We start from the raw sequence: 139633 nt of genomic DNA, 5'->3' as shown, positions 1-139633 counted from the left end.
TGGGCGGGACACTGTGAGGCCAAGGGCTCAAGCTAAATCCATAACAGCCCCCAGTTAAGACTGCTACCTACATCGCCTCCTCCCTTCCAGGGCTCTGTGGTTTGTATTTTACATTCCTGCTCAGGCCATCCTCCCCACCCCCAGGAGTCCCGTGCCCCTTTTCCTGGCCAGCATGGGTTTGAGCGGGACTCCGGGGAGGAGGCTGCTGGCTGCCTTATCTTGCTTCCCTTCCTTCCTGGTGTACCAGCTGCTGGCCCAGGAGGCAGTTACAGGGTGGACAGATCTTATCCAGTATTGATGGTGGCTGATTTCTCAGCGGCACTGCTCAGAGAACCTCCAGCGGCTTTGTGGAGGCTGAGTGTTACTTGAAGAGATAAGAGGGTCTGAAGGGCCTTTTATTGTGTGATGCCCGAGATTGGCAGAGGGAAGGCGGGAGAGCTCTAGCAAGGCTGCTAGAGCCAGGCTGTGTACTGAGGGAGGGAAGGGTGGCTGCTGCAGCCAGGCATGTCTGGTGGAGGTTCTGTCCTCCATGTGTTTGGGGATGGCTGACAGTGTCCGGACCTGCAGCCTGTGCTCATCCCTGCCTAATCGGCTGCAGCTCTCCTGCTTTCAGTGTCACTTCTCGGCAGACATGGCAGTGGATGCCCTTCTAGAGGCCACCTGTGCAGCAGGGGCGCGTGGGAGGCTGGGCTGGCAGGAAGGGCTACAGGAAGTTCTTGGCTGAGAACCAAGCCACTTGGGGAGAGGGCAGGGCTGCCCAGGAAGTGACGGGGCTTCCTGCTAGCTCAGGGGTCGCTGGCGTCAGCACAGGTGCTGCCAGGTGCTGTGGTTTCATGCCCCTGCAAAGCAGGGCTCGGGGACCTGGGGACAGCCCCATTCTTCCTACAGCTGGGGACTGTGTTCTGTCCTCTGACCATTGAACTTGGGAAGAAACTCAAGGAAGAGATTTGCAGGTTTAGCCAGGGGAGTGTTCATTAGTGGTTTCTCCAACAGGTTAAACCCGACCCAATAAACCACAGCTTTTTCTTCCTTCCCCTTCGCCCTTGTCCTGGGAGTGACCCAGGGGGGTGATCCAGGTGGTGGAGTGGGTACCTGACAAAGGGGACCCAGCAGCCCCAGCCTTTGGAGTGGGCATAGCCAGGGTCTCAAGGGGCACTTTAGGAGTTGGGCCTAGGCAGCTGGAAATTGAGTTGATGTTTTTTTTTTTTCCTTCCACATTAGTGAGCAAGAACAGTTTGCAGAGATGTTCCAAAACAGACAGACCGACATCTGCTTGGCTCTGGAGCAGATGGAGATTTAAAAATCATATTTACCTTATTAATTATATCAGCCTCAGGCTCATGGTAACATGCATTTCCTGACTGGTCAAGGGAGTGGGGCAGGGCCACACTGCAGGCCTGAGAGTGGATTCAGGCGATTGGGAGGCAATCTTGGAGACTTCTGATGGTCCTCATCCTTACAGGAGCTGCTGGCCAAGATGTGTCTCCACTGAGGCACCACCCATGACAGTATGCATTGAGCATGGGCTGAGACCCCAGACCTGCACCCCTCCCCGCCCCCAGGACTGGCAGAAATGGATGCCCAGCTGAATCTACGCCCAGTGAAGGCAGAGAGGAGGAGAGGCCTCGGGTTGTGCGGCAGGGCTGAACGACGGTTCTGGAGTGTGTGAACGGCCCGTAGTCCCACCATGGTGCAGAGACAGTGGCTGAGCCGCTTGCTGAGGCATCGCAAAGCCCAGCTCTTGCTGGTCAACCTGCTGACCTTTGGCCTGGAGGTGTGCCTGGCTGCAGGCATCACCTCTGTGCCACCGCTGCTGCTGGAAGTGGGGGTAGAGGAGCGGTTCATGACCATGACTTTAGGTGAGTCACTACATCCTCCTGGGAAGTAGGGTAGAGGGCTGCAGGGAAGAGGCGGCCTGTGACTCTGGTACCTGCTCAGGAGACTTTGCTGGATATAAGGGTGACCCTGGGAGGAAGGTCCCCCACCCCTGGAAAAGTGCCCCTAGCCTTCTCTATCCACATGGCTCCCCTGTTGAACAATCTGCTTTTTTTTTTTAATTGCCAAAAATTTTTTGGAGGGAAATAAGGGAACTGGCTTCCATCTGCTGGTTTACTCCCCAAATGTTCACAGCAGCAGCCAGGGCTGGGTGAGGCTCAGTTCAGAGCTGGGAGCTGCATTCTGTCTCCTTCCTGGGAGTAGGGATGCAGCTCCCTAGGCCACCATTGCTGCCTCCCAGAGCCTGCATTAGCAGAAAGCTCGAGTCAGGAGTTGAGCCTGCCTTGCTCCATGCTACACTTGGAGACTGATACATCCTTAGGAGCAGCGAGGCATGCCTTTGTGGAGGGGGTATAGCCTCTGACTTGCAGGGCTAGGACTGACCCCATGTGGCTTCCCAGCCAGGGCTCACTCCTACCTCCAGCATGGAGGTCTGCTCCTCGCCCCACAGGAGTTCTGTAAAAGCAATGGGGGATGAATGATCACCATTATGTGACCCTGCCCCATCCTCCCCCCAACAAGGAGGGGGCCCTGGAGTCCCACCCTGCCTCCCACCATCCCTGCTCTGTGAATCAGTTGTTGAGCATGTGTGTTGCAAATGTCATAGTGAGCAGGCAAGAGCACAGCATCCATCCCGCCTGGGTAACAGCTTCTCCAACCCTTTGTCCTTCTGCTGGCCTGCCACAGTCTCATGGACTTGTCCTTCCCTGCAGGCATTGGCCCCGTGCTGGGTGTGATCTCTGTCCCCCTGCTGGGCTCAGCCAGTGACCACTGGCGCGGGCGCTACGGCCGCCGGAGGCCCTTCATCTGGGCCCTGTCCCTGGGCGTCCTGTTGAGCCTCTTCCTCATCCCAAGGGCTGGCTGGCTGGCGGGGCTGCTATGTCCCAACACCAGGGCCCTGGAGCTGGCGCTGCTGATCCTCGGCGTGGGGCTGCTGGACTTCTGCGGCCAGGTGTGCTTCACCCCGCTAGAGGCCCTGCTCTCCGACCTCTTCCGGGACCCAGACCACTGCCGCCAGGCCTTCTCTGTCTACGCCTTCATGATCAGCCTTGGTGGCTGCCTGGGCTACCTCCTGCCTGTTGTTGACTGGGACACCAGTGCCCTGGCCCCCTACCTGGGCACCCAGGAGGAGTGCCTCTTTGGCCTGCTCACGCTCATCTTCCTTGCCTGCATGGCGGCCACACTGCTGGTGGTGGAGGAGGCAGCGATGGGCCCAGCGGAGCCCGTGGAAGGGCTACCGGTGCCCTCTGGGCCGCCCCACTGCTGCCCATGCCGTGCCCGCCTGGCCTTCCGCAACCTGGGCTCGCTCTTCCCCTGGTTGCACCGGCTCTGCTGCCACATGCCTCGTACCCTGCGCCGCCTGTTCGTGGCTGAGCTGTGCAGCTGGATGGCGCTCATGACCTTCACGCTCTTCTACACGGACTTTGTGGGTGAGGGACTGTACCAGGGTGTGCCCAGGGCTGAGCCAGGCACCGAGGCCCGGAGACACTATGATGAAGGTAAGGCCCCAGGCAGGAGCTGAGGCTGGGGGAGGCTGTGCTGGGCTGGTGGGGGGGTGCCTGGCTGGGGCTGTGTCCCTGGCTCCCCATGGGGGTGCACTGCTCTGAATTTTGTCTGAAACCTTGCCCCACATTGTTGGCTGGAAAGGCTGGGTGGCTGCAAGCCCCACTGCTGCCTGGGGAGGCGGTGGGGGCAGGGTGGTGGTGCGGCTCACTTTAGGCCTCCTGGAACTCTTTCACGCTCCCTGACACTCTTCTCTCCCCAAGGTTGAGGCTCCTGGTAATCCCTTAGAGCATCTGCTGTCCCAGTCAGTGCCTCTCCCGCACTGCTCTGGGTGTGGCAGGAGGGGCAGGGCTGCTGTGCAGCAGCTGTGAGCAGCCCCTAACACCCAGTGTCCCCGCCTCTCCCCGCCTCCCCACACAGGTGTGAGGATGGGCAGCCTTGGGCTGTTCCTGCAGTGCGCCATATCCCTGCTCTTCTCCCTTGTCATGGACCGGCTGGTGCAGCGATTTGGCACAAGGACCGTCTACCTGGCCAGCGTGGTGGCCTTCCCTGTGGCTGCCAGTACCATGTGCCTGTCACACAACGTGGCTGTGGTGACAGCCTCTGCCGCCCTCACTGGCTTCACCTTCTCGGCCCTACAGATTCTGCCCTACACTCTGGCCTCTCTCTACCACCGGGAGAAGCAGGTACTCTCGCTGGCTGGCAGGGGGAGCCTGGGGTCCGCCGATGACTCTGGCTGGACTGCCCTACCAGGAAGCAGTGGGTGGAGCTGGGTGAATCCTGCTGGGGGAGGGAGGGGGTGGCTCCGCAGGTTGGGGGAGGCAGTGCCCAGTCTTAACCACACATGTGTCCTTTAGGGCCAGGCAGTGGCCCTCATCTGCCCAGCTTTGTTCCCCAAGAGCCCTGCTTCTTCCTGCCCCCTCCCCTGGCTTGTCTCCCTTTTCTGTCTCATTCTCTCTTCTTTGCCAGCCTCCCTCCTGTCTCCTCCACCCCCATCCCCGCGACTGAGACCTGAGCCTGGTGTCCCTGACTCTGCTTGGTGGGGTGCAGTGTTTAACTTGGGGACCATCTTCCCGCTTGGCCCCACATGAATTGGTCCATGAAGGCACCCCTGCTGCAGGAGACCTGATGGAGCAATGTAGTCACGCCTGTTCCCTGCTCCAGCTTTGGGCTCCTGTGTGCCCCCACCCCCAACTCTGAGCAGGTACAGCCCTCATGGGGTCTGGTACCGCTTGTGGGACTCAAGTGGGGCCACAGATAAATTCATGACTGGGAGGCTGCTTTGTGGCTATAGAGGTAACAGTGGAGAGGGAACAGTTGAAGATTTGGATTTGGGGAAACCTGGTCCCTGAGGCCCTTGGCAGCCTTGCTTGGGGTTGGGAGTTGGTGCCCTTTGCCAGGGCATACGCCTATGCCTGAGAATGGGCTGGGACTCAGGACTGAGGGACACACCTGTCCCCCAGGGGTCTCTGCAGGCTCAGACATCCTGCTCTTCCTGCACTGCCCACCCAGTGATGCAGCCAGCTCCAGGACTCGCTGTGCTGCACGCTGCCAGACACGGGGACAGTGTGAGGCAAGCCGAAGCCTGGTCCTTAAGCAGGATACTGCAGGCCATAGGGATAGAGCTAGGGCAGGGCGAACACACAGTGGTGGACTCCAGGGCGAGTAGTGGAGAGAAGCTGGGGCCCTTCCCTCCTCTTCTCTGCCCGTGCCCCAGCCCACAGCCCTGGCCAGGTGCCTTAGAGCAGTGGCTTGGCTTGGCAGCTGCGGCTGAGGCTGCAGACCTGTGTGGGTGCAGGCCCCTCCTGGCTGCAGTCCTCTGTCACCTTCCCTCGTGTCCTCTCCTTAGTCCTTGGGGTTCCTTCTCTAAGGCTGCAGGGTCTGCCCTAGTGAGGACTCTTGGGTCCTGGTCTCACATGTGTCCCCGTGTCTCCTTTCTCCTTTCCCTCAGGTGTTCCTGCCCAGATACCGAAGCGACCCTGCTGAGGACAGCCTGACCACCAGCTTCCTGCCAGGCCCTAAGTCTGCTGCCACCTTTCCCAATGGACATGCAGGGGCTGCAGGTGGCAGCAGCCCGCTGCCCTCCACACCCTCGCTCTGTGGGGCCTCCACCTGTGATATGTCTGTGCGGGTGGCAGCGGAGCCGGCTGAGGCCAAAGGTGTGCCTGGCCGGGGCATCTGCCTGGACCTTGCCATCCTGGACAGTGCCTTCCTGCTGTCGCAGGTGGCCCCGTCCCTGCTCATGGGTTCCATCGTGCAACTCAGCCACTCTGTCACTGCCTACATGGTGTCAGCCGCAGGCCTGGGCTTGGTCGCCATTTACTTTGCCACACAGGTGGTGTTTGACAAGAGCGACTTGGCCAAGTACTCTGTGTAGGAGCCCTCCTGGGCATGGTGTTGGAGGGCCAGGGTCCCAGTTCAGGGGGGCTGCCTATTCAGGCTGGCCAGTCACTCGCTTTGCGCTGCTGCTCTCTGCTGCCACCCAGTGGCGATGAGGTGCATGGCCACACAGGTCGGTCTCCCGGCCTCCAGGTCAGTGCTTTCTCCGCAGTCTCTCCATCGAGGGCTGGCTGGGCAGGTAGCTTCCAGAGTGAGTTTCACAGTTTGGATTTTTGCAGGGAAGGGCGAAGCCTGGAGCATTGGATTAGCTCATGCACTGGAAGGCAGGATCTGAAGAAGGATTTCCCAGGCTCAGGGTGAACAGCATGTGTCCTGAGACATACCTAGAAAAGGGATGCAAGGCCCAGACCTGGCCTGGCCACCTGGGCTCCCATCCCTAGCTCCCTCGCCCTATCCTGTAGTTCCCTTCCACCTCCGCCACCCAATTGTCTGGGAGTGGCAGGACTGCAGGACTTGGCAATGTGAAAGTGCTGGGGTGGGAGTAGGGGGAGCGATTGGAGACTGCCCTAGAGGGTGTGGTGTCCCTTTGTTCCCCATCCCCCCCCATTTTATCAGGTCATGGCTTGATGATCCCTGGGCTACCATCAATGGGATGTAGGCCTTTAAATATTTAACTTATTTATTTAACAAAGCGAAAAGGAATCCATGCCCAGCTTTGCCAGGAAGGCATCTAGGAGTTGGGGGGAAGGATAGATTCCCCAACTGCTGGATGCCCTGATCTGGCTGACCATGGGGCAAAGCACTACCAGGATCCCATTCTCTTGGGGTCACTGGTTTGGATCCTAAAACTACCAGACCCCCAAACCTCAGAAGTCCTACTGACCCCAACTGATATCCCAAATGCTAACAGCCAAGCACAAGGGGGCTCAGGGAAGGTGGGGGTTGGGCTCCAGGTACCAGCAGCATCCCTAACCCTCCTTGTGCTGGCGTGGCAACCTCCACTCCCCTCTGTTCCCTCCAAGCCTGGGCTCCTGAGGACACTGCCTGCCATCCCTGTTCCTCTCTCCAGCCCTCCTCACTGGCCCCAAGGCCTCCCTCCAGAGCTGGGGCAGGACCAGAAGCACAAAGTGCATTTCCTCAAGCCTCCGCCATCCACCAGTCGCCAGGGAGTGGCTGTGCTTGGGGAACCCCACCCACACTCAGGAGCATCCCTGCCTTGGCTGAGGAGGTCTTCTCTCTCGGGGGTTTAAGTGCCGTTTGCAATAATGTTTGTCTTATTTATTTAGAGGAGTAAATATTTTATACTGTTTGTGAGCAATCAGAGTATAATGTTTATGGTGATGAAATTAAAGGTTTATATGTTTCAATGGTGTCGTGTCCATCTCTCCCATCTTTGGCTTATGGATACCCTGTGCTTTTGCTCATACATTCCTGGCTTCCACCAGCAGGTGGCGCCATTGACTGGCATTTTTCGTGTTGCTTGGTAGTTGGGTGGGTCTGTGCTACTCTAAATTGGAGCTTTTAGGGAAGATACGCAGTGAAGGCATTTTCCTTCTCCAAAGGTTGACAGTGCCCCAAGGAGATGGAGCAAGTACCCATGATCAACCACAATAAGAGAACAGCGAATGCACCTGCCAGGTACTTAGGATTTGGACACTTTAGGCCCTGCTATTCCTCGGCCTTTCACACGAGGCCCAAGTCAGGTCAGTCTTCCCCTAGCTGGGAGCTGGGAACTCATTGCAGGTCTGGGAGGCAAGAAAACATTGTCACTGCTGCCTCCCAGGGCCTGCCTTAGCAGGTAGCTAGAGTCACAACTGCAGCCAGGACTCCAACCCAGGCAGTCAGATGTGGGACTCGGGGCATCCTATGAGGCCAAACACCTGCCCCAGAGAGAGTCGGGGTGTTTTAAGAAGTTGATCAGAGCCTGGTGCAATGGCTTAGTGACTGAGGTCCTCACCTTGCATGCTCCGGGATCCCATGTTGGTGCCGGTTCATGTCCTGGCTGCTCCACTTCCCATCCAGCTCCCTGCTTGTGGTCTGGGAAAGCAGAGAATGGCCCAAAGCCTTGGGACCCTGCACCCAGAAGAAGCTCCTAGCTCCTGTCTTTGGATCGGCCCAGCTCCAGCAGTTATGGCCACTTGGGTAGTGAATAACCAACAGATAAAAGATCTGTCTCTCCTCTCTGTGTGTCTGACTTTCCAAGAAAAATTATAAAATCTTTAAAAATTTATTGATTGGTTCACTCCCCAGATGACTGCAAGCCCTTGGCCAGGAGGCTGGGCCAGATTGAAGCCAGGAACTTCTTCCTGGTCTTGTACATCGTACAGGGGCCCAAGGACTTGGCCATCTTGCAGTGCTTTTCCTAGGCATTTTGGTAGGGAGCTGGATCTGAAGCAGAGCAGCTGGGACTCAGGTTGGTGCCCATAGGAAATGCTGGTGCCACAGGCAGTAGCTATACATGCTGTGGCACAGCGCCAGCTCCTCATGTTCATCTTGTACATGCCTGGCCCAGATGGGGCCCCAGCCTTTCTGCACAGATCCCGAGTGCAAGTCAGAGGCCCCAGACTGGGTCCGGGGCTGCCACTGCGCCTGCCTTTGTTCTTAAGTCTCACCTGTGGGCAGAGCCAGGGAGAGCTCTGCGGAAACAAACAGGAAGTACATAGGGATGCTTGCACATCAAGTTAAATGTCGTGGGATCTGTATTTATCTTGTTTGATATTTGCTTCAATAATTCTTGGTTTCTAGTCACAGTAACACAATCAATGATTTGCTTTGTCCTGTAATAATGGCTTCAAAAAGTGACAATGGTAAAATCACTGCTACCAACACACTACAAGTATAATTTAAGTTTCCTTGGCTATTTTCATCCTTAGGATGTATACAGATAAGGATGTGTAATCTAGACGCTGTTTGAAAGGTTTTCACCTAGAGAACGTTAAATACAAAAGCAGAGGGAAGGAAAGCTATTTCAATCCAAGGTCGCCATTACCCAGCTTCCACCACGGCCAGCTCAAGGTCCCCTGGCTTGTGTGTAGCTCACTGCCCCACACGCCTCTCTTAGAAGCTGCGTCACCATGATTGTTCCTCCAAAGACCTCCGCCACATAGATAAATGTCTAGTTGCTGACTAGACTTCTCAGGACAACTTGAGTTTTTTTCAAATTTGGATCTAAATGATTTCTGCATTTTGCCATGAGCTGCCAGCTCTTTTAGGTCTGTTGTCATCCATAAATAGCTTCTTAATTTAAAAAAGCCTTATTGGAAAGGCAGAGTGTCAGAGAAAAAGAGACGCCTCCCATTCACTGATTCGCTTTCCAAATGCCCACACCAGTCAGGGCTAGGTTCAGCGGAAGCCAGGAGTTTGAAATGCCTTCGGAGTTTCCCGCGTGGGGGTGGGCGGTCAGTGCAGTTACTGCCTCCCAGGCACATGAGCAGGAAGGTGGAGTGGAAGCGGAGGCGGAGGCAGGCCTGCATCCCAGCACTCTGATACAGCATGCTGGCATCCTAAGCAACAGCTTAAGCCCCTGCACCACACGTCCATCCAAGCTCCTCCACTTTTATCTTTTCCTTTGCTGTGTATTTGTCAAAGACACTTGTTGTGGGGGGCCCAAACTGTGGCACAGTAAGTAAAACTGTCATTTATTGTGCTGGTTTGAGTCCTGGCTATTCCACTTTTGGTCCAGCTCCTTGCTCTTGGCCTGGGAAAGCAGTGACCCACATCCTTGGGCCCCTCGCATGCATGTGAGATACTCAGAAGAAACTCAGCCTGGCCCTGTTCTGGCCACTAAGCCATTTTGGGACTGAATCTGTGGGTCTCTGTCTGTTTCTCCTCTCTGTAACTGCCTTTCAGTCTGTCAATCAATCTTTTTCTTTAGAAACAAGAAGGCTGGAACAGACACGTTGATACAGCAAACTGATCCTTCACTTGTAATGCTGGCATCCCATATGTCGCACTTTCAATCAAGCTCTGTGCTTGTGACCTGAGAAAGCAGCAGAAAACGTCTCAAGTGCTTGGGCCCCTGCACCCTCATGGGAGGTCCGGAAGAAGCTCTCAGCCCCTGACTTTGGCCTGGTCTAGCTGCAGCCATTGTGGCCATCTGGGGACTGAATGGATGGATGGAAGATCTTGTTCTGTCTCTCTTCCTTTCTCTAACTCTGCCTTTAAACAAATGAATACATAAAAGAAGAACAAGACCCTGGTTGGTGTGTTTGTACAGACCATCTGCATTCCCATGGTGGTTCTTGACATGACTTTATTGCCCGAGTCTTCTGTAAACTGGTGATTAGAGTCAGGAACCAGGTCAGATTTTGTTTGGCTTGCTTTTTCAGGAACTGCTTGAGAGAATTTGTGATTCCACGTAAGGGGCACGTGTGTGTTGTCTTTCACCTTCATGTGATTCATCACAGACATCCTGGTTGTCAGTGTGTGTACAGCCAAAGGGGTTGCACAATGATACCTTTCCTTGTTCTGCAAGTGTTGGTCCCTTCCTCATGTCTGGTTGCCTCACAGTCCCCGGGTTATACCTGAGAGGGTTTTTTCCATGGATATTTAACCAGTTTGCTGTGCTTGTGTCCCTGGCGGAGGCTGTCCGGCCTCAGCCTGCGGAAGCCTCTGCAGGTGGATTCCAAGTCGTATCTGGCCTTTGAAGACATCGCTACTTTCTGGGATGACCAGATGTCTGGATTTGTCTTGCAGGATTACTTCACAAGGAAATAGTTTTTAAAGAGCACAGGTGCCCTGGGCCTCAGGAGTGTGTGTCAAGACTGGGTTGGTGTTGGACAGAGGCAGGAAATAGGTTTTTAAAATACATGTGAGTGAGTTCAGGATTGTAGACCTTGGAGATATGAGCAAATTCTCTAGTTTCTCCTGTGTTGAAATGGAGCTGCAGGCCTGGGCCCAGAGGCTTTTAGGGGTAGAGGGAGAAGTGTAAAGGGGACCACCAGCCAACCCTGCTGTCAGCCCACCTATGCTACCACAGGGGGTGCTGGTGCATGGGGCATGTTTGTTCCTCCTCTGTGACACAGCAGCTCCCGCCTCAGCTGTCAGACCCAGACCCTGCAGGAGGCACAGGAGGAGTCTGGGGTCCCCAGCGGTGTTTCTGCTGACAGCATCTGCCTGGGTGCTGGTGTCACAGGTGGCACCCCAATGCAGGTTCCAGCTCCTTGGGTTTTAAGCCCCATGCTTCTCCAAGGCATCGGCTTGCTAATAAGCACGGGGGGAGGGGGGGAGGAGGGATGTGGGAGGAAGGAGACTGCAGGCCATGGTGCCACAGCCAGCACCACTGAGGCCTCTGCTTGTGGGGCCTCTGGTAAGTGTACCATGGCCCAGGCCCCTCATGATGGAAAATTTAGGGGATTCTAGGATTAATTTCAGGAGAGACAGGAGAGAGCTAGGGAGCTTTCTGGTATGTGGCTCAGCCCTCTGGCTTGTGCCAAGTTTGTGTGTGTGTGTGTGTGGCACATGTGTGTGTGTGTGATCTGAAGCGATCTTCTGCCTTCTGGGTTACTCCTCAAATGCTCACAATAGTCAGGGCTGGGACAGGCTGGGTCCAGGAGCCTAGAACTCTGTAAGAACTCCATTCGGGTCTCCACCCAGATAGGTGGCAGGGACCTGCTACTCCCTGAACAGTCACCAACTGCTTCTGAGAATGCACGTTAGCGGGAAAAGCTAAGGGGAAGCAGCAGGGACACCGGAGCCCTGTACTCTAATATGGGAGCAGGTGTCTCGAGCAACTCTTACCTGCTTGCCAAATGCCTGCCCACAGCTCACCTTTTGAGGAGGGGCTAGGATGGAGCTAGAGGAGCAGTGACCCCTCCTTTAGGCCTTCAGAGTGGCTATAGGTGAGATGGGCTATCTCAGTTAATTCCTGGATTGTCGGGAGGAAAAACCCTTGGTTTCCAGGGTCAGATCTGGTTACAGCAGCCTGGCAGTTGTCACCACTGGCTGAAGCACTGTTTAGAGCCGAGACTTGGTGACATCCAACACAGTCACTAGATCCTCAAGGAGGCAGCGTGGTGTGCCCAGTTACAGGATTGCCTAACCCCAAACTGTCCCTTGCTGTCATGTAACCTTCACCGCTTCATCCCTTGCCTGTGCGAGAGTGGAGGTGACCCCAGACTGCTGATACACATCTGGTTCTAGGTTGCCTGACTCCATGGATCCGAGTCTTTCCCAGTAGATTAGCAGTTTGCAGACCCTGCTGAGTTTCATTTTTGTTGTTGTTTTGTTTTGTTTGTTTGTTTAATTGATTTATTTCAAGGTAGAGTGACAAAGAAAGAGAAGGACAGAAAGATCTTCCAACTGCTGATTTGCTTCCCAAATGGCCACAATGGCTAGAGCTGGGCAAGGCAGAACTCGGGGTCCTGGAACTCCATCCAGGTCTCCCACATGGATGGTAGGAGTCCAAGTAAGAGGGTCATCTTCTACTGCTCTCCCAGGCACATTAGCAAGAGCCTGGATTGGAAGAGGAACAGCTGGGACTTAAACTGGTACCTTGATATGGTATGCTGGAGTCGTGACCCACCATGCCACATCAGCCCTTGCTCCTTTTCGCCAAGTACCATCCATTTCTCTTCCCGTGTAGAGGACCCTATTGGTCTGTGAGTCCTTGGGCTGTGGCACTGGGGGGCACAATTGCCAGTAGCATTGGGGGTATTGGGGAGCAGCTGCCTGCCAGCTGAGGGACCTGGGTTCTGGTGGTGGGGGGAAGACCTAGAGAAGGTGGCACTGGTGTGTTGCTCCCAATTGCTGCAGCCATGCGTGATGAGCATGACGAGAGTGGTCAGAAGCTGAACGTCTTCTGCGGATGCCTGACCCTGGAGTTGGGGGGCCAGAAATGATTAGGTCCCAGGAGTGAGTCCCTGTGAGTGGGCTTAGTGTGCTTACGAGGGACCCCAGGACAGGAGGTTGGCCTGGCTACTGGAATACTGCATTCCTCATCAGAGTGCTTGGGTTCGAGTCGCAGCTCTGCTTCCTGTTCCAGGCCCCTGCTAATGCACACTGGGGGTGGGGGGGACAGTGGTGATACTCAGCTGGATCCCTGCAGCTGGATCCCTGCCAGCTGTGAGAGACACCAGGCCTGAGTCCCCGGCTCCTGGCCTTGGCCTGGTCCAGCCTCTGTTGTTACAGGCAGTGGAGGTGTGGACCAGCAAGTGGGAACACATGCTGTCACTGTCTGCCTCTGGAGTAAATGGAGAGGGGGGAGAAAGAGACCTCAGAGAGTGTCTTGCTCACTTTGCCAGGTGGAAGGACCAAAATAAAAAGGTTAATTAAAAAAAAAACTGGAACACTTTTTTTTCCTATTTTTTAAACTTTAATTATTATTACTATCATCATTTCATGATACATTTCCATAAGCCCTGGGATTTTCCTTATCCCCTCCCCAAGTTCTGTCCCCATCACTGAGTTCCCCTATATTATTACTATAGTATAGTTATAGTTCTTCATACACAGTCATATGCCCATCATTGTGGGCATGGAAAATGACAAAAAAATCCAGCATCCTATTGTCAAGATATTATTAACAGTTTCATTGGGAGTCCATCTTTGATCTGGAATCAGAGATGCATACTGTATTGTATCCTCACATCAGAATATCCTCACATAGTTACTATACATCTTAAATGAAAAGCTGCAATATAAAACCAACAACAGGAGGAAAAATAGAAGTTTATAATGCCATGAAGTTAAATTCCATGCTACTGGATAGGACAATCTCCATTACACAGTTATGGTACTTCCCCTTAAATAAAAAGCCATGGAACAAAATCAACAACAGCAAGAAAAGAAGAAATTAAAAATGCCATGAGTTAAATAACATACTATTGAATATTGAATAACATACTATTGATTATTGAAGAAGAAAATCAATAATCTTGAAGAAAATGATGCTGCTGTATGATCTTTGAGTCAGAGAAGATTTTAATGAGAAAGTATTTTGAAGAGATGAGACAAACAAATCCATGAGCTATAGTTTCTGCTGATCTTTGTTGGTGAGATGTATGTCCAGTAGGCAACAAATAGATGGGTTTTGTTTTTTTTTAAATCCAGTCTACCTGTCTGACATTTGATTGATGAATTTATGCCATTTACATTTAGGGTTAATATGAATGGGTGGTAATCTGGTCTTGTCATTTTAGCAATGGGTTGTTCATTGATTTAGTCTTCTGTTACTTTACTGGGATATTCTTCACCTTTGCCTTTGGTTTTTTTTTTTTTTTAAGATTTATTTATTTTCACTGTAAAGTCAGATATAGAGAGAGGAGGATTGACAGAGAAGATCTTCTGTCTGCTGATTCATTTCCCAAGTGACCACAATGGCTGGTGCTGTGCCAATCCGAAGCCAGGAGCCAAGAACTTCCTTCAGGTCTCCCACGTGAGTGCAGGGTCCCAAGGCTTTGGGCTGTCCTTAATTGCCTTCCCAGGCCACAGGCAGGGAGCTGGATGGGAAATTGGGCTGCCAGGATTAGAACCAGCGCCCATGTGGGATCCTGGAGCATTCAAGGTGAGGACTTTAATTGCTACGCTATCATGCCGGCCCCTGCCTTTGGTTTTGGCAGGTGCTATTCCTCTTCTCTGTCAAGAGAAAATCTGTAAGTATCCTTTGTAGGGCAGGTTTGGAAGAGGCATATTCTTTTAACTTTCTTTACTATGGAAGAATTTTATTTCATTTTCAAAGACAAAGGAAAGCTTTGCTGGGTACATTATCCTGGGCCAACAATATTTTGCTTTTAGAAACTGGAATATGTCACTCCATTCTCTTCTGGCCTGTAAAGTTTCCTGTGAGAAGTCTCCTGTGAGTTTAACTGGCATTGCTTTATATGTCAATTGATTTTTTTTTCATGTGCATATTTAAGGATCTTTTCCTTATGCTTGATTGAAGAGAGCTTGATTATCACGTGTTTTAGTGAAGATTGCTTTTGGTCAAGCTTGTTCTGAGTTCTGTGACCCTGCTGGATGTTGTTTCCCAATTTTTTCTCTAAATTAGGGAAATTTTCCCTTATTATTTCATTGACTACATCTTTAATCCCAGCTTCTTTTTCTGCACCTTCTGGGACTCCCTTAACTCTTATATTTGGCCTTTTAATAATATATTTATTAAACTCTTGAATATAAGAACTCTTAAATACTTTTTTTGGCTCGACCCAACTCTACTTCCAGCTTTTTGTTTGTTTCCTTCTGGTGACAGGAACTATCTTCCAATTCTGAGATTCTTTCTTCTGCTTCCTTCATTCTATTTTGCAGTCTCTCCACTGTACTTTTAATTTGCTCCACTGTATTCTTAATTTCTGATATATCAGCTTTCATTTGATTCATTTTGTGTGTGACATATTCCTTAAATTTCTTCAACTCCTGTAATATGTGCTTTTTATTGTTGATAAGAAACTACAAGTGTTTTGAATTCTGTGTCCTCCATTTTCTCGATGTCTTCCTCAGTTAACTCTGAGGTTGGCAAAGGCTTTTGCTCCTTCGCAGGGGAGTCTTCAGTAATATTCAGTGTGCCTCTGTCTCCTCTTTTGCTCTTGGTCATTGTACTTCTGGTTATCAGATTCTTCTCCTTGGGGCAGGTTTCTAAGCTGTGTCACCCACAGGTCTGCAATTCGATTTCACTTATTGTGATTGGCACATAGCTCTTTGTTTGCAGTCACTTGTGCCACTCCCTCCAGTGAGTTCCAGGTTTGAGTTCTTTGTTTTTTTTTTTTGTTTTTTTTTTTTTTAAGATTTATTTATTTTTATTGGAAAGGTGGATATACAGAGGAGGAGAGACAGAGAGGAAGATCTTTCATCCGATGATTCACTCCCCAAGTGGGCGCAATGGCTGGAGCTGAGCCAATCCAGAACCAGGAGCTCTTCTGGGTCTCCCATGCAGGTGCAGTGTCCTAAGGCTTTGAGCCATCCCCAACTGCTTTCCCAGGCCACAAGCAGGGAGCTGGAGGGGAACCAGGGCCACCGGGATTAGAACCAGCGACTATATGGGATCCTGGCGCGTACAAGACGAGGACTTTAACCACTACACTATCGCACTGGGCCCCAGGTCTGGGTTCTTATGTTAGCCTTCACCGTGGTCTTTGTAGCCCCATCTCCTGGCTCACCAGTCTCCACCTCCTGTGATGCCATGCTGAGGCTGCACCATTGTCTATATAACCTTTCTTCCACTTCCTATTAGAGCAGTTCCCAGGATTAGGGAGACACCAAGTGCCCTATATAATTAGAACCTGTTGGCTGTTAAGTCCGTGGGCCACATGGACCTATTTTGACCAGTACAGTTCTTGATCTGCTGGCTGTCAGGTCTGAGGGCTACTTGGACCTATCTTGGGTGGAACCTCTAAGATGCCACATTGTTGCAGTTCACTGAGCCAGAAATGAGTTTACTCCTAGCTAAGTGCATGCACACTACTGTCTCATAGCCTTTGCCTCTCTATACAAAATGGCACCCAATTCGGCTCTAGGGGGTGGACTGGGCTGTGAAATCTACCCTGTTCCTGCACAGCCCATTTGGGACCTGCTGCTCTGTCTCTGCTCCTGGTCGAATCCAACAGACCAGCAGGACAGGCAGTTCTTGCCTGGGTTCACCTCCTGACTCCTGGTGAACGTCCTTTCCCACCTTGTTGCTGGTGGAGTTCCAGATGCCGAGGTAGTTCAGATTGCTATTCACTGAATGCTGCTGGAATATAGGTCACTGCAACACCACACCGTGTGTCAGCTGCTTTCCTGTATCTGTCAGTCTCCAGGCGTCCCTCTGCTGCTGTTCTGTCCTCTCTTATACCCTGGAATGTGCCCTCTCTGCTTAACCCTGGCTAAGGTTTCTCCGTCTGTTTAAATGTATCCTTATCCTATTCTACCAGCTTGATTCTCCAGAACTGGAACACTTTTGTCATTGTCATGTCATTACCTTTAGACACACACCAACAAACCAGTCAGGCTCCCTGTGTCCTAAACATGTGGCTGGCAGGTGGCACTTGGGCGTGTTGCTGAGGGGAGGAGGGAGAAAATGTGTCAAAGGCACTTCTTGCTTTCTGTGGGTTTTGTGATTTCCCCTGTGGGCAAATTTTACGCATGTGTATGCAAAACTGTCACAATAGGAGGAGGCTGCTGGACAAGTGCCACAGGGCACAGGGGGTGAAAATGGGAGACTGGGAGAGAAACCAGCTGGGAAGATGGTTATAAAACAGGTTCGTGATTCCAATGTCCACAACCAACCAGTAGCCAGGGACTCAGGTCAGGTTTCCCACGCTGATGGCAGGAATCCATGGAGCCACTATCTGCTGCTACCCAAGGTGCACAATAGCAGGAAGCTTGAGTCAGAAGCAGACCTGACTAAAGACCCTCCAATAGGGATGCCAGTGCCATTTCTTTGTCCAGAGTATCTGCCCTGTATACACTACCCACCTTCAGCAGTGTATCATGATTCTATACAGGAATCCAACAGCAACCTTACAGATGGTTTATTTCTGGAATTTTTCCATTAATATTTTCAAACTACAGTAGACTGTGGGTGATGAAAGGGATGTCTGTGCTGGCAGGGGGTGATGAATGGTTTCACACTTTTTCAATGAGATTGTGGTTCTTGTTTCAGTGTGTGATGCAGAGACTTGCTTCATTTAACTTATGAATATTTATAACTTCCATGGGCAATACTTTATTTTTCTTATTTTTAAAAAAGATTTATTTATTTTTATTGGAAGGGTGGACACACAGAGAGGAGGAGAGACAGAGAGGAAGATACTCTCTCCAATGGTTCACTCCCCAAGCGGCTACAATGACTGGAGCTGAGCCAATCCAAAGCCAGGAGCCAGGAGCTTCTCCGGGTGTCCTACGTGGAGTGCAGGATCCCAAGGCTTTGGGCCATCCTTGACTGCCTTCCCAGGCAACAAGCAGGGAGCTGGATAGTAAGTAGGGCTGCTGGGATTAGAACCAGCACCCATCTGGGATCCTGGCGCGTGCAAGACAAGGACTCCAGCCACTAGGCCACAGTGCCAGGCCTTATTTTTCTTTTCAAAGATTCATTTTCTTGGAAAGACAGGTCATATTTACAGAGAGGAGAGACAGAGAGAAAGCTCTTTCTACCGGTTCACTCCCCAAGCGGCTACAACGACCAGAGCTGAACTGATCCAAAATCAGGAGCTTCTTCCAGGTTTCCTATACAGGCGCAGGGTCCCAAGGTTTGGACCAATCTGTTTTGCTTTCCCAGGCTACAAGTAGGGATCTGGATGGGTCAAAGTGGCGCAGCCGGGACATGAACTGGTACCCAAATGGGATGCCTGCAAGTGGAGGTGGAAAATTAGCCAGTTGAATTACCATGCCTGGCCCCATGGGTAATACTTTTTTTTCTAAAAAATATTTTACAATGCTTTGTAATGCTGAGAAAGAAAAGAATTAAAGCTGTGAGGGACAGGAGAAAAAGTTGTAGGCAGGGTGGGGTGGGGTGGGGAGGGGTCCTTGCCACTTGCATGGGAGACCCAGATCGAGTTCCAAGCTTCTAGCTTCTGCCTGGTTCATTCTAGGCTATTGTATGCATGTGGGAGTGAACCAGGAGCTGGAAGATTTCTCTGTCTCTCTCTGCCTCTGTCTTTGTGCCTTTCAAATAAAAAATTTAAAACATGTTTAAAAAGAAGGAAGGAAATTTTAGAGGTGGTATGTAGGGGGATGGAGAGGTAAGGTGGGTCAGGTATCAAAGGTAATCTTGCCTTTCTGTCTGGGAGTTCCAAGAAAACTCTCTCTCTCCTGGATTTATTTGAAAGGTAGAATGACAGAGAAAAAAAGGGAAATGCAGATCTTCCACACATGCATTCACCCCCCAGATTGGCTGGGGCTAGACTGGGCAAATCCAGGGGTCTGGAATTCCATCTGTGTCTCCCACATGGGCGGCAGGGAACCAAGTGCCTGGGCTGTCTTCCATAGCTTTCCTGGGTACATAAGCAGGGATCAGGATTGGATGTTGATCAGCCGGGACTCGGATGTGGGGGGTTGCTGTCACAAAAAGCTGGTTGGTCCACTGCACCACAGCAGTCCCCCTGCCCTTTGTCCTCCCGAGGTCTCTGTCGATCACTTCCAGGGCCAGGCCCTTTGAGTGACTGTTACTGCCTCCTCGAGTGTGATGGTTACCTGGTGTGTGTTAGGTCGACTGGGATCCCACACACTTAAGAGTTGATCCTGGAGTGAGATGAACATTTAGCTGGCAGACTGAGTGCAGCCAGTTTTGGCTTCCTCTGATCAGGGAAAGGCTCAAACAGAACAGAAGGCTAGGGGCCAGCACTGTGGTGCAGTGGGTTAGGCCACTGCACCCTCGACACTGGCATCCTAGGTGTGTACCAGTTCAAGTCCCAGCTGCTCTACTTCCAGTTCAGCTAATGGCCTGGGGAAGCAGAAGAGGAAGCCCAGGTGCTTCAACCCCTGCGGGAGATCCAGATGGAGTTGCAGGCCTCCAGCTTCAGCTAATGCAGTCCAGCCACAGCTAATGCAGTCAGGTTGGGGAGTGAATCAATAGAGGGAAGATTCTCTAACTCTGCCTTTCAAACAAACAAATAAATCTAAATAACAACAAAGAAGCTGACTAAGAGAGGATTCCTCCTGCTGTTTGCTTTCAAACTGTTGTGCCAGTTTTTGAAACCCCCAGATAATCATCAAGTCTGAAGTCAGTGCTAAGGCATAAAGGTGGTTTATTCAGGTTAGCCTAGGTCTCCCAGCCACCTCCCCCAGCCCAGCATGGCTGGGCGGGGGAGGGGCAGCCGCAGCCGAGGCTGCAAGGATCCACAAGGAGGACAAAAAAAGCGCGAGCCAGAAGAGCCAAGGGGAGGGCCGAGAGCCCAAGCCCCCCAGTTCTTATACATTTCAGGCTATTAATTATACAGTCATGATTTAGTAGGCTTCTATTGGTGGGTTTGAAACAAGCAATTTTCAAAAAGTACAAATCAATGAGCTATTGGGCTGTGAATCTTACCAAACACCAGGTACCTCCTTCCTGAGGAGTGGTCTGCCTACGTGACCTGCCAGGTGTCCTGTCGGGTGTCACGTAGACTATCAGGCCTGAGGTTCACACAGCCCCTAGCCAAGCCATTAAGGCAGAATCACAAAAGGCAGAAAACGCCTAGGTTCTTCATTCCCCCCTCTTTCTAGTAACTAATCAAATCTTTGATTTAGTAACATACTTAGTAATATAACTAACAATGTACAAGCATCGTTGAAAATATTAACATTCAAGAATCTCTCAGTGCTAAGGGGTAACATGTATACAAGACAGTTTCACCAGGAACCAGAGACCCTAACTGCCTGTCATCCCATCTGGCTCCTATATGTCCAAACAGAGGACTGAACCCAGCTGCTTTTAAGGAAAGGGGCCGTGGTTGTCTGATCTTAGCTGCTTCCTGCTGAGAGGGGACGCAGTTGAGTAACAGCAGCAGTGGGGGGGGGGGGGGGTCCATCTAACGGTTCCCGATAGAAGGTAGACATTATCAGGTGTTGGATGTACAGCCTGGCACTTGAAAGGCTTCTCTTTGTTGAAGTCTAGATGACAAAACATAACATGGTTATAATCCTTCCCAACCTAGTAGGTTGTGTGCTCAGTTAGAAACTTTAGTTTGAATACTTGAGCTCAACATACTCATGAACTCAATACCTGGGTTTTATCCTTCCTTTTGATTAGATCTCCCGCATCAGCTCTCCCAGGTCTCTGCTTGCAGAAGTGCTTTGCAGCTTGGGACTTGTCAGCGTACAAATTCCCCGAGCCATTTGTTACAGGAAATCTGTGTGTGCATCTGTGCATGTGTGTGCATTCATGCAAACACACGCTCTCACAGGCACACACATGCACACACACACTTACACTACATGCACACCCGTCTTGTGGGCTCTGTCTCTCTGGAAAGCCCTGATACCAACGGGACCCTGCTGTGCTGGGGACCACAGGGCCACAGAAGGACATGAGGACCTCCAGACTTGTCTACGGACATCCCATAAATCATCAATCCAGAGATGCCAGAGCTGGGGACTAAACCATCCCTCAGCTTGTAGATGGAGAAGCTGAACTCAAGAGGGCACAGCCCGCCTACCTCACCTACTGGCTGGTGCTGGGGATTCACCTTGCCTGGGGACCACAATGAACACAAGGCTTAATATGCATCTCTCCCTTGGCAAAAATGTGCTTGGTGCGAGGTCACCTGCAAACACGGGTAGGTCGTTGAGGACCGACTTGCAGGGGAGGAGGGCAAAGGACATGGGGTGAGAGACCAGAGTCCCTCCAGAGAGTCCTCGCGCTGGCGGAGGCCACACACAGTTAGCACAGTTGGGTCCCTGGAGAGAAAGGAAGGGCCAGGAAAGGCTGAGGGAAAGAAGGAAGGAAAAAAAAAGAGTCATGCGCACAGCCGACAGCATTCCCGCTTTGCAGGGTGGACTTGGACAGAATTCCAAATTCCACATGCCTTCCCTGCAGGGACAGAAGCGGGAGCTGGTGGTGGCGTCAGACCCCTGAGCCGGCGCACATCCCAGAAGCTAAGTGCTCTAGCACAGCAGAACTCATTGTGTTTTAAGGTGGCATTCCACACTTCCAGGCCAGTATCCCTGAGTCTTTAACTTCCGCCTCTCTTAGGAAACGGTCCTTAACATAGTGGGAGGAGCTCACTTTATTCTCTCACCGCCACACCAGGTCCCCACAGACCCTGCTGTCATGTCACCTCTGGGTGCCTTGTTGAGCTCCCTGTCCCTGTCACCAAGACTGAAAAAGAGACGTGAACATGCTGAAGAGGAGGGCGGCCATGGACAGTGCTAGTGGCCATGTGTCAGTGCTGCTGGCCAAGGTGGAAGGTTCCTAGAGTAAACAACAAATCCCTTTGGGGTTCCTTTTGCTAACAGCACAGTTGCAGCTTTTGGTGGCTCATGAGTTAATGCTAATTGGAGAAGAAGACATTTCCAGCCAGCTATTATAAACAGGAAAGGAAAAAAGAAAACTCTCCTGGCTTACTATTCAGAGCAATGTGTGCATTTATGGAGTTGGTCCAACCACTTGGGCTCTTTTAAAAAGTCAGTTGGGGCCCAGTGCAGCAGCCTAGTGGCTAAAGTCCTCACCTTGCATATGCCAGGCTCCCATATGGGCACTGGTTCTAATACCGGTGACCCCACTTCCCATTCAGATCCCTGTTTGTAGCCTGGGAAAGCAGTTGGGGATGGTCCAAACCTTGGGACCCTGCACTCATGGGGCAGACCTGGAAGAAGTTCAGGTTCCTGGCTTCAGATCGGCGTAGCTCCTGCTGTTGAGGCAGCTTGGGGAGTGAGTCAGCATATGGAAAATCTTCCTCTCTGTCTCTCCTTCTCTCTGTAAATCTTTCCAATAAAATAAGTAAATCAATCTTTAAAAAAAAAATAAAGGCAGTTGGAAAGAGAGAGAATGAGCCTTCATCCGCTGGTTCATTCCCCACATGGCTGTGAGAGCCAGGGCTGGGCCAGGTCAAAGTCAGGATCAGGAATTTCATCAGGGTGTTCTATCTGAATTGTTGGGAGCCAAGCATTTGGGACATCTTCTGCTGCCGCAGGACTCAAACTGGTGCCCATACGGGATGTGTCACAAAGATCACCCCACACCAGAATCTTTTTTTTTTCTAATGATAATTTTTTTTTTCTTAACAATAAATTTGCTTGATTATATTTACATAGTTAAGAAGGATGTACATCCATGCGGACCACTGATTAGGGTGGGGGGGCGAGGCTCAAGGGATGGGGGAAAGTGGATGAGACAACTGTTTTGAATCTCCCTTCTCTCGGGAAAGTCGGGAGAGAAGCAGAGAGGGCCACTCCCAACTGCATCAGGACCTGGGGATGGGGGATAGCCACCCGATCTCATCCCAGGATCCCTCATGTAGAGTATGTTCTCAGGGTACTGCTTAAGTGGATTCAATAGTTCTGAAATGTTGCTGATTTTGTTGCTCCAAAGTTGAAGAAATGCTTCCAAGGGCAATTGGCTGACATAGTCTACCTTAGAGTCTCAATTCACCCACATACTTACTGTCAAAGCTTGTCCAGGAGAGCTGTCCAATTTGTTCTGTCCTCCATGGTACTAGATGTCCTCTGCAGGTCTCAATGAACTGGTTGCCATGTCCCCCACGTACACTTGGGCATGCCATCCACTGGTCAGACTTCAACAACCAAAGAGGCCCAATTCTGACACATGCAACCCAAGGTCAGATCCTGTGATTTCCCCATGGTTGGAGTTCTGAGTCCAGTGACCTAATTGGGGGCATCCCCTAAGAGACATCACCAGAGGTAAAGCCAGACCTGACTCCTGTGTGTACCAGTCAGTGATGGGGGTCTGGCTAAATCTGTCACCCTCATCAGAACACACACAATTGGTGGTTGTAGTCGCCCCGTCAGGTCTGTCCCTAGCCCCAATTCATATGCAAACCAATGAATGCTGCAGTTCAGCCCATTCTTCCCTATCACACACACCAGCAGGATCTGAAGCTTAATTGGAGCAACCCTCAATAACCCCCACCAGGCCTGCTCCCGAACCCGGTTCCTGTGTACATTGCTGAAGACTGGTCTGGTCTCACACCGAGGATCTTAAACATTTACACAAATGGCAGATTTCATGAGCTCCAGTCAGTTTTAGGGACATCTTTTCCTGAGGTTATTACAAATAACATGATAAAGGGTGGGCACTGTAGCACACTGGGTCTAGTTGCCATTTGGAATGCATCTCCTATAAGTATACAGGTTCAAATCCCACCTTCTCTGCTTCTAATCCTCCTTCCTGATAATGCACCTGCAAAGGCAGCAGATGCCCTGAGTACTTGGGTCTCTGCCATTCACACAGGAGACCAGAATGCCACCTCAGCACGGCCCAGGCCTGCCTATTACAGCCGTTTGGGGACGCAGCCAACAGATGGAAGCTTTTTTTCTGTGGCTTTGTCTTTCAAATCAACTCATTCATTAAAAAAAAAGCGATGGTGTTCTCTCTTCCAAGTAAATGTTAAATGTCAATTTTATAAGCCCAGAAAAAAGAACATTTGCCAAAGACCAATAAAACTATTTCAGGTTGAAAATATTACTAGAGGAAGAAAGTAGACTGGGTGTAGAAGCAAAGATGAAGTTTATTTGAAGCTATCTTCTGAGCCCTGTTTGTGACAGGTCATTAAGCCTATGAAGTAGCTGCCATGCCCCAGGCTTGAACCTACAGAGCTTCTGGCCTGTCCGGTCTTGTCCTCTCTGGGAAAACGATGCTGTGTACAAACCAGGAGGGTTGCGGCCATGAACTTGTCTCAGGCTAGAGACCACAAGCACCCTCTGCAAGGGCCTCTGAGTGGGGGCTTTCTCTGAACCTTGAATACTTGCTGGTCTTAAGACTTCTTACCCTTAAAAAGGTTTAATCTATTTGAAAGGCATAGTGAGTGAGAAGCTTTTCATTTGCTGATTTGCTCCCAAACTGGCTGCAATTGCCAAGGCTGGGCCTGGCTTAAGCCAAGAGCAGGAACTCCAACTGGGTCTCCTACATGGGTACAGGGGTCCAAGGACTTGGACCATCTTCTGCTGCTTTCCCAAGCACATCAACAGAGAGCTGGGTCAGAAGTGCAGCAGTCAGGGCTTGAACTGGCACTCATGCCCACTGTACCACAATGCCAGCTCCCTGAATCATTTTTAAAAATTCTTTAATTTTGCATTTTAAAATTATTATTTACATAATTGAGAAGAATGCATGCCCATGTGTGTCTCTGATTAAGCTGGGGAAGGTCGAAGTATGGAGGAAGGTGGGTTGGAGGCAAGTTTTGTCCAGAGTGTTATCTTGGTGTATAGACAAATCCAGCCATTTTGCCAATTAAATTTGATAAATTTGAGGGTTTTGACAGGCAGTGGAATCTGCAAAGCTTCCAGATTTGATAATTAAGATCAGTTAGCTTACATTTTTCTTCCAAAGATGACTTTTGCTCTAAGATTTCAGTCCACACAAATATAATACCAATAAGAGTGATTTGTGCTCAAGGTATAGTTTGATCAAGTTTTCCTTTCCTTTAATCATCATAGACAGGAAGTGAAATGTGTGATTTATTATTAAGGATTTATTTTATTTTTATTGGGAAGGTAAATTCACATAGAGATGCAGAGACAGAGAAAGATCTTTTGTCCGCTGGTTCATCCCCCAAGTGGCTACGACAGTTGTAGCTGAGCTGATCCAAAACCAGGAGACAGGAACTTCTTCTGGGTCTCCCACGTGGGTGCAGGGTCCCAAGGCTTTGGGCCCTCCTTGACTGCTTTCCCAAACCACAAGCAGAGAGCTGGGTGGGAAGTGGAACAGCTAGGACATGAACCAGCACCCATATGTGAGGATTTAGCCACTAAACCATAGTGCCAGGCCCTCACTTTATTATTTTTAACATAATTTTTATTTATTTATCTGAAGGTCAGAGTAAGAGAGAGAAACGGTCTAAAGCCAGGAGCCAGGAGCTTTATCTGGGTCTCCCACATGGGTGCAGGGACTCAAGCACAAAGACCACCATCTTTTGTGCTGTCCCAAGCCGTTAGTAGTGAGCTTGATGGGATTAGTGGAATATCTGGGACTGGACCTGCTGCCAAAGTGGGATGTTGGTGTTTCTTTCAGGTAGTAGCTTCACTTACTATGCCACAGCAGTGGCACTAAGTCTCTTTTTAGAATGTTCAAAGTGAAGAGAGAAAGGATGTGTAGTCAGGGGTATCTCAGGAAGATGGAGTTTTGGGTTTTAGGACGTCTAGAAACCGCTGTCACTCTTGTCCCACGTCTGGATGCTAGTTGCTTCAGATTCAGCTCTCCCTGGAATCCCAGGTGCCTCCTTCTACTTAAAGGCCTATTCCTCCTGGTCTGTTGTAAGACCTAAAACACATTAGGCAATTCACAGCTATTAGGTGCTTCTTCAGGAGAAAGGGGGTGACTATGGAACAATGAGTTAGGAGGAAAGGATGCTGTTCTGAGATGTAACGAATGAAAAGTTAAGATAGAAATGTAACTCCTGTAGAAGGGGCAGTGGGACTGGGAGCCCTGTAATAGAAACACAATTTAGGGACCAGCATGGTGCTGGGACGCTGGCAACTCACGTAGGAGCACACTGATTGGAGTCCTGGCTGCTCCAGTTCTAATCTAGCTCCCTGCTAATGTGCCTGGGAAAGCAGCAGATGTCCCAGGGTCTCAGCACTGCATCCGCATGAAGACCTGGTTGAATGAAGCACCTGGATTTGGCCTGACCCAGTCCTGGCTACTGCAGCCATTTGGGGAGCGAACCAGCAGATGGAAGACTTCTTCCTCTCTGCCTTTCAAATTAATCTTTAAAAAGAAACACAATCTACAGCAAGACAGGCAGAAAACACACCTACATATATTCTAACAAAAGCTGCAGATTTTATTTGGGGTAGCCCTGAGTAGCTAAGACTGGTCAACAGCATTTCCGGTGGGAAAATGACCCAACACGAAAGCCAAAAGCAAAGCCTTTGGGTTGACCAGCATAATTACCATGGAGTTCATGAAAACAAAACCATCTGTTTATTGAGAAAGGGACCATGGAGAGACTCTATATTTCTAGAACAAAGAAAAAGCCAGGCCCATTAATGAATCCCTCCTACTCTGCCATTAGCTAATTTGAAATCCACTTTTCTCCTAGTTTCTCTACTGTTAACATGTACTGTGTTTAAAAAAAGAAAAATAGTCCATTTAAAAGCAGACAGACTTGTGATGACTAATTTAAGAACTCCCAAAGCAGGCTCCTTCCCAAAAATACTTAGCAGTTGACAATACTGTAAGCTCAACTCCAAAGTGAGGCGGCACATCTGCTGACCCTGGGGTTCCAGCAGGGGCTAACTGCTAGTTTGGCTAGACCCCATGGGCCCACCACAGGCCTACATTGCTGCTGGTGCAGCTCTTTACAAGCAAAGTTTTCTCTAAATAAAATGTTTCCAACTGTTGCACCATAAACAGCTAACTTGGAAAACTGTTCTGGGGCAGGTAGGCGTTTTGGTACGGTGGTGAAGCTGCTGCTTGGGACGTGGGTATTCCATTTGAAGTTCCTGGTTCAAGGTTCAAGGTTCCTGGTTCTCTGCTCCCTGCTAATGCATACATCCTGGAAGGCAGCAGATGACGGCTCAGGGGGCTCAGGGACGTGGGTCCCAGAGGAAGACCCAGATGGACTTTCCAAACCCCTGCTTGGGCTGGCAGTGGCTTGCTGCATCCATACAAAGATCATCTTTTCTGTCTCATTCTGTATCTCTGCCTTTCAAGTAAAATAAGAAGCAAACAAAACCCTTCACTCTTTCCTCTTGGTTTCTACCACAAGAACTAAACGGAACCATTTCCATTAGGCATTGAGATTGCTAGGGTTTTTCAGATAAGGCCTTTCCACTTAAAAACACACATTTCTAAATGACAAATATGTGTATCTCCTTTGCTGGAGTTCCTTTTGAAAAGCTCCATCTTTTGGCAGAGTTGCTTTCACAGGAATATAATCACTGTGTTGTGGAGGAGGAGGCTGGCAATCAAAGAAATGGGGAGCTTTGTCCCAAAGCCTCCAGAGACCGGGATCATGTTTCATCTGGTGAGCCACCACTTCCATGGGGGAGGGGAGGTGTTTGCTAGGTGCCGGTGCCCGCCTGAAGTGCACTCTGTTCTCCATTTCATCTTCAACTCACACCACGAAACTGACACTCAGGGAAGTTGAGCCACCCAGCACTGCCACACAGCCAGGAAATGGGCCAGGAGCAGCCAGTCACTCGGCCGCTATCTTACCTGTCTGTGGCTTCCTGTGACCTTGAAAAAAAAGTAAAATAAAAGCAATTGATGTTTTAAAGGTTTTGCTCAGTCAATGCCAGCTCAACTCGTCTCTCTCTCTCTCTCCATTTAATTAATTGTTCAGGTAGCTTCTTGTACCAAGCGTGATCTGATTCCAGAAGCATCCCCTGCGCTGGGAAGCCAGGAGCTAGACCCTCGGGCACGTGGTTTTCGGTACCTTTTCCCCCTTCATCATCACTACGTCGAAGTCACTCTTTCCTGGATCATGGAAATCGTGTCATGGAGAAAGAAGCGGCTGTTGAGGCCTCCGAGTGCTTTCCACACCAGCACACAGTCCCGCGCGGCGTCCCCTCGAGTCGAGGGTACCGGTGCAAGGGACTGTGATGGGATGGGGGCGCACACCCGACTTCTGGGTCCACTCAGTGCGAGGGGCCGGATGCCACCGGCGGTGGCTCTGCGGGCGCGAGGCTCGGACTGTGCTCCCCTGCCAGCACCGTGCCCCGTACCCTGGTAGGGAGAGTCAGGGGTCTCACACAGGTGGCTGCTGGCCGGATGGGTGACCGAGGAACCGCCACACAGCCGAGGGCGGCAGCGAGTGGCCAGCGGCGGAGGGGGGTCCCCCAGCGGGCGCCCTCGCCCGAACCCCCTTCAGCTGGAGCTGGGGGGCCCAGCTTCTTTGCGCCCCTCGGGGTCGGGTCCCGCCCTCCACACCCCCGGAAGTGACGCGCGGCGGGGGAAGGCGGCCTCGGGGAGGGGCCCGGGCGCCCCCGGGGAGTTCGAGAACGGCGGCGGCGACGGCGGCGGTGGCCGCGGCGCGACAGGCGAGGCCGAACGACGGCGAGGGACGGCCCGAGCGCGCGCCCTGCGGTTAGCGGCCCAACGGCCTGCGCCGCCGCCGCCGCCGCCACCACAACCACCGCCGCCGCTGCCGCGTGCGGGGGCGGGCAGGGCGGAGCCGCGGGCGGCCGTGCGGCGGCGGGAGATGCGGGCGGCTGTGGGCACCCGGCGGGCTCGGCTCGGCCGCTGCTGCCGCCGCCTGCTCCGGCTCCGGCGCGAGGCTCGCAGCGGCTGCCGCGCAGCCCTCGGCTTCCCGGCGTGAGGAGGAGGCGGCGGCGGCGGGCGGAGAGAAGCACCGAGTTGGAGGCGGTGACCGACCCGGACCCAGCGCGCGGCCTTGGTGAGCGGCGCGCCCCGTCGGGGTCTGGCGGTGCCCGGGGCCGTGGGGAGCTCGCGACGCGACCGGAGAGGAGCGGGGTGGGCGCAGCGGGCACCCTGGGGACCGCCCACGCCCCGCGGTGCGCAGGTGGACACCGAGCGCCCCGCCCGCCGCGCCCCTTATTTGATCTCTTGGGGGCAAAGTGTGGCAACGGCGTGTGTGGGTAGGAAGGGAATCAGGCAGACTGTGTGTGTGTGTGTGTGTGTGTGTGTGTGTGTACGCGCACGCGCGCGTGGGTGGGAAGGAAGGGAGCCAGGCAGACTTTGTTTAGGGACAGGAAGTTGGAAAATGAAAGTGCAGCCGTTCCGCGCCTACCAAGGCCGCCGCCCCGCGGACTTTGATCTCCTCTGGGGCACACGGTCGCTGGTGTTTTCTTCCTGTCCCCGGGCTGTACTGTTCATCCGGTGTCGAGTTTCATTTCTTTTTTCTGCTGCTCTCTGGGGCCGGTCTCCCCCCTCTCCACTGCACTCCCCGCCCTCCCTCATTTTCCACTCGTGGCGGAGCGGCTGCCTCGAGGCTGGTGCCTGCTGGCGTTCCTGGGAAGACGTCTGAGGGCTGCAAACATCTTTGGGGTGGTAGGGGGATGGGGTTGGGGTGGAACAGCCTTTGCGCTCTGCAGGAAGTAAAAGGCATGGTTGACTGAGGTTGTTCAGACAGGCAGAGTTGGCGTTTGTGGAGTTGGGAGCCTGTGAGTAGGGGTCCTGGGAATGGCTTCTCACCCCTCTGATGGCTGTCTAGTTCTGGCCACGGTGTTTTGATTAGAGTGCAATGCCCCCCCCCCCCCACACACACACATATCTCTTTTCTTTGGTTTTAAGGTTATATTCAGACTACCCGAGTCTCTTTAAGTTCCTCAGGAGACCCTGACAGTTACTTTGTGGTGGAGCGTAGGCTTCGTGTACTGCTTAGCTGCTCTGGGTCCACTGAGGGCTGATGACTTTGAACTCTGATCTAGGGCTTGCTGTACTTTATACTTTGGTTTTGTTTTATTCTAGCGTCTCACGGAAGAATTTGGAAACTTACTTGTGTTTTGGGACTTAGCTACTGTCTCTGAAAAAATAGCTGGGTTGTGGGTCTCCACAGCAACTGGTCTGTGTGTATTATAAACATGTTTAGGGGGAAAGAGTTCGCTTAATCACGTCTTCCTTGCCCCAGTAAGTTATTTTAGTGTGGCCCCGGGACTGAATCTGCTCTTTGAAGGGTTGAGATGGGATCAGTCATAACTTTGAATTTAACTCTTCAAAAGACAAATTCCTTTATTTGAATCCACTATTTCCATGCCTTGTTATGTTTAAGAAAAAAAAAACTTAAAATGGTAATTGTGGAACTCTAAGAAGGAAGAATAAAATATTTGCCCTCTAACAAGTAACAGGAATTGAAAATCTTCATATTAGAAAAGTCATTTCACCTTTGTAATGTTTTTACTCTTTTCTGAAAACATTTCCCCCCTCAGTCCTCTTTCTATGGTTGGGGAAATTATGAAAGTTGATAGTTAACATCACACTTTTAGGAACTGAAGTGAAATATATCACTTACAGACCCCAAAGATCATTCGTTTTTCAGTCCAAAGAATAACCTGGTATCAAAATTGAATTAATCATATATTCCTTTAAAGAACCCACAGATGTCCATTTTATGTGTTTCTCAAAAAAAAAAAAAATGCCAGTGCTTCCATCCAAAGCCACAGCCCCGTCTTCTACTGTCAACAACCAAGCTGCACACAGGAGGCTGCCACGTTAGAGACAGCAGTAGGCAATACACTAAAGGACCGGTCTTCCAGACCTGGTGGCCCAGTGGGGAGCCATGGGGAGGGTGAAGGGCAAGCCTGGCTGTCCCTGGGGACACCGTTGCTTCGCTCAGGGTAATCCCTGCGTTCTCACTGCAGAAATCTGAGTTCTGACTCTGCAGAGCTTCGCCGTCTGCAACCTGGAGGGCTTCAGCTGTATCCCCGTGAAGATATGAGTACTTCAGAAACTGGGTTTTGAAAGCTTTCCAAACTTGGTGGAATCCCAAGCACCACATTCGTAGTAAGCTAGAGGTTCTGGCTGTGTGCCTGGTTTCCATCTTTCTTATTCATCATGTCTCACCCCCATATTCATACCCCTACCCTAAAAGGTGTGGGGAGGTTGTGTGTGGGCATGTGGACATTGACTTCTGGAGTTAAGCTAATGTTTACTGGGAAGTAGTGTAGCTTAGACTAGCAAGTAGTTCAGTTAAGTTGGGGAGCCAACATTGTGGCCTAACTGGTTAAGCCACCATCTGCAATGCGGACACACCATATGGGCATCAGTTAGAGTGGTGGGCAACTGTACTTCCAACCCAGCTTTCTGCTAATGCATCTGGGAAGGCAGCAGAAGATGGCGTAAGTGCTTGGGTCACTGCAGCCATGTGGGAAACCTGGATAGGCCCTGCTCATTGTGGCCATTTGGGAAGTGAACCAGCAGAGGGAAACTTAAGTGCCTTTCAGATAAGTTGCATAAATACATAAAACTTCAAAAATGTTTTTGAAAGGTAGAGAAAGAATATGTATCTCTATTCTGCTGGATCACTTTCCAAATGACCCCAACAGCCAGGGCTGGTCCAGGCCAAAGCTGAGAGCTGGATTTCAATCCAGGACTCCCAGTGCGGCAAGGACCTCACTGTTTGAGCCATCATCTGCTGCCTCCCATGTTGCATGTTAACAGGAGGCTGGAATCAAGAGCATAGCTTGGATTTGAACCCAGGCACTCTAATGTGTGGTCTAGGTGTCTCAAATGGCAGCTCTACTGCTACACCCACACTTGCACTCAAAATAAGTGGGAAAGCTGTGTAGAGCACAGGTGTGTGTGATGAACTCAGAAAAGTGACAGCATATCCACAGTGTCATCACCATACCTAATAGAGTTTTAAAAACCTACTGTTGGGGCCTGGCACAGTGGCTTAGCAGTTAAAGTCCTCGCCCTGAACGCGCCAGGATCCCAAATAGGTGCTGGTTCTAATCCCGGCAGCCCTGCTTCCCATCCAGCTCCCTGCTTGTGGCCTGGGAAAGCAGTTGAGGATGGCCCAAAGCCTTGGAATCCTGCACCCGCGTGGGAGACCTGGAGGATATTCCTGGCTCCTGGCTTTAGATCAATGCAACACTGCAACACCAGCCGTTGTGGTCACTTGGAGAGTGAATCATTGGGAGGAAGATTTTCCTCTCTGTCTCTCCTCTCTGTATATCTGACTTTGTAATAAAAAAAAAATAAATCTTAAAAAAAAAGAAAGAAATACAAAGCATTTAAGCATTGCTATCTTCATTGTCCCATCCAAGTGGTAAACAGAGGGTGAGGAATACAGACACAGAGGGGCCGTGCTCGGGGAATGCCTGTCCTCAGAGGTGCTGGGGAGGCCAAGAGGCAGAGTGCCAGAGCAGCAGGAGCACAGGACCAAGAGAGCCCTTCCTTATCATAGGGGCTTGTAAGGGGAGTGGTTACACTCAATACCGCCCCCTCTCAGGTGATAGGTGAGAGTCACAGGTGGGCGGGAGGGAACACCTAGGTGGTGGGGGAGTGACTTCCAAGCTGTGACCCTGAACTAAGCTGCCTACCTCACCACAGGTCCAAGTATTTGAGTCTGTGCTACTTACGTAAAAGACCCGCTTGAAGTGAGGAGCCCAGCCATTGCAGGCATATGGGGAGTGGATCAGTGCATGGAAGATTGCCTCTTCTCTTGCTCTCTCTGCCTTTCAAATACATAAATATTTTATTGTAGCTTTAATGAGACTGTAACTTTTTTAGCAGGTGTGGCTGCTTGGCATTAAGGAGATACTCTGTGGGTTATTGTCACTGAGTGTGCCATGCATCCCTCTTGACACTGAGCTGGTGAAGTGAAAGCGTTTGTCCTACCCTCAAGAGAAGCTTGGATTCAAGGCCTGCATTTCCACTGTTTGTCATCTCACTTCCTCATGCTGGGTGTCAGTTCTGTGCAGGTGGCATCCTTGAAGTATCCTGGAGAGCGTTTTGAGTTCAGGAAAGTGTCCGGGACATGAGCATTTCTGCTGCTGTCCTTGTTGCTGCCCTTAGTGGAGCAAGTGTGGGTGACCCTGAATGACCCCCCACCTATGTGTTTTCTGTTGGAATTAGTCTTCTTGGGCCAGGTTTTCTGATACTGGTTGTAGTAGGGTTTATTTCGAACATGTTTGTTTATTTTGAAAGAAAGAAAGATTGTTGTGAAAGAGTGACAGAGAGATGGGAGATAGAGAAAAGGAGACAGATCTTCCACTTGCTGCTTCATTTCCCAGAGGGCTACAGCAGCCATTGTGGGCCAGGCTGAAGTTGGGAGTCAGGAGCTTCAACTTGGTGTTCGACAGGGGTGGCAGGGGCCCAAACATTTGGCCTGTCTGCTGCTGCTTTTGCCAGACCGTTAGGAACAGCCAGGACATGAACCAGTGCTCGAATGAGATGCTGGCATCGCAGACAGCATTTGGAGAATGAACCAGCAGGTGGGAGCACACTCTGTCTTTTCTCTCTGTGCCTGTCCAATGAACATATTTCTGAGAATATGTATTTTCAACATCATGAAAAGAAACTGTCCTGTCACTTGTCATTCCTTTTTTTTTTTTAAGATTTATTTATTTTTATTGGAAAGGCGGATATACAGAGAGGAGAGACAGAGGAAGATCTTCCGTCCGATGATTCACTCCCCAAGTGAGCACAACGGTCGATGCTATGCCGATCCGAAGCCAGGAACCTCTTCCGGGTCTCCTGCACGGGTGCAGGTTCCCAAGGCTTTGGGCCGTCCTCGACTGCTTTCCCAGGCCACAAGCAGGGAGCTGGATGGGAAGCGGGGCTGCCGGGATTAGAACCGGCGCCCATATGGGATCCTGGGCATGCAAGGCGAGGACCTTAACCACTGCGCCACCGCGCCGGGCCCACTTGTCATTCCTTATTCCTCACCTCAGTTCTCAGCCAGTGGTCTCTTTCTGTGTTTGTATTTGCCTATTCTGGATATTTCATATGAATGGGATCATGCTTTTGGTTTTGTTGTTGTGACTGGTTTTTCACTCATGTAGTGTTGGCAAGGTCTCTCCATCCCTGTTGTGTCAGTACTTCATTCCTGTTTGTGACTCCATGCACCAGATTTGATTTGTCCACTCATCGGTTATTCCTTTATTGTTGTTATTAGTAATTCTGCTGTGAATATTGATGGTGGGGGCCATGCTGTAGCACAACGGGTTAAACTGATTCAGCACTGGTTCAAATCCCAGCTTCTCTACTTCTGATCCAGCTCCCTGCTAGTGTGCCTGTGAAAGCAGCAGAGTATACTCCAAGTGCTTGGGCCCTGCAACTACGTGGAAGACCTGGAAGAAGCTCCTTCCTGGCTTCGGCCTGGCCCAGCCCTGACTTTGGCAGCCATTTGGAGAGTGTACCAGTGAATGAAAGATTGTCTCCTCCCCCCCCCCCCCCCCCCAATCTCTCTGTAATACTGACTTTAAGTCAAATAAATACATAAGCAAACAAATAAATCTTATGTAAAAAAGATTTATGTGAGTGTATGTTTTCATTTCTCTTGGGTGTACATCCAGGAGAGGAATTTTTCTATCTGTCCATCACCTTGACAACACTTGTTACTTGTCTGGCTGCAGTCATCCTTGTGAGTAGAAGATGATTTCTTAAGTGGTTTTGATTTTCATTTCCCTAATCATTAATGATACTGAGCCTTTTAGAATACTTAGTAGTTATCTATTTTTTTTATTTAGTGAAATTTTTTTTTAAAGATTTATTATGTTTTATTGGAAAGGCGGATATAGAGAGAGGAGAAGACAGAGAGGAAGATCGTCCGTCCGATGATTCACTCCCCAAGTGAGCACAACGGTCGATACTATGCCGATCCGAAGCCGGGAGCCTCTTCTGGGTCTCCCACGCGGGTGCAGGGTCCCAAAGCCTTGGGCCATCCTCGACTGCTTTCTCGGGCCACGGGCAGGGAGCTGGAAGGGAAGCGAGGCTGCCGGGATAGAACCGGCGCCCATATGGGATCCCGGGCGTGCAAGGCGAGGACCTTAACCACTGTGCCACTGCGCCGGGCCACGCGAAATATTTTCAAATCCTTTTCCAATTTTTAATTTGTTGTTGTAGGAGTTCTTTTGGGGGCTGGTGGTGCTGTGGCAAAGCAGGTAAAGCTGCTGCCCGCAGCACCGCATCCCATCCAGCTGCTCCCCTCTCTATAAAGCTCCTTGCTGATGTACCTGGGAAAGCAGCAGAGCATGGCCTGAGACCCTGGGCTCCTGTACCACTCATGGAGACTCTGAAGAAGCTCCTGGTTTTGAACTGGCCCAGCTCCAGCCCTTGTTGTCATTAGGGAGTGAACCAGTGGATGGAAAATTCTCTTTCTGTAATTCTGCCTTTCAAATACATAAATAAATTGTTTTGAAGTTCTTTCCTTATTTTGGGTGGAAATTCCTTTTGAGATTCATGATTTTAAAATGTTTTCTTCCATGTTGGGGATTGCGTTCTCACTGGATAGTATTGTTTGCAGCACAGCAGTTGTAAGTTGTCACGTAGTCCGACTGACCTGAGTGGGTAGTACTTGAATGGCATTGGTCTGATTTGTTTTTGAACTCCTGTGGCCCAGTGAGATTGCATTCCTGGAGAAAGGAAGGAGTTGTTTGTGTGCCAGCGAAGGTGTTGAGTCACTGGCTTCCTAGGACAGGCTCATTGTTTGGCCAGGGTTTCTGCCTGGAAGGATTCTTGCTGCTGAAAGATGAGTTGAGGTTCTATGAGGAAAATACCTTTGTGACATCATTTCCTTGCCGCTCCGCCTAAATTTGCCGGGCTGATTGGAGCCCAGGGGAATGTTGGCAGCTGGTGGATTTTGATTGTTGTGACAGGCCTCGAGGAATCCGCGGAGGCAGGGATGCTGGCGAATGGTGCATGGCTAGCCCCCACGGCAGAGAACCATCCGGTCTGCAATTGAGACACTCTGGTCCAAACGGGGAGATGATAAAACTTCAGATATTCAAGGATTTTTCTTCAGTTCGTGTGTTGTTATTGCTCTGAAAGACAGAATTATAAAGAGGAGAGGAGAGACAGAGTTCTTCTAGCTAGTAGTTCACTCCCAAGTGGCTGTAACGAACAGCCAGAGCTGGACCGGTTTGAAGCCAGAAATTGGGGGGGGGGGGCCTCCTTTGGGTCTCCCATGTGGTTACAGGGCCCCGAGCACTTGGGCCATCCTTTGTTGCTTTACCAGGCCATTAGCGGGGAGCTGGATTGGAAGTGAAACAGCTGGGACATGAACCAGCACCAGTGTCGATGCCAGTGCCTGAGACAGAGGCTAAACCTGCTATATGCCACAGGGCTGGCCCCCAAATTTTTGTCTTGATAATCAAAGGGAGAATGTAGGCAAGAGGATTTCGTGAGGATAGAAGCCTGACAGAACTTGTCAGGAAATCAGGAACCATTTTCCTGAAATCTAGTGCTGCCAAATTGTGTGTAAATTTATGGTAAAGGATACTGAAAAGTATCAGAGTTGAAGTAGGTTATTCTGTACCTTACTTATCTGGGCAACTGGGAAGCAAACATACATGCACACACAAACACACGACACTGTGTGACCCCCATGCCATGCCATGCCATGCCATGCCATGCCACACCATACCACGCCACAGAAAAGCAGAGTTAGAGGAAAACTACAATGGCCAGGGCGGGGCCAAGCCAAAGCCAAGTGTTTTTCTGGGTCTCCCATGTAGGTGGCACGGGCTCAAGGACTTGAACCATTTTTCTCTGCTTCTCCAGGCACGTTAGCTGGGAGCTGGATTGGAAGCAAAGCAAGTAGACGCCAACTGGTGTTTATAGTAGATGCTGGCATTGTAGGTGGCAACTCCACCTTTGACACCATAGTGCTGGCCTTGAAATGATGACTTCTTGAGAGAATTGGGTGATGAGGGTTTTTTTTTTTTAATGTGTTTATCTTTATTATTAAAGAATTATTTGAAACAGTTACACAGAGTGAGGACAGATTTTACATGTGCTGGTTTACTCCCACTCAGATGGTGCAGTGGTTGGAGCTGGGCCAGGCTGAAGCCAGGAGATTCACCCAGTGCACTTCCCAGATGGCCCCACTGAAACCATCTTCCACTGCCTTTCCCAGGCCATTAGCAGGGATCCGGATCAGGAATGTACGGGTTGGGACTTGAATTGGCACTTGCATGAGATGCCAGTGTCACAGATGCTACTTTACCTGCTACACCACAGTGCCAGCCCCTGAGTGATGGGATTTTATGGTGCAGTAACAGTGTGGTGATTGGCAGTCCACCAGACTGCCCCTGTAACACATGGAAGTAACTTTGTCTTCCTTGTATGCTACTTGTTGCCTGTGACTTTGCTTGAGCAGCATTTGCTTAAGCAGCGTGTCAGACTTGTTCAAGGACTGGATCCCCAGTGTCTGCCTTAAAATGAGGATGCCCTGGTAACCACTTTGGAGTAGTGCTGTGTGGGTGACCTGAGTGTGTGGACGCGGAGTGCTCACAGTGCCTGACACGCAGTGTTGGCGTTAGTACTGTTGCTCACGTCATTGAATGTGTGTTTGTGTTCCTGCAGCCCGCTGCTATGGACAGTGCTGTCACCCTGTGGCAGTTCCTGCTCCAGCTCCTGCAGGATCCACAGAATAAGGATGTGATCTGCTGGACATCCAATGATGGGGAGTTCAAGCTTCTACAGGCGGAGGAGGTAGCTCGTCTCTGGGGGATCCGCAAGAACAAGCCGACCATGAATTACGACAAGCTCAGCCGAGCCCTCAGATATTACTATGTAAAGGTAATACATAACCTGAGGTTGCTCAGATGCAAACAGACCTCAAGAAGTAACTCCTTCCTGTTGAGGTGGTTTGTTTTTCTAATCCAGTTTATTTTAATAGAGCCTCAGCCATTGGGAGTTAGGATACAAGGCATCAGTGTTCCAGTTAACAGCTCTACAAACTCTTACTCCATTAGCTATTCTGTGTGTGCATATTTTATTCCTAATTGCAGTTGTGTTTGAAAGAAAAGAAATTTGGAAATTCTCAAGGATAAATAAATTTATGTGTATTTTGTAAGTTTCTGTAAGAGTTGTGCTGGAGGAAGCAGTTCGTCTCTGGTTTTGGCTGCTGGCTAGGACACATCCTAAGTTGGAGCTCTGGTTTTTGACTAGCTTCCTGCTGATGCTGATGCTCCCTGCCACTCAGGTGCGAGACCTGTTTTTTTGTTTGTTTGTTTGTTTTTGTTTTTTAAAAATTTATATGCATTTTATTTGAAAGAGAGAGGGAAGGAGAGAAAGAGATCTTCTGTTTGCTGACTGACTCCCCAGATCCCACAAGGGTGGACCCTGGGCTGGTCTGAAGCCAAGAGCCTCTTTTAGGTTTCCCATGTGGGTGTGGGAGCCATCTTCCAGTGCTTTGCCAGCACACTAGTAGGAAGCTGGAGCAGAAATAGAGCAGCTGTGACTCAAACTGGCCGCTATGGAACGCTGACACCGAAGGCTATGCCACGGCACAGTCCCGTGGATTAATATCTGGTGCCTGGTTTTAGCTTTAACCAGTCCCTACTTCACAACATTTGGTGCAGTGAGATGGTGATTGGGAACATGTTCTCTCTCTCTATCTGTGGCTAATAAATAAAAACAAATTTTGAAAAGGAAATTGCTTTCCATCTTTGTGTATTTCATTTGGAAGGCAGAGGGATAGGGGATGAGAGAGACGGAGGTAGAGACAGAGATCTTCTGCCTGCTGCTCCCCCCGCCCCGCAGATTCCCACCAACTAAGTCTGGACCGGGAAGCAGCCAGGAACTCCATTGTGATCTTGTGTGAGTGGCTTAAGCCATCACCACTGCCTCCTAGAGTGTACAGTAGCAAGAAGCTAGAACTGGAAACAGAGCTGGTATGGGATAGTAATGTCCCAAGTGGCGATTTAGCCACTACACTGTATCCTAGCTCTTGTACAGTTATTTGTATGGCTTTATTAAAACTTTTAGTTTTAGCTTAATCAGGAACTACGAAGCAGTACCTCAGCAGAGATGTCTGGACTGTGGTCAGCATTAAGCCAGTGAAATCATTTTGTCCAGCCCTGCCAAGCAACAACCATAGGCCAAGGACTCAAAATACGATAAATTTGTAGCAGGCTCATTTATTCATTTATTTTTAAAAATTGCAGAAAAGGAACAAATTTTATATGTTTCATTCATAAAGCTTTGAAAGACATAATGATAGGGCCCGGCACAGTAACCTAGTGACTAAATCCTTGCCTTTCCTGCTTGTGGCCTGGGAAAGCAGTAGAGGATGGTCCAAAGCCTTGGGACCCTGCACGCGCGTGGGAGGCCCAGAAGATGCTACTGGGATCAGCTCAGCTTTGGCCGTTGTGGCCACTTAGGGAGTAAACCAGTGAAAGGAAGATCTTTCTGTTTGTCTCTCCTCTCTGTAAATCTGACTTTCCAATAAAGTAGATCTTAAGTAAGTTAAAAAAAAAAAAAAACCATCATGGTACTTGTACCATGTGCCCAGTGCTCATCTTTACTCCTCCTTCCTTATTTTTTAATTTTTCTAATGACATACTTTCAAAGTACTTTTGTAATCACAAGCTTAACCCCTTATTAAATTAAGAATTCAACCTCAAGCAGGTTAATTTTTAAATCGATCATTTCATATGGCGTTTGAATAATGGAATAAATATCTGATTGGCCCTCAGCATAGAAAATTTTCTTTCTTTTTTATTTTAAAGACTTATTTCTTATTACAAAGTCAGATATACAGAGAGAAGGAAGACAGAGAGGAAGATCTTCTGTCTGTTGAATCACTCCCAAAGTGAGCGCAATAGTCAGTACTACGCGGATCTGAAGCCAGGAGCCAGGAACCCCATCTGGGCCTCCCACGCGAGTGCAGGGTCCCAAAGCTTTGGGCCGTCCTCAACTGCTTTCCCAGGCCACAAGCAGGGAGCTGGATGGGAAATGGAGCTGCCGGGATTAGAATCAGCGTACAGGGCAAGGACTTTAGCTGCTAGGTCACCGCGTCAGGCCCTATAGAAAATTTTCATTACCAAGCCTTAAATAATACATAGAATCAATTTCTTAGTGAAGATTATACCATTTAGCGTGTTCCTGCCTCTTGGACACTGAAGTAAATGGCTGTAAATGACAGTCTTAAAATGGAAGGCTGAAATCTTGATCTCTTTTACCTTTTAAGTGGTTAATCTTACCAGCTTTCCAGTATGACAGGAAGTAGGAAGCAGTTAGATTTTAAAAGGAATTATTAAAAAGTTTATTTGGGGCCCGGCGCGGTAGCGCAAGTGGTTAAAGGTCCTCGCCTTGCACGCCCGGGATCCCATATGGGCACCGGTTCTAATCCCGGCAGCCCCGCTTCCCTTCCAGCTCCCTGCCTGTGGCCTGGGAAAGCAGTCGAGGATGGCCCAAAGCCTTGGGAACCTGCACCCGCGTGGGAGACCCAGAAGAGGCTCCTGGCTTCAGATCGGCATAGTATTGGCCCGTTGCGCTCACTTGGGGAGTGAATCATCGGACGGAAGATCTTCCTCTCTGTCTCTCCTCTCTGTATATCCGCCTTTCCAATGAAAAAATAATAAAAATAAATCTTTAAAAAAAAAATTATTTGGTAGGGACAGAGAGCTGTGTTTGCTTATTTACTCGTCACATGTCTGCAACAGTCAGGTGTTGGGCGGACTGCAGGCAGGATCCAGGTGCTCCATCCAGGTCTGCCGGAGTGAAGCACTTGAGGTCTCTCTACCTCCCAGCTTGCGACATTGACGGGGCTGGGAGCAGGGCTGGGACTGGATGTCGCATGTGGGTGTTACAAGCTGGGGTGTAACCCTCTGTGCCGCAATGTCAGCCCCAGTTTTTGAATGAAGTGGAAGACTTAGCAGATGCAATACTCGAATTTTTTTTTTTTTCTTAGAATGTGTATGGCTTGTGTCTGGAACTGGGTGATTGCTGTCCAGTGAGTTCTAACTTTTTACAGATACTTGATTGAGATAGTTAAGCCCTTCCAATCTTCCAATCTGCTTTTGTGTAGCAGTGCGGTGGATTGTTAAGGAATTTCAATGTTCCCGCCCTGACTTCTCTGAATAGTAGGGAGTATGTTTGGTGTGGCTCAGTGAATTCAGATGATTCTGACACTGGGAGCTGTCCTCATGTGGAAAGTGTAAGAGTGCTTATTTTATTCACCTACAGAACATCATCAAAAAAGTGAATGGTCAGAAGTTTGTATACAAGTTTGTCTCTTATCCAGAGATTTTGAAGATGGATCCGATGACAGTGGGCAGGATTGAGAGAGATTCTGAGATTTTGGGCTTCAGTGACGTCAGCAGTGGTTCCAAGGACACGGAGAGCGGCGGGAAGGAGAAACCCCCTCTGCCTGCTGCCAAGGCCTCCAGTCGCAATGACTACATTCACTCTGGGCTGTATTCATCCTTCACTCTCAACTCTTTGAACTCTTGCACGAAGAGACTTCCCAAATCAATGAAGATTGAGAATCCAGCTGAGAAATTGGCTGAGAAGAAGTCTCCTCAGGAGCCAGCAGCATCTGTCATCAAATTTGTCACAACACCTTCCAAAAAGTCACCAGGTGAACTGGCTGTGCCAGCCGGCCCAGGTATTTCTCCATCTTCAGAGGAAACCATGCAAACACTGGAGACGCTGGTTTCCCCCAAACTGCCATTTCTGGAGGCTCCAAGCTCTGCATTCAGTGTGCCGGCCACGTTCACCAGCACAGCACCTGGCCTGGCCCTTTCCCCTGCCGTGCAGGAGCCCCCCAGCAGCACACCTTCACCCCCTCTGAGTTCCAATGAAGACCTCGACACCGATATTGACTCAGTGGCCTCTCAGCCTGTGGCACTTCCCGAAAACCTGTCGCTGGAGCCTAAAGACCAGGATTCAGCTCTGCCAGAAAAGGACAAAACCAGTAATTCATCAAGGTCCAAGAAACCCAAAGGGTTGGAACTGGCACCCACCCTGGTAATCACGGGCAGTGATCCAAGCCCGCTGGGAATACTAAGTCCCTCTCTCCCTACAGCGTCTCTCACACCTGCCCTCTTCTCACAGGTAATTCACTCTCATCGTTTATATTTCTTTACCTTTACAGTCCTTCATGTGTGTGAAGATTCAGGATGTGTACCTGCAGGTTTACTATCTGTCACTTAGGTTTGTCTTGGAAAGGTATGTGACCCTGTGAAAGTGACACAGTTCCTCACCTCAACTGGGACTGCCCAAGTAAGAGTTGGAGCGTGGTTGTAAGATGTTTGAATACTTAACGAGTTTTTCTACCTTTTTCTAAAGAAAATGATATGTCCCTCCTGCCCCTTACAGCCTCAGAAGGCTTGTTGGTGTGTCCAGTCAGATTGCAGCAGGTGCTAAGGTCCTGGTGGATCGTGACTGCTGTGATGTTGAGGGGCAGCCTGTGCAGTCAGAGTAGTCTCTCTCTCCATTGACCTGCTGGCAACGGCTCAGAAATCTCTCACAGACCATCTGCTCACCAGGCCACGGCTGCTGCCCGGCCTCCTGGATCTGGGTACTGGCTGGGTGTTCTGTTTGGGAGACACTATATAAAAGTTGGCTGAAAAGGTAGTTATTTTGATCTTTATGTTCTTTGGTTGTAAACATAATTTCTGAGTTTTTTGGTGGTTTTATTTATTTGTGTTTATTTCTTTTTTTGCTTTCATTGTGACAAAATTTCAGGCTTGGAGTTAAATAGAGGGGAGAGTAGAACAGGATTTAGGATCAGGCTGTTTGTGCTGTTAAAGGATAAGGCATACGCATGCCAGGTCATTGAGTGGGTTTGTTTTTTTTTTATGTGTCGCAGACCCCCATCCTCCTGACCCCGAGCCCGCTGCTGTCCAGTATCCACTTCTGGAGCACCCTCAGCCCTGTTGCTCCCCTGAGTCCAGCCAGGTTGCAAGGTGCTAACACACTTTTCCAGGTGAGTGGCACGGATGTTTGTCAGTGGAGCATGTTAAATGAAGACAAAAAGGTATAAACTTTCAAGTTAGTTAATATTCTTGGAAAATTTTGCCAGCACACTCTTCAGGTAAATATTAGCAGATGGTTGCCTTTCATTCACTGTTAACAGCATTTACATCAGAGCAACAATTAATACTGTGGAACATGTTGCACATATATATATATATATATTTGTCATTTGAAACTGTAAAGCCTCTTAAAAATAGGCGGAGCCTTTGGCACGCAGTAGGGTGCTGCTTGGGTTGCTGGGTCAGAGTCTGGATTTGACTGTGTTCTGCTCCCCGTTCCACCTGCTTGTTGACGTACACCCTGGGAAGCATCAGGGTCCAGTTTTCCAGCCTTGCTGAGCATGTGGGAGAGACCCAGACTCAAGAAGTAAACCAGCAGGTGGGAGTGGATCTCTCAAAAGATTACATGGCATTCAGAATGTTTTTGCACAAAAGTAGATCTTTTTTGTAAGAAGACTTACTTAGGAAGTTCTTAATTTTTATTTGAAAAGCAGAGAGAAAGCTATCTTCTGTTCGCCAGTTTACTTTCTAAACACCCACAATAACTAGGACTGGGTCAGACACATCAGGAACCTGGAGTTCAGTCCAGGCCTTCCACACGGGTGTGAGGAGCCCAAGTACTGGTACCTTGCAGGGTATGCATTAGCAGAGAGCTGGATTGAAAGAGGAATGGCCAGGAGTTGAGCCAGGCTCTCCAATATGGAACATAGGCACCTCAAGTGCCTATACAACTGCTGTTTCAATCTCCTGCTCCCAAAATAATTTCCCATAAGCGTTTTGCCTTGCCTGCTTATACAGGTGCACACACACACACACACATACGTAGAAAATTTCCACAATAGGCTTCTTCCTCTTATTTGGGATTGAGAACAATAAAGTCTCACTAATGGTATGTCAAATATTCATATTTACTCTTTATTCAGGACTTATATTTGAGAACTTTGTAAGTATATATGTTTTCAAATGAGTATCATGTTGTCTTGCAGTTCCTAATGAATGTAGTCATTATTTTGTTCCAAAAAAATAGACTTTGTAACTTGTAGATTTTTTTTGTGGTTGAATCATTCACTTAGTACAGGTGACTCTCTCTGAGAAATTTTCTTAAATTTTATAATTTAACTTTTCTGGTTTTTTTTGTGTGTGTGTTGTTTGGTTACAAAAATCATTCTGTTACTCAAGGGAAAGAGTACTGAGAATTGTGCATATTTCACTTTTGGATTTCTCATTACCTCTTGTCTGCAGGTGATAGGGCTTAGCAGGATCTGAGACCTTAAGCTGAGTTGTAACACTCCTGTAGCTTCAGCCTCAACTCGCCATGTGGGGTTGGTCAGGATAAGTGGTTGGGGAAGTGTTTTCTAGGGCAGGCACACTGTAACTCTTTTTGTTTTTTGGGGGCTTCATGATCTGCTTTATTGCTGGATACACCAGGTAGTGCACATTACTGCTTAGTTTTTAACAGTCTTTATTTGAGCTTCAAAGTAAACCTGTGTACTTGTGGATGCAACGGGGAGCTGTCACCTGTTTTTGTTGCTGCTACTTGGAGGGCGTTCATATTTAACGGAAAAGGCAAATGGTTCGTGCTCTGACATGCTGTTCTTCCCTCAAGCAGTTACTGCGTTTGTCCTGTGGGGGCTGCACCGTGTGGTCGGCTTCTGCTTCAGGGAGGACTAAGGACATGAGAGGGAAGGTGGAGGTGAATGATGAAGGCACTAATGTATTTTCTTTTTTCAGTTTCCTTCTGTACTGAATACTCATGGGCCCTTCACTCTCTCTGGGCTGGATGGACCCTCCACGCCTGGCCCGTTTTCCCCAGATCTACAGAAGACATAGCCTATGCACTCAAGGAATGAGAACCATGAAGCAAAGAAACCGAGGGACACTCAGCAGGATTGCCTTTGAAGTGAGCAGCTGGTGTTCGGCAGTGCTGACGAGAGACCGTTCCCCATGGGACACCTTTATAGGATTCCCTTTGCCTAGAACTCAAGAGGACTATGTATAAAAATGCCTTAATTGGAGCTCAAACTCCACCTTCCCCTTCCATTTTTCTTTTGTTTTTAAATATTGTGAGCTTTGTGCTAAAGTAACCTTTAGTGGAGTTTAGCAGCTATGCTTTGCGGGAATGATCAAGAACAAAGTTATTCATTCCTGGCTGTTGGGACCTCTGGACAGGAAAAAAGTTATACTTAGAGTCTGTTATTTAAACAAATAGCAGTTAGATGAAATGGGCTGCATCTTTAAGACTAAGTGGGCTCTGGTGAATGACTGCAGATGAGCTGCTCATGCGCAGTGGAAGCAAGAGCCATCCTGAGTCCTCCATTCAAGGCACACCTAGGAAGCTCCTCCCACTGTGCCATGCGCCTTGAGCAGCTGACACCCGGGGAAGGCAACTGGTTTACATTGACTTAAGGTGGGTCTCCCAGCTGCAGACTATAGTCTGGGCCTGTCAACAGTGCAGGGAGCTAGTGTATTTCAGTATCAGAAGATTTCTAAACCTGGGGTTTTAAGACAGTTTTTGGAAGCTCCATTGAGAACATGGGACCCCATACATAGCCCAGAAGGGTTCCCTGTTCTCCGAGAGTGGTCTGATGACGCCCACATGGCATGCACCCTAGGAAATGGGGCCTTTTTGGAAGATGAACTTGGGTGTTCAAGTGTTGAGAATGACAGATCTAGTTGCCTGATTGGAAGCAGCATGTGGAGCTTTTCTTGGTTAGAAATACCCAGAGTGAAGGAATCTCGCCTTTCTACTGACGTGCTGTCATTTCCTGTGGCATATTTGTCATCTTTCCTTTGAAATGTAAGGTTGCTAAAGGCTGTAGCCATTTTAAAGAGGTGGTCAGTAGGGGGGTAAAGCTGGCTTATTTCTTGTGAACCCTGTTTTGTTAATAATTGGGGAAGAGTGTGGCCTTGGGGTTGGCTTGTGATGCAGGGCAGGTGTAGTCCTCTCTGCACCACCACAGTTGTAGACTCGTCCCAACTAGAAGTCTGCCAGATGCACACAGCTTTGTTGAGCCCCACTCTGAACTGATAGCAATATTTCAGTGTTGTCTTTTGAACATTTTGCTTTGAAATCCATTATCAAATCCTGTCATCACCATGACCTGTCCATCAAATTAGTCTTTTTAGTCCTCTCCTTGAGTCACACGAACTAAACAGAATGAATAAGTCAGTTCTTAAGGGCTTAAAATGACACTGGTACAAACCAGTGTCTTGCACAGTGTTCACTTCAAGTTCATTGTTACGCCATGTAGACGTGCTGCTGGTGAAGTCTCCAGGTCTGGTCACTAGTAGAAGTACTCAGTGAGCTGCTGTGACTGCTCATGCGTGGTCATCAGCCCAAAGTTCTGTTCTTGAAATGTGCAATAGTAATATTGAGAGACCGTCAGGACTGGTGGAGAGCAGATGCTCCATACTTTCTCCCTGTACTGAATGAATTAATTAGCTTGCTTGCCTGCTTGGAATTAGAGCTCTCACAGCACTTTGGAAGAAACATTTTTTTAGATTAGCATTTTGTATTTTGGATAGGTAAATATTGATGGGTCGATGTAACTAGATGTTTTAAATTTGAATACACAAAAGTGTTTATCTTTTTGAATTAAAGGAGAAAAGCCATTGGTTTGTTTTCATAGATGATGTCTTTGCTGATTAACTGTCTCAGCATAGAGGTGCCTTGAAGCAGGGCACCATTAGCACTCAGGCCAAGCAGCCTCCTGGGAACCAGATTTAGGGAGCCCTTTCTGTAAACCTGCAGCTGATGCCTAAGAGGCGTGAGGCCTTAGGAGTTGATGAAAATTGCTCTTTTTGAGATGAGTGTGTGTGTGTGTACATGTGCGCGCGTGCGTGTGTCTTTTTAAAGTTTACAGCCTTCACTTGGGTGTCTGAGGCAGACAGTTCCATTTGCAGACTACCTCCTTCCTGGAAAGTCAGCTCCATAGTCTTCTGAGTACCCGGAGCATTCTCAGCATCTGAGCTCGAGCTCTGTCTTCCCTGGAGAGATGCGTGTTTGCTGGTAGTCACCACTGGGAGGAGCGGCCGTTGGGCAGCAGTGGCCCAGGTTAAAGAGGAGTGGGTTGCCAGGGGTTTTCCAGCATTTTCTAAGATGCCCCGGCTTTCCCTGGCCACTCAGCTGCAGCTAGAAGATGGTTGGCACCCAGGAGACCTGGAAAAGCCTTGGGTTGATGGCATTTGCGGGGCCAGGTCCCCACCTAGGAACTGAGGAGGGACGCCTGTGTCAGGAAACCACTGCGGTGTGTCGCTGGCAGGTGAATCTTCCTGGCGTTTCTAAAGTCATCTTTGTCTTGTTCCTGTGCTGGTTTTTAAAAACAAGATGAAGGCCTTGTGCTTGACTTCAGCAATCCTTGTTTAAAGTGGTTTGTCCCAGCACTTCTGTTGTGTCAGGTGTTGTGTGTGTTTGAATTGAAGACTCTGGCCCTCAAGGTCAACCAGAGTCTTAAGATTAAAATGTAAGTTCAATTTCACATTTCAGAATGTATTAAAATACTAAGCGTAATTTGTTTTTTCAAATGTCAATGGGAAAGGTTAGCACTTGAGCCCACATAGAGTACTGGATTTTTTTTTAAACTGGAAAAATTCTGTGAAGGTTTACATACTATGTTAGACATCCAGAAAGGCAGGACCGGGTGCTCCATTAAATCAGAGGCTTGGCATTCTGGTGCCAGTATCGGCTGCTGCACTCAGGCAGCACACGCTGTATTATCCTGATCTCAGAGTTCCTAGGATGCTGATGGCAAAATTCTAGAAGGTCACTCTGGGTTTCTAGTGAGTAGAGCACAGTCTGAGACACCCAGTGTCGCTGAGGGAAGCGAGCAGGCTCCAGTCTTCTTCAGCACACACTTGAATCAGCAAAGTTTCCAAACTTCACGTTTCATAAACAAATGAAGGGAGGCATAAAAGTAAATATTGGCAGTTATTAATATGAGAGAACTTCCAAAAAATTCACAGAAAATGGAGTTAAAAGATAAGTTGAGGAGTGGGCACTGTGGAGCAGTGGGCTAAGCTGCCACTTGAGACACCTGCGTCCATATCAGGTGGCCTGGGATTAAGTCCCACATCAACTTCTGAGCTTCCTGCTGTCTTGTCAGGGAAGCAGCAGATAATAACCCAAGTGTTAGAGTTCCTGCCACCCACATGGAAAACCTGGATGGAGTTTCCTGGCTTCTGGCTTCAGGCTGGCCCAGCCCTGGCTATTACAGGCATTTGGATGGTGAACTAGCAGATGGAAGCGCTCGCTCTCCCCTCTCTCCCTTTCTCTCTTTCTCATTTTGAAATCTTGCTCTCAATTTTTTTTTTTTAAATTAAAAAATTTATTTCAGTGCGTATTGAGTTTCTCTGCCTCCTGCTCCGCTGTCTTCCAGCGGTTGCAGGAGGTGTGTGTTCCTGGGTGGGCTGTGCAGCAGCTGCATGTCTCTGACATTGCTGCTGCAGGGGGAGCGTCTGGGGATTCAGGCTCTGAGGTGGGGATAGGGAAAGTGATTGTTTTGGTTTTGGGGTGCCATGTCTTCGTTTTTTCCCCTGTGGTGGGGGTGAGGGCACATTGGTGCCAAATGTCAGCTTTGGATCTCCCGTTGCGCACTCCAGGTGCCTTGGAAGGGAGCCAGCCGTGGGGGGTTCATTCTTGTGTGTCTGCTCTTTCGTTTGCTCCGGCTCCAGCTCTGTCCATCGCAGGAGCTGCCCCAACACCCTAACACCACCACGCTGCCGCCGCCCACATCCTTAAATGTTGTTTAGAGATAAGTTTGTTTTGGTGCAGCTGTTTTTTCCTTGGTCAGTATTTTCCATGACCTTTTGGCTATGACTCTTAACTTTGGCCTTGTATTTTACCACTCGCTTCAAGACAATTTCAGGTAGCTTTATTATTCAGGTAGTTCCCATGTGTTCATTTTTAAGTTTTTCACCAGTAACTCTTCAGCTTCAGCAGGAATACTTTTCATGCTAGCTCTGCTCTGTTTATCACTTCATTTTTTTGGTGTCCATTCTATATACCCGCAGACGTGTGCTGAGTTTGCATTCTTAGGTGCACAAACAAGTGTGGAGGGGCCTGCGGGTCTCTGTATACAACCACAGGCTGTTCATGACCCAGCGTGCCAGCCAAGGGTGTGATGGTATTTCCAAAACAGACTGAGTAGGTAATTATTCAGTCCATCATAGAGAAGATAGCTGGAGTTGACTGTCAGTGGCATGTCCTCTGACCTGAGAAGGAGTCCCATGGAAAGTTTTTTGTTTTTGTTTTGTTTTGTTTTTTGCTAATTTTTCTTCCTGGTTTAAAGTCAACAGGTAAATATTGTGCTACCAGTTTTACACCAGCATTGCCTGGGTCTTGGGGCCCTGTTATGCCCTCTCATATCATCAGAACTTGGTTTCCTGAGATTGGAGTTTCCATTTCAGCATCTAGAATGCTTGCGGGCAGTGGCGTGCTGAACAAGACAGAAAAGGCGCTAGATCTCATTGCTTGGCCTTGGTGGAGCCTGTTCCCGGGGAAGTCGTGTTTTGACCTGTTGCTTGTGGTAGATGTACTCCGTTTGAAGCTGTTGGCTTCTGGAAACTACTTCTCTGATAGATGGATAGGCTGCCAGAAAAGATTGGTTTCTAGGGTGCTGCCAGGCTGGCTTCTTTGCCGTTATGAAAGGATCCAGTGGGGTTTGTCTGAGGGGGAGAGTATGGCTCTAAGATTCCGGCAGACACCAGGAAATCCAGGCCGTTACTAACATAAGTTTTAAATGAAACCTGTGACATGAAAATCCATGTAGGAGACAATCAGACCTGTGAGAGCTCATGATGCTCTCCTTTTGAATACAGTACACATCAGGAAGTCGCAGGAGGCTTGACATTTTGCTTTGAAATATTTCACTGGAGCCGAGAATGTTTCTTTCCAAGTCATTCTGAGTTCGTGCCTGTGTACATGAGCACTGATGTGTGGACTGTGTGTATAAATCTGTGTTTCAAAGGGAACATGTATTATCCTATAGACTAGGAAGGATCCCGGTCTGTTTTATACTAAAACCAAGAAAAAATGGCAGCACCTTGCAGTTGCCATTTTTTTAGAGATTAATGCCTTGTACATTTCATTTTAAAGAAATAGTAGAATCATAGGCCTTAAAGACTAACTGCTTGCTAACAGAGGTACCATGCTTATATGTGACAGACTCCAAATCATCTTAACCTATTCTCTTACATTCTCGTATTAGTGAGCAAGGAAGGATGTTAAAATTTGTATATTTGCATTCGCTTTTATGTAAAATATCCATTAGGCCATGGTTGTGAACCTCTCAGGAGGATTGTGTGAGAAGTGGGATTTCTGAAATGCAGAGACCTGACAGCGACTTGATTGGAGCCTGGGGGCTGTCTGGCACTGTGGCCTGATCTCTCATCAGTCAGGGGGGCTGAACCATCTCCTCTGCTTTGCCTGTTTCTGTCTCATAAAGGCCCGTTGTGGCTCCATCCCTTCTGAGGCCGTGAGCCGCGCTCACACAGGCCTCCCCACATTCTCACCAGCGGAATCGCTCCAATCTGCGTAGATCCAGGGGTGGAAATGCTATGTATACTGGTATTAAATCACTTGGCACTTTCTTGGGCACCATTATCAGCACTGTTTTTTTAATAACTGGAAGCACTTAAGGATTATTTTGTTTGTTTAATTTGAGTGTAAGGATCTTGATGGTCAGGGAAGTCGGCTTTATTTCTCATCCAGATTATCTGAAACTTGAGAGTGTTTGCAGACAAGATAAACGGATTACCTACTGAGCCATTCTCCTAGGCTCTGTAAGGTGGGCTCTTATGTCTAGGATGTTGTAAAATAATTGACAAGCTTTAGATATTGTGCTTTGTAGAAATACACGGTTTTTGTAATGATTTGCAGTTGATAGACAACACTTCATTTTGTAAACTTTTTGTTTGTTTAATTACTGTTGTTTTGGAGACTTAAGACATTTCAGTGTTTTGCTTTGGGGTGGTGTTCGCAGTGCGTGGCCCTTGGTGGGTGTGTCTTGCCATCAGTGTTTGTGTTAAGATAGCATATTTCATGACTGCCCCACTTGGTATTAGTGACATTAGCAGACGTGTGCGTATGGGTAAGGACAGGAACGAATACAAACCTTTGATTTCTTGAAGTCTCTTGGCTTGGCCCTGGGGTCTTTGCTAATCACAAGCACCCCTGTCTTCACTTTCAGATCGTGGCAGTCTTGTTTATTTTTGTGGGTAGGGAAGATTCAAGATGAAACTCAGCCATTTTGCTCGTGGTTAGCTTGGGTTTGAGGTGAACAAAACTGATTAATATTAGTTTCTTAGAATTATGTCCTTTGTTCACCAGTTGAAAAACGGACTTTTTAAAAAAAGGTGTCCACCTTTGCATTTTGAAGAATTTCCCATGAGCTCTGCTGGACAAGCTCAACAGAAGGCCCTCCTGAGAGGCGCTGTAGCAGCAGTGGTGGGTGCGGGGCCCTGCCATGTGTGGACTGGGGGCGGGGCAGGTGCTGAAGGATCAGCCCACGCGTCCCCAGGGATTGCTGCAGTGCAGCTCAGATGGGGACGCGGGATTTGGGAGGCGTGGCAGTACCAACTTGTCTGGGTGCTCTCCGAGTACCCGTCAGCCCTTTTCTTTGTTGTGAATTTCCCCACTTGCTGGCTTCCCTGACTTCTGTGTGATTGTCCACGTCCATGCTTTGCATGGTGCCTTCCACCCAAAGGAACTAGTAACTTAACGTGTCCCTAGCAAATGCCATTCGTTTCAGTTGTTTTTAGGGAACCCTTCAAAGTATTAAAACCACATTTTCTTGGTCCTAGACATGCCACTGAGTGGTAATCGTGTGTTGATACAGCTGGAGAGACGGCCCGTCTCCTCCCCAGCAGCTTGGCTCACCTGTTGGCACACAAAGGGAAGTTGTGGCAAGGTCGGTTAGGATGATTGTTGCCGTTTTGAATTCTGTTTGTGGCAAAGAAACCTGACAGGGTCGTAGCCGGTGCGAAGAAGGATGCCCTAGCACTGGCAGGGTTTTCCTCTGTCCTCTGCCGGGGAAGCAGGATGGGGCACTTGGCACATCACTTAGTGTCCCCTTGGTTGCCCACCCCATCTCCGAGGGCCTAGGTTCAAGCCCCAGCTCTGCTTGCTCTGTCAGCTGCCTGTGGAGACACAGCCTGGGAGGCAGCAGCTGCTGGCTCAAGTATTTGAGTCGCTGCCCGTAATGTGGGAGACCTGCCTGGAGTTTCCAGCTTCAGACTTCAGCCTGGTCCCACCAGGCTGTTGGAGGCACTGAGACAGGGAACCAGGGAATAGAAGATCTCGCTTGCTCTGTTTTTTAAATAAAGATACATTAAACTTTTAAAAATGAATTTTTAAAAAGAAAATAGCGCAGTGGATGCTGAATGCATTTCCAGAGGCAGGGGCTGCTCCAGAAAGCAGGCGGTGGCAGGCTGCCCACCCAGTCCCCAGTGGTATGCAGATGTTTTGTTAAATTCTATAATGGTGAAATGCATCTTTTAAGAAAGATGATACTTTAAGAAAAAAACTTTTAGGAAGAACTGACAGGAATTTGCTTTGTATAATGCAGCCTAGCTTTAAGAAAGCACTGTATCAAGTTTACTAAGTCCAAAATTATACAGATATGTTAATAAATGTGCAACTAGATATGGACAATTGTATTTTTTTAAATAAATATTTTTAACAAAATGATTGTTGACTTGATCATTCATTTCCTTCTCTGATCTGTTTGAAGTAACCTCGGGGTCGTGTTTTTATCCGGGGTAAGCAAAGAGTAAGTTCCCCCACTGGGCGTTAGTTATTAAAACCTGCACTCAGCTGTTCCCTGTGTTTCGTACATGAACATGTTTGAAGATGACACTGTCGTGAGTGGCAAAGAGAGCTTGCAAAGTAGTTGTCAGTGTAAAAGGATCGGAGAAACGACTGCCTGAAAAGACTATTCACCAGGTGAAATCTTTTATTTTAAAAAATTAACATTTTAAAAGGATTTAAAATCAAATCAGATGCTTATATTGAAAGCCCTTGAGAAGGAGCAATTTTGCTTATTTCTCTTCCAGGCACTGTTTGTACAGTTTTTGAGAGAACTGGAGGCTTCTATTCATTAACAAACAAAACGAAGCCTTTTTGAAACTGGGCTGATACAACATCCACAGGAAGTGGCATTAGGAGGTGGCATAAGCCCGTCAGACAGCTGTTTCTGAAAGAGCAGAACGGAGTGGCACGTCCCTGACCCGGGGTAGTGTGGGTCCTGGACAGGACAGCCTGGGGAGCTGGAAACAGGCGGCTACCCTGCCCTGGTGTCAGACCCTTGCAGGTGTCCTGGCCAGCTGGCGCTGCTCCGTGGCTGGTGCCCAGGCCTCTGGCTGTCCACAAGCAGCAGCCCTGGGACCCTGTCTCTGGTGACGTGGGGACACTTAGTTCTGAGCTTATAGAGCAGGACCTTTCCCATGGAGAACAACATTTACCAAGTTTAAAATACTTTTATTTTAGGAAAGATAGGCTTCAATCTGTTGTTGGCTTCTATAGTAACAAATTAATCACAATCAACTTAGATATAACCATTGAGTCTTCTTTCTAGATCTATATAAAAAAAGGTTATTTTCCTTTGCCCAGATCACGTGTGTCCATGTAGGATTGCATTTTGACATCGGCTGGCCTCTTAAGTATTTGCAGTTAAAACTATACCCTGACCACCAGCTTTCCTAAGACATTGGATCTGTTAAACTTACAATAAATATGTACCAAGCATATGAGCAGTTCCTGAAACTGCTTAGAAGGAAGTTTTAAAAATAGAAATTGCCAGTATTTACTAAGCAATCTCTATGTCAGGCTTAGAGTAAGCGCTTTATACAAATTCACTTAATTCTTTCAAAATGCCTTTGAGGTAGGGTAGGTACTTTTAGAAATGCCACTTTACTGGTGAAAAGTGAGGTTGGAAGAGCCTCAGATGTGCTCCCAGGGCTGCCCAAGCTGGAGGGTGAGACCAAGGCTTGACCCAGGTCTCTCCAGCCAGATCCTTGTCATACACAGGATGCTGGTGGTCGGAGCCTGCGGCCTGGACAACACCTGCGGTTCTGGCCAGATGTCAGGCCTGTGAACCACAGCACTTGGGACAGGTGGCCAAGAACCCTGATCCACTTCTTTGCTCAGGTGCATAACATTTGCGTATACTTGAATATGCAAGCCAAGCAGGAGGCTGTCCCAACTCACAGCCTCCTGAGTCCCACCTTGCATTACTGCTTTCAGCAAACTGCACGGCTGGAATTGTGCCACACTTAGTCATTTGTTAAAGAGCTGGACGTGGAGGGTTTTTTTTTTTTCCTTGTACAAAAGATGTAGAATTAAAATGACAGGTCTTTGGGAAATTCTTTGTGCTGTTTCTCAGTGCCTTTTATATGCTTGTCAGTTCAGTAGGGAAAATGAGAACATGCATGCCATTGTCCCCACAGGCTTTGGACCCGTAAACATGGATGATTAGCAGCGTGGGCTGGAAAGTGGCTAACGTGATAGCTGTGGCCAATTTCTGTGGTATAAATGCTCTCACCGTGGCTGATCTCAAGACAGGGACATGCTGCCACGGTCAGCAGAGATGGGAAAAGGCCCAGAAGCTTCCATCACCTGGTCATTTCATCCCCCAGAAACCCAGCACCTCAAGAGCATCCGTAACATGGGGACATGGGGAGTCCTGGGTGTTTATTACCTCAGCTTTTCATAATTTAAGTCCATAAAAATTTCATAACGGCTGATGTTTTAACAACCAGCCCTCAATTTTATCAGGCAGCTTCTTCAAGCTGGTGTGAGCTGGCCCAGCATACCACTGAATCAGGGCCCCAAAGAGTAAGAATCAATCTTGCAATGGGCATTTTAAGCTGTGAGAAGGATGGATTCTGGCTTGGGCCCTAAGAGTACAGAAACGCCTTGCGCATGCCAGGGAGAAACTCGGGGTTGGCCTGGGGACCTTTAAACACATCTATATGAGCACTGATGACCGAGCGTAATAACTTGAACCTGGTTTCTCAGCCTCACCAACCCAGGCATGGTCCATGCATGAGGTGGAAAATGAAAGGAAGTGCAGGCTGGCTCCTACCGTCCCATGGGGGTTCCTGGATGGTTCCTACCAGAGCCCGTCCCCCAAATCAGGCAAGGGAAAGGGATGGGAACAGCCAGGTAAAAGTCTGCTAATGTGCCAGGGGGAGATTTGGGCATCAGGACTCCATGGAATTTCTTCAACGAACCAGGTGAGTGGAGAGACAAATGCATCAAAAGGTTGCCTCCACTGCAACCCTCAGCTTTTGCGCCCGAGGCTGGCTGGCCTGCTGCCCCCATGTGCTTGTTTACCTCTGGTAACATTCTGAGTTTTCCACGTCCAGTGATTTGTTTTGGGTGGAATCTAGGAAAGAAAAGACCCAAAGTCAGGCTGAGCAGCAGCCACCCCTCATCCATGACCCTGTCTTTGTGTCCTTGCCAGCTCTGTGGCTCCTGGGGCAGGCAGCAGAGCAAAGCCACACCTGCCCAGTGCTGGCCCACTGGGATTGCTGGTTGCTTTTAGTCTCATGAATATAAAAGCCATTTGGTTGTTCACATGCTGTTCAGCAAAGCCTCCCAGAATGTCTTTAGGAGAGCTGTCTGCTCAGGCTTGGGTCTGATGACTCCTGGGCCCCACCCTCCCTGTGTCATTAGTGTTTTTCTGGAGAGCGTCAGGCACTGCCCAGGGTCCTGGCCGCTGGGCCCTGGCCACCCAGCTCCACCTAGGGTTTCTGGGAGGGAGCCTTCTCTTAGGAGGTGGCTCTGCCTCCATCCTCCCGGGGCCCAAAGGCTGCTTTTGGGGGGGAAAAAAAAATCTGGACTGGAGTCAAAACCCAAAACTGCAAAGGGATGGCCAATTAGGCCGCTGGGCTCCGTTCCAGCCCAGGAGGCAGGCCCTACCTCGCAGGGCCCGGGGCCTGGCTGGGAAAGATTCCTGGCCCACAGCTCTGTGGCATGGTGGGATGCAGGAAGCCAAGTTCACAGTCCATGCCCTTCTGCTAACATAGAAACCCTGAGTCAGCTGTCCTGTGCCCTCCTGCCTTAAACAATCGCACGGAAAGCAGGAAGAGGGGAAGAGGAAGCTGTAGAAAAATAAACATTTCCGTGCATTCTGCTCAGAACAGAATAGAACGGTGCTTCTGGCCCAGCCTGCTTGGCCCCTAGCCTCCTCCCCACCCCGCTTTCCGCCTCTTGTGTGGGAGCCGAGCCTCTCCTTACCTGATGAGAGTCCAGGGTGTATCCTGTGGAAAAACAGCAGCAAGATGTAGAAGGTGAAAGCCAGGCAGCCAAAGATCACGCCACACAGCAGGAAGCTGTAGCTGCCCTGGGCCTGGAATATCTGCAGGAGCCGGAGGGGAAACAGGCATCAACAGGGGCTGGGAGCACGCAGGGGAGGGCACGCTGCAGTGGAGGGCACACTGAGCCGGTCCCGTTACAGGGCTGCCTGTCTACAGGAGCCACTCGTCCTGCACCTCGGTAGGGCTGGACCTCATGACCTCCCACAGTCATTTTCAGTTCTGAGTTCTAGAACTTTCTAAGAATCTCCCTGTCATTACTGACAGTCCTGCCAGGTGTCTGCATACCTGTAAGACCTAACTGGGGCTCTGCAGAAGATACACACTTTTGAACCTTATATTTGTTTTATAAAAATGCCAAACATACATCAGAAATAGCATAGAGAGGGACTGATACTTAGCACAGCAGTTAGGGCGCCCCTGTGCCCCAGATTGGGGTCCCAGCTCTGCTTACGATTCCCATTTCCTGCTGACATGTACCCCGAGAGTCAGGACTTGATGGCTCAAGTGGTCAGGCTCCCTGATACCCACGTGATAGCCCTGATGGAGTTCTCGGATCCTCGCCCGGCCTGGCCCAGCCCTGGCTCTCGAACACTGAGCCGCTAGGTGGAAGGGCTTTCCTGTTTACGTCTGTGTCTCTCACCTTCCCAATCAAATATTAGCTAAGGCCTCAAAACAGCAGCTTCTGGAACATCCTTAAGGAATTAGCAGCAATTTCATCTGGAACCTTCTACTTCCTGCACCAGATGACATTGAAACGAATCCCAGACATCACCTCACAGGGCTGGGCAGCAGAGAGCAGGCGGTGTGATGAAAGATGGAAAGGGCTCTGCAGACAGAGCCCGGGGCTGCAAGTGTGGCTGACCTAGGCCAAGTGGCCACACCCCCAGAGCTGAGGTCAAAGCGCAGATCATCTGTGCACAACAGCTTTCAATCAGACAGACTTCTTTGTCCTTCTGTGGACAAGCGTGGCTGCATCAGGCATGGGGCGGTAGCCCTGGCAGCATCTGTGAGCGATGGTGTGGGGGTGGGGTTGAGAAGGAGCTATGTGATGTTCCCACCGACTCTCTCCCCACCTTCCCCAGCCTAGCTCCTGGCACTGGCTATGTCCTATCTCCAGACCCCACAGCAGGGGGCTCAGCATCCAAGGCTGAGCCAGAAGTGGGAACAAGGCAACACCAGCCAGGTCAGGCTGTGCTGGCTAATTCAGGAAAGCAACAGCAGCGGGAGGGAAGAGCAGACACATCTTCCCACCTGCTGGAGGATGCTCCCCCTACCTCCCCGCCAGCCTGGCCTGGAGTCCCCTACGTACCGAGCCCACCAGCATCTGCAGGACCATCTCGCCGATTCCTGCCCCGGTCACCAGCACGGTGGTGGCACAACCTGACAAAAAAAGAGAAGGATTCTGTTCCGTGCAAGCATGTCCAGTAGACAGAAGTCAGCTGTCATAGTCCATGCAGTCACGGGAAATCTTGCAAAGAGGGACAGCCATTCGTGAGGTCTGCTTGAGGTCTTGCATCATGAAGGCCCCTTTGTTGTCTTGGAGTCTTCTGTCTGCAATTGCTTAGCCTGGCATTCAGAGCTCTTCCCAGGGCATTGCTCCTACATGCAGGCCAATCTGCCTACCCTGAGGGCCCTGGCCTGGCCCTGGGGAGCCACCTGCACAGACCTGTGGGGCCCGAGCTCAGCTAAGACTCTGTTTCTAAGCCCAGCCACATCATCTGCCAGCCATGCGACCCTGGACAAGTTGGCCAGTTTCTCTGGGTCTTGTTGGGCCTCACACTGGATCCTCCTAGGGTCACTGTGGACTCTGATGTGACTGACCTAAGTCAGGTGCCTGGGGAAGCAGTAGTGGGAGCTGTCAGCACCCAGGCCAGCCCCGCATCCTTCCACGTGGTCTCCTAGACAAAGCCCTTTAAGCCTTGCCCTGGCTACACCCTCTCTGTACATGCTCCAGCCAGGAGCAGCTTTCACTGGGTCCCTGGCCAAGTCCACGCCCTTGCCGAGGCTTCCTGACTCCCGATGCTCCTGGTCTGGTGGACTCCTGTTCATCTCTCAGGTCCCAGGTGATATTCTCATCACCAACTCCTCCCTGTCCCCGGGCCTGGATCCTTGTTTTTCTATGTGCTCAGATGGGTCCTGCACCCTGCTCCCGCCCACTGACTCCCACCCCGTCTGCTCTCTGCCTTCCCTGCTGCCCAGAGGCACCCAGCGGCACTGAGTGGGAGCACAGTGGCCACGTGTAGCAGGCATCTCAGTGCTTTGGATTAAAACAGTTACATCGTCTCCTCTGGACAGTGAGCGCCTTCTAGCTCTTTCCTTTAGGTTCACATCTTCTCTGTTCACCCCACCCCCCGACCCTTCATGCCTCCCCCTTTCCTCTCCTCAGCCCGGGGCCAGCTCACATCCCCTCTCCTCCCATAGCCCTCAGCAAGTCCAGTATTAGCCATGCCCTTCTCAAGTCCAGGGCCCCCCGACTGTCCATCTTACTTTTTTGTCCCCAGAACCATGAAGGGGAGGAGGCATATAGGTTTGCATGCCTGCACCCCACATCAGGAGGCCTGGGAGCCTCCCAGCTTCAGATCCAGACTCCAGCTCCCTGCTAATGTCCACCCTGGGGAGACAGCAGGGACAGCTCAGGTCATTGGGCTCCTGTCACCCGCATGAGGGACCAGGGTTGAGCTCCTGAACCCCTGGCTCAGGCCTTCCTGTGCCTGTGAATCAGCCTATGAGAGCTCTGTCTCAAATGAATAAAATTTTTAAAAATGTCAAGGACTTTCTGTACATAGGAGGCTGTGCAGGAGAGTAAGAATTGGCTGGTTCTGAGCCCCCGTGGGCCAGCCACGCTGTGCAGTTACATTTCCTCTAAAGCACTACATTCCAAAAGATAGGACTCTGCTTCCCCATTTTACAGATGGGAAAGTTGCGACTTAAAGAGAAGGAAATGAAATTATACAAGGTGTCCTCACATCTGGATAGGACAGTCTCTATTACACAGCTACTATACATGCCCTTATATGAAAAGCCATAAAACAAAATCAACAACAGGAATAAAGTTTAAAAATGTACAACTCCATGAAGTTAAATAACATGCTACTGGATGACCAAAATATTGCTGAAGAAATGAAAAAGCAAATAAAAAACATTGGCGAAAATGATGCCACTGTATGACCTATGAGTCAGTGAAGAATTCAATAAGAGAAAAGAAACTATTTTGAAGAAATGAAAATAAAAAAAAATATCAAAACCCATGAGTTGCAGCAAAAACAGTTTTGAAAGGGCCGTTGATCTCATAGTTTGCATGAAGGCTGCCTTATATCAGAGAGAACCTTTGGGAATTGACTTATCATATCCAGATGTGAAGATACAATGCAGTATGCATGTCTACTTCCAAATCACAGACGGACTCCCAGTGAAACTGTGAAATCTATCTTGACAATAGGGTGCCAGACTCTGCTGTTGTCCATACCCGCAATGTCAGGATACACTTAGATAGCAGAATGATGGACTTATGACTGCTTATGAAGGACTATACTATTGTAATAATATAGGGGAAATTAGTAGTAGGGGAGGGAATTTTGGGAGGAGGTAAGGGAAATCCCAGAGCCTATGGAATGGTATCATAAAATTAAATAAATTAAAATTTAAAAAAGAAATTAAACAAGGTCATAAAGTCAGGAAGTGTGGAGGTGAGTTTCGAATCCTGGGCAGGAAACACAGGTGCAAGCCTTGAGCTGCACTAAACCCCAGGGCCTAGCACAATGTCGGGGGGTTCAATGTCAGCTCTCCAACAGGCCTGGAGGAGCATCCCACTGGATGGGAGGAAGCAGGGAAGGGTGAGCGGACAGATCAGGGGGTGTGGGAGCCAGAAAGGGTATTGCAGGGCAAGCTGGAGGAGAGACTGTGCCTCCCTGGGCAGGACCCCAGGGAGCCAGCACTGCACCCAGAGCAGAACAAGCAGGAGCAGGATTGGCTGGCTGGATCAGGACAGGATGCAAGAAGCGTCTCAGGTCCCCATCTCTGTCAAGGTCAGGGCCTCCTCAGAGGCACGCTTCAATGGAATTGGTCCAGGTGCCCATGGAGACCCCAACTCAGAGGAGCCCAAGTCAGACACAGGGAGACTCTCGGGGTCAATGGGGCAGGCTTGCCTTTCCTCTAAGTTACAGACAGCACACAGTAGACATCTCGGGCTCATTTGGATCTCAGTTTGCACGCAAGTACACAGAAGGCAAGTGGGAAGGAACAAGGGGGCTTTCACGTTGGTGGGGTGCAGAGGCCCAAGTGCTTGGACCATCTTGTACTGCATTTCCTAGCCCATCAGCCATTTCTACCTACTGCTTGTGTGGCTTGAAATTCGTGTAAGGAACATGTTGATTTTATAAAACAGCCTCTCCATTTTGAAAATGGGACGCCATGCAGACTTATCATAGAAAATACTCAGTAATGATGTTCTGAGCTAAGATGGTTTGTGGATTATCCTTCAACGTCAAGGACCAAGGGGCCAGCATTTTGCAGTAAAGTTAAGCCAGCATTTCATAGGGGTGCCAGTTCAAGTCCAACACTGGTTCAAGTCCCAGCTACTTCACTTCTGTTCCAGCTCCCTGCTAATGGGCTAGGAAACGCAGTAGAAGATGATCCAACCACTTGGGCCTCTGCACCCACATGGGAGACCTGGTGGTATTCCAAGTCCTGGCTTTGGTCTGGCCCAGCTTTGGCTGTTGGGGCTTGAACCAGTGGAGGGAAGATCTTTTTCTTTTTCTCTCTCTCTGTGAGATCTTCCCTCCACTGATCTACTCCCCAGACAGCAAAGCCTGGAGCCAGGAACTTCTTCCAGGTCTCCATGTGGTTGCAGGGGCACAAACACTAGGGCCATCTTCCGCTGTTGCTTCCCCAAGCACCCTAGCAGGGAGCTGGATCAGAAGTGGAGCATCCAGGACTCGAACCAGTGTTCATATAAATGGCAGCATCCTGAGTGGCAGCTTTACCCACTGTGCCACAATGCTGCTCCCCTAAAATGTCGTTTCCCCAACGACTCAGTCCCCTCTTGTCCCCCTGTGGCTGTGGGAAACAGAGCCGGGTGCAGCTGTAATTGTCTTGTCCTCCTTGAACACCCTTTTCCTCCACTTCTAAGAAGCCTCGCTCATTTCAGCACTGGTTTTCCAACCTCTAGGATGATTCCAGTTACTTCTCAGAGTAATGTTAAGTGTTCAAAAATGCAATTATGTTTAATTAACTCATTATAAAGAGCTTTGCCATATGTATTTGGGAGGGCTAGGGCAGGGCTGGGGAGATGAGAGAATCAGAAGCTTCTGACATCAAAAAGCTGTGTCACAACCCCAGCCAGGCACGGGATCATCCTTCACATCCCTCATGCTTCCAACAACGTCTGCCACACCAGGCAAGCTGGCAGGCACTATTGTTCGCAATCATAAAACACTTGTCTTGGGCCATAATTTCCTTTTTCTTTCATAATTTCAGTTTTTCTTTTTTCCTTTGAATTTGAAACTGTCCAGCACACACACAAAATGCCAGCTGTGAGTCCACAGACACAGCTGAGACATGGATCAGCAACAGCAGCCTGGGGCCAGAGCCAGCCCTGCCGTGCTCCTGCTGGGGCCAGAGCCAGCTGGGAGCTGGGGCAGAGAGGCGGGACAGAGGTGGAGGGAAGAGAGGCAGACCAGGCCGGTCACTCACCGGTGTATTGCAGAATGTCCTCGGTGTAAGCCAACATACTAGGGAAGGTGCTACTGAGGAACAGGCCCAGGCTCGCGGTACCCAGGAACAGAAAGAGGACATCGTAGGAGCAAATCAGCAGAAACAGGAATGTCACCAACACGCCGACCTGTCGCCACAGGGGGGTGGGCATTAAAAATCAGAGGTGGGGTGGGGGAAGGCGGGTGATCCCACCGACCAGCCCAGCCCCTCTCAGCCTTGGAGAGGACGTCTCAGTGTGCCTGGCGCGCCACCGTGTGGACCACCTGGGAATTGCAACTCCCTTAGTGGGAGCTGCCCGGGAAGCCCCCAAGTACGTGCGAAACCACAGGGAAGCGCGCCCCATCTCACACCCTCGCACCCACCGCCAGCAGTGGGCGTTGGAATGTGACATTGCCTTTGCCCCAGAGTGTCATCCGTAAGCCCCGGGAACTCCACCCGCATCTTCAGTTTCTTCTGGAGTGGAGAGCGGGGGGAGGGGGAGGATGAACGCCCACCTCCCTCCTCTCCAGCCCACAGGGAGACGAGCAGAGAGGGGAAGTAGTCTGTCAAGCGGCCGGGTCTCCGCCCTCTGGGAGCGGCAGCCAGCTTCCCCTGGAGGCCCAGGGGCTTCCTCAGCCAGTGTGGCTCCTCCCCAGACCCTCCCCACCACGGGCAGCTGGGCCCAGAACTCTTCCTGGCAAAAAGAGGCTCTCTGTTGCATAGGCATCGGTTTTTTTTTTTTTTTTTTTTTTTGCTAACCCCATCTCTAAGGTTTATACCCATGCTTTTGCGTCCACATTAATTTTAGGCAAAACACATCTGGGAAGAGGACCAGATGAGAATCCTACCTGTGCCGCACAACTGGTTTATGTCCTAGGTTCCTAATCCGGCTCCCAAAGCTACACTGGGGTCAGCGTTTGGCCCATAGGTGCAGGGGAGCATGGGTTTGAATCCCAGCTCTGCTGCATTTCAGCCGCCTGCTACTGCACACCCCTGGGAGGCAGCAAGGATGGGTCAAGCACTAAGTGCCTGGAGCACCTGGCTCCCAGCTGTGTGTGCAGTGAGCTAGTGAATAGATCTGTGTGTGTGTGTATTAAAGAAATCTTTTTTTAAAAAATCACACAGCATAGCTACAACATGCAAATCACCAGGCCCAACCCTGGTGGGGGGGTGGTGGCTATACAGATGTCTGGGGGTTCCAGGCCTCTATGGGCAGCAAGAAGGCTTGACCAGCTTGGTGCCAAGGTTAGCAAGGGAGGCCAGCACATGTGTCCCTCTCTGGGCAGTCTGTGTCAGCAGGAACCTGTGTCCTGTGAGGTCCCAGCTCCTTCCTGTCTCTGCTTCTGCTCCTGTCCAGCGGACACACAAGCTGCCCCGCCCCTCCTCGTCAGCACCTCTCCCCCCTCGTGTCTACGTCCCCAGCCAGGCGGCAGTGTCCAGTCCCAAGCACGTGTCCTGGGGCCGTGGCTGGGAGCACGTGGGCTTTCCTGGGCGGAAGGTGCCCCCTCCCCTCCAGCACTGGCCACTCACCACATTGATGAACACCATGGTGGCCGGCTTCATTCGTGAGGAGACCGGGATGGAAATGAGTCGGCCCAGCGTGATGAAACCCCAGAAGAGACTGGGGAGGTAGCCTGCCACCTTGTGTCCCACCGACAGCGGCTTCTCCACCGCATAGCTGTACACAAAGGCTGAATATTCTCCCTGGGGAGAGACCAGGCCCCTGCTGAGCACACCTGTGGCCCGACCCGGCTAGCAGCTGGTGACGCAGGGACTAGCTTCAGAGAAGCAACAGCGACCCCACAAGGCCTGGACAGGCACTGCTCCCCAGACAAACACTCCCAGGTGTGCACAAGCATCTCATTTTACAGGTGGAAGAATGGTCAGCGGCAACTTGGCCAAGGTCACACTGCAAGTCAACCAGCGTCACAAGCACTCCCCGGTGGTGGACAGAGTTCTTAGTTAAGCAACCCCTCCTCACCAGGGCTCCTACGCAGAGCAGCAAGTTAATCAGTCAGCTATTTGAGCCAGTCTCCTCCTAAGAGACTTCAGAAAGCAGCAGAGAGACTTGCACCAATGCAGCCGAGGTGACTAGAGGCAGGAATAGCTGGGCTCAGCCCTCCCCAGAGGCCAGTTTTGTCCAGTGTTCTGGCAGAGGCACTGTGCTTTAAGGCTATGCACTCCAGGGCACTGCTGGCAACCCACATGGGCCCCTACCTAGAGAGCTGACCCAAGTAGAGCAAAGCTAGCTCTTCCTGGGTGTCTAAGAATCCTGGGTGCGCTCCCAGACGTGAGGATGTGGCCCCCCCATCCCTCGCCCGCGGACTCACCGTCATCCCGTCTGTCATGAACAGGACCAGGGCAGCTGTGATGTGGATGGCAAAGAAGGAGTTGGGGGCTCCTTGGCAGTTCTTCCGCTGGCAGCAGCTGAACAGGCCCTCGTGCCCTAGGGAGGTGCAGGAAGGGGCATGGCTGGAGGAAGGCACAGGGGCAGGGGGGCACCAGCTGCTTCCACTTGCTCTAGCTTAGTCCCTCCCCCAGGCCAGCGGGGTCAAGGCTTTTTCCTAACCACTAGCACCTGGGTACACCCTCTCAGCAGGGAAGGTGGGAAAGGTCCCAGGAGCCCCCACCTGAGTGTGGCTGGAACTTGGGGGGCAGAGAAGAGGCATCGTCCTTTTCAGGGGGCTGCGTCTCCAGGGCGAGCTCGTCGGCACTCAAGAGCAGGGGCCTCCTCTGGGGGCAGCAGGTCAGCAGCCGCTCCTTGGAGAGCAGCAGCAGCACTGCCATGGGCACTGGAAGCTGCGGGGGGCGGGGCATCGGGTCAGGAAGGCCCCTCCTCCTGCCCGTGCCTGGCACCTATCTGCACAGCCCTGGCAGCAGGCGTTTTTTTTTTCCCCCAAGGGTGCCCACCTGAGAGCTGCCCCCAGCCCATGAGCCAGGTGCCTCACACAACTCCTACTTCATCTCCACCAGTCCCTCCGGGCCTCCGCTGGCTGCCGAGTGGGGACCAGCAGGTAAATCTCATCTCCAACCTCCTGAGCTGAACAGAGGTCTGCAGACCACTGTGCCTCCGGCCTTCTGGCCGGCAGGTCACGGAACACTCCAGAAAGCAGCTTCATTTGAGTCCACTATGGTATTCCAAGATTGGGGGTGGGAAGGGGCAGTTAACATCCCCACTGGACAATGGGGCAACTGAGGTTCTGAATTGTGACTTCAGGCCAGCATTGTGACACAGCAACACCAGCATCCCATGTGCACACTGAGTGCATGTCCTGGCTGTTCCATTTCCCTTGTAGAAGCCTGCTAATGGCCTGGGAAAAGACAGAAGTGATGGCCAAGGGTCTGGGCCCCTTCTCCGGGCTGCCTGGGTGGTGTGTTCCAGGAGGGGCCATGCCTCTGAACCAGAAAACCCAAGCCTGGCCTCCTGCCATGCCAAGTACATGTTTATGAGAGCACCTCACAGGCCCGCTTGCCTGCCGCCGGCTGCTCACAGCTGTTTACACGAGGCTTTTCCGGAACTCCCAGGAGCAGTGGGAAATGTCCCCTGCTTCAGGGTTGCCTGGAGAGGCCTCGTGCCTCCCTCAGGTGCCCCTGCTCGCATCTTAAAACCCTGGCTGCCAGGGAGCCCTGGACCACGCCCAGGTGCTGCCTGCCACCTGCTGCAACTTGAGCCTGGGTCCTTCGGGCTTCCCCAGGGGCTGGTGAGCTGGGCCCAGGACTCCTTCCCAGCAGCCACTGCCCAGCCTGAGTCTGTGCCAGCTTGCCAGCCGGCCGCTCCAAGAACCTCATTCGCTCCTAGGACTCGGGGAGACTTGCACTGCGCATTTCCCCAGTTCCTCCATCATTGTAAAAGGCAACAAAACAGAATAAAAACACCCCCTAAAGAGCGCCTGGTACCTCCCAGGGGTGACCTTGGGAATTTCTGCACTCAGAACTACTGGTGCCTGGCAGCAGGAAACCTACAGATCCTGGTGGGAAGAGTCAGCCGGTTCCCTTAGGGAGAGACACAGCCCTTCTCCACTATGCAGTGGGGGGACAGGAAAAACACACAGGTACCCAGCAGGCGTAGTGCCTGGGGGAAGGCCAAGGGGAAACAGCTGGGAAAGCAGCAGATCCTGGAGGCGGGGCTTGCCAGGGAGGGGCTTTCCCAGGATTGGCTGGCGAGGCTGCCAGGGGGACACCTGGCTTCTAAAAGGCTCCTGTGTTGGGCAGCAAGAGTGACAGGTGAGGTGAACCCAGGTGCAAGCAGGAGAGCATGCCCCTCTGCACTACACAGTTTATTCTCAGGCACAAACCTGTAGAGAAAGCAAGGAAATTCTGCAGCAAAGTCCCTCCAGCCTGTGCTTCCAGGAGCACAAGACAGCCCTTGGGCTTCAGTCGGCCCTTACGGTTCCTGGTGGTGTTGTCCCCCTTCCCTGGCCAGAAACAGGGCCCCGTGCCCTCCCCAAGTCCTCCTTGGAGTGCCCAGGCCCAGGAATGCTTTGTTCCCCCAAACAATGGATGGAGGGGAGAAGAGGGAAGAAAAGGTACACAGCTGAGAGCTCCAGCACTGCCCAGGGAAGGCTCCAAGGGGGCTGACTCGTGGGACGCAAGCAGTGGCTGTGTGCTAAAGTTTGGCTTCTAGCCTGATGCAGCCTCACTGGAGCTCTGAGCTAGGGACAGGAGGTAGGGGGACATGACACCTGCCATACCGCTCAGTGCCAGTGGGCAGACTAAAGGCCCCTTGTAGAGCTCCATGTGCAGCAACTTGCTGAGGCATGGCACCTGCTGGGCAACCTGGCCCACAAGTCTTACTGGAGCATAGATGGGGCCCTAAGCCAGGGGGAAGAGCAACTGGTGTCTCTATTCCTCAGCGGGGCCATCGGCCTCCTCGGACACTCCCTGCCCCTGGTTCCACACAGGGCCCAAGCCAGGAGGCGGGTACCCTGGTATTACCCGAGTGCTGCCAAAGCCAGGAGACGGGTACCCTGGTATTCCCCAAGTGCTGCTTAGGCTAGGCAGGTAGCAGAGTCGGGGAGAGCGTCTCCTCAGTTGGGCCTTTAGCTGCATCCTGGGCTGAGGGAGGATGCCTCTGGAACCACACTTAGGTAAAGTTTGGCCTTGGGTTGCAGAATACCCCAAGTTGATCAAGCTGACTTGGCAGTGGTACACACTTGGGGTACAGTCTATTTAAAGGATGGTCTCTTAACCTTGCTGCTATAGCCAGAGGAGCTTCTTAGGGGTCATTTGGTCCACCCCAGCCTTTATAAGCGCACCTGGCAATCATGTGGCTGGGTGGGGTGGGGGTTCCTGGAGAAGATCCTCACATCTTTAAGTTTGGTCCCAGAGTCTACTTCATCCGGCCTTGGGGTAAGGGAAGGGAAGCTGATTGCCATCTTGTGGTGGCAATGCCTGCCTTGGCCTGCCTTGAAGACTGTGATGCCAGAAGACACAGCCGAATGCCCCGGGAGGGTTAGCAGCATCCCCCCACCCCTCTGCATAGTTCTTGCATCTCAGCTGCAGCACGCATCTCAGAACATGTAGAACCCCTGTTGGAGACTGGACAGTGGATTGGAGGTGTGGAAGGTCACGTGCCCCTCATGCCCTGCCTCCCCAGTGCTACTCACGTTGATGAGAGCCATGATCCAGAAGGCATAGGACACGCGAGTGCCTGCCCCGTCCTTTGGGGTCAGCCCCGGGAGCGTCTGGTTGGGCCGCAGCTGGGCCCCGGCAGCGGCAGTGACGGCTGCATGATGCTGGCCCAGGACCCTGGAGGCGTGGAACAGGTGGCTCCTGGAGGTGGCATTAACTGTGGCATTGGCGGGCAGGCAGCTGGACTCGGACAGGAAAGGGTCGGCGATGAGGGGGCTCAGCAGAGCACCAAAGCCCACAAAGAAATGCAGTACCTGGGAAAGGAGGGGTGTGGCTTTGTTCAGGCTCAGAAGTGGTGGCCGAGGAGCCCCTGCCTGGTCCCAGAGTGGGGACAAAGAACTGCAGCAGCCTGGGTGATGGAGGCCAATCCCACCTTGGCCCCCCTCCTCCTTCCCCAGCCTGAACCCACCCCTGGGGATGGTCACCAAGTTTGCATCCACTGGCAAACAACGCCATGCAGGGAAGGGCCAGATAGGAACCTCTGATGACAGGGAGGAGCAGGAACTATGCAGGGAGGGAAGGTGACAAATAAGGGCACAGTAGGGACAGCAAGCCCTTCCTCTTCACCATTCTGCCAGTTACAAGGAACTTCCTGTTAGGGCAGTGCAGGCATTGGTCCTGCCCCACCCCAGAAGCCAGGGAACCCAATCTTAGAGGTGTCAGGAGGCTGCCTGGGTGGCCCAGCTGCAGGTTCTCCATCCTGCTGTGGGTAGGGACCATAGGACAGGCAGGGGTGGCTCACCTGGAGGAAGATGGCTGAATCCTTCTGGTACATCCTCACCAGCTGCATGTTGGCCACAGTGTCAATGCAGCCCATGGCTAGACCGGCCAGCGCCATGACCAAGGCCAGCACCTTCACATCATGGCACAAGGGGATGACGGCAAACACCAGGGAGATGGCCAACGTGGAGGTGAACAGCGCCCACAAGGACTGAGCTAGGCTGAGCGGGAGAGAGCCAGGGTCAATGGAAAGCCCACAGCCTTCTAAGAAATGGCCCCAGCCTCCTCGGCCTCCCCACTTGCTTCCTGCTGCTTCCTCCTGGGAGGACTCAAGGTGCTGTGGTGGCGTTCCACAAAGCCTCATTGCTTCTTATTCTCTTTGCAAATGACAATGCTGCTGACACCTTACATTGCTTGTTTGCAAACAGCTGAGTGCAAATGGATTGCTGTGTCAGTAAGGCTGCCTTGAGCAACACCTACAGGGGACAGGACCAGGTGTGTATGTGGCTGGATGTGGGTCCCTGGATCACTTACCCACAGAGAGGTGCTATCCTCTAGGGCGCCCACCCCAGCCAAGTAGTACAGGCCCCTATGGTAGGCAGAGGTCATCTGCCTGGCAGGTGTCTGGAAGGACTGGGCAGCAGGGTTCTGGAAGGGTCTGAATGTTGTGTTCAAAACACTGGAGAGCCCCCAGGCAGCCTCCAGACTGGCTGCTAGGTGGAAAGCTCCGGGGTGTGGGGTGGTGTGGGCCAGGCAGGATGCGCCCTCTGGGGCCCTTGTCATGTCTCCTGCTAAGTCCCTTCCCAGCCTCTGATCCTGTATCTGGAAAAGTCCTTTATCAAAGACAAGTATTTTCTCTTCTCTTGTTTGGAAAGACAACTGCTCAGAACTCAGCATGGGAGGAGAGCAAAGGAGTGGTGGCTGTCTAATGCCTTCTGACCCTCTACCTCACCTAGGGTCCCCACCTGACAGTCCTGAAACTGGTTGCCTCTACCACCTTGCCCTGGGACACTCCTGTAACAAAACCACTCCGTTTCACCTGTTCCCTCCTTGGCACGCAGCACACTGGGGCAACAGCATACACCACAGAGTCCATGCAAATGGCAGAGCTCCCAGGCTCGCTCTGTCCTCACCCCTCAACCCTGCTTCCTTTTCCTCCACAAGACAGACCAGGCAGCCTTTAGGGTGACCCCACAGCAACAATATGCCAACACTGCATTCTCATATAACAGCCCCACTGGGCCAGGACATGACTCCTCCACACGGTCAAGCAGGATCCCCCAAACCAAGCGCAAATAGTGCCTGGAGAATGAACGCATTATTGTGAAGGCCTAGAAAGAACCGGATGAAAGCAGGAAAGTCCGGGAGCAAGGTTCAGAGGAAAGAGCACCTGTGTGTACCTGCCTGGGTCTGTGGCCCAGCACCAGCCCTGGGGTGCACACGCACAGGCCAGCATGCAGAGGCACTGTGACGTCAGGAGCCCTGGCTATACCGAGGTGTGGGGCATGGAGTATGGAAGGAGACGCTGGCAGAAATGACACCATGGAGAGGCCTATGCTGTTGGCCCCAGGAGCAACACCACAACACTAGGCTGAGGAAGGCTGAGAAAGAAGATTCTGGAGCCTGGAAGCTAACCCAGGTGTTCTGATGTTATGCTGCCTGTATTCTCTGTGGAAGGGTGCATGTGTGCGTGTGAATTTGTACAAGGGTTGGTGACAACCAGGGACCCAGCCAGTCTGGAGAGGGCCGCTCGCAGACAGCCAGAGGCCCAATTCTATGGAGCCATGAATGGCAGGGGTAGGCAGCCACGGTGTGTGGCTCTGGGACCCCCATGACCCCTTGGCTGGTGTTGCTGGGCTCCAGAGGCATGATTACAACTGCTGGCTCTGCTGCAAGCTTCCCACGGTGTTTGTTGCAGCTTGGTACCACTGGAAGCCCTATGAGCCTGTCCCTCTCTACCCCCGCCCCCCAACCCTGCATAGGACAGCCTGGGGAAAGGGGCTGTAGGCCGCCAGGCCAGATTATCTGATGGAAATGACAAGGACGGAGAGATAAGTAGCAACACAGGGCAATGGCCAGGAAGGAACCCGGGGACTTTGACAGGACGGGGGTGGGGGGAGGAAAGGGAAGCAGCAGCCACCAGGGATGGGGGTGGAGGTGGGAGTTGGGGGGCTGCCCTGTCCAGCCTACTCTGTTGCAGCCTCCCTTCTTGTCATTCTTGAGCACAATGCGAGAGACCCACATGGCCCAGAGACACGCAGGAGGGAGAGGAAAAGAACAGACAGGAAAGAACTGTAGAGTGCCTTGCTGGCTTGGGGGTCCACACGCCTGGGTGGTGCCTGAGGCTCAGCACCTTCTAGCAGAGGGTGGGAGGGCTGAGCCAGGGGAATGGGGACTTGCTCCTGGCACCTAGGGAACTCCTGCTGGGGATCCCAGGCTCTTGCCAATTGCATCTGCAGGGCTGTGCCTGGGCATTCAGAAATCAGCAGAAACACATATATCCGGAATGGTATGTATGCTTGGCCCCCACAAGGAAGTCGCCAGTGTGTACTGGAGCCAGACTGAAATATGGTTCTCTTCTGTTACAAACAGCTTGGTCAAGGGCCCTTCCAGGACCATGGGTAATTAAAACAACACATCAATCATGTCAAAGACATCTGCCTGCCTTCGAGGATGGAGAGTGGCTTGGAATCCCAAGACTGGACTCCAGGTCTAATTCAACCATTTCCCAGCATTGTGGCACAGTCGGGGGACAACCAGTTCTGCCACAGGAAACTGAGCTGGGGAATGATGTGATGTCAGAGCCTCCTTTGCTCTCTCACTGATATTCCCACCCTGACCCCAGCCACCTGCAGTCCCACCCCATGCTAGCCGTTCCCTGTTGGCCCTGGGCATCCCCAGGACACAATGCTGCTTCCTGCAAACCACTCTCAGCAGCAAGAGCATGGACCAGTGCCAGCTCCTGTTCCTCCTTACCCCATGTCAACCACTCTTCTGTGACAGAACTGTTCTGGCCACAGTGACCCGGGGTAACCCCAGGAGGCTGCTCAGTGGCTGTCAGGGACCATCCAGCATCACTGCTCCCCCTAGGGTCTCCCAGCTAGAGCAGTGCTTAGGACCTATATCCCCCAGCCAGGCAGGAAAGGGAGCAGATCAGAGCTAGGATCAAAGTCTTATGACATCCAAGCCAGGCAAAGGACCAGCAGAGGGTGGCCTAAGCTCCACCCCTACCCCACCCTGAGTGATTCAGGCCACTCAGAGGATATGTCCCATTCCCCTGAGGCCAGTGGAGGCCCAGGGTACAGCTTGGGGGGGTGGGGGGGCCAGCATGCCCTGAGAAATAGCCAAGTCACTTATTATTGGCTCCTCCCACAGAGGAGGTGCAGGCGGGGAGGGGGCTCGGCTGGAGGTGCCTGCTAAGCTGCATTCACCCTCTCCAGTGTGACCTTGTTTGTACTGTTGACCTCCTCCCTCCCCACCTGGGCCCTGGTACACTAGGGCCTCACCCAGACAGGCACGTGATCATCTTGACCTGTGCACCTGCTCTGGATTTTCCTGGTTCTGTGAAAGGTGGAGGGACTGCCAGGCTCCAAACAGGAGGACCTGGGCGCCAAGGACACCAGGCAGCTATCTCCTGTCCTTCAGGGATGGGGAGAGTATGGAAGCTCTATTTGTGCCACCCTTGGTCCAGGCTGTGCCAGCACACCACCCTCCGACAGTTTGACCACAGGGACCGCTTCTGCCCAGCGGGAGTTCCAAGGACACCCTCCCTCCCTGCCCAGCCTGTTGGATCCCCCTTTCTAGAAGTACCAGGGAGGCAGAACTACAGATGGGGGCATCCCCAGTTCTTAGTCATCCCCAAAGGGACAGGCAGCCCCTATAGCTAGGAGGGGACACTGGAATCCAACCTCAATTTCCCAGGCTGACGGGAAGGGCTGATGGGAAGGCTGGGGAGGGCTGGAGAGAGGAAGCACCCTCTATCTCAGGCACCTGCAGACCCCACTCTGACAAAGCTGAGGGAGGGCACAGATAAGCCTGTGTCTGGGGACACTCCAGCCTAGGGCAAGACCATCTGTCAGAATCAGGCGGGGCTGCATTCTGCACACAGAAAGGATAATTTTGGTGTTGGCTGGGTCCTCACTCTGTCCTGGAGCACCCCTCTCCAATCCCTGCACATCTGGCTGTCTCTTGTCATTCAGATGTCAGCTTTAATGTCACCTGGAGGAGAGGGGCCTTTTCCAACAGTAGCCCCTCTGGTGAGGGACTCACAATGGGCTGAAAAGGGGCAGGGGCATAGGTACAGGGACTTTCTGGAAGGGGGACCAGACCAGCCACAGCCCAGCTCAGAGCCTGGGGAACTGACTTGTATTATGTTCCAGTTGCTGCAGGGGTCAGCCACTGGGGAGCAGGTCTGAGAATGGTGGGAGCCTCAATGTGGAGTCACAGCTGAGGCTGGGGCCAGGGCTGCTGCAAGGATCAAGGCTGAGGCTGGGGCTGGGCCAGAGCCAGAGCCAGGGCTGGGGTCAGGGCTGGGGCCAGGGCCAGGCAGGACATGCAGACTAAAAGGAGTTGGAGAAAATGACAGAGGAACTTAGCCAGCCTCTCATGAGAAGCATGTATACAGGGAAGTGGGAGGGGACTGGGCGAAGGCCAGAGAGGCTCTCAAAGGCATCTCTCGGCCCTAATGATGCCTTTAAGATAAGGGGCAACTCTTCAGGGTGGTTTAGCAGGTCCCCACTACCAGGAAAAGCCTAACCTTTTGTTTGAGTGCCCCTTCCCTGATAAAAGACACGGCGGCAAACTCTGCCAACCACAGGCACCTGGCTTTCTCTGCTCTGAGCCATTTCCTCCTTGAGGCAAGCCAGCTTTTCCCAAGAGAGGTCTTCCTCTGGCTACATCCCAGCACCCCCTCCCTCCCTTCTTCCTAGTCTCTTTCAATCTTACAGTCTGTGCTAGAAGCTGGGGGTGGGTGGCAGAGGACGGGTGTGGACAGCTGGTGCTGTCCAGGCAGTGAGGGCTCAAGTCCGCCTCTGCAGCCACTTTCCCCTCTAGTGTCTGCCCTAGCTCAATGGAGGCTTCCCGAAGATCCCTGAAGCCAGGGGCCCTGAGTTTGGGCTAAAGGCCAGGTAGGATCTGAGAAGAAGCCCCATCAAAAGGGACACGCCTGACTCTCCTCCCCCATGTGTCACATGGAACCCCTCCCCTGCAATAGCTGGCCCTTGAAGCTCTGTGGGCACAGCCCCCACTTCCACGTGGCAGCCCAGCAGCATGCTAGCTGCTAAGCACTGGAAGTTGGGAGGTATTGGCATCTTCACTGAGATGCAGTGAGGTCCTGGCTTACCAGGTGTAGAGGTCACTTTCAGGGCTGATGAAGGTTCTGTTTGTTTTTTGGGGGGGTTACTCAGGGACTGTGACAAGAGCTGCCTAGAGTTAGCTGGAAGGTGGCAAACTCAGGTCCCACCCAAGACCATCCACCCACTACTGCAGGAAGTCCAACATGGTTCTCCCACCCAAGGAAACATTCTTTATGACATTCTGTTTTGGGGGTGGCAGGATTGAGGTTCAGAATTTAAACTTGAGGGCGGGGCACGATAGCATAGTGGTTAAGGTCCTCGCCTTGGACACCTGGGAACCCATATGGGCGCTGGTTCTAATCCTGGCAGCTCCACTTCCCATCCAGCTCCCTGTTTGTGGCCTGGGAAAGCAGTCAAGGACAGTCCAAAGCCTTGGGTCCCTGAACCCACGTGGGAGACCCGGAAGGAAGTTCCTGGCTCCTGGCTTCAGATCAGCGCAATACCAGCCGTTAACTGATTCACTTGGGGAGGGAACCATCAGATGGAAGATCTTCCTTTCTGTCTCTCCTCTTCTCTGTACATCTGCCTTTCCAATAAAAATAAACAAATCTTAAAAAAAAAAAAAAAGAATTTAAACTTGAACCACAGACAGGACCTGCCCTCTCTAGCCCCTTCCCAAGGTCCAGCATCGCTGTCCCTGGAGCAGCTGGAGCTCACAGGATACTCATGCCAGGCTTGGGCCCCAACAGCAGAGTGCAGATTATTCATGAAAGCAAGAGGCATCGCCTGGGTTATCTGGTTTGAATCCTGGCTAGCTCTGTGATGTGAAGCAAGTTTCCTGATTTCTTTGGGTCTCAGCTTTCTCGTGCATATGAGGGACACGACGGCTTGACTTTGAAGGGATTCTGGGGAGACAAAATGGGTCAGTACAGCCAGAGGACAGACACGAGTGCCTGGTAGAGAGCAGGAGCGCCATAGTTAGTGATGGCCACTGTCATCACCTGAGGCTTTTCTGGGAGCTGCTTCCTGCAGTAGGGCCCTCTCTGCTGTCTATTAAGAGCCCCCTGTGATGTTGAAGAGCCCCAAGAGAGACAGAGAGCTATCCCGGAAGAGGTGGCCCAGTTAGGTGTGTCACAGAGCCAGACCTGCCACGCTGTTCTTTCTGACTCATGCTGCTCTCATTCTCTTTCCTGCTCTTGGCACCATGTAAGCTAAAAAGTTCCAGGTAAGGGAGCTTTGGGAAGTGAAAACACTTTAAAAACAAATAAAAATACCTCTGATGTTTAGAAATCTCTTTTCTTTACTTCTAATTAAGCAAAGGATCTAATTAGGCAAAGGATCTTGAGCTTTTGTTTTTGTTTTGAAGATTTTGGGGGCTGGCATTGTGGCACATGGGCTATGCCGCCACCTGTGATGACCACATCCCATGTCAGAGCACCAGTTCGAATCCTGACTGCTCTGCTTCATATACAACTCCCTGCTAAGCAGTCTAGGAAAGCAGCAGAGGATGGCCCAAGTGTCTGGGTCTTTGCCACCCGTGGGAGAGACTTGGTTGGAGTTCTGGGTTCTCAGCTTTGGCCTATCCAGCCCTGGCTGTAGTGGGCATTTGAGGAGTGAACCAGCAGACAAGAGATTTCTCTCTTTCTCTCTCTAAATCTTCAGATCTTCATCACATAGCCTTTCATACAAATAATCTTCAAAAAAAAAAAAGATTTTCCAAACATCATTTCCATCGAATCCTGCACCAAACCCACACAATCCCGGGTGTACTGAAGGACGCTCATTTCTGAGAATTCTGTGGTTTACAAGAGGATTTGGGGAAAGGGGGGTGGGTGGATAATCACTCCCTGATGGAGAATGCCTCAGCAGCTTAAGGGGGGCCCATCTGTACAGACACCTGTGCTGTTCTCCACCACCGCCACATTCTAGGGAGGAGTCTGCACCCAAGGGTGTGCGCCCAGACTCTTTGCTGGGGGAGCCTGGCTGCGTGGTTGTCCCCAGGCCAGCTGCTTGCCTGAGTCCAGGATGGCAATGGGCTGGGAGCTGGGACCAGGGCAAGCCGGCAGCAGCCCCCGGATCCCAAGTCACTTGCTCCTCCACGCTTGGCTCTGCTTTCCCGGCTGTGCTAGCAGCCATTCCAGAAGGGCCCTGCGGAGGTGGTCCTCTCCACCCGCACTGCCAGGAGAGGGAGATTCCAGGACAGTCGCAAACGGGGCATCCCTGGGGTCTGTGCGGCAGAGGCTGGGGGGAGAGGGGGAGAGTGCTGGGTAGGCAGAATTGGCAACAGAAGGGCCTCCTGGCACCCTTGGTGGCAGTTTCCTCCCTGAGACACCTAAGCCCTCCCTACTCGAGTCTGCCACAGAGAAGGGCTCTGTCTCTGGGGGCCATCCCAGCATGTGTGTCCTGGCTCCCTTTGGGTGCACCTTGCCCGCTGGTGTGGAACTGACAGGGTCCTGGGCACCGGGTCAAGCCGTAGGCCAGCTCCTGGCTCCTGGCCCTGCCGCCGCCCCTGGTGGGTTGGGGTGTCCAGCGGTGGCGGTGCCGGCGGCGAAGCTCGGACCCTGCCCACCTCCGCTCACCCCCATCACCTTCTCCCGGAGCGGGCCGGGAGCCAGTGAACACGAACACATAATGCAAAAGTCATCTTGGGTCTCCGGAGAGTTTTCCGGGGAGAGCTGGACTGGGCTGAGCTGGGCTGGGCTGGGCTGGCGGGGAGGGAGACCGCCTTGGCCGCCCTGGCCGGCGGGGCCGGAGATCGGGGATGAGGGGGTGGCGGAGCAGGGGTGGCACTCACGTCCTCTTGAAGACGCCCCCGAGGGCGCTGCCCAGTAGGAGGCAGAGCTGCTGCGAGAAGAAGACCCAGGAGATCTGGGGCAGCGAGCTGTGCGTCTGGCAGCGCAGGTCCAGCAGCGTGGGCCCCAGGAAGGCGAGGCACAGGCCGAAGCTGAAGAAGGCGCTCCAGTAGGTGAGCGTGGGCTGCAGGTTGCGGCGCAGCAGCCCCGACACGCGGCCGTCGCAGCCCATGGCTCGGCCGGCTCAGCCAGTGGCTCGGAGCGAGCGAGCCCGGGGACCGAGTGCGCGCCGCGGCGGGCGGGGCGGGGAGGGGCCGCACGCCGGGGGCCCCGCCTTGCAGCCGGGCAGCGGCGAGGGCGCCTGGACCCCGCACCTGGCGCGGCTCCCGCTCCTGCTCAGCACCCAGGCCCGCCCTCCTCGGCTGCAGGGACCAACCGGGCGCCGCGGCCTCGCTCCCCCACCCCCCAGCTGCCCGCCTCTCCCGTTTGTTTATTCGGAGCCCCCTCCCGGGACCTGAGCTCCCCACTTTGGAGTTGGGCAATTTGCAAGTCGAGACGAACCGATCGAGGCCGAAGGACAGGACCCTCCAGCGCCTCTCCCGGCCCCGGGAGAGCCACGATGAGCTCCCCACTGGGCAAACACACCAGTGGGGTGTTGCGGTGGAGGAAAGCGACCCCCAGACCTTTTAAACGTGGGGGTTTCGCAGCTGGACGTGGGGGGGCTGCTCAAGCTTCCCTCCGCCTTCGCCCAGACGGTGAAGTCTCAAGTGGAGGTGCTGTTCTTGGGGGAGGCTGCGTGCCTTTCGTTCATCAACACCTCTGGTCTGCAAGGAAAACCCTAGGAACTAGCTAGGCCCTCTCCAACGACGCCGCCATTCTGCACCCAGCGCAGGTGCAGGAGGGAGCACGAAGGTGGCTTACCCCTTTGGTCTGGCCCGTCCTCCCCCTAACCCCCATCCCATCCCCTCCTTGGCAGTAACCTCAAAAACTGAAGGATCCTAGCAGAAATTCGGAAAAACTCCCTGGGAAAGGGTAGGGACTTGGTGGTGGGGGGGAGGGGGGAGTGCAGGGCACTGTCCCCTGCTGTCCCTTCCCCAGGAGTACAGACTGCTAGTCCCTTGTCCTGTGTCCTGGACGGTGGCAGGCAGGACATGCTGGCTTCCTGCATAGGTTCCGGAGGCAGAGCAAGACGGTCCTGTATCCAGCCACTGGCCATCTTTAGGAGGAGTGGCAGGAGTGGTGGGAGCCAAGACATTGTGCCCGGTGCCCCCTGGGGACCAGGGCTGGAAGGACCAAGGAGGTGTGGGAGTGTCAGCAGCTTACTGTGCCTGCAAGTACTGGTCTTGCCTCACAGGGGCACCTCCCTGGCCAGAGAGGAACACACCAAGGTCCCTGGGGTTCAGTCCACATGTAGGTGGTGGCAGTACTTAGAGAATGGGACAGTGGATAGCCTGCACACTACTTGTTATAAAGTAGAGTTGTCCTTGGGACTGAAGTAGGACTACAACCATGAGTTTCGGACTGAGTGCTCTGTGCCACTCTAACAGAATTCCAGGGCTATGTAAATGTGCCGTTGGCAGGAACAACCTGCAGTCAGCCTAGTGGGTTACAAAATTGCCTTTCTCTCACCCCAAGCTCTCATGCTTGATGTCAGAATAGAGGACTGTATGCGTGATCAGTCCATGAGAAATGTGATATGAAAAGCCTATGTGTGAATTTCAAAGATTTACAGAACAAAATAAACATTTTTTAAAAGTTTCATTTTGTTGAGTTTTTCCTTTTCTTGTTATTTCATTTATTTATTTTTCATCTGCTTGAAAGGCAGAGTGACAGAAAGAGAGAGAGTGAATGTCTTCCATTAAGCTGGTTCACTAACAGGGCTGGGCCAGGAGGAAGTCAGGAGCCAAGCACTCATTCTGGTCTCCCATGTGGGTGACCGAGCCCCAAGCACTTGAGCCCTCATTGCTGTTTCTTACGTATTATCAGGGAACTGGGTCAGAAGTGGAGATGCCAGGACTCAAACCAGCACCCCAGGAGGGGATGTGGGTGTCCCAGGGACCACGACACCTGCCCGTCACCCCACGAGTGTTTTGAAGCACCTGTGTGAACATTCATTAGAAAACAATATCCCTTGGAATCACCCAGATTCCAAAGAGATGGTCTCTGGGGTCATTTGTTTCCCTAAAAATCATCTATAATCCCTGAAAACTGCTACTTGCCCGGTTCTCTGTCTCTCCTGTAGGAAAATGGGTATTTTGTAAATAATGTTAAGAAACTGGATAATCCTACTCCCATCCCTGTAGGTCTGGACTTTTTTTTGGTGTGGTAAGAACTTGCATGCATCTTCTCCCCATCAGTCTTTGTTTGGCCTACTGCATCTTCGGAGGGTGGAGGGACCCTTCGCCCCTGCAGGTTTGGAATCTAGAGACAGAATTCCAGACTTCTGGCTTTCATCTGACTCACATCTGGTTGTGACAGCCATTTAGGGAGTTGAACCAGTGGAGAGAAGATCTCTCTATCACTCTTTCAAGTAGAATAAAAATAAATTAAAATGTGCTTGATAAGAAAAGTGCTCATGGAAAAAAAAAATGAAAGGAAAAGAGAAATTTACTTGGGTTCAAGAAATTCTAAAGTTCCTCTGGTTTCCTGGAGGCCAGGTCAAGGAGACATGGAACGTGAGGTGTCATTAAGCCGAAAGGGAAAGCTTTCTTATCACTCAGGCCCTGGTATCTAGAATCTGCTTAAGCAGAAAATACAATCTCTGCTTATCTCTCTGTGGCTCCAAACTCAGATCACTGGGCAAAAAGTCTTTGATTTCTATGGATTAGCCCCTAGGTTTAGCGACACCAGCATATGTTGATTTGATTCTGTCTTGTTGGATCCCTTTGCTCTAGACAGACTTTGCTTTTCTCTGTCTTTTGTCTTCCTATGTCACTTGTCAGGAAAGATTCCTTAAGGTAAAACCCAGATGTGGAGTCCTTATAAACAAATAAGTAAATCTCTTGGGAAATGTTCCTGAAGAATGAAATTAAAGGATAAATTTATTTAAAAGAAGAAGTTCCATGAGGCAGGGCCATTTGTCATCTGAACTCTTTTTTTTTTTTAAGATTTATTTATTTTTATTGCAAGGTCAGATATACAGAGAGGAGGAGAGACAGAGAGGAAGATCTTCCGTCTGATGATTCACTCCCCAAGTGAATGGGCGCCGGTTCTAATCCCAGCAGCCCCACTTCCTATCCAGCTCCCTGCTTGTGGCCTGGGAAGGCAGTCGAAGACGGCCCAAAGCCTTGGGACCCTGAACCCACATGAGAGAACTGGAGGAGGTTCCAGGCTCTTGGCTTTGGATTGGCACAATACCAGCCGTTAAAGTCACTTGGGGAATGAATCATTGGACAGAAGATCTTTCTCCCTGTCTCTCCTCTTCTCTGTATATCTGACTTTGCAATAAAAATAAATAAATCTTTAAAAAACAACAAAACAAAACAAAACAAACAAACTCCCTTCATGCACAACAGCTCCATTTCCTTGGCTAATTTGCTTTGAGGAAAGAAATATTTGTAAGAAAGAACTTGTTCTGGTCTGTGCGACTTTTGGCTTTGAAATGCTCTCTGCCGGAATCTTTTCCCTCCTGCCAAGAGTTGCCTTAGCCATGTGCAGGTATGCAGAGGTTTATAATCTTAATTTGCATTCAGAACATAATAGAGACTTTGCTTACTCTAGTTTCTGTTTATTTCTTTACACTAACTTCTTTCCTGAGCTAAATAGAACTACATATCCAGAAAGAAATCTGTTTATTAAGGCATTTCAAAGACAAAGAATTTTAAATTCAGACCAGAGAAATTTTTGGATTTCCATTTTAGCTAGCAATTTGTTGCCTGGTATATATATTATATCATATCATATCATATCATATCATATCATATCATATTATATTATATTATATTATATTATATTATATTATATTATATTATATTATGGCTTGGGTCTTCGCTTTGCGTACACCGGGATCCCATATGGGCACTGGTTAGTGTCCCAGCTGCTCCACTTTCCTTCCAGCTCTCTGCTTGTGGCCTCGAAAGGTGGTCAAAGATAGCCCAAAGCCTTGGGACCCTGCACCCATGTAGGAGACCCAAAGATGGCTCCTGGCTCCTGTCTTTGGTTATGCTCAGCTCTGGCCATTGTGGCCACGTGGGGAGTGGGCCAGCAGGTAGAGGGGATCCTTTTCTCTGTCTCTCCTTCTCTCTGTATATATCTGTCTTTCCAATAAAGATGGATAGATCTTTTTTAAAAAATTATTTGAAAGGTAGAATTATATAGAGAGAGAAGAAGAGAAAGAGACACAGAAAGACCTGTCTTCCATCTGCTGGGCCACTCCCCAAATGGTTGCAATAATGCTGGACCTGGCTGAAGCTGGGAGCCAGGAGCTTCATCCAGGGACCTATGTGGGTGGTAGGGGCCCAAACACTCGGACAATCTTCTACTGCTTTTCCAGGGCCACTAGCAGGGTGTTCGATGGGAAATGGAGCAGCAGGGACTTGAGCCCACTTTGAGTCCAACTGTGGCTCCCATCAGTAGGGTAAAGCCACTTTGTTCCCACAGAATTGAAGTGTTTATTGTTCTCTCCATATGACTCTCAGAATTCAAAACTACTTGTGAGTATTCATCATCTGATAACAATGTTGTTGTTTGCATCAATTCAGTAGGGATCTGTTCTCTTGGTAACAGGATGCAATGGGCGATAGTGGCCATTACTAAGCTTTGCCCGAGATGGAATGTTGCCAGGCTCCACCAGACCACTTTGAGGATGTGAGGACTGACTTAATGAAGTCACAAATAGCCCTTGGGAGAAGTGGCTTGGAACCAGGCTTCCTTTACAGGGGTCCTGGCCTTGCAGAGAGCAAAGAATGAACAGGCTCAGGGACCTCAAGTTACCCAGAACCTCAAGAAACAAAAGGTTCACCTAGATGCCACAGGTGAAGCCTGGCAGCGATTCCTTGGCGTGCCTTGCTAGTCCGGGGGGAGGAGCTTCTATGAAGTCTAATTTGAGATTCTTTATTGGAAAAGTTCTGGCACAGTATGTCTTAAAGGAACTAAACGGTTAGTCACTTCCGGTTGCACATTATGCAAGTCATTAAGCCATGTTTAACAAGACTGAGATGTACGTTGGACTTTATTATGATTGTCTTTGGTGAAATTAAGGATACTGGAATGAGAAAAACTATGCTTCTGAGGCAAATGGTTATGCGCCTGTCCCTGGAGTCGTTGATGACGATGACGATTTTGAGATTTTATTGTTGATCTACCACTGGGGCTGTATCCTGAATTCTTGTCTGGCCCCAAACAAATGTTTGCCAGTTTTTTCCCAGTTCCCTGGCTTGGACTTGCTGACATTAAAACTGCCCTTTTCTGATTCCTTCAAGCCAAAGCTGGCTGACTTTGAAATTCAGAACTCACCACCCACTACAATTCAGGAAAATGTTAGGTGGCCATTGCCTGCTTCTCTTCCAACTGAACATGCATCAAGACAAAAATCTAGAACCCTCTTCAGCTGGCAGCCCTGCAGGCTCAGTGTCTGCACTGATTGAGTCCAACAGTTCTGGGTGTTCTTTGGCTTTCATGGAAATTTCTTGCATAGCAGATCTATTCGCCTGCATCATGCAAAGATGCTGAATGGGAAAAACCCATCTGCTACCCCATCTTCTGGAACAGGATCTTACTGTGCCCTGGGGACCGGGCTGTTTCCTGTAGCTGCTCTGCTACCCACTCGATTTTTCCGTATCCACAGTCACTATGATTGTACGAACTTTGGATACTTCAGGTGGGACTGCTGAAGCCCAGAGAATGACGCCCCTACACAGAGCCACTTTGGCACATGGAGCAGTTTGAGCTTAAGATCAGGGAAAGTTCTTGAAGGTAGGCTCAGCATCAAGGTCCCTCTAAGCTTCCTCACTCACCCGGGCAGGCTTACATTCCAACGTAACTCTGCCCCTCATTCGTGTTCCCAGACCCTCAGATTCCTGTCTCTGGGACCATCCATTCCCGAGTCATCATTTATGATCCCTCCAAAGTGTCTCTGCTTCCCATACTTACCGACTGCCCTCCTTAAAGAGAGGAAGTATGTAAGTATGTGAGCAATGCTAAGCGAGTTCCCCACCACTATGCTGTGTTTGCTGCTTCTGGTTGTTAATAAACCCACCCACTTTTCTCCTATTTAATGTTTGTCTGATTATTCCAGAGGTTGGAGGAGAAATTTCCTTCAGCCCTCACATTATACAGGCATAAACATATATAAAAATTCATTTAGGGAGTGAACCAAGGGCTGAAGATCTTTCTTTCTGTCTCTCCTTCTCTTTGTAAAGCCACCTTTCCAATAAAAATAAATAACTAAAAAAAAGTCACCAAGCTTTCTCAGTTGGCATCTTCTAAACATTTAATAATAATAATTTTTTAAAGAAATTCACTGGGCCGGGCCTAGCGTGGTAGCCTACTGGCTAAAGTTCTCGCCCTGTACGCACGGGGGTCCATATGCATGCTGATTCCTGTCTCAGTCATCCCTGCTTCCCATCCAGATCCTTGCTTGTGGCCTGGGAAAGTAGCAGAGGACAGCCCAAAGACCTGGGACCCTTCACCTGTGTGGGAGACCTGGAAGAAGCTCCTGGCTTCTGGCTTCGGATCAGCTCAGCTCTGGCCATTGTAGCCACTTGGGGAGTAAATCAGCAGACGCAAGATCTTCCTCTGTCTTTCCTCCTCTCTGTATATCTGACTTTCCAGCAATAAATAAATAAATCTTCAAAAAAAATCAATGGGCCATCCACTTAAGGCTTGTACATTTTATTGTATGAAAGCTGTACTTTAGAAAGCTAGTAAAGAGCTAAAGTAAAAGGAGTCACTCCCACTGTGAATACAGAACTCAGTTCTCCAGGTAGAACAAACAGTAAGGAAGCATTCAGACAGGAGATGCAGTGGGAGGGTTTGGGGGACTGGAGACACGGGGGTCTGATTCTAACTGGGAACACTCACGGAAGAGGTATCTTTCCAACCGGGTCAAAAGTAGCTGCAAAAGCCTTGCTTGCTGTCTCCTTCTCTCGCTCACTTGTTCCCTTCCTTCCTACATCTCTTCTATTTTCCAGCATCACACCTTTCCTCCTCCTCCAGTATCCTCTCTCAGATGATTTTGACCCAAGTTACAATTCCACTAAGGCCCGAAATCATTCCCTTACCCCTGTACCATCTCCCAGGTCAGCTCCTTGTTCCTCTTTTTGCTACCTGACTTAAGGCTGGCACTGGACTGGCCTGTGTTCTGACTCCACCCTTAACTTGGTTCCTTTCTCACAGTAGCAAATCCTTGATAAATAGCTTGTGAACGAGTCCTGAATTATTTGCACAATACCTTTACACTTATTTTGGTTTTACATTTACCTTTCTTATCAACCGATCACAAGTCCCCCAAGGGCATAGGCTGGCCTCTCTCTCCTCTGTGCTGTATTCCAACGTCCAAGTTCTTGGGAGGCGCCCTATGGTCATTCTTACACCCAAGAGGCCAAACTTCCAGTGCTCACTGGACTCCTCTGGAATAAATTGGAAAAGGAATCACCATTCCTGTCCACAGCAGAAGGCAACCTGAGACCCCTGCCACTAATTAGAGGAAAGGGTCTGAACTGCTTGTGGGAGAAAGAAAAGGTTTCAAGGGTTACCTCCCCTACTTCCTCCTAGGTTCCTTCATCTGGCCCGCACCCCAACTGAATGATCCCAGTGCCAATTATCTGTCGATCCTGCTTGCCCAGGGCCAGGGCTTTCTCTGCTCCTTGTTAGATTGCCCAGATTTCTGACCCCTTGGTGAGGGCTGTTTGCACTGCACTAAACTCCCAGGTTGATGCCTGGTCGAGTACAAGCAATAAATCACCTGCGCACTTGGGGCCATCAGTAGGTAATCTACATCCTGGAAATACGCAGAAGGTAAACAAGATCGTATGGCGCTGAGTGAAGCACCTGATCCCCTTACGGCTGCTATCTCCTTACAGGCACTGCCACGATGGAAACTTCAGTGTCTGAATCCATCTTATAGATTTTATTTCAGTAACTGTTTCTGTCTGCACTAAAAACCTTAATTATTATTATTGTTTTAATGTGCAGAGAAAAGATATGATTGTCAGCTGCCTAGAGAGAAGTCCTTAAGAGTGACGAGAAGCCTGCCCCTGCTCCCAGAACCCTCTGGTCTCTGCTTCCCAAGTTTTCTTGAGCCCAAAGTAGGGGCAGGGGAGTGAAGTCTCCAGTTCAGTTCAAGGTCACGAAGCACATTCTGCAAGAACAAGATGACACCCTTCCCCCACCCACCCCTCTTCCTCTGATGTTCTCTTTACTGCCACATCATCGCCGTGTTGGCTGGAACGTGGCAAGAGGATGGACAGGCTCTGACTGGAGTTGGCACAGGCCAGATGACAGAGAGCTGACTGCCAGGGACTGTGCCTGGATGGTCCAGCTACCCCAGCACACATGAATGCAAACAAAGCAGAAGCGATCGTGTGTACAAAGAGACTCCTTCACCAAATACCCAGGCAAGCCCTGGTGGAAGGCAAGGGGAGTGGTTCCTGCTGCTGCCAAGGAAGAGGGACAGTAGGGGCTGAAATGAGTCAGGAGCATCTCAGTGACAGAACGATGGCGGCGGATGTCCTGGAGGGTGCTGCATAGGAACTGACATTTTGTTGTTGCTGAAAACATGTGAAGACTTGAAAGGGCTAGTGGGAGCGAGACCAGTGGGGAGAGCCAGAAGGACTCAGGAATCGTCCAGGTCAAGCTCCTCGCAGAAACGCAATTCCATTCCCTCCTAGCAGCCTTGCTGGAGGGCTTTCAGCCTCTGTGTGTGTCCAGCTGTGGACTCAGGAGATCTAGACCAACCTGTAAGGCTGAAAGACCCTGAGCCTCTGTGTGCCGTGAGACAGAGAGAATAATCCACTGACTGCCCCGCCAATCACTGTGAGAGAAAGTTTGTACCATTGGAGGGGCTGGGAGTGAAGCTGCCACTGGTGACGTTGGTCCACTTGTAGAGGAGTGGTTTGACTCTTGGTTGTTCCACTTATTTTTTTTTTTAAGAAAAAAGATTTATTTATTTTCGTTGGAAAGGCAGATTTTACAGAGAGAAGGAGTGGTGGAAAAAGAGCTTCCATCTGCTGGTTCACTCTCCAAGTGGTCACCAATGGCCAGAGCTGAGCTGAAAGAAAGCTAGGATCCAGGAGCCAGGAGCTTCTTCCAGGTCTCCTGGAAGGATCCCAAACATGTAAGCTGTTTTCCCAGGTCACAGGCAAGGAGCTGAATGGGAAGTGGAGCAGCTGAGACACAAACCAGCTCCTTCACTTGGAAGTGAAGGACTGGTCAGTTGAGGCATGTGCTGGCCCTGGTGACTCCATTCTGAACAGCTCCCTGCTAACAGTGCATCTGTCATGCCACTCGTGTGAGACCCAGCTGGAGCACTGGGCTCTTGGTTTGGGCCCAGCCCAGCCCTGACTATTATAGGAATTTGGGTTGGTAAACCAGAAGTTGGAAAACATCTTCATCTTTACCTGGTACCCTGCCTTTCAAATAGACGAACATTATATATTTTTTTAAAAGGGTGGGGTGGGTATTGTGGCACAGTATGTGAAGCTGCTGCTTGGGACGCCCATATCCCATATCAGTGTCTGCTTTGATTCCTGGCTGTCCTGCTTCCCCTCTAGCATTTCCTCTAGTGCACACTCTGGAAAGCAGCTCAGGTGCTGGAATCCCCGCCACCCAGGGGAGACCCAGTTTGTGTGACAGGTTCCTGCATCCAACTTTGTGTAGTGAATCAGCAAATGGAAAACCTCTCTCTCTCTCTCTCTTTGTTGCTTGACTTTTCAAGACAACAAAATTGAATGAATAGACACCAAGGTCCAAGCAACACACAGTGGGGAGTGCTTGTTGCCCCTCCTCCACAAAAGTTCTTGACAACTGTTGACTGGGATGTGTCACATGGCAGACATGTGACCTACAGTAGTTTTTTTTTTTTCTTTACCTTTTTGATTGAAGTTCAACTTGCATTAAAATACAGGTCTTAAGTGAATCATTTATGAGTATGTGGACACACCAAATAACCACTGCCCGGTTATTTTCAGCATCCACCCAAAAGCCATGGGGTACTGGCTTCACGTGACATCCATGACAGCATTAGTTGATGCTAGTTCATTGCTATGTAATCTCCTATGTGGATACGCCACAGCTGATTTAGTCCAAATACTGATGGGTATTCAGATTGTTCCCAATTTGCAGCTATGATAAAGCTACTCTAAGTATTCGTGCACTTCTCTTTGTGGAACAGAAGCTCTCATCCTACTGGGTACAGGTCCAGAAATGAACTGGCGAGGTCCACAGAGGTTTGACTTCAGTAGCTTTCCAAAGCAGTTGGATCAGTGTGATGCCCAAAAGAGTTCTAGCTGATCCATGTCCTTGTCAGCACCTGGCATTGTCAGTCATGTTAACTATTTTTTTAAGGATTTATTTTATTTTTATTGGAAAGGCAGATATACAGAGAGGCAGAGAGGAAGATCTTCTGTCTGTTGGCCTGCTCTACAAGCAGCCACAGTGGCTGGAGCTGAGCAGATCCAACACCAGGAACCAGGAGCCTCTTCTGGTTCTCCCAAATGGATGCAGGGTCTCAAGGCTTTGGGCTATCCTTGATTGCTTTCCCGGGCCACAGGCAGGGAGCTGGATGGGAACTGGAACCGCCAGGATTAGAACTGGCGCTGTTATGGGATTTCGGCACACACAAGACAAGGACTTTAGCTGCTAGGCTACCACGCCATGCCCAGTCATGTTAACTTTTCAATGAAGATTTATTTATTGATTTGAAAAGTAGAGTGACACACACAGAGATAGAGAGAGACTCAATCTCCAAATAGTCACTGAAGCACTGGGGTTGGGCCAAACTTAAGTCAGGAACTGAGAGCTTAATTTAGGTCTCCCATGTGGGTGTCAGGGGCCTTAGCACTTGGGCCATCATCGGCTGCTCTCCCAGAAGGAGAGCACTGGGTCAGAAGTGGAGTAGCTGGAATTTCAATCAGCATTCTCATAAAGGATATTGGTGCTGCATGCAGTAGCTTAACATGCTGCACCGCAGTGTCAGCCCTGGTCGGACCAAGTTTAACCGTTCTGTTGGGGTGTACTAGTCTCTCAGCATTTTTAATTTGCATTTTTCCCATAAAAATACAGTTCAATATCTTACATGCTTTGTGGTCATCTCCATTTCTTCTTTTGTTAAAGAACCCTCTTCAAGTTTTGATTGACTTTTTGACTTTTTTTTAATGTTCCTTGAATTTTCAACTGACACATGATAACTGTATGTGTACCTGGGGTACAGTGTATTTCAGTTCGTGTATCAATTTGTGGTGATCAAATCAGGGTCATTGACACATCTGTCACCTTAATCATCAATCAGGTCTTTGTAATGGAAGCATCCTGAATCCTCAGGATGCCATGAGTTGTTGCTGACTATCAGTATCCTAGTGTGCTAAGAAGCACAGCCTTAGGGCCTGGCACAGTAGCCTAGTGGCTAAAGTCCTTGCCTTGCATTTACTGGCATCCTATAAGGGTGCCAGTTCTAATCCCAGAGGCCCTGCTTCCTATCCAGCTCCCTGCTTGCGGCCTGGGAAAACAGTCGAGGACAGTCCAAGGCCTTGGGACCCTGCACGTGTGTGGGAGACCCAGAAGAAGCTCCTGGCTCTTGGCTTTGGATCAGTTCAGCTCTGGCTGCTGAAGTGAATCAGCGGACAGAAGATCTTTCTCTCCGTATTTCTTTCTGTTATCTGCCTTTCCAATACAAATAAAATAAATCTTAAAAAAAAAAAGAGAAGCACTAGCCTTAGCTACTGCAGGCATTTGGGGAATTGAAGCAGCAGAGAGGAGCTCTTTCTTTGCCTCTCAGACGAAAGAAGAAAAGAAGTGAAGACATGAATAATAATGTCTTACTAACCCAATTCTTCCCATCCTCCTGCACCCCTGTTCCCATTAGCTACCTTCTCTGTATCCCCTCAACCCTTCCCAGTCTCTGGTGACCAGCCCCTGATGAGACCGACAGTTTAGTTTCCACTCACAGGTGTGAACTTACTCCTGTGCCTGCTTTATTTCACTTGACATATGTCTTCCAGTTCTCTCTCTGTTGCCACAAAGAACAGATTTCATTCTTTTTTGTGTGTGACTGAATAGCATCCATTGTCTGTACATGGCACATTTTCTTTATCTAGTCACCTGTTGATGTCACCTGGGCTAATTCCCTCCCGGCTATGGTAAACAGTGCCGGGCGAACATGGGCTGCAGGTGACTGACACACTGACTCCGTGTCCTTTGGGAAAAGGGATTGCTGGGTCATATGGCCAGGCTAGTGCTGGTTCCACACTGCGCTTGTCACGGCTGCACAAATTGCCTTTCCTGCCCGCAGTGTATGAGGTTCCACTTTCTCTATGGTATTTTCGCCATGGTTGTGATTTGTTTTGTATTTTTTATAATAAATACTCCATCTGGAGTGAGATAGCATCTCATTATGGTTTTGACTTGCATATCCCTTATAATTGCTTATGTTGGGTGTTTTCTCATGTTCTTCTTGATCATTTGTAGTTCTTCTTTTGAGAAATGTTTATTCAGGTAGCTTGCCCAAGTTCTAATTGGATTGTTATTATTTTTTTTGGCTATTGAGTACTTAAGCTTCTTATATATGTTGGATATTAATCCCTTGCCGGATGACTGGTTTACAAATATTTTCCCTCACTGTGTAAGTTCTCTCTTAACTTTATTCCCCTTCCTTTGCTGGGCAGATGATTTGGGCTTAACATAGTGCCACCTGCCAAGTTTTGTTGCTTCTGATTTGGGGGTTATTCTTTTAAAAAAAAATCTGCCCAGACCACAGTCCTGAAGTGTTTTCCCTATGTTTTCACCTAGTGGTGTTGTCATAGTGTTGAGTCTCATGTTTAAATCTTTGACCCATTTTGAGTTGAGTTTGACTTACGGTGAGAGACAGGAGTCTAGTTTGCTTTTTGGAATGTGGTTATTCAGTTTGTTCACCGCTGTTGACCTTTCTCCAACATATGTGCTTAATGACTTCATCCAAAATCAGTTGGCTCTAAATATGTTGGCTTGTTTCTGGGTTCTCCATTCTGTTCTTTGGTTCTGTGTGTCTGGTTTTATGCCAATACCATGCTGTTTCTGCCACTATGGCTTTCTAGTTTGCTCTGAAATCAGATACTGTATTGCCTCTAACTTTGTCCTTTTTGTTCAGGATTGCTTGACCTGTTCAGTGTTTTCTTCAATTCTATACCAATCTTTCTGTTGTTTAAGAATTACTGAAAAGTAGAGTGACACAGAGAGAGAGAGAAACATCCTCAGGTTCACTCCCCAAATGACCTCAATAGAGGGGTTGGTTTAGACCAAAGCCAGCGGCCCAGAATACGTCAGTATCTCTCACATGGGTGGCAACTGGGGCCATCCTTTACTGTTATCCCAGACACATTAGCTGGGATGCAGAAGCTGGATTGGAAACAGAGCAACTGAGACTCAAACTTTAACCAGATATGCGATGCTAGCAACACAAGCAGTGCTTAATCTATTGTACCACAACACCAGCCCCTAGGACTGTGTGCATGTGTGTGTGTGTGTGTGCATGTGTGTGTGTGTGTGTGTGTGTGTGTGTGTGTGTGTGTAATGTCACTGCTGTTTTGACATCGATTGCTTCTGCCTACTTTGAAAATTGGATTTTCTATCTCTTTGAAATGGATAAGTGTTTAAGAGTTTCTGAAATATTGAGGACAATGAGTCCTTTGCTTAGTACACGCAGATGTCCCTTCCTGCACTTTCATTATCTTTAATTTTCACAATAATCTTGTGAGGTAGACAGTATTATCCCCATTTTATGGATAGGGCTCAAGAAAGCCGACTAACTCACCCAACGTCACACAGCTGAAAAGGAGTGAGATTTGATTCTGAGCCCAGGGTGCTTGATTCCAGAGTCTAGATCCTTCCTGGGAAATTGTCGCCTTCAGCATTCATTTCCAACTCACACACCTAAGCCTCCTACAAGAACTCAGAGCTGTTAGCATACCCCCACAGGAACTGCCATTGGGCCAAGTCTTCCTGTTTTGTCTCTACATACACTGAAGATTCTGCAAAGTTAAGTATAGGGACATGGAAAGAACCCAGAACTAGGAGTAAGTGAGACTTAGACTTGGGTTTCTGGAAACACACTTGGCTGTTGGCAGCTCAGGACAGTCATTCTGACACGCTAAGCCTCATGGTCTTCTACTGTGGACTGTAGTTGTGGGATTTATCGAGAAGCCTCAGTGCAGCCTGTTCACATTTCTGCTACCCTGGAGTCTCATCTCATTTTGGTTTAGGTTCTCTTGGCTGCAGCCTGCTGTGGATCCCAGGTCACCCCGAGAGAGCAGAGTGGGTCATTCCTCCAGATATTCTGCAGCGAGCATGGCACCTTGCTGTGATGCTCGTCTGAATCATCAAGAAAAATACTGAACACGATGCATGGTTCCCCACCTGCCTGTTCCTGACTCACCATGCTCAGGTGCTCTTGGTTCAGCAAAGAACTCCCTGCCCCAGGGCTCAGAGATGTGGCACAGAGCAGGTGTTCAGAAAATATTAGCTGCCCAAAGATAGGTGTAGCTACTATAACCTTGAGCTTATTAAAACTTGGCAGAAGAGCTGGCACTGTGAAATAGAGGTAAGTCTGCCACCTGTGATGCTGGCATCCATATGGGCACCAGTTCCTCTGCCAGCTGCTGCACTTCCCGTCCAGCTCATGGCCTGGGGAAAGCAGTACAAGACGGCCCAAGTGCTTGAGCCCCTGCCACCCACATGGGAGACCTAGGTGAAGCTCTTGGCTTCAGCCTGGACTAGTGTCAGCCTTTGGGACCTTTTGGGGAGTGAACCAGCACACAGAAATGTTCTCTCTTTCTCTCTGTAACTCCAACTTTCAAATAAATTAGATCAATTTTTTAAAATTATAAGTCCTGTTGCAGTTTTGTGGTATAATTGCTCCCAGGGCTTTCACATGGAGGAGCTCCTGTTGGGAACAGCTGCCCGAAGTCCATGGTCACCATCAGGAACAGTTTGTCATGCACCATTTAGGTACACATTAAAATGTCTGTATTGAAGTACACCTGGGCTTTTTGTGTAATTTGAGTGACCTAGAACATGGCCATGTGCTCCTGTTACACTAGTGTTACAGGGAGATGTTAGTGCCAGTGGGTACTCTTTATTCAGATGCACAGGAGAGGTTTCTGCTGGCCACCAGTACCCTCCCCTGCCCCCTCCTCCCAGTGTCCCTTGGAAGCAGCCACTGCTGTTTATCTCATGGAGCTGGGTGTCACTGAACTGACCCTATCAGCCAAGACCGCAGAGAGCTCCCTGAGAACAGTCCCGGTCTGTCTGTCACCTGTGTGACATTTTCAGAGATACATGTTGTGTATCGACACACCGCCTCCCCTGCCTCTTTATTTTCTATGTTTTTCTTTTTAGCATGGTTCATTTTTCAGTTGTGATAATTTGCACATATCACTTCCGCCCCTTCAAAGTGCACAGTCCAGTGGTTTTGAGTGTGTTCACGAGATAGCATGACCCTCGGCACTCCTTGAGTCCAGACCATGTTCAGCCCCTGAGAAAGCAAAGGCATGCCCCTTATCAGTCAGTCCTATTCCCTCCTTCCCTCGGCCTCACTTCCGTCTCCACAGCCCATGGCATATGTATCATGGAAGTGGAGTCACACAGAAAATGCTTTCTTGGGCCCGGCGCAATGGTTTAATTGGCTAATCCTCTACCTTCAAGCACTGGGATCCCATATGGATGCCGGTTAGTATCGCAGCTGCTCCATTTCCCTTTCAACGCCATGCTTGTGGCCTGGGAAAGCAGTCGAGGATGGCCCAAAGCCTTGGGATCCTGCACCCACATGGGAAACCCGGAAGAAGCTCCTGACTCCTGGCTTCAGATGGGCTCATCTTCAGCTGTTGCAGCCACTTGGGGAGTGAACCATGGGAAGGAAAATCTTTCTGTCTCTCTTCTCTGTAAATTTGCCTTTCCAATAAAAATAAATAAATCTTTTTTTTTTTAAAGGATTGGTTTCTTCAGCTTAGCAAAATATTTTTCAAGTTTTACATATTGGCACATGTGTCCATTCTGATTTCCTTTTCATGGCTGAATTATGCTCTGCTTGTGTGGATGGGCCGCCTTTTGTTGATCCCTTCATCGGCTGATGTGATCAATGGGCCGTGTCTGCTCTGCCGTGCTTGGGAGCTGTGCTGCCAGCAACATTCCTGTGCGGGTCCTTCTGGGAGCACGGCTCTCTTGGGGCCATGTCTACTAAGGGGCCCCTGGGTCACACAGTTACTCTGTGTTTAGCTTTTTGGAGACTTATCCCTCATTTTAAAAAAAAATTGTCTTGCATTGTATGCATCTCTGTAAGCCACTGAAAATCCCTCCTTTTGGAATGAGGCAGGGTATAAATAAAAATAAATCACAAAGCACTCCCGAGCCATCTGTTTAATAAGCTGTGCTAGAATTTTGCCAGGATTCTATACTGAGCCCATTTGGTCTGTAGTTTCCAGAAATACCTTCTGTCTCCTTGTAAAAATGAGAACATTTTCTCAGCTTCAGTGTCCCACAATTTATCTGGGTTGTTTTCAGCCCTGTCCACGAGGTATTTTGTGATTCTTGTGTCCGACTCATCAGCAGCAGTCTACCTTCTGTCTTGTGTGTGTCTAACACTTTTGAAGATCAAAGGAATTTGCGTACCTGGCTAAAAATAAACTGGAACAGAGGGGCCTGCTGTAGTGGGGTCTCTATTCATCTCTTTCCACTCTTAGTCTTATTCCACACTGGCAGCTTCTGTCCCTTGAAGCCCTGGGTTCTGGGAGTAACTTGCACATTTCTAAATAACAGGTGTGTGCTGTGGGTCCTTGTTTCAACATTCTTCATTGATATAGAGCAACGAGACAGGAGCATTTAATTCACATAGCTCATCCAAACAATTTTCCCCTCACCCCAGCACCAATATGGTTATATATCTGTTTTCTTCTAGTTCTCTAAATAAAATACAAATAAATCTGTTCATTACCTTTGTTGTGTTAAATAGCATATTGGTATCTTCACGTTCTGCTTTCCAGCTGTGGACAGTAGTGTGCGCTAACTGTCGGGAAGGACTCGGGGATCATCACCTGTTGAAACATGGGCATGCCTTATGAGTCCTAGTTTGAGTCCTGACTGCTCCACTTATAAAATCCAACTCTCTGCTAATACCCCTGGGAAAGCAGCAGAAGATGGCCTAAGTGCTTGGGCCCAGCCATCCACGTGAAAGACCCAGATGGAGTTCCAAACTCCTGGCACAGTCCTGACGGTTGAAACCACTTGGTGAAACAGTGATAAAAGATCTCTATGTAACTGTGCCTTCCAACAAAAAAGTAAATCTGTTTGTTCTTGATAACATTTGTCTTGTGTGCTTTCTGTACAGATTGTTTCCAAATTTTCCACCCCATGTGTCTACCTTGCATGACAATGTAAATACTGTTTCTTAAAGTCCACACAATGTCCCATTGTTAACTTCCTTTCTTTGAATTTCTGGGTTTTTTTTTTGGGTAGAGTTTGGGATTACCTTTATTCTCCACCTCCTCCTCTCCCTTCCCTTCTCCCTCCCTCTTTGGTCACTGTCATTTCCTCAGAGCTTTGGTCCCTTGTCTGGTGCTCATAACACAATGCCACAGCCTGTGTCAGTCAGAAAGAAAAGAGTTTATGTTGGCTCCCTGTCCTGGTCCAAGGCCGAGGGACAGCAGCTGATAATGACCATCGTGCTGGCAGAGTGCAGCAGGGAGAGGGAGAGACAAGGAAATGTGGGAGGAACCTGGCCCAACTGGCTTCGAAAACGCCCAACCCCATGACAACCGGAGAACCAACTCATCCTAGTCCGTTCATGCAGGCAGAGACCCAGTGGCTTCCTGTAAAATAAAAATTTCCTTAAAATAAAACTGAAAAGCAGAATGAGAGGGCCTGAGATCTTCCATCTGTGGTTTATTCCCGCACAGGCCTACAACAGCTAGTGTTGGGCCAGGCTGAAGCCAGGATACTGCAGTTCCATCCTGGTCTCCCACGTGGTGGCAGGAGCCCAAGGACACAAGCCTGGCAGGGTCCACATCAGCAGGAAATTGGAAGGAAGCAGAGGAGCTGGGACTCCAGCCCAGTGCTCTGATCCAGGGGGCAGGTGTCCCCAGCAGCGGCTTATCCGCAGCAACACAGCACCCTCCCTAACAACTCCCCCATTCATGCCTTTTCTTATCTTCTAGCAGGCAGGGAGATGTTTCAACGTAAACTTCAGAAAGGACATACTGCTTGGACCATTGCATGGAGTACAGGTATCCCTTGAAGCCCCCGCCCCTCTGCCCTCCTGTGGCTGCTGTATTTGTTGCATATCTGTGCCTGGAACTCTCCTTGATAGCTGAGCTAGCCCACCCACCTGCCTCTGCTCCTTTTCTTCTTTCTTTCCTCTTTTTCTTCCTTATTTCACTCTTATGTGCACTCCATCTTCAGGCAAGTACTGCAGAGCAGGTGTGCAGGATTCAGATTCAAACCCTGCTGATTGGCCCTCCTACACACAGGGTCATTGGCACAAAGACTTTTTAGATGAAAATGGCCTTTGTCCCAGCATATCAAAGGCATTGTTCTAGTTTTTCCTATGACAATCACAGACCCGGTCTGATCCAGATTATTTTAGAGGTAACTTTCTTTCCCTTGAATTAAGTACATTTAGAGGGGGCTGATATGGTGGTGTAAGGATTGAGCAGCCACCTGCAATGCCAGTATCATATATGTGCCAGCTGCTCCACTTCCGATTCAGCTTCCCTGACAATGTGCCCAAGAAAGCAGTGGGAGATGACCCAAGTCCTTGGGCCCCTGCACCCATGCGACAGATCAGAAAGAAGTCCCTGGCTCCTAGATTCAGCCTGTCCTAGCCCTGGCCATTGCAGTCATCTAGGGAGCGAACCAATGGATGGAGGATCTCTCTCTTTATGTCTTTCCTTCTCTCTGTGTAATGCTACATTTCAAATAAATATATAAACCTAAAATTTAAAAAGATTATTTTTAAGGCCATTTTAAGGACCTGCTATACTCCGTTCCAGATCTTAGGCTGATTCTTGTATCTTCCAACACTTTCTGCTGGAACATTTTTATCCATAATCCTCTCTTTCATTTTCCAATAGCTCTCGCTCCTTGATTTCCCCCTTTCCTAGCATGACCTTGTTATGGGGATATAACATCTTCACAAGTCTCATTGAGGATGCTGACTAATCAACATTGTCTTTGGTTTTCTATTCCTTAAAGTTTTTATTTTCCTGTGGAGCATCCTCTCTTCTCTATACCTTTAAAAATATACTTGTATTTATTTGAAAGGCAGATTGTGTGTGTGTGAGAGAGAGAGAGAGATCTTCCATTTGTCGGTTCACTCTGCAGATGGCTGCAGGACTGACTCAGGCTGAAGCCAGGAACTTGGAACTCCATCTGGATCCCACATGGGTAGCAAGGGTCTAAACATGTGGACCATTTTTTGTTGCTTCCCTAAACGTATTAGCAGGAAAATTGATCAGAAAACAAGCAATTAGGACTCAAATCGCCCTGATATGGGGAGGCAACATTAAAAAAATTTTATTTATTTTTCTTGGAAAGGCAAATTTACAGAACGAAAGGGAGACAGATCTTCTGTCCACCTATTCACTCCCCAAGTAGCAACAACGGCCACAGCTGAGCTAATCTGAAGCCAGGAACCTCCTCTAGGTCTCCCATGTAGGTGCAGGGTCCCATCCTTTACTGCTTTCCCTTTGGGCCATCCTTTACTGCTTTCCCAGGCCACAAACAGGGAGCTGGATAGGAAGTAGGACAGCTGGAACATGAACTGGATATAAGAACTTTAGCCACTAGGCTATTGCACCGAGCCCGATGCCAGCATTTCACTGGGCAACTTATCCCACTGCACCATGATGCCAGCCCAGTGCACTTATCTTTGTGGATTTTTTTCATGATGATGACTTTTCTCAAATGTCTGGTGATCTTTGCTTTTTTACATTTAAGTGTGAGCCAGGGGCAAGCATTTGGTGCAGAAGAAAACTGCATCCTACATGAAGGTGCCTGGCTCCCAATCCTGGCTGCGCTTCTGATCCAGCTTCCTGCTGATGCACGCTCTGGAGGCAGCAGGCCATGGCTCAGGTACTCAGCTCCCTGTCACCCACTTGGGAGATTCAGGCGGCATCCCAGGCTCCTGGCTTCAGCCTGGCCCAGCCCCAGCTATTGTGGATATGTGAGGAGTGAACCGGTAGATGGAATATTTCTTTCTGCCTGTGTGCCTTTCTCCATCTCTCTGCCTTTAAAATACATAAAAATAAGGAAATAAAAAAATGTAAAAAGCAAGCAAGCCAGGTTGGTTAGTTAGTAAATTCCATTTCCTCTTCTTTGGGCAAGAAGCAATCACCACACAAGGAAACAGAGGTGGAAATTCTTCCTTTGGAGCCAGGGAACCTTTCCTTTGGAGCTGGACACTGTTGCTGCCCGGGTGCTGCAAAGGGGTGGATTTTTCTACATGCTGTCAGTCAAGCCTTCTCCCTGCATCTCTGTCTATGTCTGCTGCCACTTCTATACTGCCTTTACAGGATCCAGGAAGCAAGGGCCCTCTGTGGTTCTGCTGGCATGGAGTACGAACATCTCTTGCCGTTCCCCTTTTTGCTTGCTGTCCTCCACCTGCTTAGTCATGTATCACCCACTCCCCTCTGGTTCCCAGTGCCTCTGCACTCACTGAGACAGCCCATCCTGCTTGCTTCCTTACTTGCTGTGTCCCTGTTGTACTGTTTTCATAGTGAAGGGCGTGCCTCTGACCTAGAAACAAAAATTTTCCTCATTACAGTAAATGTCTCAAAGCCTCATGACCCAGGAGGGGTAACTTTCATGTCTCTTGGCTGCTTTCGGATCGCCATTGACACTCTTAGCTCCCAAATGTCAATTCTGTGTGATGGACTCGTTGACCCAGCTCCAGCTGCGCTTTTCCAGGGGCTGTGGCCTGTGGTGCCATGCAAAGCCACTTCCTCCCTAGGCCATCCCAGGCTCTACCATGCTGATGGAATATGTCCCCCCAAAAGGGGCATTTACAAGGAATAAGTAGCTTGATGGAGAGCCATCGGAGTAGTCACTTATATGAGAGAGCTAGGTTTTCTTCCTTGTCCTGTTTCCATTTGCTCCCAACTCTGCATGACAAACACGGGTCCTTTCCAGGCCTCTGTAGATCCCATGTACACTCCCGTAACTGCACTGTCCCCAGAGTGTGTCCATCGCACTCCTGCTTGCCTCTCCTGCCCCTTCCCCTACCTTCCCCAGCCTCCCAACCCATGGACAACTAGTGATTCCCAAATGCGGCCCTGGCTGGTTCTTCCCTGTCCTGCACTATCCAGAATTCTCAGCTCCTTCCAGACAGAAGCAGCAGCTCCGCCTTGGGGGCCAGGTTCCCCCATTATCCCCAACCCACCCTGTTTCCCTCTGGCCTGGCCCTTCATGCGGGTAGACTTCGTCCTGTGGGTGGCAGAACTGCCCAGCACAGAGGCCCTGACACTCCACCTTACCACAGCAAGGGGCTGGGTTGGACAGTGGGTCACCTGTTCCTTTTTCCACCTGCTGTGAGATGGGTGCGTGGAGTTGCAGGTTCCACAGTCCTTATGCACCTCAGTGTCTAGTTTCGGGGGAAGCAGGGAGCATCACCGGTTGCCCTCTATGGGCAGCCCCACGGTATGCTGGGCCTCAAAGCCGGGAACTCTGCTACAAGATGCCAGCCCTCCAGGTAGTATGTTATAACCATAGACCAAAGGTTGCCTTGTACATCCACTTCCGGGGTTGTGCCTGACGGGGCTGCAGTTTCTCTCCCCACCTACTGGGGCAGCTCTGTTCCACAGGTGGCGCTCCTTCCTTCATGCCTGCAAGGAGCGCCTTGGTTGGAGGGCAAGGGGCCTTCCAGGACGGCTGGGTGAGGGAGTGGACGTCCTCTTCCAGGATCTATGGGGAAACCTGGAAACTGATGTAACAGCATTAACCTGGGATTCCCCGCAGCACAGCAAGGGTGCAGGGTGGGGCGGGGAGCATCCTTGTAGGACCCTTGAACCTGATTTATTGCACTTGAATTAGGGGACAGGGCCCAGACTGGCCACAGCTCAGGCCTTTCTTAGGCTCATGACTAACAAACCCTGTGGTGGAACATAGCTTCTCAGTGTCACAGACGCAGGTCTGAATCCCAGCTGTGTCACCAAGCCAGCAGGACCTTACCCCTAGCCCTGCGACTCCCAGTTCCTGCTCAAGATGCTTTTCCCAGTAAAAAGGACTTCCCATCCCTCACTCCTCAACCCTCACCGGGACACCAGGATGGTCTTGCCATGTGTCCAATAGCCGCCCATGGCCCAGGAGTGCCTTACTTGGTTGTTGGCTAGCATACAGGGGCGACGCAAGAAGCTGATCTATGAAGAAAGCTAAGAACACTTAGCAGGCAGTGTAGCACAGTGGGTTAAGCCACTGCCTCATTCCTTGTCAGAGCACCTGTCCCAGCCGCTCTGCTTTCTATTCGGCTCCTTGCTGGCGTGCCTGGGAAGAAGCAGGTGACAGCTCAGATACTGACCACCCCCCTGCCCACCCCCCAGGTGGGAGATCCAGATGGAGTTCCTGGCTCCTGGCTTTGCCTTGGCCCTGGTTGGCTGTTGTGGGTATTTAGGGGAATGAACCAATAGGTGGAAGATCTCTAAGATCTCTCCGTCACACATTACACACTCTCTCTGTCTTTGCCTTTCAAACAAATAATAAATACGTTGTTTTTTCTTTAAAAGAACACTGAGTATTAAACACCAAGTGATAAAACATTGAACTGTTTCAAAACAGAGCTGATTTCCAGGTGGAGTTTCAGACTCAGCTCCTAGCTTAAGCAGGGGCTGTAGCCACTTAAAACATGAAGCCACAGATAGAAGAGTGTGTTAGTGAGTGTGTGTGTACATCTGGATTTCAAACAAATTTTTAAAAATTGTGGGGCTGGTGCAATGGCTCAATTGGCTAATCCTCCATCTGCCAGTGCTGGGATCCCATATGGACACCAGTTCATGTCCCGGCTGCTCCATTTGCAATCCAGCTCCCTGCTTATGGTCTGGGAAAGCAGGAAAGGAAGGCTTGGGACCCTGCACCCATATGGGAGACCTGGAAGGAGCTCCAGATTGGCTCAGCTCTAGCCATTGCAGCCATGTAGGGAATGAATCAATGAGTGGAAAATGTGTGTGCGTGTGTGTGTGTGTGTGTGTGTGTCCCTCTCATTGTAAGTCTTTCCAATAAAAACAAGTACATCTTTGAAAAGAATTTTTGGGGCTTGGTGCGGTAGCCTAGTGCCTAAACTCTTTGCCTTGCATGTGCCTGGATCTCATATGGGCGCAGGTTCGTGTCCCAGCTTCTCTACTTCCCTTCAGCTCCCTGCCTATGACCTGGGGAAGCAGTCATGGATAGCCCACAGCCTTGGGACCCTGCACCCATGTGGGAGAACTAGAAGAAGCTCCTGGCTTTGGATCGGCTCAGCTCCAGCCATTGAAGCTATTTGGGCATTGAACAATCTCTCTGTCTCTCCTCTCTGTAAATCTGATTTCCAATAAAAATAAATAAGTCTTTTACAATGTCCTTTAATGGTTTAGGAAAACCCAGGCATGATGTTCTATTTCTGGAGTTTTTGAAGGTGATGAGGCCTGTCCGAAGCATCCTCAGGTGTGTGCTATCCCAATTGGGCTCAGACAAAACACAGTGTGCTGGCTCCTCTACTTAGTCATGCTCCATGTCCCCTCCGTCTCCACCCTCAAGCCCCTCCCTGAATGGCAGCCCCAGGATCAAAGTCCTGCTTGACCGAACACTGGACGTTCAAGGTCCCTGGAACTTTTGACTTTGAAGTGGGCTGCCAAGGAACAAGGAGTCTCAGAATCCTTCTCAGCTCTCCCATTTAGGCTGATCTACAAACAACAGACATCAGCGCTTCTGAACAGCTTTGGCTGGTCTTAAGGGATCAGACCCCTCTGGAGGCTTCCCCAACTCCGCTGAGTGCCCATCAGGTGACTTGGAGATGTCCCCGCTCTCAGCACACACATGGGCTAGTTAAACATCCTGCCTGTCCACAGGCTCACCTCATGCTGGGACCTCCCAGGGCCCTCCCAGGAGCAAGGGATGTGCACAGAGGCTGGAGGACAGCTGGTTGAGTCCACAGAAAAGGATTCAACTCAGAGGTAAACTCTCAGCTGCTACCTTCTAAACCAGTGGGGCGAATCCCATTAGAATTCCAATCTGCTTATGTGGCCGCCTGGCCGTTCCAGAGACAGCACTCACAGCCCAGGCTGGATATGGATTAAAACTTAAGCCGGCAAACAAAGCAGTAGTCAGTGAGCTTCCGGGCATGGCCCACAGCAGACAGGTGTACCTGGTGGAGGTGTTGTTTAAGGTGTGATACCTTGCAGATCTCCTTGTTCTGTTTACCCCTTGAGAAGTTTCCAGCCTGAGATAAGTTACTGCGTATGACAGCACCTCAGTAATGAGAAAGGAGTCATGTGCTCTTCCAGGGACATTTACCCTCCAGCAAAGCAGTGAATCAAGGAGGAGTCCTGGGGAAAGTCACCGCCAGGAACTGGAAAGCAGGGCCATCTTCAGCCCAGGCAATGAATAGCCCTATGGTTGTGAACACTTGGGTGGCCTTGGGGCATAGTGGTCATGAGGAGGCTAAGGTCCTCATGTACCCTCTGGCACCAGCCTCACTTGGTACCCACAGATCTTGGTACCCACTGAACATGTAAGGAAACATTCATGGGGCTGGTCAGGAAGGCTTTCTGGAGGAAGAGCGCTTGAGGAATGTCTGAAAGATGGGGGGCAGAGGTGTGGGATCTGGAGGGGCCTGAGTCTCCTGGCCCAAGTTGTTGGTGAGTGCTGGATCTGAGAGACCCAGGGGTGGGAGTCCAGAGGCACCTGGGTTTCCTGGCCCACTACCTGTGTGGTGGGTGCCTGATCCATGAGCCCCAGGGGTAGGGGCCTGGGTCTCCTGGTCCAAGTCACCAGGTCCACCTGTGTGGTGGGTGCTGGGTCCATGAGCCCCAAAGGGTAGAGGTCCAATTTGGCCCAGGTCACCTGGCTCAGGTCCATGAATCCACCTATGAGAACTGATCATCTTCAGTATAAAGGATGGCAGACCACAGTGCACATAGAGGACATGGCAGCCCATTGGGTACCACATCTGGTACCACAGCAGGGAATGGGGAACAGAACATATGGACAACTACCTCAGCCAAGCAATGACAGCAAATATCTGGGCAAATGGAAACTGTAAGGTCCACTGAGTCAGTCAATGGATATTGGAAGAGATTCCTCCTCCATAGATCAGCAAGATTGACAGCATTTTGGAACTGTCACATCCACCTGGGCAGAACCCTTGGATATTGTACCACATTGTGACCATGGGTGATATTGGGTGACCTTCCCCATTCTCAGGTACTGGGGATGGCTGAGAAGCTGGGTATGACCTATCCCCTTAGCTCCCCACTCCCTCCAGAAATGGGAAGAATAAATAGAAAGTTTGGAAATAATGATCACACCTACTTCTCCCTAACCCTAAATCCTTCCCACCCTGATTGACTATGTAAACATCATCTAAAATAATAATAATAATAATAATTTAAAGAAAGAAAGAAGGGGGAGGGAAATTAGTTCACACTAAACCTGAAGGAGGAGCAGATAGGTTGTTGTGAAAATGCCTGAGCTAGGGAGGATGCCAGGGGAAATGTCATCAAGTGTTCTCCATGACTGTGACTATGGACATGAACTCCGAGCGTCAGGAAGAGAAGCAGGCCTGCCCGAAGCTCTGGGAGCCTGGAAGGGAGTAAAGTGAAGGTGGAGGAAGCATGGACTGACCGGCAGGTGCATAGGCAGGAGGCGGAGCTGCATGGGGGGGAGGTGGGACTGTGGAATAACAGCAGGAGGGTAGGGTGTGCAGAGAGGAGCTTGAGGCACAGGGCAGAGGTGTGGGCGCCTTGGAAAGAGCAACAGGAGTTGGTCAGTTTTCCCCAGCACCCTCCAGTGTTTCCCTGCAACCTGGGGACCCAGGGGGAGGGACGGCAACTTTTGATTTCATTTCCCATACTCTTTAAAGTACCCTGGTATTACCTGCAAACTTCACCCTCCCAACTTTTTTTTTCTTTTAAGATTGATCTTATTTATTTGTAAGTTAAAGTTATGGGGGATTTTAAAAAAGGATTTATTTATTTTTGTTGGAGAGAAGGAGAGACAGAGAGAAAGATATTCTGTCCACTGGTTAACTTCCCAAGTGGCCGCAACAGCCAGGATCTGAGCTGATCCGAAGCCAGGAGCCAGGAGCTTCTTCTACGTCTCCCACATGGGTTCAGGGTCCCAAGGCTTTGGGCCATCCTTTCCCAAGGCTTTTCCAGGCTACAAGCAGGGAGCTGGAAGGGAAGTGGAGTAGCCGGGATATGAATTGGCACCTATAAGGGATCCTGGCGCATGCAAGGAGAGGACTTTAGTCACTAGACTACCAAGCTGGGCCTGAGAGAGGGAATTTTCCACTCACTGGTTCACTCCCTAAATAGCCACAACTGCCGGGCTGAGCCAGGCCAAAGCCAGAAGCCAGGAGCTCCTTCTAGATGTCCCATGTGGGTGTAAGAGTTAAAATGCTCAAGCCATCTTCCACTACTTTCCCAGGTGCATTAGTAGGGAGCTGGACAGGAAGTGAAGCAGCTAAGGACCCAAACTGGCACACAAATGGATGCCATCATTGCATTGCAAGCAGTGGTTTAACCTGATGTGCAACAAAAACAATGCTGGTCCCTCCTTTGGTCTTCTTTCACTGTGAACCTGGACAGTTGGTCCCATTACCACAGAATGCTTAGCTGCTGGTGTGGAATCACAGGTGACTAAAGATAGCCACTCAAGTCCTCTGCTAAAGGCAAGAAACAGGGCAACCCTCTCCTTGGTCCCCATCCTCTCTTCCCAGGTGACTCTCCTTGCTCCATCAGCTCTGGCTCTCTGCACCCAAAAGCAGTTCATTCCTACAGCCCAAGTGGGTCCCAGGTCCTGAAAGCCAGCAGTGTGGGTGAGGAGGCCTCCAACCGTTGGAAGCCAATGGGTGAGAAGTTGTGTGTGTGTAGGGGGAAGGGTGTTTATGTGTCCAGACCACAGCTGGCCACACCCCTCTCAGCCTCTGAGTTTCCTCCACCATCTGTGCTTCACTGCCCTGCATGGCAGAGGAAAGACCCAAGGACAAAGGAAGGTCGGACCTGGCTGTCCCTTCCTGGGAACTGGAGTTCCCCGGCTCTCGACTCATGCTAACATTTGACTCAGTGCCTTCCCTTCTTTATGTTTACTTCTGCTGCATTCAAAGCTCATTGTTTGAAACTCTTGCAAAAAAATGTTTTAAAAGAGTTTTATTCATTTATTTGAAAAGCAGAGTTACAGAGAGAGGAGGAGAGAGAAAAAGAGAGAGCTTCCACCTGCTGGTTCACCTCCCTTCCCCACCCCCCCATGGTTGCAACAGCTGGGAGCCAGGAGCTTCATCCGGGTCTCTGACATGAGTAGTATGGGTCCAGGCACTTGGGCCATCTTCTGCTGCTTTACCAAACCCATTAGCTGGAAGCTGGATGGAAAGTGGAACAATCAGGATACGCATGAACTAGCACCCACATGGGATGCTGGCATCATAGGCAGAGGCCTTAGTTGCTACGCTACAGCACCAGCTCCTTGTAACATTATTGAAGTAAATGTACTGAATACAGTCTTGCTGGTTAGAACTTCTCAGGGTGAGGCATGAAAGCAAAGACCGAGAATGTAGTTCTCCAAGCTCACTTCCAGGGGGGTGCTTCCTGGGACACAGGGAGGAAGCTGAACTGGCTCTCCCGGGCAAGGGGGAAGCAGTGAGCACAGCTGAAGCTCAGCAGCCTTGCCTGAGCCCACCACCCACGCGCAGCTGAACATTGTCTCTTGGTTTTCACAACCCTGGGAGAAAGGGGTGACCACAACCTCCGCGTCACGGAGCAGGAAACAGGCCCAGAATGGGTGGGAAACCTGCCCCAGGTGACTCAGCTTGCAAGTAAGAGTGCTGAGGTTTGAATCTGGGGCCGTGGTATCTAAGAGGCCTTCTCCCTCAGAACTCAGGGCCTTGTGGATGCCTCTTCTGGGGAGAGTGAGTGGGGCGTAGGCAGTTTGTGTTGTGTCTCAGAAAGTGCAAATCCTAAAAGGGTGAGTAGCAGGTACTCCCCTTACGCAGGAGCTGGGCCCTCCTTGAGAGGAATAAAGAATGGCCAACTCTGAGCTCCTGGGAGTGGCTAAGTCAGGGTCAAGCTCATGACTCAGGACAGAAAACCTTCTGCCCTCTGGCAGTCTGGCAGGTAGTCTGGGAACAGGGGGGTGGATGGTGATGGAGAGGGAGGGAGGAGCTTAGGAGGTGCAGGAAAATGAGGGTTGGGAGCAGGGCACAGTGTTCTGGGAGGCAGGAGGACAGGTGCCTACCCTGTGCCCTGTGCTGCTATCACTAAGCAAGGCACAGGTGCAGGAAGGAAGGGAAACCGGGATGTGAGGCATGGGTGCATGGAAGAGAGGCAGCTGTACAACCCTCCCTAGGCAAGAAGCTGGGTCAAGTTCTTTCTTTTCTTTCAGAGGCAGAGCCCTGGCAGGTCACAAAGTTCCCAGCTATTGACTCACTCTCCAAATGCCCATGAGGCTAGGCCTCTGAAAGGAATCCAGGTCTCCTGCATGGGTACCAGGGTGTGCATTAACAGGAATGCAGCCAAGGATGAAAGCCAGGCACCTGTTGGGGGACCAGAGCATCTTAGCTGCCTACCCTCCCCCTGTCTGCCTCTGGGTTAGGTGATGACAGCTGGATTTGAGTGACATGCACTAACCCACTAAGTGAGGAGTGTTGCTGCCCCAGAGAGGGAGGGAGAAGTAGCAGGAATGTGTGGGTGAGGGCTGTGGGGAAAAGAAGCAAGTGGGAAGAGAAATCCCTGTGCGTGGAAGTGGCCAAGTGGCCCCACTGTCCCATCAGGATTGTCCTCCACTCCATCTAGCTCTCCAGGGCTGGCCACGGACTATCGGTAACTGTGCCAGTCAGTGTCCAAGCATTCCCTGCTGTGTCCAATGTTACCCTTTAGTTGTTGGACAGTGGGAGGCCCAAAGGACCTAGGTCAAGGACTGGGTTATGGCTGAAGGCACCAGGTAAGATGGGGAGACAATGACTTATGGTCAACCTGGGTGCCTACTGGCTACTCATCAGCCATGCTTGTAGGTGACTGGAGGCGGGGTGAGAAGGCCACCTGGGGAACTTCCAGTACAGCAGCAATAGAGCTGGCATGGCGGCATAGCAGATTGAGCCAATACCGGCATCCTATCTGAGCACCTGCTAGAGTCCCTTCCCTATTAAAGCATGTGGGAAGACAGCAGAGGATGGCCAAGTAGACATGTACTCATGTGGGAAATCCAGGTGGAGTTCCAGGCACCTGACCTCAGCCTGGATCAACGTTGACCATTGTGGTCATCTGGGGAGCAAACGAGGATAGAAGAACTCTGTATGTGTCTAAACTCTGCTTTCAATTAAATGAACACATCTTAGAGAAAAATAATTGATGTCATGATGACTGACAGTCTTCTCAAGGCCCTTGGTGAACTGGCCCTGGCTGGCGGTCCAGTTCCTTCAATCATCATGATGCTGTGATGTCAGTGTCCCCACGTGCCCAGGCCCTGCTTCACTTTTGCTCCTTCACACCTTCAACCCTTCATGTGACTGTGCTGAGGCAGGGAACATCTTTCTCCCCCTGCTAGGATGTGAGCTGTGACAGCAGGGACTGACACGTCCTCAGTACCTGGGGACAGCAGGTGTCTGACAGTCTGTCAAGGCCATCTCCCCTAGTGGCTCTGAGCTTCCAGAAGGCTGGACTGGTACACGAGGGAACTAAGCATGGGGGCTCAGCCCAGTTCCTGGGACTGCTGATATGTGCCAGGGACAATGCTGTTTGCTTAGAAGTGAGGGTCAGAGCAGAACCAGAATGCGGGAAGATGAGCTGAGAGGGGCTGAGCAAATAGGGCAAGGCTGGCATCAGGGAGCCCAGCAGGGGTGAAGGAGCAGAGGCCTGTTTAGCAACATTAGAGCATTAGCACTCCCAATAATAGGGTGGGGCCATAGGAGCCCTTAGGAAGGGTGGAGCGGGGAGAGCCAGTGTCAGGGATCCCCATGGTAGGAGCCAATGTGGGGCAGGGCTGGGGCCAGGAGCTGCTGCCGTCACCACTCTGCAGTGGCCATCAAATTGTGAACTGCGGGACAAAGCACAAACAGTCCTGACAAAGGATGCAGCCAGCCAAGGCTTAGCTCATCCCAACCCATCTGGGAGGCAGAAATCAAAGCAAACCTGGGGAAAGAGCCCACTGGTCTTTGAGTGGGGACTCCAGCAGCATGTGGCAAGCTCCTGCTTGTGAGAGGCACAGAGAACCAGGTGCTGAATGCAGGTGCCATGCAACCCAGGCATCAGGCGCCCAGGGCTCAGCCCAGCCCCAGGGTGCCCAGCAACAGTGACTCAGTAACTCTCACTCTCAGACTCAGTTTCCATCCCTAGAGCCATCACTGGTCCACGGGCAGCTCAGGCACTGAGTGCACACCTGTCCAACTGAGTCCCACCTCTTCCCCCACTCCTACCTTGTCCTGGATGGGCTCCTGGGTACTCTGGGTGCCTGAGGCCTCCACGAGGCACCAGAACTCCCAGGTATGTTCATGATAGGCTACCCGGGGAGAGGTGAGAGCCTCTGAATGGCCAGCCACAATGGGGACTCTGCAAAGTGCAGTGGGGGTGGGGGAGGGCGTAGGGTAGGGATGGGGGCTCCTCTGTGCTTCCCTGCCTCCTGGGTCCTGCACCATCCCCATCCCCCACACCCCACTCCTGCCACTCCTTGAAAGGTGGCATACAGGCCTGGAAGTCTAACCTGTTGTGACCCTGGCACCCTACTGTCACGTGCCAAGTGGGAAGAAAGGAGTGCATCACGAGGACTCGATGGGAAAGACCAGTTCTGGCTGTTCTCCCACCAAATCCACACATTTCCCAGCCCAGCCCTGATCTTGAGCACTGCACATCTGGGCTAAGGCACTATAGTGGGGTGCATGGCCACTGGAAGGACAGGTGAGCAGGCCACGTGCCCTGGCATTCATGCCAGGCTAAGAATCCAACCCTAGCCTTAGGACACATTCCTAACTTTGTTCACCTCAAGCAGCACCCCTCCCCCAGTAATGCCAGCAGGTGCCATGTTCCCAAGGCCACTCACAGGTCACACAGGAGGCAGGTGTGGGGTCTGCATTGGGAAGAACATACTTGGGCACTGACCTGGGGAATGGGCCAGAAGCCGAGTAACCTAAGTCTGCCTACAGACCCAAGGCAAGAGCAGTGTGGGTAGGAACAGAGGAGGTGGAGCCAAGGTTTGCAGCAGCCAAGGTTCACCACAATAGCCTTGGCTGACCCTGGGGTCTGCCCACTCTCGACCCTTCCTCCCAGCCTCCCTCTGGCTCTGCGTTGCGAATACAGCAGCCAGACCCCAGATCCCTAACTGGGGCTCCCTTTGGCATTCCTGGTATCCTCAAGAGCATTGTCTCTGGGGACTAGGCCTCCTCAGCGTCCTGCCCCCAGCCACTGCTGGTGCTCCTCACCATGTTTGACCTTGGCCTGAGTACAGTAGGGACACTGCTCGGTCCCCTTTCCTTCCTGAGCCCAGCACAGGTTCAGAAATACACACAAAGCTGGCTCTCGCCTTCCTTTACACACTCACTCGTTGACATCAGTAAGCCCACCCCCACTCACTAGGCACAAGGGTGTGGCCGCACATCCATGCATCCAGCAGCATTTCAGCAGAGTGCTCATCTCTGTACTATGCGAATTAAATATATTATCTATCTTTGTGCAGAGTCCCAGGATGTTCACAGTACAATGCTGGGGAAGGGGAGGGGTGAGAGCTGGGGGTAGCCTGAGATTGGCCAGGCTGGGCAGGGGCCTGGTGGGAAAGGGCAGGACCTGGCCTCCCCTTGGCCTTTGCTATTTAGAGTAGGAATGCAAGAGGGGTGCCTTCTCAGGGTAGTGGTCCCGCATGCTCCAAGCCCTGTCCCCTACCTCAGTCTGGGGCATGCACACCCCTCCAGTTTGTGGCCACCCTTTGGGCAGGCCAGGGAGAGGTGCACAGGGAAGCTGGGACTGGGGTCAGGTGGGCAAAGCTGCAGGACAAGGCAGAAGGGCACAAGGGAGGCCTTGCCAGCCCCAAGGAGCCAGGGCTGACCAGTCACCAGCGTCAAGGTGACCATGCATATCTGGCGCCGTCCCCAGGACCCTGACCCAGGCTGTTTTTTGGTGCTTATGGGTGATAAGATAGGCAAGGGACAGGTAGGGGCTGAGTCACAGCTCCAAGGGCAGTGGGGGCTGTTCCACCTGCCAATTTAAGGCAACTCCATTCTGATACAGGCAGTGGGCAAGGCTGACTGAGGTGGTGGAGGTGCAACTGGCAGTACCAGGACACCCCTGGGCGCAGCTGGGCACCCAGCAGGGAAGAATGGGAGGAGGAAGGTGGGGATGATGCTTCCTTCTACTGTCCTGGGGACACCTCTCAGGACTTGGGTTCTCCCGTGCCCGAGCACCCGGGGGTGAGAGAGTCTCTGAGACCCTGTGGGCTCCGCCCAGGGAAGTGGTCCTTGGCCAGCCCATGGTGGCAGGTGACAGAGGCATGTGGGAGCAGGGATGGGAAACAGCCATGGCCAGCAGGGCTGCTGGGCAGGATTCCAGCCTGGCCGTCAGCCTCAGTCCTCATGCTGTCTGCATTGGTGCTAGCTGCGACTCCTTTCCCTTGGGGCTGCAGCAGGTGCGTCTGGCTCAGAAGATGCTCTGCCGCCGGTTCTTCCCTCGTCCTGGGAGATGGAAGGATGAGAACAGGGGGCTCAGAAGCCCTCCATCAGGAGGGTCAGGGGTCCCCCAGACACACGGAGAGTATGTGTAAGTGGATGCCTGGGTTCCAATCCCACCCCTGCTATTTTGGCCATCATGAAATTATGACAGCACCACTCAGGACTCAAAGTCACTCCCTGTGAAATAGGGACACTAAGGTGTCAGCTTCACAGGAGGCTCTAAGGAGCAAAGCAGGTGGTAGGGAAATCCCTGGTCATGCCCAAGGCCATCAGCCCTTCTAGGGAAAGAATTGACCCAATGGAGACTGCCGGAAGGGCTCAGTATTCCCAGAGAGCAGGTACCTTGGCCAGGGCTGCTGCCAGGGAATGGCTGAGGGAGCCTGGCAGGAGGGCTCAGCCCCGCCCCTTGCCAGCTCCCTGGGGTGAGTCCTGCTGGGGAGGATGACCTGGGACCACCTGGGGACCCCCTAACAAGGGGAGGCACACAGGCCCTACCTGGTGCCTGGAAGGCCAGGCTGCGGTAACCGGGGTCTTTCTGGAGCTGGATTTCCCTCAGTGAGAAGATGGAGGCAGCTGGGTGAGAGGAGACAAGGCTTGGAGTGGGTGGGACTGGCTCCTTGACCACCCATCTTGGCCTCCAGCCCCCAGCAGGGACCCAGGAGAGAAACCACAGGCCTCCCCTTCCCACTATCCCCGTAGTGCCCACTGCTCCATCTCCTTGGCCTTGACCATGGGGTGGCCACGCCCTCAGATGCTCACTGTCCTCCAGCTGGTGCACGCGCTCTCCCAGAGACCGGAAGTAGGGGTGCCTCAGGGCAGCTTCCGCCGACAGGCGACTCTTGGATTCATACTGAAAAGCAAGATCAGGCTATGGTCGTTGGGGGGTGCCCAGCCAGGAAGCCGCAGGGTCCCCCTAGGTAGGGCAACTTCCACACTAAGTTAAATCACCCTGGGAAGTGACTGAGTACAGCCCTCACTTGACCCACAGCCAGGCAGGGCCTCCCAAGTACAGCCTGGAGCTTGGACATGAGGGATGGAGACACAAAAGTTACAGCAGCCCCGCTCCTGACACAAACACCAGGGAGGTGGAGGGAGACATTCCAATAGGCACCCCTCTACGGCCCAGGAGCTCAAAGCCCCCCACGAGCAACTCATGAATTATTCATTTTGTTCTACCATCACAGAAACAGGAGCACAGGCATTTCTATGCCCATGCTAGCAAGCAGGTGCGAGGGAGTCGGGGTTTGGGGTGGGGGTCCAAGGCTGCATATGGCTTGCAGCCCTGGGCCTTGAAGAGACAGGGACAGGGATGGATGAGCTGGGAACCCGTGAGCAAGCCATTCAGCGGGACTGCTGGCACACTCACCAGGAGGAAGCTGCTCAGGAAGCTGATGCCATCGGGATCCAACCTGCAGGAAGGCAGAGCTGACACAGGCCCGGGAAGAGGGGGCGTGGCCCCACGTAGGGGCTGCGGGAAGGCAGGGGCCATTACCTGGGAGCATGGCTGAGCAGCGGCTGAGGGAGGTATCGGGGGAAACTGTAGGCTTGGAACTCGGACAGAGCCGTCACCCCGGGCCAGGTCTCTTCTGTAGGGGTCCCTGGGGGAGAGGAGAGGGAGGTGGGAGGGTGTGTGTGTGGCCAAGACCCAGGTGCAATGGGTGCAGAGGAACCAGGGCAGCAGTTGGGAACACGGGCTAGATAGAGTTCGGACGCCCCCTGCAGGCATGAGGGAGGAAGGCGCGGCTGGAAACTGACCGAGGAGGCGGAAGATGAGATGTAACTCCTCCTTCACAGTGGAGCCAGGAAAGAGGGGCCTCCCGGTGGCCATCTCATAGTGAATGCAGCCCACGCCCCTAGGGGAAGCAAGGAGCAGCTTCAGAGGGGGCGGCTGTCCTCTGTCACCACAGTTCTGCAGGTCTCTGTGGCCTGGGAACTTCCCTAGCCGGAGGTTCACTCACCACATGTCGATGGGGGTGGAGTACTGCGTGGAGCCCAGCAGCACATCAGGGGGTCTGTACCACAAGGTGACCACCTCGTTGGAATAGGTCTTGGTGGGCACCGACTTTGCCCGGGCCAGTCCTAGGGACAGATCCGTGCATCACAGGACCCCCACCCACAGGTGCGGTAGTCAGCTGCAGAGTGCCCATGCCCCCAGCTCCTCCTCTCCTGCCCTGGCCTCACCGAAGTCAGCCAGCTTCAGCTCGCCCCTGTCGTTGATGAGCAGGTTCTGAGGCTTGAGGTCCCGGTGCAGGATCTTGCGGCGGTGGCAGTAGGCCAGACCCCGGAGCAGCTGGAACATGAAGATCTGGGGGAGAGCGGAGGTGAAGTGGAAAGGACCAGGTGGGCCCATCGGGAAGACCCTGAGCCTCTGCCCCCAGACTGGACAGAGGAGGCCCACCAAGTCCTGGAGAAGTCCCTGCAGGGAAACCCAGGCACACACAAGAGGTGGTGTGTGTGCTCAAGCTTGGGGAGGGGATATGCTCCACCCACAGCCAGCGGGAGAGCAGGGCTATCTGTATTCCTGAGAGACATGCTCAGTGAGGTTCTTGACACAGAGCAGGGCTCTCAGCCTGGCTTCCATGCTGGGCTCTGCAGCCGATGCAGGCCAAGGTAGGCAGGGGATCCCAGCCTGGGGGTTCTCACCTTGACATTGTGCATGCTCATGAGGTTCCCGCAGTGGTCCAAATATTGCTTCAGGTCACTGTCCTGGAACACACAGCCCCTAGCTTGTCCCTGGTCAGAAGCCTGGACCCAGGAAGTGGCCCCTCCCAGCACAGGGCCTCAGCCCACCCCCACCATGGGACTGCCCCGGAACCGAGCCCTGCCTGGGCCCACTCCAGCATGGAAGCATCTGAGAACCTGGTTCTGGAACCAACCTAGTTCCTGCATGCCACCACACCCCAGCCCAACCCACTATACCAGCCCAGCCCATCACACCAGCCCCAATCTATCCTAGCCCAGCCCAGTCTAGCCCAGCCCACCATGCTAGCCCCCACCCCACTCACCAGGTACTCAAAGACCAATGTGAGGGAGCGGTCCGTGTGGATGAGGTCATGTAAGGTGACAATGTTGGCATGCTTCAGGTCCTTGAGGAGTGACACTGGAGATGGGAAACAGACTCACCTAGGTCCTTAGGGATCACAGGCGCCCATACTGCTGCTTCCCCAATGTCCCTAGGCCTATTCTCCCAGCAGCCCCGTGGGGAGGGCGGGAGGCAGGGATACAGTACCCTCGCGGATGGCTGTGCAAGGTGCGCCCTCCTCATGTTCCAGCCTGATCTCCTTTAGGGCCACCAGGTTCTGCGTGAGTTTGCTGCGCCCTTTGAAGACCGTGGCATAGGTGCCCTGCAGTGAGATCCAGCAGCCGGTCAGTGAGGCCCAGCTAACTTGCCTACGTCCAGAGCCTGCCCTCGGACCTGAGTGCCCAGCTCCTCTTCCTCCAGAGGCCATTTCCTCCTCCACCTACCAGGCTCTGCACTACTGGGGCCCCTGTGTGCCACCAAATTGTCATACCTGCAAACAGGACTCCTATGGCAGCCCACTGAGGGACAGGCTGGGGGCTCCTCTCTGTACATAAGGGCTGGCCCTAGGCTGTCAACACAGGGACCTTGGGGGCAGCTCAATGGACTAGTGTTGTTCAAGGGCACACACGCTTATACAGCCGCCCACACAGCCCTTACCATGATCCTAAGAGTAGGGCAACTGCCTGCCCCATTTTACCAAGGCAGAAATCGAGGCACCCAGAAGGGTTATGTAACAAGCCCAAGGTCACAGAGCCAGGGAATGCAGCAAGCAGGATTTGAACCCAGGCCAGAGAAGACCAGCCTGGCTTCTTCCCAGGGTCCTACGGGCTACACCATCCTCACACTCTGGGTCAGGACCCAAGAGCCCCTGAACACCACCTGAGGCTGGACCAGGCTGCATGGCCGACCTGCTGGCAATTCTCCTGGGCAGGGGTCATGCAGTGCTGACCAGGGAGGGGACCCACAGTGCCTGAGGACCCAGTCTCCTACCTCCCCAAGCTTGTCCAGTTTCACGTAGGTTTCCAGTTTCCCAAAGCCGATGTCTGACTGAGAGGGAGAGAACCCGGGGTGCCGTGAGCCTGGAGGTCTCAGCAGCCTCCCCCAACTCTGCCCCCACACCACCATCCCTTTCCCATGCCCAGCTTCTGAGAGCCCCCATTACAGAGATGAAACAATTGAGGCTGGGTGAGAGCAACCCCAAATCATTGCTCGTCTCCTTTCCCCTTTGTTTCTGTCATGGATGAAGGGGCACTCAGGAGAGTGAGGTGTGGAGCTCAGTGCTACAAACCTGGCCTGTTGTATACCTGGGCCTTGCACACCTGGGCCTTGCACACCTGGACCTGCTGCATACCTGGACCTGTTGTACACCTAGGGATATTCCACATCTGGGTCTCTGCACACCCAGGCTTCTGCAGCCTGGGCCTTGCACACCTGGACCAATTGTATACCTGGCCTTGCACATCTGGGCCTGTTGTATACCTGTGCCTCTGCATACCTGGACCTATTGAGCACTTGGGCCCGTTGTACCCCTGGGCTACCTACCCCTCTCTGCCTTGCTCAGGCCATGGGCTCCTCCAGGGCAGGCACTGTCTCTCTCTCCATCTTCCTCAAGTGTCCTGTTCAGAACCTTTTCCCCAACAGCCCCTCTCAGCTGTGTGTCCTTCTTCTAGCTCAGTGCACCGGACTCTTAGTTTAGATAGTTTGTAGGTCACCCTCCCTCGGAGGCTAACCTTAGGTACGTAGGGTAGAGCCTAGAACCTGGTTTTGCAGGAAAATTTGATAGACAGCCCAGGACTTGGAGGCCCATGTCAGCTACTTTGTTGGTACCAGCCGGTAAAGACCCTGGGAGACAGTGGGGGGCTGGTGTTCAGACAGGAAACGGGTTGATCCTGGAGGATGAGCTAGTAAAATCCACTAAGCCAGCAGGTGGCGCCAGAGCCCCAGTTATCTCCCTGCAAATCACCCAGGGTCTCAAGGCAAGACCAGGACAGGAAAGACCCAGAGTGCTAAAACCAATGCTGGGGAGAGGATGTCCTACCCTGTGACCTCTGACCCTCTGGACTCACCAGTGAGGCGCGGCGGGACATGCGGCTGATCGGCTTGGGCAGGTATGGGTTCTCTAGCTGTAGCTTCTGCAGGAATTCTTGGGGCAGGCGGATATCCATGGGCAGCGAGAGCCTCTTGCTGATATCCTAGGGGGAGACCCGGCTGAGATGGGGACCCCAGTATTGGCCACAGGGTAGCCAGGGCTGTACAGCTGTCGTCCCTGCCTCTGGGCCCAGCTTTCCCTGGAAAAGGTCAAGTGTCCGGCTAGCTCCCAGCTGCTGCACGGTGGCCTGGGTGGGGGGGGGCGGTGCTCTGGGACTTTCCCACTCCTCCCCCAGGGGCTGCTGTGTGCTCTCTGGAGGCTCTGCACCCTCTCTGGGCCCCGCTCACCTCCATGGAGAAGCGGCGCTGGCTCTGGGGCTGGCGGTACTGCATGCCAGGGGATGGGCGCCCCAGCTCCTCCCCGCTGTCTGTGGGGGACAGGGCACTGGGCTCCGGTTGGGGGTCTCCACCGAGGGGATTGAGTTGCAGGTCTGAAAGTGGCCAGGCATCAGCAGCTCTCGAGGGGGCTCCGTCCAACCCCAACCCCTGCCCCAATCCCCAGGGCGGTGGAGAGGGTGTTGGCTGGGCCCTCACCCTCATTCCGTCGGTTGTGCAGCTGGGTGAGCTGCTCCGTGAACTCAGCCAGTGACTCTTCAATGGTCTCAGTGCGGGGCACAGACAGGGAGAACCGGCGCTTAAAGTTCTTCATCTTGTTCATGGTCCTGGGGCGAGGAAGCAGCAGGGTACCCAGATCTACTACACCCATTGTGGATTTGGGCTGTGGTCTGCCGTGGGGCTCTGTTGCCCCACAGGCCCAGAAGTAGGGCTGTGTCTCCACCTTAGGTCAAGCTCTCTCTGCCCCTGTCCTCAGAATTCCCTGCCCCAGGGAGCTGTCTGTCAGCTGGGTCCAGGAGCCCATGGTGCACTGACGATGACCATAGGCGTGATGAGCAGGGAATACTTGGGGGCCCCCTCCTCGGCTAGCTGCAGGGGTAGCAGGGGCCTAGGGGCTGGCAGCTCTTCACCATCTGTGTGTGGCAGCTGCAGTGCAAGAGCCAGGGAGCCCTCCTGACCAAGGCCCAGATGTGGTCCGATCCAAATCCTGTTTCTCCCATATTCCGACACCAGAAGGTCCCCTGCTCTTGGCTGTCCTAGGTTCCCAGGGGTCATGCAGAGGGAGGGGCATGTGCCGGTCCGTGGAGGGCTCAGCCCTCTCCTCCAAGCCTCAGGGGATGGATGGAATTTACAGGAAACATCTGTCCCCAGGGGCAGGGGCCTGCAGCCTGCTGGCTCCTCCCCTCTCCTCCCCACGGCAGGCTGGGTGGCTTCTGCAGGAGACACAGTGGGGGGCAGCGAGCTTCTCTGCTTCCCCCATCGCCGCTGGCCACCCACAGGGATCCTATGCAGTGGCTGCTTCCCACAGCCTCCTCCTCTTCCTCCGCTATCCTGCTCCGTTCCTCTCTGGGGTCTCCAAAGCTGGGTGCAGCTGCCCTTCATCCTGCCCAGGTGGCCCTCAGCTGCAGAGGGGCTGGGGCCAAGAGCCCCACATGAGGCCTGGCAGACTGCTAGGACCAGTGGGCAGCAGTGAGGGTACCTGCCCGCAGTCCTCCCAGCTTTCACCCACGTACAAGGCACAACCCACGCCTGGAGGACACTCCTGGCCCAGCCACCCAGCTGGTCCATGGTTGCCAAGGCAACTAGGCCCCTCCTGAATGCTCCAGGTTTAAGGGATTATGGGTCAGTAACATGTTTGTTCTGCTTAATGAGCTTGTCCTCTCCTCAGCCAGACAGGAACAGGTCCTATCCCTGGCGTCTCCTCTGGCCTGGCTGCCCCTGAGCACAGCTCGGCCGTGGCCCCCAGTTTTCTACTGAACCCCAAGGCCTGGGAGGCCCTCCTGGCAGGTGGAGAGGTCTGGGCTCTGTAGCCTCACCGCCCCCCACCGCCCCCCACCGCCCAAGTGGTCACTGTGTTGGGCACAGAGCTTCTGTACTGCATAAACTGAAGTCCCTGTTCTCAGTCCCCCACCCCCGGGGCTGATGATAACGCCTTTGCTGCAAAGGTGGCCCAAAGGCTTTGTCAGCCTCCCTGGCAAGGCCCAATTGGCCCTTTCACCCCGACCAGCCACCTCTGTGGCTCTGTGCGCTGCATTGGGCCTGCCACCTGCTGGCATCTCTGACTGGATGCTTTGAGGGAAGTGGGTTGTGCAACCGCCAGCCTTCCATTTTGGAAGTAGCATCCAGCCTGAGGAGACCCTTAGAAAGAGGTCACGGCCATGGGCAGGATGGCATGAGTTCCAAGGATGAGAGGACCCAGACACGCCTTATGTGACGACCACACTATCCAATGTGACACCCGAGTAGGGGGCCTGAGTAGGGAGAGTAACTGCCCAGGCCTCTAGGTGATTCTACTGGGCTGAGGCAGCGAGTCCTAAGGGCCAGGGGAAGGGGGAGAGTTTGCCAGGTAGTGCAGGGGACCCCCTACCAGGCTTGGAAATGGCCCTGCCCTGAAAACAAGCACCATCGGGCCACGCAGCCCTTGAAGTCTGCTCATGGCCATCCTGGGGAGTGGGGCACGGGTGCAGGTGGGCACTTGGCTGCCTGAGGCCCGAGCTGTGCCAGGAAAGACCAGCCACAGCCCTTTCTAAAGCCATCTTTCTGCCTAGGATTTCTGGTGTAGCACAACAAGTTTGTGGCTCAGCAATCTACCAGGAATTTCCATTAATCTCACTCCCTTGCTCTCAATGTGTGTGCATGGCGCAGCAAAGGGAAGGTCAGTTCCTAAAAGGCTTCTGGGACGGAGATGCCAGTTTCTGCAATCTAGGGGGAGCCAGCCCTGTAGGGCAACCTGTTCTCACCAGGGTTCAGTTAGGAGCAAGGAGCCACAACGAGCTCACATCTGGGCTGGGATGGAGGGGGGGCCAGCAAGCCAGCAGGAAGGTAAAACTGCGGGCAGGAATGTGGGGCCACGATGTGGGGATGGGGACCAGCTGTTCTGCTGCTGCTGGAGAAGATGCCCAGGGGGAGTGGCCACGGTAAGAGGGATGAAGGTCAGATGTAGGGATGGACTTCCACATGGTGACAGGGGAGCAAGCAGTGGGGGTGGTGACCAAAGGGTGGACGCCTCTTTCTGCCATGCACAATCAGGGCATTGAACCCTGCAGGGTCTTGGATGTGAGGGGGCAGATGGGCGGTGAATGGTGTGCTGTTTCTGAGCGCTAGACACGTCTCTGTCGCCTTCTCTTGGGAGAGCCAGCTCCTCAGACCCGGGGAGGCAGGGGTCCGGGGTAGGGAGGGAGACAGGAAAAAGGCCTGTCACCTTGGTGCTGTCTGCCCCTCACCCCTGCCTGGAAACAGAAGGCTCAGTGTGACCCAGCCCAGGGCTGGGCACAGGGTGGCCTTTGTCTCCGGGTCAGGGAGCCATCTGGGACTATCCCCGTACAACTGGTGCCAGGGGAAGAGTAATGGGCCTGCAGGGGTGCCTGCTGGGCAGAGCTGAGCGAAGGGATGGCCACAGGAGGAGGGACCCCTAGGTGCCGCGGGGTGGGGGGACAGGCCGACCCCAGCTGACCCCCCCTGCCCAAAGAAGGGGCCTGCACTCAGCCTCCTCCTGTCACTTCCTCCTTGGCACACACTTGTTGGCCCAGAACTTCCTGCTGGTGCCTGCTCAGCCAGTGACACAGGAGGAGGAAGTAGGAGCCAGGTTGTGGGCATAGTGGGCACTTGCCAGAGGCCACTGTGCCCTCAGCCAGAAGGGGCAGAGCCCAGTGTGTGCTGGATGAGCCTCTTGCACTTGCTCCTGGCAGGGCACGGGCTCACTCCAAACCCTGTGCAAACTTTCAGGGGACTGCCAGAGGCGCAGCCCCTTAGCGCCCTTCTCTTCCTAGTGAGGAAAGTGTCCTCTAGCCCTGTCCCCTCCCCATGGTTACCTAGACTCTGCTGTTCCTTCAAGCCTTCACCCACTCCCATTCTGGCTTCAAGAGCCAGATGCACCCACGAGCAGGCTATGTGAACCAAGTCCTGGCAGCCTTACTGCTCACTCACGCAGGCACCTGCTGTGCGGGGAGGAGCTGGAGGCTCTAGAACTCCACAGCAAAAGGCAACCGGAATTCTCCAACAGAAACAACAGCCACCCCCTCCCCGCCCCACCCTGACCATAAACAAACAAAGCACACAGGGTGGCATATGGTGACAAGCACCCATATGAAATGAAACAGGAAAAAAGGAACTGAGGTGGGGAGTGCTGCCAGTCAGAGGGGATAGAAGGGCCTCCCTGAAAAGGTGACACCCCAGGGAAAAGTCAGCACAGACACAGGGAGAGGGGGACCTGTCCCATGGCTTATGGGGGCGGGTGAGTCAGCAAGTACAGCAAGTGCAAAGGTCCTGGGGCACAAGGAGTCTAGATGTTCTGGGACTTGCAGGGAGGGGCTGGGGAGCAGGCCAGGGGAGCAAGGAGCAGGGGGTTATGTCAAGCAGGCTGTGTTGGGCCTCACAGGGCGGGGGAGGGTTTGGACACAGGAGTGGCATGCATGTGATCAATCCGGTTGGAAGGGCTGCTGTACTATGGGCAGGAGCAGGGAAATGCACAGCAGAGAGGAGGTGAGACAGTGGGGCTGGGGACTAGGGGCTGGATTTGTCTGGAGACTGCCTTGGAGAGGAATGCAAGTGGAGGAGAAGGGCTGAGCAGGACAGTGAGGGCCTTGGGGGTAGCCCCCTGGGGTCCTGAAACGGTCAGAGGAATTCTGGGGGTGGAATGAGCAGCGCTAGACCTGGGGCAGCTCCAGACTTGGGACCCCATAGGAGTCCACACCCTGGGCACAGACCCAGCCCGAAAGCGCAGAGAGATCAGCTCTCTGCTCCCAAGCCAAGAAAGTGCCGGAAAGAACCCAAATAGATGTGGTCATATTCCCTCTGAGCCCTGGTCTGGATGACACTTTTGAGACATGAGACGGAAGGGGCAGGAAACAGTTGGCAGCATCGGGCTAGGGAAGGCTAGGAAGGTAGGGTCCCCTTAGGCTGTGCAGGGACACTGGCCTCCCAGGGACAAAGCCAGACCAGTCCCTTCCCTCCCCCTGCCCACACTCCACTGCACCAGGCCGTTCAGGTCTCATGGGTTCCCACGACCACCCAGGACCACCTGCTGCCCCCTCTGCTTTTCCCATCCAGGATGCCATGGTCTCTGTGCTTAGAACAGGCAGGTGGCTACAGCGGGTACATGTCTGTTTCCCAGAGACACGTGGCACAGCCCTGGGTCCAAGGCACATATCAGATCCTTTCCCGGGGCTCCCGGCTGCTTGTCAACCTCAGTCTCCATCGGCCCAAGGGCACAGCATGAGTGAGAGAAAACTTGGAAACATCCATTTTCTGAAGCCAGGAGGGTCAGTACTGTGGTGCCTGAGGCTGCTTGCCAGCCAGGGTTCTCAGAGTGCTCCTCTGCCTCCTGCTCCCCACCCCCACAGCGTCCATCAGCCTGGAGAGGAATTTAAAGAGGCCCTGGCTGACCAAGTCCACCGATGTCACCAGCCAAGCTGGGGACGTCAGAGCCACTCCCTCCTCCCACAGAGGCCAGGCCTGGGGCTGCTGCGAGCTGCAGATAGCATCGCTTCCTATATCCTCCAGCTGAGGCTGCTCTGCGCAGCTGGGGGCTGTCGTGTGCAGGGCCTAGAACAAACCTCCACGCAGCCGGTCACCCCCTTCCCGGCGGCAGCTGATTCAGCAGCAGTACAGTAGTAGCAGAAGCCTGGAGCCCCCCTGGGGACTTTGGCTGTGCAGCAGTAGGGGGACCTTTGGCAGCAGGGGGCCGTTGGCCAGGGCTGAGGAGCACAGGAGTGGCCTGCAGAGCTCCAGCTACAAGCAGCAGATGAAGCTCTGCGGAGTGACCATGCTGCTCGGTTCAGAGCACACATCGCTTGCATGGAATGCAGGAAGCAGGCAGGGAACCGACCTGGGCAGGCCCCCAGCAAGCCTGGTCTGGGGCTCAGGGTTACCCCTGGTGCTCTTCCCTCTGCAACGTGATGATACCCAGCCTTGCTCTCTGCAATTCTCTACCATCTGATGTCCTGAGAGACCTACTCACCAGCACTGTGACCGAGACCTCAGTCTTGTTGTCTGCTAAGTGGACAGAACATCTACGCTTCAACTCAATTGCCTCAGTTGCTTTCTGATGACATCACTCCCCTGTTCAAAACCATGTGAAGGATTGGTCTGGCGGTTAGGACATCCCACAGAGCAGGGCCTGGGTCTGGGCCCTGGATGCTCTGTTTCTGATTCAGTTTCCTGTTAATATGTACTCCAGAGTGGGCAGCAAGTAGCTGAATCTTCCTAGTATCATGTGGAAGACACGGACTGAGTTGCAAGCTGCTGGATTCAGTCTGGCTCAGCCCTGACTGCTGTGGGCATTTCTGTCTCTCTCTTGCTTTCCCTCTGCCTTCCAAATAAGTAAATCTAAAAATCAATCAATCAATCAAGGCCTGGCACAGTAGCCTAGTGGTTGAAGTCCTTGCCTTGCACACACCAGAATCCCATATGGGCACCTGTTCTAACTCTGGCAGCTCCACTTCTCATCCAGCTCCCTGCATGTGGCCTGGGAAAGCAGTCAAGAAAGGTCCAAAGCCTTGGGACCCTGCACCTGTATGGGAGACCCAAAAGAGGCTCCGGGCTCCTGGTTTCAGATTGGCTCAGCTCCAGTCGTTGTGGCCACTTGGCAAATGAATCAACGGATGGAAGATCTTCCTCTTTGTCTCTCCTCCTCTCTGTATATCTGACTTAGCAATAAAAATAAATAAATCTTTTTAAAAAATCCATCAATCAAGTCTCCACAGTAAGCCTTGCCATCAGGAAAATGTGTGTATTCTCCCCTCTTTGAATCCTCAACACCCCCCACCCCCAAGTCCTGGCTGTCACGCTCCCGACCCTCTTCTGACAGGGTCTGGCTTTATGGACTGAACGGGACACTCCCAGAACAAGCCAAGCCCACATGCGACTCTGCACTTGCTGTTCCTGTATCCCAAGCTGTCCTTCCTCAATTTTTTCCCAGGTGATACCACTCCCAAGTCAACCCAAGTGTCAGCCACTTCCCCTGGGAAGCCAGGCATGGCCACACCTGCTCCCCTCCCCATCGCCCCCCTTCACTGCTGCCACAGTGGCTGGCAGCGCACACTGGTCAGGTCATTGGGCAGCAATGCACTTCCAGGGCCACCTGCGTGTGTGTCTCGCTGGTGACCTCATGCTGTGTACAGGACCTGCTGCAAAATGAACAAGGACAAGGCCTTGTGAGCTCACAGCACCACCTTCTCCGTGCCACAGCCCCACAACTCCTGGATCCCTCAACTCCGAGGCCAAATCTGTGTCACTTGAAGCTCTGGACACAACCTGTGCAGTGCCTGTCAGCAGCCTTCCTTCCACGGCCAGGAAGGCGGGGGTCTCTGGTGTGGTTCTCCTCCTCCTTAGGCCAATCCCAGTCTTAGGGGTTGAACGTCATGCATGTCGTGCTCAGCTGGGTAGGCCAGCCTGGCCCTCTCTCTGCCTGGTTCCCTAGTCCTGGTCTCCTGGGATGTCTGTCCTCTTCTTGAATCTTATAGGGAATGGGGTCACAGGAATTGATGCCCCAGATGGGTGGGACTAGATCCTCCCAGCTCAAGTGTGACTTCTTCCTGGACACCCTTGCATGTCTTTAAGCCTGATACTGCCATTCCCAGCCTGGTGAGACTCCCTCTGCCGCAATCCCCTCTGCTGGCTTTAGGGCAAAGCCCCTCTAAACCTAACTGGTCCTCATTTTTTCCCCTAGAGGCAGGCTGCTCTGGCCCATGGCTAGGCAGGACCAAGTGAGCCCCCAAATGCCCAGGCAATGGATAAATGAAAGCTGCAAGCATGCCTCAGTAGAAACCTAGCTTGTATGACGTCAGGGCTGGGATCACACAACAGCAAGACCTCAGGGGAGGCCTGCGATGTCTGGACTGCAGGTGTCAAGCATAGCCAGGGCAAGCTGGGATGCAAATGGCCAGGTGCCAACTTCCACCAACAGGGCCCAGGTAGAGCCCTCCGCACTTGTAGGGAAGGGATAAGATCCCATCACTCTCTTTGGAGCCTCCCAGCACCTCCCCCACCCCTTCGGGCTCAGCTCCTAGAGGTGGCCACCATCAGCCCTTACCCACCTCCCCTCCCAGCCCCTGTGTAGACTGGCTCATTGCTGGCACTGGTGTCCCCAGAGCTACTCTCAGAGGCACATATGCATCTCCTTGTGTGCTCTTGCTGACCTTTTGGAGGGCCCAGCAAAGGCTGCTCTGAGATGGGACAAGGCAACCACAGCATCCTGGACCACAGGCAAGAGCCAGGGACCACGACAGGTGCAGCTGCCAGCTCCCCAGACAAGGCCAACCAGCCTCTCCCACAGAAGGACTCTTCCAGCTCCTTTTTGTTTTTAATGTCTTTAACCCAAAGCAATATTGCAAAAACTATTTGTGCATTTATTTGAGATTTAGAGAAAGACAGGGACTAAAACTACCATCCCCAGGTTCATGCCCCAAATGCTGCAACATCCAGGGCTGGACAAGATGTTTCCTGCGTGGGTTTCAGATCCAACTACAGGAGCCATCACTGCTGGCTCCCAGGAGTGTACTGGCAGGAAGTGGGAGTAAGGAGCTGGAGGCCAACATTGAACACAGGCACCCAGATCCAGGCCACAGGCCTCTATGCAGATGCCTGCCCCATCTCTCTACCCCTTACAGCCACACACTCTGCAGACCCTCCAGGAAGTGCCCTCGCCCACCTCCCCCAGGTCATCCAAATGCCCAATGCTGTTGGGCACGCAGCGTTCCCTGTCAGCTAGATGCTACAAATACAGGAAGTGAGGGCATGTGGGGCGGGGGGGAGGGGATGGAGAATCATACTCCCCACCCTCTCCTGGCCCTTTCTGGCCTGCAGGAAAGCAATGCAGCATTCTGGGATCACAACTTCTCCCTGATTTGCTCTCCATGCCCAAGTTTAGCCACCAGGCATTTCAGTCCTGGTGTCCCTGGGGAGCTCTGTGTCTGGGGTTGGAGAGGGCTTCCCAGCATCTCCACAGCCACATCCTATTTATATACAACCCCTCCAGTCTGGCCCCACTCTCCCAGACCCACAGCCCAACAGGCGCTCTGGCCAAGCTTCTGCAACTTTCCTTGTTCCAGTCTGAGTCACCAGTCTAACAGAGCAGCTTCACTCACCTCCAGACAACGCTATGGGGCTCCTCTGCCTAGGCCCTGACCCCTATGCCCCCTCTTCTGCCTCCTCACATTCCCCAGCCTTCCTCCCACCTGCTGGGGCCTAGGCAGCCACTCTGGCCTGGACGGCCTTCCTGCTTCTCTGGGGGAACCTCTGGACCTCTCATAGCTGTTCAACTGCCCTCTAATTGGCCCTGGTCAGTGTCACTTACTAAGCAGAACTCAAGCTTTAGAGAGGAAGGCACTGGTTTCTTCTGATCACTTGCTCATTTCACAAGCACCTGCTCTGTGCCAGGCTCTATCCTGGGCTCTGTACCCTGTGTCCCACCCTTTCCACCTCCATGGTCATTGCCTTCCAAGTCTCATCCCATGGCCTGAGGACTCATTTCCTCCTGTCCCTGGACTGGGTCTACCTGCTCTTTCCCTCCAGGCACCCCTCCTGGGTGACCTCATCCTGTTCCATGCAGGAAACCATGCGTTGACTCCTGGAGCTGCAGCTCTGGCCCCACCAAGCCTGTGTCTCCCTGCTCCTCAAAAGCCCTGTCTGAGACACAGATTTCAGTGAAGATGGAAGGCAAATCCAACTTGCGTGCAAGACAGAAATACATGGCGTACATACACACACGCAGATAATCATATAGCAGGAGCTAAGCCAAAATGTCCCTCCCTGCCCATCCTGCCAGTAACCAGTACAATTAGGAGTGATTTTAATGTCTTCTTTTTTCACATCTGCATCCTGTAATATCCCACAGTGAATATGTAATATAATATATATAATGTATAATGTATTATATATATATAATATATAATGTAATCAGAAAATAGCACTTCATTTTACAGGAGAAGACAGGAAGTATTTTAAGCTAAGATCCCAGGTCAGCTTTATATCATGCCTAGAGAGCAACACAGTGACCCCTAGCAAGGCAGACCTCCATCAAGGCCAGGCCACGGACAGTGGAGGTTCTGGGGGCTGCACAGCCAGGCAACTCTTAACACAATGCATGAGGGTGCCAGTGACCATAGGGGGTGCTTATAGACACAAATATGTGAACTTCATTGGATCTCTTAAGAGTCAAAAATAAATTCTATTTTCTTTAAATTTTGTTCTCAACCATCTCAAAATAATTCAAAAATTCTTAGCTATGGGTCATTCTCCCTGCCCTTCAGCATCCAAGGATCAAGCAGCATTCTCATCCAGTATTCACTGCACAGTAAAACATTTGTGCTCTTCCTAGTTGCCAGGGAACCTGTCTAGGGCCTCCTTGCCCTTGTGGGTCACACCAGCTACAGGGTACCTGAGACTCACATCAAGGCGAGAGGAACCTGGAGGCCACAGGTCAGGAGGAACCGAAGGCTGAGCCCCTAGGGGCCACAAGGCACAGCTCATCATGTTGATGGGACTGGCAGGGATGCAGCCGGGATAAGGTCTTGGCAAGAGTAAGAAGAGGGGTTAACCTACTCTAGGCCACTCAGGGTGACAGGGCAGGACTGAGACATGAGCTGTGGGTGTACGAATGGGTGCTTTCAAGGACTTACAGGGGCTGTAGAGTCCTGCCCAGAGCCAGCACCTCCTTCCTGGGCACCACAGCTAAGGAGGCCTGCAGGAGTCCACGGCCACATGGAAGGAACCATGTCAGGTCTGGTATCAGCAAAGAATACGGTACCCAGCCAGCCAAGGCAGAGCATGCTGCCAACTGGGATCCTGGCCAGGGCTCTGTGACCTTTGGAAACTCAGTACTGCCTGGGCCATGAAAGATGCCCTCCTCCCACACACACCTACCTGCCACATGCCCCCTCCTCAGCCTGGTCACTGTGCACACCTCCTTTGCTGGGCGCTGGGGCCAGAGGAGGGAAAGTGGGTTGGCTCCTGAGGGGGTCTCCCCAGACACAAAAGGATGAGCTCTATTAAGAAAGCAAGGTGTGAGGGCAGAAATTGTTCTGGAACCTTCTCAGAATTCTCCACAACAGTGGTAGAATGAAGAGGGTGTTCAAAGTGATGACAGACGCACTTTAAGGACCCAGCTCTGGGGCAAACGTTTGGATGCAGGTTAGGCTGCTGACTGGGCTGCCCACATCCCATATCATAATACCTGAGTTGGAGTCCCCACTTGCTTCTGATTCTGCTTCCTTGCAAAGGTACCTGTGACAGCAGCAAGTAATGGTTCAGTGCTTGGGTCTCCATCACCCACAGGGGAGACCTGAATGGATCTGCAGGCTTCTGGCTCTGACCTGGTCTCCCCAACCCTGGTTGATGTATTTGGAAAGTGAACCAGCAGATGGAAGAGAGAGAGAGAGAGAGAGAGAGAGAGAGAGAGAGAGAGAGAGAGAGAGAGAGGGAGAGAGACTCTGCCTCTCCAATAAAAATAAGTAAATACCAACTTCTAAAAAAAAATGCATTTTTATTGGAAAGGCAGATACACAGAGAGAAGGAGATGCAGAAATAAAGATTTTCTATCTGCTGATTCACTCCCCAAAAAGGCCAGACAGAGCTAAGCCAATCTGAAGCCAGGATCCAGGAGCTTCTTCCAGGGCCCCCACATGCGTACAGGTTCCCAAGGCACTGGGCCATCCTCCTCTGCTTTCCCAGGCCACAAGCAAGGAACTGGATGGGAAGTGGTACAGCTGGGACAAGAACTGGTACCCACATGGGATCCTGGCACATGCAAGGTGAGAATTTAGTAACTAGGCTATTGCACTGGGCTCAGGAAGGAAACTTTTTACAAGTTAGTATTTGGTGTAAGAAGCTCCTGGCTCCTGACTTCTGATCAGCTCAGCTCTGGCTGTTGCAGCCACTTAGTGAGCAAAACAGCAGACAGAGGATCTTTCCCTCTGTATCTCCTTCTCTCTGTATATCTACCTTTCTGTTAAAAAATAAATCTTTTTTTTTTTTTACAGATTTATTTATTTTTATTGGAAAGGCAGATATACGAAGAGGAGGAGAGACAGAAAGGAAGATCTTCCGTCTGATGGTTCACTCTCCAAGCAGCCGCAATGGCCAGAGCTGAGCCGATCCGAAGGCAAGAGCCAGGAGCCAGGAGTTTCTTCCGGGTGTCCCACGCGGGTGCAGGGTCCCAAAGCTTTGGAACCGTCCTCAACTGCTTTCCCAGGCCACAGGCAGAGAGATGGATGGGAAGCGGGGCCACCGGGATTAGAACCAGCGTCCATATGGGATCCCGGCACGTTCAAGGCAAGGATTTTAACCACTATGCTATCGTGCTGGGCTCAGATAAATAAATTTTTACCCAAAAAGAGTACTCCAAGACTTGGGGCTAGTGGCTATGGGGATATTACCTTCATTTTTTTTAACATTTACTATTTTCATTTACTTGAAAGGTAGAGCATATGAAAGAGATTTTCTACCTGCCATTCCATTCCAAAAGTGCCGGCAACACTGGAGGTTGGGACAGGCTAAAGCTGGAAGCCCAGAACTCTGTCCTGGTCTCCCAGATGGGTGTCAGGGACACAAGCACTTGGGCCCTCATTGGTTGCCTCCCAGGGTGTATTAACAGGAAGCCAGATCAGATGCAAAGTAGCCAAGACTCTAAATGACACTTTGATATAGCACTCAGGCAATCCCAAGTTATGGCTTGATCCACTGTCCCTGAGCACCCACCCTGAAATTCCAACTGTATAAGCAATATCAAGTGGAGATCAAAGGCACTGAGAATGCCCAGTGTAGCCCACTGACCCCTGGGTAATGACAACAAGTAAGGCAAAAGTGGGCGGTGGTCTCATGAAGACTACATGCTATAAGTTAACATCCTCCCCATGACAGAAATGAGGAAATGGGTACCTGAGTGGGCACATCACTTGCCCAGTTACTGAGTGGCAAAGGCAGGATTAGAACTAACCCCAAAGTCCAAGCCTCCACCCCAGTGCACAGGAGACACATACAACACATGATGAATGAACTCATTGACCGGCTCACCATGGGTCTTCTGGTCTACCTCACTCCTCTGTTCCCAAGGAAGAGAGGGGGCACAGGATCTTTTTAGGGAGTTCCAGAAAATAGAATCTCCAGCCCATCTTCTCACAAGCTCTGGCCAGTGCTCCCCAGAGTAGGATGCCCTGTCTCAACAGCTCAGTAGGCTCACACACGCCTTCATGGGAGGTCTGCAGTTTCCAGAGCCCATGTTGCCTGGCTGCGTGGGCTGAGAGAGGACAGGGCTGCCTTTGGCCTGCTTCTAGCCCCTGCAGATGGTCAAGCGCCTGCTCAGCAGCACATGCCCACAGGATGAAGGTGAAGGGGAAAAGATGGGGTCAGGGCAGGGCCTGGAGCTGGTGGGCAATGGGGATGAAAAATGTGACTTTATTGCAATGGAACAGAGCTAACCAGGTAGATCTGACCCAGGCTAATCACTCCCTTATGGACAACGGTGCAGAACAGGAACCTCAAGTACTGAAGTACCAGGAGGTACTCTCTCACCCCAAGGGGATGAGGCTCTGCCAAGGCAGCTCGGGCCAGGAGGCTGCCGGTGCTCTAGCACCCAAAGCCCACCACCCTCATGCCCTGCAAACCAGGTGTGTGGGGGCTCCCCAGGCACAGATTCCTGATTCGTCCTGGTTTCCATTTAACCTGTCTCCAACCACCTCATCTACAGGGCCCTCCTCTCTGATCTGGAAGAACAGGGAAGATGATGCCAAAGGCCTGGCCCAATGTGGTCAGAAAGGCCTGCTTCCTACCCTTCCCGAGGCAGCCACGGGACGATGTCCAGCAAAGTCCCTCTCCTAACTGCCCCCGCTGGAATGGCTGCCATGCAATGGGCTGGAGGCCCTACATGATTTCACTGCATTTAGCTCCTCACCCTCCTGGTGAGGTGCTCCTTTCACAGATGGGCAAACTGAGGTGGGGGGCGGGTGGGAGAACACACTTAGCTCATAGAAGCTGGAGTCCAACAAAAAACCTAGGGTTGTCCTTCTTTTAACCACGAATCTTTAAAGAAAAGGAATTGGAGGGGTCCCTCGAGATGCTAGACAAAAGTCCAACTCTGGGAAACCCCAGAGAGGGGAGGCCTGGTTGGCACAGGAGCAGGGCAAAGCTAAGCCAGGGCTGGTCCTGAAGTATGGTGCCTGTCCCTGGATGCACAGGAAGTTCAGAGCAGACAGAAGGGATCTGAAGCCGAGGGAAGGGATGTGGGGGACACAAACGCAGCTCCATCCCTCCTGTACCAGGGCAAACAGACTGATCTTGAGCTCCCAGATCAGCACCCTCTCTCCTGCAACCCATGGGGAAGCCTGGTTCTGCCTGGCACAAGACAAACGGCAGCCCGTTGCTCTGAGCAACAACCCCCCTCCCCATCCCCAACACACACACACACACACACACACACACACACACACACACACACACACACACACTCTTCCCTTCCTGGGAATTGAAGCAGACCACAGACCTCTAGAGGGCGCTGGGACCTGTCTGTGATGGAAAAGGGCTTGGGGACAGCTGGGCATGAGCTGATGCCTACCTCTGTGCCACCTTGGGAAATTTACTGTCTCAGTTTCCTCGCCTGTAAACTGGGGTTGATAGCATCTGTTTGCTTGGCACACAGCAGATATTCAACAAATGGTGGCCATAAGGGCATCTGGCTGTCAGATACAGGGTAGATGTTGAGCAACCGGTTAATATGCAGCTTGGGATGCTTGCATATACCAGAGTGCATGGATTTAATCCAGTTTCTGATTCCTGCTACTCTGCACCCTGGGAGGCAGCAGCTGACGGCTCAAGTACTTGCCCTGAGCCCCAAGCAGGGAGACCTGGATGGAGTTCCCAGCTGCCAGCTTTGGCCCAGCCCAGCCCCAGCTGTTGCAGACATTTGGGGAGTGAACATATGTAAGAATTCTCTTTCTCCCTCCTTCGCTTCACCTTCCCAATAAAAAATGATAAACCAAAGTCAAAGCAAAACAGAACAGCTTACTAATGCCCATTTCCAACTTGGGGAAGAATTTCCTGGTACCAACAGAGAACAACTTCCATTCTCCCAGTAGGACACAGGTACCAGTAGAGACAGTCTTGGGAACCCACTGGGCAGAAACACCCTGGGGGATGTGGCGTGCAAGGTGCGTGGAGGTCAGTGTGTCCCACATGGAAGGTGGCCGGGACAGGAGTCTGGCTGTGCCAAGGTGACCCTCTCCCTAGAACCCTTCTGATACAAACACTAACTCCGAGGCCAGTGCTGCCTTGCACCCCGAGGCCCCTCCCAAGGCCAGGTGAAAGCCAGGGGTCTCAAAGGATCCCAGCCCGCCTCTCTAAGTTTCTAGAGGATTCTACAGCTCTGGGAGGCTTTAGGAGCCAGGAATGGGCCAGGGCAGTTGACTCCCTATCCCATGTGGTACTTTGGGTTCCCATCAGTTTCTCCCAGGTTCAGCAGATGGATCCTCAGGCCACTTCTCCCTAACCTCTGTTGAGGGTACACCTCCCCCAACATTCATTCCCACTACCTCTAGACCGCTGTGTCCATAGCCCCTCTTGCTCCCTGGCCTCGCAGAAAGGGCAGGCAGGTTCCTGGGGTTGGGATCTGATAATCTGGAAAGTTTAGCAAAACCCAGAAGCCTCACCCGTGAGCCGGCGACCTAGCCTCACACGTCTGGGGCCTCGTCCTGTAGCCATAGGGGACTTCTAGCCCTGTCCTTCCCAGAAGGAAGGGCGTTTGGAAGGTGCCGGCCTCCCGCCAGGCTTGAAACTTGACTCGGGAGGGTTCGGATGTAAGCCCAGGCCAAGTCTCAGGGGAGGGACTCGCTGCGGGCGAGGGTCCGAGATGGCACGTCGCCCCCTCTCAACACCTGGTACTTGGGAGCAGCTTTCCAGGGTGTCCTCCCGCCCCTAAACCCCAGCCACACACTCTCTTAACGCCTTGTGACCTGCGATTGCCCCCATTCGTTTGGATCTTTCCCTCCAACCTCTTGCCCGGGGGCAAAAGCAGCCCTGCGCCTTTAAGAGCCGCTCGCTTACCTTTGCTCTGCTTGCCAGGCGCCGCCGTGGCCCCTCCGGCGACCTCCCCGGCCCCCGCCCCGGCGGGACTCACCGCGCGTGTCCTGGGGCCGCGGCGCGCCCGCTCCCGCCTGCCACGGCCGCCGGGGGGCCGCGGGGCTGGGGTGCCCACCCGGGCTCGCAGCCGCTGGATTCCCCGGCTCAGCTCGGGATAGGTGAGCCGTTGCCCCGGGAAGCTGCAACCTGAGCCCGAGGAGGAGGAGAAGGAGGGGAGGGGGAAGGAGGGTGAAGGAAGGTGGGGAAGAGGAGGGAGGAGGAGGAGGAAGGGAAAGCCCGGCCCCCACCGGAGTTTTTCACGTGCACACGTTGACTCCTCCCCCTGGCCCTCCCGCCCTGCCCAAGGCCGCTGCCAATCCCCAGGCACCCCTCTGCCCAGTGCCCACCCCCTTTCTGGCACTCTGAGATCCAGGGTCCCAGCGCTGTCTTTCTGTTTCATTCCTGGGCCATGCGGGAAGCTCTCTGCAGAGGGTCACCCAGGACTCAGTGCCTTCCTGGCAGTGTGGCTCCCACCCCCAATCCCACAGAGGGGCATATTAGGCATAAGGAACCCTCGGGCTCTCTCCCTGTGCCCTGGCCAGCCCCACTCACTGCTTATCTTTCTGGATATCCCACCTGGTCAGAGCCACCTCCCCTTGTCACCTGAAGGGTCCCTGGGTTTGTCCTTGGGAGTTAAGGCCTGCTGGCTGTCTGAGACTCAGCCAAGGAGCCTTGCAGAATCGTGGTGCTAGTTCAGCTCTCCTTTGACAGAAGGGGAAACTGAGACCTGGGAAGGCCCAACATTCCACAGCAAGGTAATGTTAGTCATGGTCATGGTCAGAAGCCAAGGAGATGTCGGGTGACCATTACTGTTTGACCCCATTTCCTCCCAAGGTGCAGGAGGCAGGATGTGCCCAGCTACAGCAGGCCCTAAGCCAGGGATGCCTGTGTCTCTGCCCTGCCCATGGACATGGCCTGGGCAAGCTTGGGGCCCTAGCAGGGACAGTCGCTTGAGGATGGGGTGGTCCCCAGTATGGATCCCACTCCCTGGGGAGAATGAGTTGTAGAGGTCAGAACAGTGGTCTGACTGAGGTCCTTGAGGTGGAGACAGAGATTGTCCCTGGACCCAGGCCTGAGTGATCCACGGCTAGTCCCCTGGGACATCCCTGGGAGGGCCTCCCAGTTCTTGGCTACCTGTTCTTTCTGCTAGGACAGGCAGAGGTCCTGGGTGCAAGCATTCTCTAAAAAAGGTTGCAGGATGGCACAGCGTGGCAGCTGGATGCCAGAAGTCTGGCAGGGTGTCAGCAACCTGCTGGCTCTGTTACCTATGTGTAAAAGGAATGGAGGTGTGACCGGTGCTGTGGGGCAGTGGGTTAAGCCTCCATCCGTGATGCTGGTATTCCATATGGCTGGTGGCTTAAGTCCCGGCTGCTTCACTTCTGATCCAGCTCCTTGCCTCCACCTGGGAAGACAGTAGAGGATGTTCCAGGTGCTTGGGCCCCTGCACCCACAAGGGAGATTGGGGAGAAGTTCCTCACTCCTGATTTCAACCTGGCCAGGCTCAGCCATTGTGGCCATCTCCCTCTCTCTTATAAATGAGTGAAATAAATCATTGTGTTGTTGTTGCTGTTTATTTTTATTAGAAAGGCAGATTTATAGAAAGAGAGACAGACCTTCCATCCACTGTTTCACTCCCCAAATGGTCCCAGCAACCAGAGCTGAACTGATCTAAAGCCAGAAGCCAGGAGCCAGGAGCTTCTTCTGGGTCTCCCACATGGATATAGGGACCTAAGGCCTTGGACCATCCTCCACTGCATTTCCAGACCACAAGCATGGAGCTGAATGGGAAGTGGAGCAGCTAGAATATGAACTGACACCCATAGAGGATGCCAGTGCTTGCAGGTGGAGGATTAACCTACTGAGTCATCACACCACCTGAATGAAATTAATCTTTTTTTTAAAAGGAAACAATAGTGGGGAGCAGAAAAGGGGGGCAGGGCTAAGACTGCCTACCAGAGGATTACAAAGTGGGGCTAAAGAGTAGAGCTTCTGGGAAACACAAGGACAAGGTCAGGCAATCTCTGTAGACTTTCTGAGCATTTCTTCTATGCCAGATAACAGCCAGGTCTCTGAGCACGAAGGCTGAGCAGCGCAATCCTTGCCCGCCAGGAGCTGGTATGTAACGGGGCAGGTGAACGAATGGAAAGGGATGCTGTAGGCGCAGGTTAGTGTCCTGCAGCCCTGGGGAATGCTTTGTTGTACTAAGGGTTGTGGAAGGAGAGGACCAGGGAAGGGAGAAAGACTTTCTCTGCTTTTCCAGGCTGAGACCACATGTAAAGTGCAGGAGTGTTTGGCCTCAGTGTTGGGGGACAGGGATATCCAGAGCTCAGCGTCTGGGGCAGAGCTGGAGGTGACGCTGCAGAGGGAGGCAGGTGGAGGGCCTGAGGACCCATGCACACTCACAGTGGCTAAGAAGCCAGGACTCTTTCCTGCAAGCACCACTCCCAGGTCTGTGGTCCAGGAGCTCCCTTCTGGCAGCCCAGCAGAGGTTGGATCTAGAGACAGGTGCTCCAGTTCAGAAGCTGTCCATAGCAAAACACAGGGCCAGCTTGCGATTAGCAAAGTGGGACCTTGGAGCTTCTTAGGCACGTCTTGGTTCCCCGTGCACCCTCTTGCATTGCTGTGTGAGCTTGGGCAAGCACCTTAGCTTTTCTGAACCTCGTATCAATAGAACAAATCTGCTCAACTCAATCTGGTATGGTTAGTACATACGTTAGAGATGATCTGTGCCAAGCCCAAGGCCTAGCTCGAAACAGGGACTCTGTAGGTAGGTGCAGGTATAATTACAGGCATTCGGCTGGTCAGCACAGGCTTGTTGTGCACCTGCCATACACCCAGGCACCACTGGTCCTTAGGTTATTGGGGTGATTTTATGTCTTAGTCCCTATACTCACTGTCCAGTGCCAAAAAGCAGTCACAAGTCAAGGAGATGTGGTTGGGGCCAAGGAGCAAAACCAAAATAATGCAGGACTGGCCACTTGCTCGGACACTGTCACTGGTACTCCGTTCCCAGCTCTGCAGGTATTGTCTTGTTCCTCGGAGTTGTGGGAAGCAGTGGAGGCTGCAGATGCATGTCTGCACGGACCTCAGAATGGCATGTGGAGTCCTGGAAGTCCCACGCAGCCCTTGCCTAAATGGGCACGTGGAAGGGGCCAGGTTAGAGTGGCTGTGGGAATGTGGGTGGGGCTCCTGGCTTCAGAGAAAGTGGATGCAGCGGCCTGTGTAATTGTGTTGTCTGGGCTGTCTCAACCCCTTTGGGGTCCCCACCCCTCCAGCTACCAGCTTGCTTTTCATGCAGTAGCTGGTGCAGCATCTAGGTCCTCCCACCTTGGAGGGACGGGGTCCTGCCTCCCCACCCAGCAAAGTCGTGTCTGCTGTGTATCCTTAAGGTGGAGAAGGTAATGGTTCCTCTTCCCCGGGCATCTTGTGAGGTTTCTGTGAGATGTCAGCTTGGCTCCCAGGCAATGCCAATTCCCCACGGTGCCTCTCTGCAGAGGACAGAAGAGAAACCTGCAGCTGCACGTTGTCCTTGGCACCCAAGTTCCTGGGGGTCTTGCCCTGTGGTCCCTCTGTGTCATTGCTGAGAGGGCAAGCAGCATGCCATATGATGCTGCCAGCCTGAACTCGCAGAGGCCTGGCACTCTCCTCAGTTTGGATACCATCCTTCCTCCTGCTTCCAGTGACATGCCACTGCTCTGTAGAGAGGACAGGCTCCCTGGGCAGGCGCCTGGGGCTGAGTGGGGAGCCTGGAAACAGTTCTCCCTCACAGACTGTGTGGGCAGCCTTCAAACCAAAGTTCAAGTCTACCCTGCTTCCCCCCCCCGCCCCCCCCCGCACCAGGAGGCACAGCATCCAGCCAAGGGAAGTTGGGCTTGCAGAGAGATAGAGGGTATCTCCCTTCAGTGCAGGGCTGGGCTGTGAGCTCCCCTCCTCTGCAGCCCTGTCCACTGCCAGGCAGGCACCAAAGTGCCATGGGGACAGCTGGGAGGCCAGATCCAAACTCTGCCCCGGTGAGGATGGCATGGAGGGATCAGAGCAGGGTCCTATCATTTATCTAGGCCTCAGTCTTCCTCAGCAGTAAGATGGGAATCGTGTGATCAGCTGCCTCCTGGGATGTGTGAGCCCAGAGCTGAGGGTGGTTTGTTAACTGTGAAACAGTTGTGCATGCTTGAGGTCTCCAGGGCCAGGTAAGTGGGACCCTCTCAGCAAGCTTGGGGTCCAGAGCAGCCCTAGGAGGTGGGAAACTCAGAGCATAGTCACTCACCCTGGAGAATATGCGTCACTAGCAGGGAGGGGAGCATGGCAGTGGCAGCTCCAACACAGGTGTCCTGTTAGATCTCAATAGGAACTGGGGACTTGGCTGGGCTGGCGGGAACCCCTCTCCTTCCTGCTCTGGCCAAACCCTGGCTGTTGTTTTTCAGTAGTTCACAGAAAGGTATGATTCAGAGAAAATGTCATTTACCTGCTTCCAGGGGGACTTGGTGCATTGTCACCACATCGGGAGCCACCTCCCTTCTCATTGCATGGGTCACATACATGTACGTGCACACGCACACACAGTGCGTCACCCTGGCAGACTGCAGCGGGCCACAGCTGCATCCCTAGAGGGTTCTAGGACAGAGCAGCCCCGTAAACAGAGTCAGCCAATCACAGACCTGTTGACCCTAGCAACCATCAAACCAATTAGATCTCTATCCCTGGATGCAGCAGGGCCTCCTAAACTTACCATGCACACACATACACATGCTTTAGGTTGATGCGTTGTCATGGCAACAAAACCAAATGGGAAAGTGACCCCTTAGCAACAAGACCAGGACAGTCACTGCAGTGAGGGTGCAGGGAACCCTAACTGAGGTAGATTAATGAGAGGTTCCCCATGCAGGGTAGACAAGAAAAGACCTAAGTCTCAGTTTGCTCACCTGTACAATGGGGTCAAAGACTGCTTGTATAATAGTATACAGCCAGAATATGCAATTGCTCTTCAGCTAATAAAGGAGACTGATTTCTGAAAACCTGGGTAGCCATGGGTAAGAAGCAACCGATTCCCAGAAATGCCTACAACTCAGTTCCTGATTTCATCAGGCCTTGGTGCAATCTGCAAGTGTGGGCCAGTGCAGACAATGATGTCAGCTGTCCCCAGGCAGGCCCTGAGGGGCCAGGAAGGGTCTGAGTGAGGTTATGGTGTCCAGGAGGCCTGGGGCCAGGTGCTTGGGGAGAGGCAGGGTGCAGGAGGGGAACCCTGCTCAGGGCTGGGAAAGAGAGCTGAAACAATTCAGGCCGGCTTCCAGGGGCCGCACACAGAAAAGGTGCCAGCCATCCCAGGTGGCCGGGGGCTTTCCGAGTTCTGGCAGTGAAAACCTAAAATGCTTGGTCATACCAGGGTGGTAACTGTCTCAAATCCGTTCTGCAGGCACAGAGGGTGGGTACAGGGCAGAAGCCTGTGGTGGCTGAGGGCAGATGGGAGGAGGAAGGGAGACGGAGCATGGGTCAGCTGAGCCCTTAAGGGCAGGAACCCAAGGGTGCTGCCCGCTCCCAGTGTCTACCTCCCCTGCCCCACCACCCCCATTATATGCTCAAGTCTCTGCTCCCAAGGGAGGTCAGGCTGTGCCACCTCTGTTTCCAACAGGGTCCTCCTGTCACCTGGCTCCAGCCCATGTGTGACCCCCGACCTCTGACCTTGTACAAGTGTTTGGTTTTTGAAAGGCAGTGTGCATGTGTGTGAGTGTGTGAGTGTGTAAGAGAGAGAGAGAGAGAGAGAAGAATCTTCCATCCACTGGTTCACCCCTAGATGCCTCTGCAGTAGCTGGGGTTTGTCTACACCAAAGCCAGGAGCTGGGAAATCAATCCAGGACTCGCATGTGTGTACCAGGAACAGGATTATTTGTTTCGTTTCCTGCTAGCTGCTGGGGTGCACAGTAGCAGTCAGCTGAAACTGAAAGTGGAGCCAGAACAGTAACCCAGGCACTCTGGTGCTGTCTTAACCCCTGCCAAGGATGACCCCATTCTGAACTTCCTGAGGATGGGGAAGTTCACTGCCTCTTTCCCTCCCCTCCTCCCTCCCTGGTCTGCACTCACACCAGGTCTGCCTTCAAGGAACAGAACTGAGTACTGTTTACTCAGTGGTGGCAAGGCCAGCAGCAGGGGCCAGCTTCAGGCCTCCCAGCCCTGAGTTGTAGCAGAGGGTCTGCAGGGTTGCAGAGAACTCAAAGCAGTAGTATGTATGTGCATGTGTGCATGGTAGTGCACACATGTGTGTTTATGTGTGTGAGAGAGAGAGAGAGAGAGAAAACAAGTGCCAAAAGGAATCTGTACATTTTCACACAGTCAAGTGGAACTGATCTGCTGGACCCAAGGCTTGTCTATGATGTGGGCAAATGATTGAGCCATGGGTGCCTCGCTTTCCTTATCTGTAGGCTGGGAACAATGTAGCATCCTTTCCCTGCAGTCACAGTGAGGGTAAGGGTTATATATAAAAACGACATGACGTGGTTCTTGGGGCATGAGTTAAGATGATCACGTTTAGCTGTTGCTGTTTGAGAGAGGGAAGGGCACTTTCCCACAATGCTCACTCTGACTAGTGGATGTGTGTGTGCGTGGCAGGTGGTCCAAGGAGAGCGGCGGTTAGGGCTGTTTGGACTTCCTCTGTACCCTCTGCGTTGAGGGGCTCAGGACCTGTCTCCAAGCAGCCACTCAGGAGCAGGTGTTTGCTTTCCCCTCCCCCTCTAACCACTGCCAGTGCTACGAGCAAGCTCATCCAGGAGAGACCAGACCCCCTCCCAGTTCCCCAGATGGATGGGTCAGAAAAGAAGCAGCAGCAGAGGCTCTTGACCATGTTGGAAGCCTTGGCCCCCTTGGCAATTAGGTCCCCGAAAATTACAGGGCTTGCCTCTCCCAGCACCCGCACTGTCTCATTAGCCAGGCTGCCCCAGGAGACGCTATTCACCCTACTGGGAGCCTCCTCCTTGCCAAGTTCCTGGTCTGGTCCTTAATTAAACACGAAATCCCCACCTCATCAAGGCACCTGCCTGCCCCTCCTGGGGAGGCAGGGAGGGGAGAGACTGAAGGAAAGGAAGGAGCAAAGGCAAGGCCTTGCTCCAGCTCTGCTGTTAGGGGAGGGAGACTAGAGATGTGTGGGTGGTCAGTGGCTGTCCCAGGGGCCCTTCAGTGACTTCTGGGGAGATCTGAGAAGTCTGGGGAGAGGAGGGAAGGAAGTTAAAGGACCCCTCCCTCCCTGAATGCCCAGGACTGAAGTGAGCAAATGACCAGATGGGCTGTGGCAGCACAGCCTGAGGGTGGACTGCAGAATGGGGTCCTAGCGAGAGGAGCGTTAGGAGACCCTGTTTCCTGGTTTCCCCAAGAACTGAGCACCCCCACTCTCCTGCTCCCCTTCCCCCACACTCCATAGGTCTGGAACCAGACAGAGGCTGAGGTTGCACCCCTCCAATGCCCTTGGAGCTGGAATAGAAGCAGGAGGTGGGCAGCAGGCAAGTGCACAGAGCACTGTGGCAGTGTAGCAAGACAGGTAGTGGGAGGCATGGTTGGCGAAGTCTTGCAGGGCATAGGTGAGTTCCCCAATGGTGCCCTTGCATGACTAATTGAGGTTGGCTTCATAGAGGGTCAGTGGGGAACACACACACAGTGCCAGATGAAGACGAGCCTGGCCAGCCCCTGTGCCATGCAGCCCTAGGCTTCTCTGCTAAACCCATTTGAAACAACACTAAAAAGACATCCTGAGGCATAGGTGCCAAGGTTCTTGCTGCCTGTATGCTCACATGGGCACAGCCAGCTGTGACCACAGCTGGAGGACAGAGTGGGTCCTCAGGGGTTCCTAGTCCTGCTACATGTGGAGTAGGGAGGAGGAGGACAGGATCTGGGGAAGGGGGCACTCCTGCCCCAGGGTCGCTGCTGCCCAGGCCTGAGAAGCTTGGGCTGGCTGATTCTGAGTCTGTGATGCAGCTGTGGCAGCTGAATCTCAGTGGGGAAGGACAGAGCCAGGGACCAAATCACTCAGCACAAGCCGGGCAGCCTAGGGGACACACAGGGGACAGCCAGAAGCCATAGCTACTGAAGCCAGGCTCTGGCTGAAGATGCACAGGATGTTTGGCATACACTTGCCTGGCATTTGGCATGACCGGGGAGCTGATGGCTTGGTGGTCAGCATCCCAGCCAGAGCCCAGCGACTGGACCTTCCCACAGGGTCAGAAACACACATACTGAAATCCCTCCAGACTTTGCCCCTCTCTCCCTCCTCCCTGTGGCTATCCTGTGTGCCTCCCTCCCCTCCCATCAAAAATCTCACCTTCTGGGCAAGTTCTGGTCCTGGCAGGTGCTCTGCCCCCTCCTCCGCCCACAGGAACCAAGCACCCAGGCCCAGCCCACAGCCCTTGGCTACTTTATCAGATGAACCCAGCCCTAGGGACCCTTGACCCTGCAGTTCCAACTAAGTTTCTCCCAGGCCAGCTTCCCCTTTTCCTACAACCTGGGAAGGGCTGGCAGTCCAGAACATCCAGGTGTGGCCACAGGGGTTAGAACGAGGCCAGGCAGAACAAGGAGGTGTGGGGAATGGGGACCTGGAGGGACAGGGGCAGGTGGTGGGCACATGTGGACTTCCCACTCCCAACGCCTTCTCTGGATAGCCCTATGCCCTGGATGGTGTGGGTTCCTAGGACCCATACCTGACTGAGCGATGCAGTAAATACCAGGTCCTCACTCAGACATACATGAGAGATCTGCCAGGTCCAGGGACCCTACACCCGAGTGAGCAGGTATGTCCAGTTGAAATAACCCTTCAACCTGTTAGCTACTTCCAGGTGAAAGTGCACCTGAGTTGCTAGGCAGTGGTGTTGGTAAGTCTATCTGAGTGAACAGTGATCCTGAATATACCCAGCTGCCCCAAGTTGAACCAGAGTGCCAAATTGGCCTGGCAACAAAAACCCATTCCAGGGGGTGCCCAAGCCAGGGGTTCAGCTCTGCCCCCTGTCCAAGTGGGTACCTGGCAGTTGCTGATAGGAGTTAGGGGTACTTTCCCAAAGGGGACTCACCCAGGGGTCCTGGAGTCTTTATGTCCCTAAATTTCTTTTTATTTTTACTTATTTAAAAAGTAGAGAAA

At 51.9% G+C, this 139633-nt stretch overlaps 4 protein-coding genes across 7 annotated transcripts in view; 2 read left to right on the top strand and 2 right to left on the bottom strand.

The window, feature by feature from the left end:
* SLC45A3 (solute carrier family 45 member 3) overlaps positions 1-7196 on the top strand; it is a 16905-nt gene extending 9709 nt beyond the window's left edge. The window contains exons 2-5 of the mRNA XM_040985534.1: positions 1463-1859; positions 2709-3494; positions 3919-4184; positions 5450-7196. Of these exons, the coding sequence (XP_040841468.1) occupies positions 1688-1859; positions 2709-3494; positions 3919-4184; positions 5450-5875 (1650 nt within the window). The 5' untranslated portion in view covers positions 1463-1687 and the 3' untranslated portion in view covers positions 5876-7196. The remainder of the gene's footprint in view (positions 1-1462; positions 1860-2708; positions 3495-3918; positions 4185-5449) is intronic.
* Positions 7197-28532: 21336 nt separating this feature from the next.
* Positions 28533-47612, top strand: ELK4 (ETS transcription factor ELK4). Of its 2 annotated transcripts, XM_040985531.1 has the most exons (5): positions 28533-28745; positions 37340-37555; positions 40949-41818; positions 42576-42692; positions 44473-47612. In XM_040985531.1, exons 2-5 carry the CDS (start codon positions 37349-37351, stop codon positions 44569-44571), a joined length of 1293 nt encoding a protein of 430 aa, XP_040841465.1. In that variant the 5' UTR covers positions 28533-28745; positions 37340-37348; the 3' UTR covers positions 44572-47612. The 2 variants fall into 2 exon arrangements, with proteins under 2 accessions (XP_040841465.1, XP_040841466.1); XM_040985532.1 differs by lacking the exon at positions 28533-28745 and having other exon boundaries at positions 36954-37555.
* A 5589-nt stretch (positions 47613-53201) lies between these two features.
* On the bottom strand, positions 53202-76446 carry MFSD4A (major facilitator superfamily domain containing 4A). The gene is made up of 10 exons (XM_040985530.1): positions 76189-76446; positions 68123-68321; positions 67356-67634; positions 64380-64548; positions 64080-64195; positions 63280-63453; positions 61750-61897; positions 57368-57438; positions 55979-56099; positions 53202-55124 (listed from the first exon to the last, which is right to left on the bottom strand). The coding sequence occupies exons 1-10, from the start codon at positions 76416-76418 to the stop codon at positions 55069-55071; spliced, it is 1563 nt and encodes a 520-aa protein (XP_040841464.1). The 5' UTR covers positions 76419-76446; the 3' UTR covers positions 53202-55068.
* Positions 76447-108205: 31759 nt separating this feature from the next.
* Positions 108206-115021, bottom strand: CDK18 (cyclin dependent kinase 18). Of its 3 annotated transcripts, none has more exons than XM_040985271.1 (15): positions 114898-115021; positions 114589-114794; positions 114282-114407; positions 113206-113262; positions 112423-112537; positions 112199-112293; positions 111837-111899; positions 111375-111498; positions 111152-111272; positions 110949-111046; positions 110686-110791; positions 110560-110602; positions 109953-110043; positions 109689-109766; positions 108206-109196 (listed from the first exon to the last, which is right to left on the bottom strand). In XM_040985271.1, exons 1-15 carry the CDS (start codon positions 115019-115021, stop codon positions 109162-109164), a joined length of 1482 nt encoding a protein of 493 aa, XP_040841205.1. In that variant the 3' UTR covers positions 108206-109161. The 3 variants fall into 3 exon arrangements, with proteins under 3 accessions (XP_040841205.1, XP_040841206.1, XP_040841207.1); XM_040985272.1 differs by having other exon boundaries at positions 114652-114794; XM_040985273.1 differs by having other exon boundaries at positions 114652-114731.
* Positions 115022-139633: the final 24612 nt, after the last annotated feature.

Source organism: Ochotona curzoniae, unplaced genomic scaffold (assembly GCF_017591425.1).
Source record: "Ochotona curzoniae isolate NIBS_2020 unplaced genomic scaffold, NIBS_Ocur_1.0 contig_430, whole genome shotgun sequence".
NCBI classification, from domain to species: Eukaryota; Metazoa; Chordata; class Mammalia; order Lagomorpha; family Ochotonidae; genus Ochotona; species Ochotona curzoniae.
This window is presented reverse-complemented; position numbering and strand designations above follow the sequence as displayed.

What these genes read in the sequence shown, in the direction of transcription:
- ELK4 (XM_040985531.1), top strand. Translation starts at nt 37,349, where the DNA reads ATGGACAGTGCTGTCACCCTGTGGCAGTTCCTGCTCCAGCTCCTGCAG. An exon ending in TCAGATATTACTATGTAAAG is followed by an intron (nt 37,556 to 40,948) that starts GTAATACATAAC and finishes ATTCACCTACAG; the next exon opens with AACATCATCAAAAAAGTGAA. An exon ending in GTGCTAACACACTTTTCCAG is followed by an intron (nt 42,693 to 44,472) that starts GTGAGTGGCACG and finishes TTCTTTTTTCAG; the next exon opens with TTTCCTTCTGTACTGAATAC.
- MFSD4A (XM_040985530.1), bottom strand. Translation starts at nt 76,418, where the DNA reads ATGGGCTGCGACGGCCGCGTGTCGGGGCTGCTGCGCCGCAACCTGCAG. An exon ending in TCATGACAGACGGGATGACG is followed by an intron (nt 63,454 to 64,079) that starts GTGAGTCCGCGG and finishes GTCTCTCCCCAG; the next exon opens with GGAGAATATTCAGCCTTTGT. An exon ending in CCATGGTGTTCATCAATGTG is followed by an intron (nt 61,898 to 63,279) that starts GTGAGTGGCCAG and finishes CTGTGGCGACAG; the next exon opens with GTCGGCGTGTTGGTGACATT.
- CDK18 (XM_040985271.1), bottom strand. Translation starts at nt 115,021, where the DNA reads ATGAACAAGATGAAGAACTTTAAGCGCCGGTTCTCCCTGTCTGTGCCC. An exon ending in CAGCAGCCCCTGGGGGAGGA is followed by an intron (nt 114,408 to 114,588) that starts GTGGGAAAGTCC and finishes GTCTCCCCCTAG; the next exon opens with GATATCAGCAAGAGGCTCTC. An exon ending in TCCTGAGCAGCTTCCTCCTG is followed by an intron (nt 110,044 to 110,559) that starts GTGAGTGTGCCA and finishes CTTGCTTTTCAG; the next exon opens with TATGAATCCAAGAGTCGCCT.